The 144,179-nt window shown below is 34.2% G+C and overlaps 2 protein-coding genes and 1 long non-coding RNA gene across 7 annotated transcripts; 2 read left to right on the top strand and 1 right to left on the bottom strand.

The window, feature by feature from the left end:
* Positions 1–8,584: 8,584 nt before the first annotated feature.
* LOC149799568 (uncharacterized) lies at positions 8,585–11,704 on the top strand. Of its 2 annotated transcripts, XR_016420911.1 has the most exons (6): positions 8,585–8,713; positions 9,052–9,141; positions 10,003–10,199; positions 10,700–10,857; positions 11,054–11,160; positions 11,592–11,704. It is a non-coding gene; the product is annotated as an uncharacterized LOC149799568 (long non-coding RNA). The 2 variants fall into 2 exon arrangements; XR_016420912.1 differs by lacking the exon at positions 8,585–8,713 and having other exon boundaries at positions 8,729–9,141.
* A 26,111-nt stretch (positions 11,705–37,815) lies between these two features.
* On the top strand, positions 37,816–92,322 carry LOC149799567 (beta-1,4-galactosyltransferase 4-like). Of its 4 annotated transcripts, XM_089958898.1 has the most exons (9): positions 37,816–38,134; positions 41,452–41,528; positions 65,530–65,849; positions 67,522–67,757; positions 69,920–70,122; positions 78,068–78,190; positions 79,828–79,932; positions 83,091–83,250; positions 88,760–92,322. In XM_089958898.1, exons 2-9 carry the CDS (start codon positions 41,500–41,502, stop codon positions 88,796–88,798), a joined length of 1,215 nt encoding a protein of 404 aa, XP_089815024.1. In that variant the 5' UTR covers positions 37,816–38,134; positions 41,452–41,499; the 3' UTR covers positions 88,799–92,322. The 4 variants fall into 4 exon arrangements, with proteins under 4 accessions (XP_089815024.1, XP_089815026.1, XP_089815027.1 ...); XM_089958900.1 differs by lacking the exon at positions 41,452–41,528; XM_089958901.1 differs by lacking the exon at positions 83,091–83,250.
* On the bottom strand, positions 92,000–128,254 carry LOC149799566 (beta-1,4-galactosyltransferase 4-like). The gene is made up of 5 exons (XM_089958212.1): positions 128,164–128,254; positions 126,258–126,493; positions 124,003–124,205; positions 115,139–115,261; positions 92,000–92,063 (listed from the first exon to the last, which is right to left on the bottom strand). The coding sequence occupies exons 1-5, from the start codon at positions 128,252–128,254 to the stop codon at positions 92,000–92,002; spliced, it is 717 nt and encodes a 238-aa protein (XP_089814338.1).
* Positions 128,255–144,179: the final 15,925 nt, after the last annotated feature.

Here is a 144,179-nt window from a genome sequence, read left to right as displayed (position 1 = left end):
AAATACACTCACAAAACAAGTACCAAATTCTGAACAATAGAAAAACTCATTTTATCAAAACTAGCCCACTGACTGATAAAACTCTACAAACAAATATCATTAAATTAAAAAACACCTAGTTCAAATACCAGGAAGAAATGTACAGGGGGTGGGTGGTGGGAAAAACAAAACAAACCTTCTCCACTTCTCCTAACTTAATACTCGCCTAACACCCTAACTAACAGCTCCAAAAGTCTATCTTCTACATAGGTGACAGCTAAGACAAAAACTAGATATAACCATATAGTCCCAAAATAGAACGTATAAGGTGGTCGCAAGAATAGACCATTAGGGATCCCCCGTATTAAGACCCTAAACTTACACATATAAGGTAGTCGAAAAAACCCAACGACTATCAGGCCCGGCGGCACAATGCTGCAAATATAACAAATATATAGAATACCACCCCAAAAATTACTTGTATAAGGTAGTCAAAAAAACCCAATGACTATCAGGGCCAGCAGCACAAGGCTGCAACCAAAATTTACAACTAGATAATTAGGACCCAAAAACAATTACTCAGTAAGATGGAAAAAACACCAACTCCATCCAGGGCCAGCAGCACAAGGCTGCAAAACCAATCGACAAATGCTGTCACCTAAAAGCTAACATCGACCTCAATAAACTCTATCTCTCTTAAAAACAGCACAGAGTTTTTATGATTCAAAATTCCAAAGACGGAAATTTAGAACAAAAATACCCTGGATAGGAAAAACCCTGCTAACCTGTGGCAAGACAACTCCGCCCGAGCCTGACCACTTTCGCCCTTTGCGACGGACAGACATCAAAACACATACGTGCAGTGCACGCATCATAAATTAAAAATACAGACTAGATCGGGTCTAATCCCACTAGTCGCTAATCAATGCAAATGAATGACAGAGTGTGTGCTGGGTGTGCTGGGTCCAATCCCACTCAAACAAAACATAGGCCTTACAATCAGATCGATGTGTACACAAAAGTACCTTGACCTGACGGCCCAATCAATTAGTGTTCTGTGAACACAGAAATGCCTGGAGGAAGTGGCTCCATTCCTTCCTCCAAGCGCACGCCACTATAATTCAACTCAACAACAACAACAATCGTTCAGACCATTCCACGGAATAAACAAAGAAGATGGAGGTGATAAAATTAAATTATTCAATCTATTAAGAGATATCTATTTTTGGATAATGGATGTTGAATATGTTGTAGGAAGAATAGAAAAGGAATGGAGTGATGGAAATAGGCAAGACTTGTTAACTATTCAAGTCAAAGGACTAAAGGTGGCCGGAGATCTCATCGCAGGGATGATAGAAGAAGAAGTCAACAAGTCAAGAGGATTTACTGACCCACCTTATGTCAGAGTGGGAAGTTTGAAGGAAGCACTGGACCATGTCATCCAAGTCGGGTGCTTCCTAGAAAAAGTATTGTATTGGATGGAGTGGCGATACGTAAAATGAGGGTTCGACCAGTTGACAAAAACGGAAGAAGTAATGAGGAAAGTGCTGACGGAAGAGGTAAAGAACATCAAAGAAAGGTGGTCTAAGGAAAGAAAAGAAGAAGAAAATAGAAAGAGAAAAGAAAGCTTTGAGAAACTCAACAATAACTGGATAAGAATACAGGAGCAATTCCGAGCGATAGGTCATCCTGATTGGATGCCTGAGTCAGAAATAAAGAAGAAGATGACAGGAATATTGGTAAAAGTTAGAAGAAGGTTGAAGAAGTGGAAGAGTTAGAAGAAGAAGAAACCCAAAGGCCCTTTTCAGGGCCACTCATAGGTCTCGAAAAGATCTTGACTTTCATTGCCTACCCTTTTTTTTCTGTTTTTTTTTTTTTTTGTTTTAAAAAAAATAAAAAATAGAGACCCCTCCCTGTTTCAATTTTCGCCTGTTCCATTTCCATAGACCCATCAGGTCGGGACCTTATTAAAATAGGGTCCCGACAGTGTTCCATTTCCCCTTGATGCTCAACAGGCCCAAGATTTTTTTTTTTTTGTTTTTTTTTTTGCCCATGTTAAATTCCCCTTGACGCTATACAGTCCCACCCTGTTCAATTCCCCTTGACGCTAAACAGTCCCATATTCCCATGTTAAATTCCCCTTGACGCTATATCGTCCCAGGGGTTTCCGTAATGTTAAATTTCCCATTGACGCTATATCGTCCCAGGGTGGTTTTTAATGATAAGTCCCATTGACGCTATATCGTCCCACTTCACTACTATTGAGTATATATTTATAAATCTGAAATGGTTAATTAAAAATAGTTATTAGTCAAATTATCGAGGATGCCAGTTACTAGCTTTGATACTCTGTTTTTGTTAACTGAAAACATGTAGACTCAAGCCACATCTATAATGATAATTTCTGGCACTTTCAAGGCTGATATAGCCCTTTAATTAAAACCTGCAAAAATTTTTGACAATTTTATCTGCACACATTGCTGTTCATTTTATACACATCTGACTCGCCAGTATTTCTCCCAGCCATTGAGCTACCATTGGCAGAAGAGATCTTTTTGCGAAAAATATTTCCAAATCAAATCCTGTTTGGTTACTTGTAAATCGACATGGAATAGCAGAACCCTAGCACAAATATTACTACCCCTACTTCGTGGAGACATTGAGGCTATGACATTGTAGCTACTCAACCTTCTGTCCTATGACCATTTTGAATTTTGCGCTAGATATGGCTGTTACCAAATACCGCTTTCTAAACAGTACATAGGTGTTTTTTGGAAAGATTTGCATGCAGTAAGATTGCACATCAGATCCACAATATTTCCATCAATATCAACACAGATTGGGGGGGGGGGGGGCATTGAAATTGTTTCTACATATTTAAACAGGTTTTCAATGAATTGTTGCTTTTTGTTTTTATTAGCAGGTATTTATACATTTATAAAATGAGTGTCCTCTATCACAATATGTATCAATCTTCCTGCAGAAAAGTTTCCCTTGTTTTTTTGCTCCCAAGTTATTCCCATTTTATTCTTGATAAAAGTAGCTACCCCTCCCCTTACATCTCCTTATAATCATTCACAATTATAACCCCATTTAATTTTTCCTCACATAAAGTTATTAGTTCTTTAGTCAACTTATTATGTGTTTCTTGTATGAAAATCATGTCATAATTTGTCTTGTTGTTTAGTTTAATTATTTTTTCCCTATTTATTCAGTTTAAATTTGTTGAGGCTATATGGAAGTTTTTTATATCCATTTTCGCCTCTCCACCAGGTTGTCGCATTTTGGTTATACATTAAGTATTATTAGTTTTAATTTAGAATTGAAATATCACCTAGGGGATCAAATAGTAATTTATTAGTCAACATGTAGACCCACTCCATGACCTTCTTGAATCTGTAACCCAGAAATTCCGATTAACTATGCATCTTTTAGAATCATACAATACATTATATAAAATATGGTAATGTATACCTTAAAACAATACTGCATTTTAATCCAAGTTTCCAATTTTGCAAGAAGTTGTCCCACACATGCAAAATCATCTGCTACCCAATATGTAAACTTGTCGCCAGAACATAAATTCTCAAAAAATTCCCCAGCGTATAGTCTGTTTCTAAATTCTTTAGTAATTTTCCCCCATCAACAAGACGTAAACACATTGCATCCTATTTCATTGTTGTTTCTCTTCCACATAATAGCTTATTTTTTATAAAATGTTAAACTTTAACTAATCTTTTTTTCAAGATCACTTTAGTTTGCAAAAATATATCTTGTCATTTATTGGCATTCTACATTGAATTTTGTAAACAATCTATAAACCTGACCTAATTACTCAGCTTAACTGCTGACAGAAACAGTCTACAGTAAATGTATTTCATTTCTATAGCTCGATGGATAAACATTACATCTTTTCAAAGCTGTGCACAGAATAGGCCGACATATCACGAGTCAGGAAAACATGGGGGTGGTATCCCCTGTGTCCAAAATTAATATCATTTTGAATAGAATATTCTAGTGACAATTGCCTCTTTTCAAATGGTAAGCATTGCTTTATTTTATTTTCGTCAATCTGTCAAATTCGGTATGCATTTTGCTTTAATATTTGAGATGGAAACCTTAGGTGCATAGAAATGTCAGATAGCATTGTACATCATGGATGGTGTCCAACATACTTTTATGATCAGAAAACAAAATCCCATTGTTTTAGTTATGGCCACTGATTTTAAAAATATCACTGGTCAACAGTGAAATCATTACTGACTTGAAAAGGCCCTAATCTGTAGTATTTTGGTGTGCCGAACACGAATATAACCGTGAAAAATTCGTATTGGCTCTCGTTTTGAAGATATTCATATACCTCATTTTCTATGTTTCACTGTGTAAATTTCTCCAGTAGGACTGCAGCAACATCCGGAATAATGATGTAACATTGCATAATACCATCATGCTCACATCATCCACAGTTGATTGCATCATTTTCTGATGCAATGCAATACTAATGCCATGCGGCTGCTGAAGTAAGTTGACGTCAGCAGTGTACTATACATGTGTAGGCCTATTATACTAATGCCAGGCGGCTGCTGAAGCTGACGTAAGCAGTGTACTATATAAAGCCCAATCAGATAGGTTCAGCATTTAAAATATTTTAGACGTTGTGCGAGACAGTTCAAGCTACTGTTACATAAAACTTATTATTTTATCCATTTACGTACAATAAAGAACAGTAATGCCTCGAAAGTGTGTTAATACCGCGGACAATTTTTGCTATATTTGTGGGGAAGTGACATTTGCCAACCAGAAGAAAAGTATCAATTCTCAAGTGAAGAAGGCATATCATCTTTACTTCGGATGCAAGGTTGGTGACCAAGACAAGCCTTGGGCTCCGCATATATGCTGTGCTACATGTACAACACAGCTTTCACAGTGGTTGAATTGCAAAAGGTCATCAATGCCGTTTGCAGTCCCAATGGTGTGGAGAGAGCCAAGCAACCACCTAAATGACTGTTACTTCTGCTTGGTTCCTCCTCTTTCCGGCGGAATAACGAAGCGAAAGAAGTCGAGAATAGTCTACCCAAACATTCCGTCTGCATTGAGACCAGTTCCACATGGTGAGGGACTTCCTATTCCAGAACCTCCAGCAGAATATTCTCTTGATTCATCTGACGAAGACAAAGGTGAGTCGACCTGTTCTTCTCCTGGTCCATCAGCATGCAGTGATCCAGATTTTCACTGTGGTGCATCATCAACCCCACACAGAATAACACAGGAAGAACTAAATGACCTGATTCGTGATTTGGACTTATCAAAGAACAAGGCAGAATTGCTAGGATCAAGACTCCAACAATGGAATCTTCTAGAAGAAGATGTCACAATTACTGCATATCGAAAGCGCCACCAGCAATTGGAGCCTTTCTTCAGAAAGGAAAGTAATCTGATATTCTGTTCCGATATTGAGGGCCTCATGAATGCTTTAAAAATCACTCATGACCCACAAGAATGGAGACTATTTGTGGACTCTTCGAAACTGAGTCTCAAGGCTGTGCTTTTGCACAATGGAAACATTCTTCCATCTATTCCAGTAGCGTATGCTGTCCACATGAAAGAGACATACGATAACTTAAGGCAGCTACTGAATTCCATTGAGTATAACAAGTACAGCTGGCACCTCTGTGGTGATTTGAAGGTAGTTGCCCTTTTAATGGGACTGCAGCAAGGATATACAAAATACATGTGTTTCTTATGCGAGTGGGATAGCCGAGCAAGGGAAATGCACTACATGAGGAAGGAATGGACTCACAGGCAGAATGTAGCCATTGGAGAGAAGAATATCCAACACCCAGCTCTGGTTGAGGCTCAGAAAATCTTGCTACCACCCCTTCACATCAAACTAGGTTTGATGAAGAACTTCGTGAAAGCCATTGACCGGACTTTGCCAGCATTCCGATACCTGCATGAAAAATTCCCTCGACTCAGCGAAGCAAAGATTAAAGAGGGAGTTTTTGTGGGTCCTCAGATTCGAGAGCTTTTCAAAGATGACCGGTTCAACAACTTGCTGGAAGGTGACGCGAAACAAGCATGGAATGCTTTTCGCCTAGTTTCTACAAACTTCCTCGGAAATGTTAGGGCAGAAAACTATAAGGAACTAGTAGAAGACATGTTGATGAAGCATAAGAAACTTGGCTGCAATATGTCTCTAAAGATTCACTTCCTTCATTCCCATTTGGATTTCTTTCCTAGCAACTGTGGTATTGTTAGTGATGAACACGGCGAACGTTTCCATCAAGATATCGCAACAATGGAACAAAGATACCAGGGAAAATGGTCCACTACAATGCTGGCTGACTACTGCTGGACACTCCTCAGAGATGCTCCCGAACAGCTGTACAAGAGACAGGCGAAGAAATCTAAGATGTAGTCAATGACTTGATTTTTATAGGTAGGCTATTACAGTTGACCTTTTACTATTGGAATGCATTTCGTTATGTAAACATTAATTTCTTGCAGATTACAAAAAAACTAGAGCCAATTTTGCAATTTGACTGTCATATTCGTGTTCAGCACATAAAAATTGATAAGAATTGACTAATTTTATTTCAGTAACATGACTTTTGTAAAAATTTGTTGTCCAGTGTATTCATCCAAGCTAAATATAATAATAATAATAATGAGGACTTTGTATAGCGCCTAATCTTTAGAAGTTCTAAGCGCTTTGCAACATTCGACAACATAAAAACATACACAATGATATGATTACATAAACAAACACCATGAAATTAGAAAACAAAAAACATGCTGAGAATATTTAAGGTAGTTAACATTATTAAGTCTTTAAGTTTGTTTTTGCAGTCAGAATAAGTAGTTTTGAGAGCACTCTTGAATGGGATCACTGAGTCTTTGTGTCTAAATTCAGTGGGCAATTCATTCCATGTTGCTGGGCCCTGGTATGCAAAAGTATGCTGTCCATATGACTTTGTTTTCATAGTGAGGATAATGAGTATATGATTGTCGGAAGAGGGGCGTAAGTATCTTGCTGGTGTGTACGCATAGGTGAGGTCGGATAGGTATGTTGGACTAGAGTCTGTCAGTGAAACGTAGCACAGAGAACAAATTTTGTGTTTGATTCTGGATCGAATGGATAGCCAGTGTTGGGTACAGAGCAGTGGGGAGGTGTGCTCTGATTGTGGTACTCTAAGTATGATCCAGGCAGCTATGTTTTGAACTTTTTGAAGTCTCTGCAGTAGATATTAAGATGAACCATACAGAATTGAGTTTCCATAGTCCAGTCTTGAAAGTAGTAATGAACACACAAGTGTTTTAGTGGCATCAACTGAAAGATATCTGAGAATGGAGCTGATGCGTCTCAGCTCAAGATATGCAGCCTTGCATATGTTCATGACATGTTGGTGCAATGTGAGAGTACTGTCCAGAGTAACACCTAGGTTTTGTACTGATTGTGTGAATTTAATATTGATGTTGCTGATATTTATTGTGTGAGGTAAAGGATGTGAATGAGAAAGTCTTTGTGTTGTGATCAGAATGGCATCAGTTTTATCATCATTCATCTGCAGCTTTTTACAAGTCATCCATGATTTCACATCAGAAATGCACATCTCTACACCTTGGATGGTAGCATCAACTTCATTTGGGTGGATAGATTTGTATATTTGGGTGTCATCAGTGTACAATTGGTGAGACACTGGATGATGATCTATGACACTTGAGAGCAGCTGAGTGTATAGAATGTAGAGAACAGGTCCAAGACCAGACCCCTGTGGAACACCACAACATAGATCAGCTGGGCTGGAGTGTAATCTATTTCCAGACACAATTTGTGTCCTGTGGCAAGGGCGATATGCAGATTGTACATTGCTAAAAAGACTGTTTGAATTCAGACAAGATACAAGCTGGGATCGAACAACCTTTTCTAAGATTTTTTTATGAATTGGAGATTAGAAACCGGGCAGTAGTTCTTTAAATCGTTATGGCGTAGTGTTAGTTTCTTCAGCAGAGGTTTTACAATTTGAGTTTTGAAAAATGATGGAAATTATGCTGATGAGAGAGAGGTATTAATAACATCAGTTAGTGAAGGCAATACTGGATCTAAGCACTGAAGCAGCAGTAATGTTGGAATTGGATCAAGTTCACATGACTTTGGTGCACTCTAGGATGATTACTTAAGAATGCATTTATTGGTGGTGAGAGACTAAATACATGACTTGATACTTGTGTTTAGCATTAATTGGAAAGCTGAAGATTAGTAATCTTTTGACATACATATCTTAATTGTACCATTTAATTTGCAAAATTCAATGTAATTTGCATTGGTAAAATGTGTAGCACAAGAAAAGTCATTATGAATCAGAGATAAATCATATCTTTGTTTTGTCTGGAACTTGACTAATTTATTGCACATTTCTGTACACTATTTTGTCTTTGATCCAGGATTATTCACTGCATTCGGATGCATTTCATGGTGAAAATTCACCAGCTGGATTTAAAAGTGTTGAATATTGCTAGCGATTGTTCTGCAAACCCTGTATGTCACAAGGAGTCAGTGTATTCAAGGACTCATACAGTATTTACAAGTTCTCATTGATATTTCAGATGAAAATGAAGAACTGAGAAAAAGATGAAAATCTCAAGTGGAAACCTTTCTGGTCAGCCATCTCATCCAAAACCTCCTGAAATGGAGAGTATTTTGCAGACTCCAAGATTTCCTCTTATCCTGCTGGTATGTTCTATTTAGTTTATCTGGTCTCTTTTTATCAATTGCATTTATACCATGCCACAATTGGAAATTCCTTATCAAAAGTATGTATAAATTTCATCATTTTTCTGTCTGTTTAATAAGATGTGTTTAAGAGTACTTACTTACTCATGATGCTGTATATATGAGATTAGATGTTTTGTTAAAAAAGAATGCATTTTGTGATATATTGTATCACTGCCTTATATACAGTGGTCATTGCAACCAGTATGCATTTTGTTTACATGCCAAACAATCCAGTCTGATTTCTTTGTTTCTTTTTTACTGCAATTAAGGACTAGTGATTATTTTTATACATTTAGCTGCATCCAGAAGGACAACACCATCACCATCCCCATCCACTCTGGAGTGGAGAATATAAAGATTTCTCTCTGCCAGTTCCTCTGCAAGTAGTAAGTATTGAGGATGGGAAAAAATGTACATTATAGAATAATGAAACAAATACTACAGGTGTTGACTTTTATATAATCTCTTATTTCATTTACAGCTCACTAAGTACGAGTAAGTCAATTATACACTGTATTCATGAATTTAATTCTCATCTAAGGTAGTAGAACTGTTTTATGTTTGACAAAATGTTGGGTAATTTGTGGCAGTACACTAAAAACACATTTTGTAGCATTTAAAAATGCTTATGTTCGATGCACGTAAAACTCATTGGTTTGTTGTCACTTCACTTGATAATAGTTTTGTCATCTTGTAGACATTTTGAATGTTAGTGTTCAATGCTAAGGTCATATACATTGAGTCAACATCAAAATTTGTTTGGAAAATGGAAGATTATGACATGAAAGCACAAGCTCTTGTAGCTTAGATACTGTTATTTCAGAACATTGTGAGATGTTAATTAATTAAATTATATGTCATAAAACATACTGTTCAAGACTTATTTGTGCAAATAAACAATGAATTGTTTTTCATTGATGTGTCGACTGTTCATCATTCCATTGGGTTTTTTTATTTTCCTTTCTTATGTATACCATTGTTTTCTGTAAGTCAGACGCCTAAACCATCTACATTGAATGCAGACTTTACAGACACCAGCAGTGAAACAACATATCCAGGGAATAAAAACATAAAGGATTATAGGGAAAAGTTTTATTTATTTTCAAATAAACTGTTCAAAAACCATGTATTTCATTCCATAAATATTTTTCATTGTTAAACCCATGTTCACTGTACAGATCTTTATAAGGAGTTTATAATAATGATCTTGATCTTTCAAAACTAATTTCATCACAAATGTCTTACAGATTTCCAGTTCAATGTACTTATGAAACTGGACACAAATGTTGAGAATTTGTTGGAGCAGCTGGCCCTCCAAGCTCATACACAAGGCCCAGACACAGAATATAGGGAAGAAATTCTTGCAATGCCATGTGATTCAGTGGAGGAACTAGACGGGTTTTGCCAGAGGTTGGAGGAGAATCCCAAACTCTCCAAGAAGATGGTAAATTGGGGCCTTATTTTCTATTTAATAAAACTGTTATAACCTTTATTTGCTGTTGTGAACCTCAATATGCATTATGCAGGTTCTGCGGCGCCTGTATAATTATTTTTGGGGTGGGGTGAACATGTAGTGGTCAGCTGTTTTGTCTTATGGATGTAGGCCAAAACATGTTTAGAGATGAACATGTAACAGGTATTTTACTACATACACTATTACATATTATGTGGCTATTTTAATTCAATCCTTGAGTGAATGTCATTTATGAAGTTAATAGATTCACGGTGGTTAATTTGGTTTATAATTGCTGTTAGTACATTGTGTTGCATAGTTAATGTTATCAATTTTTTTTCAAGTTAGAGAAAATAAATTTGCTTGCAAAACCATGGCAAAAAATAACCATATACAAGCATATTTTGTCACATCGATCATGAAATACTACTAATAATAATAATATCAAAATCAAAAAATAGTAATATTATTATTATTATTATTATTTTCAGATATGCTACTTGAGCTCCCTTGGCAGGTTTACAATTGGGGATAGTGTTTGCAGGATGATAAAAATGCTTGGAACAAAAAGACTGGCCAGAGTATAGTCCAAAGGGACGTAAAGGGAAAAAAGCATTTCAAGAGCTTGTGATATGTCAGGTTTTGATAAGTAAGTATGGCTTGATTTAAATTGTGTTTTTCATGTGACTTGCCAGAGATTTTTAAATGAATTGATAAAGTAACTTGAGACCACATTTCAAAGTACATGTTTTAAAAATATTCCATTGATTATTGCTGGCATTTAGAAAAATGCAAGGCATCCTTTGTTGTGAAACTTATTTTAAAACATTGTATTACTCTTGCAGAAGCCTGCTTGAAAAATAGTGGCAAAGCAAAGGCAAATGGAATGGAAGAGGCCATATCAGAGACCCTCAAATATGCACCCAACCAACGCAGAATGATAAAAAACAAGGTAATCCAAATGACTCTTATTTCATTCATATTGGATTCAATTTCGTCTTTTAAAGCATAGTATTTCTAAACTGATAACAAAATCAGCTTATCCTATTGCCCAGGACTATCAGAGCTAGAGTACAGCTAACTACAATATACATACATCTTGTCTGATCGGACAAGTGCCTCCATTTGGAATTTTTATTCACATGAAATATTTGGACGAAATAAATTCATCTTTGCGCAAATTGATTGCACTATCCACTTGCCAGAAATGACAAGTGCAAAGTTATCTTATATCTTGGCTTAACGATATTAAGGGAAGCACAAGTGCAGTGAAGAAAATTTCATACATTTTTATAATGCTGATTAACATGACTTCTGCATATAAAAGTAGTGCTGAGATGATATGACTTTATTTAAGCATTACAATTTTGTTTTAATTTGCAGGTGCCTGAGCAGAAGAAGTAATAGATAAACTTTACAGTGGAGTTGGAGACTGATTCTGATTCATAATCTTAATTAAATCTAGAAAATAAACATTAAAGTCATATTAAAATATATGTTGTATTGTTTCCTTCTTTCATTTTTCTCTTAAAAACAAAGGTCTGAACCTTTAGTCTGTAAATTCAGTGGATTCCTTATCAGCCCATCTACTTTTACCTTACACCATGCTACTTTAAAAAAAAATGAATTATCCCCATTTGGGTAGGTCTTCCCAACCCCTCACCCTACTTTGTCAACTTACCTGCCACATTTAAATCTAATGGAAGGCCCTGCTGTAAAGCCTGTTAGTAAAACTACCCAACAAGAGGATTTCATACATTTGCAACTCCTAGATGGATGGTAATGTTTTCATTTTTGTAATATAGATTTGGACATTCTTGCCACCAGTATGGAATATGTGTTTCAGAAACACAAGCAGCTTTCATCAGATTTGCATATAGGTTTTATATGTTGTGAGTATGTTGTAGGAAGTTTTTTTTAATAACATTATACAGCATTCCAGCAAGTTCACCAAATCACATTGCCACAACGTTATATGACATTGCCACAGTCTTATGGCAATGTTATTTCAACATGTAACTGTTAGCTCTGTTACACCTCTCCATGATGATGACACCGACAGCCTGGAAGAGGACCCCTCCCACAGACTATTATGAAAGCAAGTTCAATTACAAATTTTATTAAATCTCTCTAGGTCTTCATTGCCTTCATGGCCAAATACATGGAAATGGAGGAAAATGAGGGAAGATCATATGATCTGAAGCCAGTGGAAATGGCAGAAAAGTGTCTGTATTGTTCACCAACTACACCTTGTTCTTACAAAATGTGGCTGTTACACATTCCCATGATGATGTCACTGACAGCCATCAGTGAGGAATGCCCCAACAAGCATAATACAAATTGCTTCCATTGTAATTGTTACAATTCCATTCTGACCGCTCCGATGACCTAGTGGTTAGAGCATCCGCCTCAGAAGCGGGAGGTCATGGGTTCAAAAACCGGCCAAGTCATACCAAAGACTTACAAAAATGGTATTAACAGCTGCCTCGCTAGACGCTCAGCATTAAGAGGTTAGTGTTAGGACTGATCGGCCTGGTGTCAGGATAATGTGACTGGGTGCAACATCATACTACATGTTTGCAGCATGATGCCCCAGTGCTATACATCACTATAAACTGCCACACTGCAGACATCGTAGCAATATGACTGAAAAATTATTCAAGCTACGTTAAAAATCCAATCACACACACACAATTCCATTCTACGATCCAGAAGTGACACTAATTCCGTACTACAGTTCTTGCATTTCAATCCAATTTTGCTTTTGAAATGTAGTGCCACTCGATTCATAATGAACCCATTCATTTCAAACACTCGCAAATACTTACTATTCCTGTCTACAACTGAAAAATATCTATATAAAAAAACGTGTAGCTGTGTTTTATGCAAGGGCATGGACATGCACAAAAACTTGCACCTGAAGCTTGAATAAAACCCCGACTTTGGATAAGACTTTACCCATCGATTATTCCATCTTGGGGTAAATTCCGACCATGGCGATTTATTATATATCCATTGACTGCTCCAGCTTGAAGGCAAAATCCAAACACATCCCTAAAAAGATAACAAGTATAACTGCTCTTTACCTTCTGTAAATGCCGCTTGAGCTTCCTGATGCTGTTGTATCTGCCATTTGGCAGAATCACGAACGTGGATATATTTCTTAATTGCCTCTAGTTGTTGAGCTAGTTTAGGTGTATGAAATTCCATAGTGCAGACTCACTTATTATTAATATTACAACAGTGATTTAATTACACATCACCTGTCAGCACACCAATGATAAGTCAGTTATTTTATAACACATCAACAAGCTTGCCCCTTGCACCCCCCCCCCTTTTTATTTGGGCACCTGTGGACATGAATCTGCAAGGCTCAAATTGTCATTTTTAATATAAGATCTCAACATTTTTAAGGCCTTAATTTTAAAGACTGATCCTTAAAACCCCCAAAAGGTCAGTTCACCCCAACCCGTCTGGTGGATACAAGGCTCAGATGCATTTTCTTTGGCCATGTTTCTCATTTCCTCACACTTGTTTTGAAATCCTTATGTTATCAACTGGGTCACCAGCCTTCGTTTAGAGTAACAGCAAGTACATATATATTTAGGTCAAAGGAAACACAATAAAAATGTTTGATTTAACAATGACATATTTGCCTCAGGTCTGTAATCCTGAAGTGAATATTAACTGTCCATTTATTTTCTTGGCTTTTCTTTACTAGGAAATTGATAATAGAGATTTCTGCGATGGTGAAGGCAATGTAAAAATTGGTTACTATAACATACTTTTTATGCCATGTTTGAAAAAATAAATCCAATGGAAAGGTTAAAGTCTGAAAATCTTCATCAAATTAAGTTAATATAGGGAAAAAAACTCTAAGAGTTTACAAATATTTTTCAGTGCTGAATAAAGATATAACATAACACTTTCTGCTGTGATTTTAATAGTTTCTGGCAGCATGAAAACCTTCTAGAACTATAATGTATAAATGTTCTCAAAAGATTATGTTAATATGGGGGAAAAATCTGTTATGAAATAAACCGACAAGATCTTGTATGAATTCATGTTATCTTTAAATATGATATTTGTGTGAAAATATCTGGAAGAAAAAACAAGATGGTGCCACTCACACATACAATGTGGTTGCCACAGTGGCCATATTAAGAAACGTTTTATCGCTACTTCTGCATGGATAATTGTGTCAGCATGTCAACATGTGTACAAAATACGTATGTTGATGTCTAGCAGGTCCTGAATGAGAATTATGGTGCTGTACAGACATCCTATAAGGCCACCAATGTGGCCATCCGGAAAATCTTGTTATCACTACTTCTCCTGAATGAATCGTCATATCAGTGAAAGACTTCTTATGTCTAGTTGGACGTAAATGAAAATAGTGCCAATCTAACCTCCAATATAGCTGTTTTAATGGGCATCTGGAAAACCCTTTCCTTGCTACTTCTCCTAGATGGCTGGTCATTTTGACATTGTGCTTTCACTATATGACCTATTTGATGTCTAGCTGGCCGTAAATGGAACTATCCTTTTGGTTTTGATGTCTAGTTGGTCCTAAATGTGGTTTTTGCTCATAGACTTCTAATGGTGTTATAGTTGGTTCCTTAATGAAACTGCTGTACAAAATTAAAAGGCCTTCTCGCTTTCTATCAAGTTTGGATACAATTATCTTCACCAGCTAGGATTTCTTGATCCTCTTTTTTATACATCAACCCTTCGCATATGTAGTTAGCTAAAACAGTATTTTGAACAATTAATTGCCCTCTTGCAAATAAAATCCCAATTGCATGCTTTTACCAATGTGAGAGCTTCTTATATAAGTAGCTAAGTATTCAGTAACTGAATTTCCACATCCACATGCATCAACTCAGAATTAAAAGTTGCAAAACATATACAAATTGGAAAATCTTAAGACATGTGTCACTTTGCATGGTGGGTGTTACGATTTAAATGCAACAAGGATTTTGAATTAGGGTTAATTTCTTTAAGCTGTATTCAATCATGGGGCCCTGGATTATAGAATGGTCTAGGCATACACATCACTCAAACTAATCAACTCTCTCTAGTCCAACCAATGTGTGTATATGAGAAAGCTTGCCAGTAGCGTTATGTGTGTTGACTTCCTCCAATAAATATGCCGGCTGCCATGTAAAGCCTATGATGTCCTGAAAAATGGTGTTAAGCTCCATACAAACAAACTAAACAATCAATGATGTAATGGAACAGTAGACACCATTTTAGCTAAATATGCCAAGAATTGATTTAGAGACTTGGTTAGTGACGATGACTTAAAATTGGCAAGAGATTAAAAAGATAAAAGACAAGACCTGTCATGGCACTGTAATATAACAAATGAGGAAAAACAAAAGTTTATTGCATCTGAACCTTTTGCTTTTTCACAGTTTCAATTTAATTTAAGTCATAACGCCCCTTATTTTGCCTTACCAAACATATAGTAAGTTATTACCTTAAGCCCTAGCACTGATAATGCCTCACAAGTAAGCAGTCTTTTATGCAGTCTCAGGTCTGAGTATATGTCTAGCAATACTTATGTCCAGTTTGTTTATAAAATTCTTTCTCACATGGTACAGTTTTCAGAGAGACACGATAAATTCAACAAGTGTGGTAATGAAGGGACAGGCATTCTTTATTTATGCACACATCCCAAAGGGGCATTGCTATGTTTGAATCAACACTGAACTGAAGAATGGAGCATCAGCTGCATCAATTAAAATATTGTGGCCCACACAAAATACTGCAAGGACTGTGAACTATTTATGAGTGCAATGGGCATGAATTACTGTAGCAGACTGGAGGAAGTAATCCGTATTTATTAATATCTTGAAGCTAAATATTGTAAAGTTTTCATCTATAATCTGTGGAATCGTTTTTGCACACAGTTTGCAGGATTTGTCTTTGGGTCATTGTTTTTCTTTTTCTTCATCTTTCTAGCTTATGGTATCTTGATAAGTCCTATGGTGCCGTGCAACTGCACTTGATGATTACCATAGCCAGTGACATTGTATCAAATCTTCTGGGATCAGATGATTCAATGCAAATTCCACATAACCTATCACCATCCGACTTAGTAAGTTATTTTGCCTAAATTATAATAAAAACAATCTGGTCTGATGTATTGATAGTGTTCTGAATGACCATAATATATTCTCTGTATCTACCCTAGAAAATCCTTAGTGGATCGCTGTTTGGTTTTAATAAACCAAAGTAATCCAATGAAAGGCACTTTGCAGACACAAGTGTCTGTTTCCTGTATGCAGTGATTAAATGATAGTATTATGTCTTTATTTTTTAAAACTGATGATACATATGATCACCTTCAATGTGAAATATTAGTTATATTAATTAACGAGTGGGCAATATTTGAATTTCAAAGATAAAGTGTATGCCATGATCACTTTAGTAGGATGATTTGTCAAGTGAGGTGATCTTTTTTGTTAGAATAAATATTGTTAACTAAACTATTTTCGCAAGTTATGACATACGAATGATTCAAAGAAAGAACATTTATTAAATTGAACATATAAAATGTAAGACTGCAACAGAGTCTAGATGAACTATTTCTTCAGAGACATAATACAGTCTCTGTGGCAGCAAAATTTTCAAATAGGACACAACTAAGAGACAATCACATTTTCAGTCACAATGGTTTGACAATTATCAATGGCTTGAATTCATTGACTATGAAGGCAACGTGATTTGTAGTTACAACAAAAAAAGTTCCCAAACTGTCACAGATTTTAAATTCTACCAGTGGACTTGTAAGTGTAACTGACAAATTCAGGATTTAATCAAGCAAGTCTCATGATAGTTTTATACCTAATAAAGCAAAATGTAGCACAGTATATTCGTGACACTTAGGCCAGCATGTGCAAAATATTCCTCAAGTTACAGTTGCTAGCACTCCACTAAGAAATGTCATTTTATAATAAATAAAAATGTAATGGAAAAAAAAATCGATAAAGTGATTGCACTCTTTTACATAGCCTACTGCCTAACTCAATAATGAAAATGATTTGGTTCATTATATCTTTGTGTTTTATGAAATAAATGCATACATCTGATTGAATTTTAGGCAAGAGGCTGAACTTTTGGGTTAAGTTAAAATGTATATGGAACAAATGCATTTTCTAAAACCACTTGTATCAGTGTGTATTGTGACTTTTCTTTAAGATAACTCTAAATGGTACTGGGTATATATCATTTTCTTCAACTGCACACTGTTGTCTTCCATTTGATTTGATGACTTACAGCTATACTGTCTACACAGTAGGTCTCAGCATCAGGAAAAATCCTGTATACTTCAGTTACAGCTGAAATAAATTTTGCATTAGCACCTGAATCAGACAAAAAAGGTTGTGTTCTGGTGTGTGAATAGAAATGGCTAAAAGTAATACAGACAAAAGCCATAAGAGTACACAAGTTACATATGAAAACCACCAATTCGCTTGCATGTGTGGCATACAAGTTCAAAGATTTGCTTCATGTTTATTTGTGTACACACATTATTCAACTATTAAGATATTTTAAGAGCTATTTCTCTATTGTATGCATAATTCATTTACAAATATGATTAGTGGGCCACACCGAAGGCCATACTATTAGTTCACTTGGCAATATGGTAACATCAGCTGAAAAGCATAATCATCCATTAAAAGAGCATTATGATATGAAAATTAGGTATTTAGAACATATAGATTTTTCTTTTCCAAATGGAGTCCAAGTAATTATTGCCCAATCCAGGTATAATTTTGTACACAAGTAAAGAACAAAATAAGATAAATCTTCATTTATTTGCAATTGATAATACACTTCTTAATGAATATACACTTTTACATTTATTTTGTATCACTTGAATAAACAATATTTCTTTCAGTTCATTTTAAACTTTTATTTTATATCACTTGAGTAAACAGTATCTCTTTCGTTTCATTTAACACTTAGAAACAGGTTCTTCCAGTTACAATAATCAACTTTGGAAACAATAAACAAACTGGAACTTTTGACCTAATTATGTTACATTTACTAGGGTTAAAACAATAAATTCCTTAACATAATAAATTAACAGTTCCAGTTAATCAAACACAAAATCATCTTTTATACAGGGTGTGAACTGTTAATATTTACAGGATAAAGCTTATAGTTTCCAAATCGATTGAAGCTTACATGTTGCAGTTGCTGGCACATATCTATTTCCAGCATGGTTTGCATACATTCCACCTTTAATAATTTTGTTACTTCCCCACCACCCCATTCAGTAACAAGTATCAAAAATCAGGATCATTCTAAGGCAAAGTTTGTAACTTGTGTACCACAGTCATCAGAGAGACAAAGATGCAAAACTTTATGATGCCTGTCAAAGGAAGAAAACACTTTGTTGTTTTCCCAAGTTTTGAACCAGTTAACTTGAATTCTCAGACCATCAATTGCTACAGCCCCACTAATTACAATTGTTAGGGAATAATGAGAACTCACCTTCAGTTATCTGAGTATATATATAATTTTAATAACCAAGAATACCGCATGCCTAGGAACATTATAGCATTCAATGGTAAAGTCAGAACTGAGATGAGAGAATTAAACAAGCATAGTACATGACATAATATATCCATAAACTATTGACTGGGAAAAATACTACAGAACACCATTTCTGCTGGCAGTAAGATGTTGAACCTATATGTCATAAATATCAGGTTGGACATCTAGGACCAGTAATATTCATAATGGGTAGTAATCCCCCCCCCGCCCCCCCCCCCCCAATTGAGAAGGGCCTGATTTGTAATCTCAGCCACCCAACCTATCACAGCCTTTATAGTACTTGAAACAAATATTGAGTAATAGTAAAACAAACTCTGAAAGTTATTAAAACCAATTTGTTATATTTCCATAACTCTGCTTAGTTAACTGTACAAGCAGATTTAAACATATCAGTGTATGACAGTTAAATTGAGCTATTGCATCGATTAACAGAAGCTACGAATTCATCAACAAGCAGTGAACAATCATTTTCACAATAAATGTCAAACATTAGCATCCATAAGCTGCCAAGACAAGTTGTTACACTGGATATATAATCATCCATTCATTTCAAACAAGCTGTGAAAAACGAACCACATGTACGCTGGCTATTGCAAAGGATGCTTTAATAGATTAATGTTTATCGTCGTGTCTTGACAACCATTTTTCGCGCGCACACCGGAAAGTCATGCTATATATTTGTTACTTGTGAACGTATTTGTGGGCAGTACGCTATATATTGTTCCCGTAGGCGTATTCGCGGGCAGAATGCTATATGTTTGTTCTTCGTGAACGTATTTTTGGGCAGTTATTTTGTCAACTTCAACCTAAAGGTCAAAACTGCCCATGAAATTTATATATCTGCCCACGAACCGAAAACATGAATAGGACTATAATATAAGTATATATACTTATTTTCAACATATACATAATTACTATGTAAGAAATACAACCTATGTATATATATTTTGATTTGAAATGTAAAATATATCATGTCCTTCCCGTAAACCCACTTTCGGGATGACTGCCGACAACGCACCTAAAACGTATATATATATATATATATATATATATATATATATATATATATATATATATATATATATATATATATATATATATATATATATATATATATATATATATATATATATATATATATATATATATATATATGTATATATATATATATATATGTATATATATATATATATATATATATATATATATATATATATATATATATATATGTATATATATATATATATATGTATATATATATATATGTATATATATATATATATATATATATATATATATATATATATATGTATATGTATATATATATATATATATATATATATGTATATATATATATATATGTATATATATGTATATGTATATATATATATATATATATATGTATATATATATATATATATATATATATATATATATATATATATATATATATATATATATATATATATATATATATATATGTATATATGTATATATATATATATATATATATATATATATATATATATATATATATATATGTATATATATATATATATATATATATATGTATATATATATATATATATATATATATATATATATATATATATATATATATATATATATATATATATATATATATATATATATATATATTAATTTAATTGTTTTTCAGTTTTAAACTTTAATTTTTCATTACATGCTATTGTAATCTAAATTTATTAACTAGAGATGATACCTTTTTCAGAAAATAGTTTGACCTTGACTGTTAGTTTAGTAAACACCATTTGTTGATCTAGATCCTGATCTTAATTCAAAATTAGTAGCAACCATGTAAATAAGTTCCATTTTTATTTAAAATCCTTGGTTGTTGTCGAGGTCATGATGGGACTACGTTTAAGATGTAAACAGTTTGTTGTTTTTTTTAAATTCTTAGGGCAAAATGATTTGTTTTCGTCGGGGCCACACTGGGTATGCCTGATCTTTAAGAAGTGCATAACTTCGGCGAGGTTTTGGAACATGATCACGTGACCCCTTTTTGCGTTTTTTGAATATGATATAACCTTTATTTTGGAGAGCTATTCTCAGTGTTAGTTGGGTTCTCACACTGGAAGTTGTATGTTATGCTGTTTGGAGTTATTTCAAATTACTTGGATTCAAAAGGATTAATTCTTTTTTCCCTTGAAAATACGTTTGTCATATGAAATTGTTGAACAAGGACAGCTTTAATAAAAATGTATTCATATTTTCAAATCCGGAGTGATATTTCCTGTTTCTACAAGGAACTGTAGACTTCAACATTACAGCAAACGTCATCGTCTTACATCTTGGATTCTTCGTCGGGACTCGAACTTGAAACCATTAGAACATCTTGTTATTAGGACTTCAAAAAATGTGTTCTTTCATTAATTTTGGATTTGATTCTATAAAACCGTAAGTTCATATTTTTTAAAAATATTTTTACCTAATTTTTCCAGGGATATAAATTATTATTCGCAAAAGTCTAAGAACTACATTTTGTAGCGGACACACTGTACAGGGCTGTGTAGAGTTCATTCTTTCGTCAATACACAGTTGCTTGTAGTCAATCTCAATTGCGCTGGAAATGTAAGTATGTGTACATTTTATGTGACGTAAATAAATTATGTGTATAGTATGTAAGCCGTATCTTTGAAATAACGCTCGTTGTGTAAATTTTTCATTAAATGGGAAGCCTAGTTTCCTTTTAATCAGAAATATTTATAAATCTCTCATTATATCAATTTTACAGCATACATACTATATATATCTATATATATATATATATATATATATATATATATATATATATATATATATATATATATATATATATATATATATATATATATAATAGTAGCTATATGTGTGTATGTGTTCGACATTACAGATCTAAGCCTCTTTGTAATTCAAATCACTTGTCTATACTACAACCCCAGTTTATCAGAATGCAAGCTGCCGGATGCGCGTTCGTGTGTGTGTGTGTGTGTGTGTGTGTGTGTGTGTGTGTGTGTGTGAGAGAGAGAGAGAGAGAGAGAGAGAGAGTTTAGGCAATTACATAGTTTCGTAGCTTTGGTACATTTTAAGTATTATTTTATGTTACTGTTGGAAACATCTGAAGCCGGACAGTTGCTCGAATCTAGAACTTCCCTAAAGTTTGAGGAGTGTTTTGTCACAAGATCGCACGCATCAGGCCCATTTCCGCTACGTATTCAAGCTGCCTTATGAAGACACGTTTTAGGTAATTTTTATACTCATACTAAATAAAAAATGTTTTATTTCCAGCTGTAATAGCTGTATAATCAATTCATTATTTAATGTATGACTAAAACACAGATTTCTAATAACTTTGCTTATAGCTAATGATCTTTAAAGATGCTATTTTGAATACATCTTCTAATGTTCAGGTACTTTGAGCCCAGTTGAAATGGTCTACTTAAGCTACGTATTCTACAGTGTATATATCTGAAAGTGTTTAATATATTAACATTAGCATATCAATTATGTGTCCAGTACATGTTTGCAAACAAATGATGCTTGTTTTCAGGAAGTTGCTTGTGTGGACTATAGATCTAGTGAGGAGCCAGAAAGTCACTATTGCTGGAAATACTGTCCTTTACACAATTCTCTCTCGTTCATGAATAAAAAATCAAGACGTGTTATTATTTCCAATGATGAGCATTACTTGTAACCTGCCAAAAATATTGCAATAAAATAGATCTCTCAGAAACAATCTGAACAGATAATGCCTCTGATCTGATAAACAGCAAAATGCTTATTCTAATGTCATTATGTTAATGAATCGACCTGTATTGCATTTAAATGCATTTAGATAACGATAGAGACTATATTTCAAGCCCTTCCGCAGTATACCACGAACGGCTACCTTTGCATGTGAACCCTACTGAATTGCAGTATTATTATTAGGTTATGACACCATTTATATCAGTATTGTTTTTGTAAGCATTATTAAAACTTTCAAGGACTGTCAATGAATTAATTTATCATGGGATTTGTGTTAGTTTTCAATATATGGTCTCAATTTGCTTTTGAAATCTTCATATAAATTTGGATTCAACATTTTTGTAAAGTTCGTTTCTATTCAGTGGCAATAGTGGATCAACAATTTTCATACGCATTTTTATTAGGGTAGAAATTTGTATTACTACGTTTCATTTAAGTTCATGATTCGAAAATGTACACATAACTAAAATAGAGAAAACATTTAATCAGCCTTTGCATGTTCTTTGAACTAGTTTTGAAACTAGTTCTAATGTATGGCAGACAAAGAGATGTATGACCTGATAACGTTATGTCAGTGGAACCAGCTGCATGATTTTGGCCAAATATTGACTACTTAAGCTGCAAAAGATCGTAAATCATGTATAAAAAGCAAGTATCTACTTCTGTAAGGCATGCGATAAACCAGGATAGAAAACATTCTACGGCTGAAGGAAGGTGGTTCAGTTGTTGTAGATCACTTTGCATCAAATAGGATATTCTGGCATGAGTAATGTTAGGTAATTTATTAGAGATATCGTATTCCTTCCCAGTTTCCTTTTAATTGTTATGCAATATTCCTCCCTTTTTGTACACGTTCTTGCCCATTCATTCTGTTCAAGTCCACACTGTTCTTCAAACATTGCATTCCATCATAAGAATCCAAAATTGCGTGGCATCATATTTCCATGCTTACACAAGGCCGTTCATTCCGGAGAATATGAACTATGCGATGTAAAACAGTCTCCTCATCTCAGACAACAAACTTAAATCACTCTTAAATATGGAAGCTTAAATTTTGGATTCTTTATCGATAATTTCTTTGTTTGATAATTTAATTGTATGCATTATAATACATGTTTTATGAACTAATTACTATTGCATGGATAATATACTGGAGGAAATAAAATTACCACACCTTTTGTATATCATTCAGTTATCTCCCTTTACCACATATATGACATTCCAACTTTCAGTGCTTGTTTATGAACATAAAAGATGATATGTGCATATTACATTAGCCCTCATTCTTAATGCAATTGTTAGTAAAAGTGTTTCAATAATTTCTTACAGTAAAGTTTAATAGGTTTCAAAATTGATGCAACAGTGCTTTTGTTTGGTTTGGATATTTTTGAGCCATACTTAAGTCATTTATTGTTAACTTCATATGTAGGAGAAATATGAATTGGATGTATCTATATGATTTACATGTTTCACCCTTTTATTTTAGATTGGAATGCACACTACTTCACCTGAATTTTGGTGCTTGTAAGGGATGTTATGTTACAGGTGCCCTTTGACTATATTTGGATCCATGGGGAACTGCATCCAAATATTTGTGTAAGGTAAGGTCATCAAACGTTTTCTTCCCATTTGTCTCTATGTTGCTATTCTTTTTTAATAGCAGACCCTTTAAAATAACTTGGTTGAGTTCAGATCTGAGATCTTTAAATGAATTCATGTAATGTATCATAACTATGTTCCAGTATTTTGGTGGAGGAAGAACTGGACAAATCACTGGAAGCTATTGGCAAACTTTCTCACGTGAAAACGCTGATCGAGATGTGACAGAGAAGAGATAACAGTCATCTGTAAAAACGAGCACATTAGATCACTCAACCATCCGCGACCCCCAATGAAAATTTCAAAAAATAAAATCATCTTAACAATAAAATTAAATATACTCCACCTCTTAACGAGTTTCATAACGTTAAACTCCGTTAACGTCTCAACCAGTTCTTAAAATGAGTTTTTCTGGGCCTGAGTCCATTTATAGAAAATCTCATCTCTAAATGGCAGCTGCAATTTGACATTTTCCCCTCCACTAAGACATATCTCGTCTACTTGAATTAGCGATATAATAACGTTGTATATATGCAGTACACTCCTACTTAAAAGAAAGAAGAAAAAACAACGAACGTTGTCGCTGATCGTATAATAACCAATAATATTTAATGGTTTATATATTTCTGTTCAAGGCAGCAATTTGTAATTAATTTAATTTGATCGACACTTGCTATCCTTGATTTGCCATTCTACCTAACTTCAAATGATTTTGATGTCTACTTTACCTATCCAAATTAAACTAATGAGCTATTCCAGAGCTGTGATTGACGAGCTCGTAATCTTGTTAAACAACGTCCACAGCTACCGTATTGTCAGAATACACGCTCACGACTATAATTTAAAGTCCGTTCTTGCCTGTCAGTTAATAGTCTATGCAATGATGGTTGTTAAATACCAACATTATTGTTTCGAGGCGGTATTAAACACTAACACAAAGAATACACTGTTTATTGCTACCTTTATCATTTAATAACCCAGTTGATAATTTTATACAGAATTGCCGAGTGGTGTTATTTTCCATGAGCACTATTAATGAATGTTCACTGTTTCTTAACACTCCAGGACGAGAGAGAGTCGAAGGCACACAAGGCTCAAAATTTGTGGAGATCAATTCTGAAGCAAGCGTCTTTAGAGATGATGATGACGATGATGCTGACAGACAACAAGTTGTTGCACCTGGAACAGTTGTAACCAAAGAGGACCGACCTTAAGACAGCCTTGTGGAAAGTGATGATGACTTTCAGCAGATGACACCACTAACTATCACAGATGCTGGAGAAAATGGTTTCGGAAATATATTATCGCTAGAACCTGTAGAACTTACAGAAGCACCACCAGAGAAAACAAACTGCAGAACCTTCGTTTAGTTTTGATATGATTGTAGATTTTGATCTATGAGTGATTTGTATCTCAATATGTTAGTTGCGTCGCCTTACAATAATGTTGCAGTTGTGGTATTCTCTTATGCCATTTATGTGTGGCCTGATATTTAATTTTTTTGATAAAACTTTTGTTCTGTTCTGTTCTATATAGGTTACGTGCATAAATCGTGGTCTCTCTTATTAAGACATTATCAGATATGCTGTCACTTTTTTTACTGGACACCAACCTATATGCAATTTCCAATCGTTAAGGTTGATGTTAAAGCGACCGACAAATCATTTTCAGTATTGCCAAGCGAAGGTAAGCATGTCCGAGTTGTCCTAGGTGTGTACGAGTTATATTGACAAGATCCCAGCAAACAAAAAGCCACGTGTTTCGCAAGAAAATATCAATACACTGGAGGACGAATGGGTGCAATAGAAAACATGAATGCTAAAGCGCTTGGGAAAAAGTATATTAAGGCATGAAAATCTGAGATGTTTTCAAACTTGTATTTAACATGGTAGATTTTAACCCCAAAAAGTACTCAAAATAACGACCCAAAAAGTGCATAACTAGTATTTGTTGTTTCTCCTTCCAGTAGAACACTCTCTGATAAGCAACGTTTCTGTGTGATATTTGGTCAAAGTGGCATGAATAACGCGAGAAATTCAAAAAGATGCACAGTGACAGAGGCTTTGATTGGATAGAAATAACGTGAATACCTTATTTGAAAATCACTTTTTCATGTTAGATCCCTGACTAATAATAAACAAAATTTATATTAAATTCATATGATAGTTATTGATAATGTTTACACTATAGAACCTGACTGTGATGATTAATCATCGTTTAATGCAAACCAAATAAGATCTAATATATGAACCAGTTTTAATAGATTAGATTTGTCATTTTTTAATGTTAAATTCATTCTTTTTTCTTGGCGATTGTCCCAATGAAATATATTCACTAGATCAAGAAATTATTTAACGAATCATAAAAAATGACAATGTATGGTAGCTCAAACATCGGTTTTAAGAGAAGTATTTTTGAAATATATTTGAGCATACCTAGTGTGATTCTCTCGTGCTCTTCCCCTATCCACAAAGTTGAGATGACAGAGAAATAATTCTTTATTTGTTGATAAATTACGCTCTCATTCGAAGGTTTCACTGAATTGCAAAATATGACGCTTCGTGTGCCTCTCCTAGACTGAATTTATTGCTGACCCCCTTAAGTCCGACCTGTTATTGACTCCCTGCATTTCATTGACCCCTTTAAGTCCATTATTTCCGGAATAAAGATATGGTGTGTTAGATTCATCTGACATTAGCTATCTTTTGTCATATTTTTTGCATTAGAATATATTTTATCGCATCGGAAAATCTATGATTGTTTGTAGCGGGGTTCGAGTTCAAACGTGGGGTGGCTTCTTTTGCTTATAATGGCCACATATCTTTTATTCAAATTAAAATGTTTAATACTTTTCCTGGAAAAGTCTTGATTTGAACACCACTATCCCTAATATCTTCTCCGCTAAATCTTATGATAGGTTCACTGCAGTCTTCACAAAATTACTTTCTGTATAATAATGCAGTATTAATGCCATTTTGAAAATCGAAAGGCTGACTCAATAATTTCATTAACTTTAATTTAATACACTTCTTACTTTTCTTCACTTATCTTGAACTTTCTCCATACATCAACCACCACTAAATAATTAGTAATGTATGTAAACTCCTCTGTGGATCTAGCATCAATAATCAATCAGATGAATTTAACATTGAAACTTTGTTAAAATATTGCTTGCCATTATCTTTGCACGGGAGTGAGATCTGTAGATTTAGTGGGAATTATGTTATTGAACATGTAAACACTGATGTATTACCAACTTTTTTATCTTAAAGACAAAATATCCACCTGTTGTGAAAAGAGACCAGCAGCTGTTTTATTTGAGGCTACGGTACTGGCTGGTTATTCTGTATCAAACAAACTTTGCGTGATTTTAGGACTGAATATCTTATGTTTATCTCACACATTCCTCTCTTTATATATATATATATATATATATATATATATATATATATATATATATATATATATATATATATATATATATATATATATATATATATATACATATATATATATATATACATACATATATATATACATACATACATATATATATATATATATATATATATATATATATATATATATATATATATATATATATATATATATATATATATATATATATATATATATATATATATATGCATACATACACATCACCTACCTTTTAGCGTTTTGATTCCTTTAAAAGTTGAGATATTGAATATTTTAAGATCTGTTAAGTTTCAAATATTTTACCGTGTATATTTCAAAGGAGAGAATGGTTTTTACCATATTCTAGACAATGAACCACATATTTCCAAATGAAACAAAGCAATCAAACTTTGGATATATCTGAAAGAAAATGTGAATTATGTGACTCACAGGATACAGGAGATATATTTTACAATCTTTTCATTATCAATATTTGTTGAGTAAAGAAAATATTATATAAGTAAGAAATATCTTGAAAATTTAATACATACAAAATATATGATATGGAATATAACTTCAGTCTTAACGTACAGATAAGAACATGTAACCTTAAAGAACCTATAGTTGATTTATTATATTACATTATAAACTCAGAACAGTAACGTATGTCTTCGATATTTATCAAAATATATTTTCATGCCATTTTCTTTTCCATCCACTATACCATCGCTATCAATAATTTGCATTGTACTTAATCTGATTTGTTTCTTGTCAAACCAAATAAAAGAATTTAGTTATGTTTTATTCTGTCAGGATGCTCTATTGATTATGCATGGCAAATGTGTAACTGTTTTTTTGTGTGCAAAGGATACTATATTTATTAAGCATTCAATGTTTGAGATATGAAAGAAGGAGAGAGAAAGCGAACAGGAGAAGAAAGATAGAATTGCCCGAATCCAGAGTACCTTAAGGCTACATAAGATACGATGTTTCTTTGGAATGTATATACATTCTTGGTAGTCTGTCAAGCCGAGGAAGATACGTTGTGCGATCTCATCGACGGTGGACGCACATGATGCTTCAGAGTCCAAATTCCGATGCACACAGGCGGTTGCAGGTGGGGCATGGGACACCGGTGGTTAGGGGAGGCTGAGACACATATATGTGACGTCTCTAACGAGCTGCAGCAAGACGCTGGCGGAGGTCAACCTCGAAGGTGGAACAGGCTTTTCTGGTCAGAGCTCGCCAGTGGCTTCTCTGTGAGGCAGCAAGCTCGAGCTGGTGGGGTTGAAGATCTGTCCATTCGATGTGCGTCTTCAAATTGTCTTTGTACCTCTTGCGAGGGCGGCCATGGTTTCGGTTGCCCTTGGTTAGCTTGCCAAAGAACAGCTGCTTTGGGATTCTGTTTTGATCCATGCGGATGACATGGCCAGTCCAACGATGTTTCATACTCCAATAAGAATTATTCGTTGTTTCGACCGCAGATATGGATGATCTTGTAAGTCGTGGAAAGCTGGCCAGATTTCCAAGGGCAGGCTATTTTTAGTCCACCTTTTCTAGGCCCCTCGCTATGCAGGGTGAGCAGCGCTGTTCTGAAAAGGTTTGCACAGTCACACTGGATGCTGCCGAATGTTATGCTGCCCTGGGTACAGATCAGAGCGACCACTTGTCAAAGGATCGCCTGTTTGCAGCGTTTCTACTTTAACTTCCAGTGGTCATCTCCAACTATTGCGTCGCTAGTCGCCCATCGCCGTAGGACTTTGATAGGTGCAGGTAAGGGACGATGAGTGTGAGGATGATGAATGATAGGTGCACAACATAACATGTGGGTGAAGGTGATTAAAGGGAAGCAGCCTTTGCACAGAGACAGCCTCATTCTCTCGGCCTTGGTAGATGGAACTCAGTGGTACGAAGATTCGTCACGGCTGGGAACTACTTCGGATGCATTGGATGGCCATGACGTCTTTAGTGCCTTGTCTCGCCCTACGCTCTCCACAAAGAGTTGAAAGATTCGCCTTTGTGGCTGTTGGATCACTCAGTTGATCTCTTCCGCCCAGTCTGTCGAAGCTGGCTTTGCATGCAAGGATAGGCAAGTTCCTAAGCCACCGAGGGTTTGAGGCCCATCGGCTGAGCCGGCCAGCGAAGCCATTGCGCCTGGTGTGCACATGCTACAGCTGGTTGGAGCCAAAGGTGAGAGATCCAATGTACTAATGGCTGAATTTAGTTCAATAACTTTCGTCTCTAAAAGTTCACAGCCTTCAAACTGTATGAAAGAATCGGTTAGTTTCCTTCCTGTTAATGTTCACAAAACTGGTAACGGTTTCAATGATCACAAATGTGGTCCTATGCTCATGTACAGGCAGTTTTGATGTATCAAGTTTATTCATTATATGCATATGCACAGAATCGTAGAAACATGAAACAATATCACTTTTAAATTTGATAAATCCTCTATCTGATCGTAATGTTTCTGTCACAATAAACATGTTGCTATTTGAGCAACTGAAATTGATTGTATCGAGGCCATACCAATTAGTAATGTGTCAATTAACAATTTAAAACGATTGCTTGGAGACATGTGTAGATTTTTTAAATTAAATGATGGAAACACGAGCACCAGAAATCGATATAATGCTTCGTCGCTTTGTTCAATAAACATGTTGCAGTCAATAGCACGCATTCAAATTATCAAGGCAGCTTAACAGTACCCTTGTAATACAGGTTGAAAGGCATTGCGTTTTTGCGTGGGTATTTTCACGAATAAGGTAATTGATCCTTCGCGGAAACCGCTTGCATCAGCTTCAAGTGCATACCAAATGCATATCTGAATAAATCCTGACCACCTTTAAGTACGGAACAAAGGATTAATTATTATCAGTTAAGGAATATAGCATGATTGTACTCATATTTCTCTAAACATTTGCTAGGTGATATGCAGCAGATTATATTCATTCTCATCTTATTTCAAGCAGACTATATATATATATATATATATATATATATATATATATATATATATATATATATATATATATATATATATATATATATATATATATATATATATATATATATATATATATATATATATATATATATATATATATATATATATATATATATATTTGTGTGTGTGTGTGTGTGTGTGTGTGTGATCTGTTCTTTAGATGTTTTTGCACAGTCATTTATGCCACTCGAATATCTCGGCTGTTTGTTATACATCTGATTATTCTTTCTTTCTTTCACTTGCAGTTAACAGTGAATATCGAGTCATTTGTGAACATAGAAAACTTGATAGATCCTATTTTCAGATTTATACAGATCCGTCAGTGGAATTCAAATAAACGGTTATTGTATAGAGTACATGTTAATAACATTTTATAAACATTTTAGCAAAAGGTATTTACAATGCGTTTTCTCTGAAAAATAAGAAAAATGAAATCGTCTGTCCAATTTGTATATATCCTCAACATTATAGTTTCATATATCTGTGAACTTGCTCCATGCAACAGTAAGATCCAGCAAATTAGTAATGCCTGTAAAGTCATTATTCCAACTAATACACGCAATGTTCTGAGTCCTATAGGACATATATATTGGTGAATATGGTGTTAACCTTAAGTAGCTGCACCACGTAAAACCTAACGAGCATTCAAGTTTTTTCAAAATATATTTTGCTTTTAAAAATAAAATCAATATGAAAGAATTAAAATAACTTTCAATGTTTGAATTCCTAAATGTCGTCCTAATATTGTTCTATCAATTTCTTACTAATTCGGAAAATGTTTCAAGGTATTCCGAATGTTGGTTCTAAAGTGTTTATATTTTACCGTGATAACAAAACTGAATTTTAACACATTTATAAATCCAAATGTTTACTTCAATGAAATTGCGTGCACGTAGAATATCACTGAAGTCCTGGAAATATTCCAATAATCCAATGGAATTAGTTAAATAGTCCAATCCTTCAATAAACTCACACAATCCTCAAAATACTGACTGTTTAAATTAACGATTATCCACTAAGCTATATCCAACAGACATATCCTAAATGAAACACAAGTTCCACTCTGACTTTTACAAAGCTATCATAACTGCATAAGAATAGAAAACGTGGTGTATATGATCATTAGATAGTAACCATATGCACCAAATCAGCTGAACCTGATTCATGATAATTTATCGAACAATTAAATTATATTATTTCAAAATAACAGCAACAGGCATCTTGTTCTGACCTTCCAATCTTATTGAACTAATAAAATGCGAGGGAGTGAGTGATAGCTCTCTACATGAAAATTGCATTATGAATTTCATGCTATGTTTTTGTGACCTCCATTCATACAAATCATGACGTTCTTGACCTAATTAATTTTTAATTTGACCTTAACTATCAGCCTTGTTATGAATGATCCTCTTCCGACGAAGTGTACACTTACTTCGCTATAGTGATAATTAGCCACTGAATTCAAGAATTTAAAAGATAACTGCCAACGCCTCAAATGACTTAAATAAAAACTATATTATAAATTCAAAAGATGACAGAGGTTCGTAACACATTCGCCTTTGAAAAGAAGATCGATTGATACCATAAACGTTCTTCTATCAAATATCAAACATACATGTAACTGATATTATTGACTTATTTTGATTTTATATTTTATTTAAATCAATTTATATTTTGTAAACCTGTATGCTTGTTTTGGTTTTGCCTGGTCTTGTTAGTTACGCTTGATCCCCTAGACGTAACTAGACTAATGGGTGCATGTTCGTGATTTGAACCTTATTTGAACATTTTGGGGATTTGAATATATTTAGATATTTTTGAAGTTGTATTATTTCAGAGATTTTGATGTTGCAGAAGATTGTTTCATTTTTTAAGTTTGAATTTCATTGTTTTAAATTGTAGTAGTCTCTGGTATTTTATTTTCATAACTGGGAAATTGATAGTGAAACCAGCAAATTTCCACCGTGACATCAAAGCAGATAATTTTATTGTTCTTCCTACCCACGAGAAATTGATTTTGCTGAGGCGATGCTTTCCTTGATGCCAGTAAAAATCAAGAATATCGTGATACATCAAATGTTGAACCAGTACGTTTTTGATAAAATTATTTATGGATTGACAATGAAATCTTCATCTGGTCAGTTAGGAAGTCAAGCGAAATGCATATAGAGTTAAAAAGACTTGAGCTTTAGTATGATTTACAAATGCCAAATGAAGATAAAGAAAGTCAATTACAGAACGAAGATTCGCAATTGAGACTAGACATGCAAGAAAGAAAATAAGAGAGAGATGCAAAAAAGGCAGAAGGAGAGAAATAGAGTTATGTAAATGCAAAAGAACTGTATTAGAGAGAAAGAGAGAAGGAAAATGGAGAAATGGAATTTAGATTAAGGGAATTGGAAATGACCAGTAAAAAGCACTCTCATGGAAATACATGTTCGTATTTTGATCTTGCCAAACATTGCAGGACAAGTACCCCCTTTTAGAGAAAAAGAGGTAGAAAATAGTTTCTCACTTTTGAGAAAAATGCTGACCATTTGAAATGGCCGAAGGTCATTATTGCAGCGCATGTTTACAGGTAAATCTAGTGATGTATATACTGTCTATTATCATTTTTGGTCTCCAATACAAGAATTATATCAATATGAAATGGTATCTTGGCCTGTCGTGTTTGCCGGTTACTGATTCGGCAACACACCTGGGTCACCGGATTAACTCAAAGCTGACGTCTCATGACGCAATACTCGATGCATGCAAGAAAGGAAAAAAAAATTTCACGGTCTGTTTGGTATTGGCATTAAACCGAATGGTTTAAATCTTTTGATTGCTGCAAATGTAATGAAAAAGGTAATTTACCCTTCAATTTTTATGGAAGTGAATTATGGTGTGACATTTCAAAAAGTGACCTCTCTTTATTGGATAAAACTCTGAGGTATTTTGCAAAACATTCACAAGGGTTTCCAATACATACAAGATCAGACATCACCCTGGGAATGCTAGGATGGACATCAGCGCAGTTCGAAATTGATAGAAGAAAATTGATGCTTTTATTGTGTTTGATGCCTAACAACGTATACACTAAACATGTGTTTAACGTTGCGTTATTTCACTTCATTTTGAGCGGATGCATGTCAAGCTACGGGTTAATATCAAATTTATATTATGCCTCAAAGAAGTTTGACTTGCTCGGGTATCTAACTGATTATTTGCATCATTCTGAAATTCCAGATAAACAAAATTGGAAAGAAATTGTAAGTTCAAAAACTGTTGGTCTTGAAAATAGCCTCTGGAGAGTTCGTATGTCTAATCAAGCCGATTTTGATAGATTCTCTTCGATACACGAATACTTACCACCTGCCTCAGTGTGGCAGTCGGCTAATACCAGACAACACACTAAGGTATTTACATATGTAGCTAAACTGTGGGCTGCTGTTCCTCAAACACAGCTCAATATGTGTATTAGATGTGGGAATGTTTATACAGACTTGATACTTCATTGTTGTGTTAGTTGTCCTTATATGTCGAATTTTAGAAACTCTTTCTGGGATTTCCTTACTGATAAATTTCCTCCGAGCCTGCACATTACGCTATTTAATGCAGAAGATGAGCTGCAACTACAATATTTTCTAGGTAAAAGACTATCATCAGGTGTAATCGACAAAGAAAACTCCAAGCTATTCGTCCTGAATGCAGCTATTTTCTGCAAATAAGGTACTGAAACTTGCAACTTATGCAGTTGATGAACACTTTGTTGACTGATATAGTGTAAGAATTTGTATTCTAATATAAACAATTTTTTTAAAAATACTTATCTATTGATTGTATTCAGATGATTTATTCTGATATCATGTAATCTTCCATGGAAGTAAATAAAGATGATGATGAGGAGGAGGTAAATCTAGTGATGTATATACTGCACTCACGTCTGAACAAGCTGCTGATTATGATATGGTCAAGTAAAATGTCTTGAAGGTATGGTGCGATGGTGCCTTACATCTGTTATAAAACATAGGAAATTGTAGATAGAAAAAATGCACAGTCGCATCTACCGGTTGCATGGGAAAAAGATATTTCGGTTACTAGATGGTGTACAGCCAAGAAGGTTGACAAAGATTATGATAATCTTAAACAACTCTTATTTACTGAAGAGTTCAAGAGTTGTGTAAGTAGAAACGTTAGAAGATACCTTGATGAAAAAGGGGTTGAAACCTTAGAGAAGACAACTGAGCTAGAAGAACTGATGATTATTTCTTGATTCACAATTTTCCTCTCAACATATTTTAGTTAAGAAACCATTTCAGTCTCGTTTGAGTACTTAAAAACCTCAAACTGGTATAACTGTGAAGAATCAAATTGCTGATAAGACGGATCAGAAAACCTTTTCTCTTCCCATGTGCACTTATTATAAAAGAAAAGTGCACGTTATTTCTGATTGCATTAAGACGAAAACTAGGCAACAGATTTCTTACAGAACAGTGACAAATGCCCTTTTTCTAAGAAGCCAACGGTCATGTATTGAAAGTGATATATGTGTGATGGCTTGCATACCCTAATCTGATTTTATTATGGAGAAATACGTGCCATTCATGTCGAAGTAATCAGTATCACTCGTTGGCGATTTAGAGAAGGCTACTCCACTTAATATATTAAGAGACAAGGGAGCTTCTCAGAGTCCTTTATACATTGCCCTTTTTGAGAAGTCTTATTCTAGTGAAAATATTCTAATACACTAATAGAATGTGTGTATGTTAATGTCCTTCTCCATTGTGTTGATTTGTCATCAGACTCCATTGTGTTGATTTGTCATCAGACTTAGTTTCCTGATCAGTGAGGATAGTAGCTGTGACTTTTTTTTACCTATCCAGAGCGTTCATTTGTCACTAGGTAATGACCTAGCTGGAGATATGTAGTTGTTAATCCACTTGTAACCGACAAGCTTTGAATGAATCGACGAGTTGATCCCAAAGATGCCGAAATCCCCGGTTTACATCCAATTTGCGCAGTTACTAGAGGTATGGCAATGCATGCTGTTAAGAATGATGCTGTTGAACAGCATGATATTCTTTTAGCGGACACATTTTTGGTCAGGCTTTCATTGGGATCACGTTTCTCCAAGTTGAATCAATCAGGCAGTATTGATCGCATTGATAATATTTTAGATTAGACAACATATAACCATAGATATGAGCGACTGATGTGGCGCAGTTGAAAGCAAATCTGTAGTCTGTTCCCGATATATTTTGTTTTCTTGTAACACATCTCAACATCAGACAGTACTGCATGACTGTTACTCCTAGTCAAAGGTGTTAAAACATTTTAGAGGAGTAAGAGACATGAGAATTGTTGCATAGCGTTGCATCCGCTTTTGATAAATTGTAATTTCTCATATATAAATAATAGCAAGTTAAAGATAGACAAACATTTTAAAGGAACAAAGAAGGATCTGATCAACAAAACGTTAAACATCCAAATGTAGCGGACATTTCCTTGCCAACATGATGAAAATATGCAGCAGACAAATTTACTCGGAACATCAAATTTGATCTGCATAAATACAACAAATAATATTCAATATGAACAAAACAATTTGTAACACAACTCAGTATAAGGTTCTTCTGTATAACATGGTCCAGTATAAATAGGGACTATGTGACCCGTATACTACATTGATTGGTAGGCTGCACATCACATCCTTGGACAGTAAAGTGTTATATTTCAGAGTGTATTTATATTATGAATACCTCAACGACATACTGTTATAGTTGCGGTGATCTACTTTTCTTCTTTTGGCTCACCTGGTCGCATGACTAGGTGAACTTATGGTAAGGCCTGCGTCGTTATGCCTCTTGCATCGGTCAACAACTGCTATTATAAACTTCTAAAAGATCACCAAATCGATGTTGATCAAATTTGTCACAGAGCACACTAGTCTAAAGGGATTTTCAACTGAGCACCAATGATAGAGATCCGATATAATAAATGGCAACCGCTACTAAAACTACCAAAAGCACCTTAAATGATTTTTTCCATAACAACTTCAAAATATTATTTAATCAAATTTGAATGAAGAATATTTTCAGGAACACATTTCAAGGTTTTAGATAGAGAGAGACACAGAGAGTGATATTATATGACCCAATAACATTGTAAAAAGTAGTTGTGACACATCTTTGTGATAAACGTATGTTAATCATGTATACTTTGCACTCGATGTATTTTTATTTTAGTAAAATAAATGCACATGTTTTGTAACTATTAAAGTAGATAAACATTTTGCATCAAACATTTTAAAACAAACACATTGTTAAGAATGATACAGATCAAAACCTTCTTCATTGCGCTAATGTATATAACTTTGTCTTTATTAAAGGAGATATTATGTTCAGTCAATTGTTTTAATTTTGGAAACTTGACACATATAGACAATTTATTTTAAGCTCCTGTATAAAACATACATTGATTGCAAGCTATTCCAATTGTTAACTACAGTTTCAAAATTACAAATCCAAAGTTTTAAAGTAAAACAAAATATTTTGTGTGATCATGTGTAGTTATATGTTTAGAATGATCCCCATGAAAATAGAAGAAGTTTGCGATTAGCCTTTGGAAACACCGCTCTATATATATACAGCATGGATCATTTTGTATAGCTAAATGTCGGGAGTAAACAAGTCATGATGGGATAAATGCACATAAATTTCTTGTTCATTCGATTTTTAGGGATCCACACTGGGATGGTTTCTAATACCTTTCTCGTCATTTTCACCATTCATATGTCTGTCCATTCGTCCACATATGCAGCATATCCTAATACCTCTTCAAAAACTGCGCAGTAAATATATCTCACGTACTAATATGACTGATTTATGTATATGTGTCTTCTTTTATGTCTGTTCGTTTGCCTACTCTTAGGTTATGTCCATGTCCTAGACCCTGTTCACCGATACATGTAGCTTTCTTATTTGAGTGTTAATATACCTCAGCATTTCTTGTATATATGGCCTTTCATGCTAACTTTTCACAATTCGCAACAAACATATTTTGTTGGCCTTCCTCTGCAACGAGTAAATATCTTATCATGTCCTCGTGTATTCAAAACCCTGTAACAGATTATGGGGAGCTTTGGGGCGGTATTGCGTGACCATAGTGTTTACTGGTAATATGACTCTTCTAATCTATTCAATCCCTCTAAATATGAATGAACAGGTACTCAGAACTTTCATAAGACCATTTGTTATATCCGGTTAGCTAGACATTTTGTTCAAGTAGTGGAGGAAAACTGCTAAAGCATAACATGTGTTCGTGATTGATTGTATTCATTACACAGTGAGATGTATTTGGGTAACAAATAATAGCTGCAATGCTACAGCAAAGTTTTACAAAAAATAGTCAGTTCTGGTCTGATTTGGATCTTTCTCTGCCATAATATTTGTTAGTGAGATAAACATTCATGTAGGGCCAATTGGATCAAGTTAAGCATGAGAATTGTTCAACTCTAACTCGAGTACTAAATGCTGCAAATTTCTCTATCGGAAGCAAGGGAAGGAGTAATCTAGTTATCTCTTGGGTAAGTTTGGCTTTTGTTTTTTTTAAGTTGTGACACTTTCTTTTACATTAAAGAAGACATACAAATAATTGAATTGTACCTTTACTGTAAATTCTAATAAAAATGGCTGGATAGAAAATGGTGTGTAAAATGCGACGACAGTTTGACTTAAAAGAAGAAAAAATCGTTTTGACTTCATTTAATTTGGCAATCAAATTAAACAACCAATTTCAAATTAATTTCAACGAACATTTCTGTATGTCTTGGGTATTCCTGTTCTTTTATTCTTCAACTGATTACTTTGTATGCCTGCTACTTAGACCGATTATCTGTCATATTATCGACTATGATAGATTTTGGTTTTTATATGAAACACTGTATGTGCCTGGTTATTAGACAGTTTAACTCACAATCAAATTGGTTTGGACAACATTTAGGATAAGGCACGGTGATGAATGAAACTGCAGACAATGTATTGTGCATAAACATCTGTGTAACGTGGTCAGTATAAATGTCACAGTGTCATTCAAAGCTGCATTTTTATTTTTAGAAAAGTAGATTAGCCGCTTAATCTTGGTGTTTAATGGTAAGTGTTATTTATGGATTGGTCATCGTGGCTTCAATATATAAAAGAAGAAGAAGAAGAAGAAGAAGAAGAATTTATTCTCTTGTCTCCCCCAAGAAAACAATACAAGCTATGGTTGACTAGAGTTTCAGTTGACAGATTATTCAATATCGATATTTGAAAAAGTGAGACAGGAGGTAGAAAGTACAGAATGAAAAAGAAAGATGTGTTCATTTTCTTGGGAATACAATACAACTTGCCTCTAAAATAATTCGCGGGTTTTATAATAATTGGAGAAAATCAACAATTTACATCGAAATTATTTACTAAAAACACTAGGGGATGGTATAAGTCTATGTGAAATATAATCATTTCATACTAAAAAAAAATTGTTATGGTCTTTATAAAATATAGTATCTATTGTATCATCATGTCTTAATTTTAGGAAGGCGATAGAATTAGCTATTTTACAATTGTTTCTTCACTTACATACATGTATATTAGCTTTTACATATATCTCTATATAGTTAGAAGAATTGTTTTAGGGCCTTAAAATCAAATTATACGTTTAAAAACTGAGTTTATTCCTGAATTCTATTACAAATTGCAATTTCCGTTGCAAGAGAGTATTTGTTCCTTTCTGCTTATTATAAAAATAGTACAGGAAGTACTCAGGTTTTAAGACATTTTAATCCAATTTTCTTCTTTGTCTCTATGTGCAATAAGTATTCATACTATATGTGTCTTAATATCATTTCAAAGATGCCTAGAAAGTATTAAGTACCTGTTATATATCTTCTATGTTTTTGCATACATAAATTATACTGTACTTATGCCGTATTATTTTCATCAATGTAAATATAAGATTTTATTTTCATATGATTCGTTTTGATTCTTCTTTAAAACTGTCCCTGTTGAGGAGTAGCAAACTGGAAGGATAACTTATTTTGCATATGAATAAGTATACTCTTATGAAATTCTTTTCCTGTTTTTCATGATCGTTAAATCTAAAGAAAAATAGGCATTTCAGTGGCCGTAACACATACTCAGTAATGTCCTTGGTCTGTTTTCAATTATTTATTTTAGCCCAGATCGGTTTATTAGCAACTGTACATTTTTTATATTTGTAATTTTAACCAGCATTCAATATAACCTATGACAACAATATTTCAACTGATATAGTCACATTTGGAATATTTAGTTAAATATATTTTTCCTCTACTCTGTATGTCTTTGATATTTGTACTTGGCAAAACCATTTACGGTAAGGTCAGTATAGACAAGGGAAGCCTTAATTAAATATGGATCCCTATTCTAAGAGGAAGCCAAATTGTTAAAATTTCAATACGACCCAGTTTTAAAGCTTCAAAAACAATTTAGTCTTGCATTTGTATAAATTTGTATCCCACGTCCAGAGAAAAATAATTCCGGACAATGTATTCTACGCATGATGGCTCCAATGTTGGCATGACATGGAATTTAAGTAGCAACAAAGTGCAGAAGCTCAAGGAAATCATCTGCGTTTGTTGTGCAACCACGTGCCCTACCATATGCTGGTAAAAGGTCTCGAAACTAAGACCGCAGTCGTGCAAGGTGGGCGAGTTATGATTGCTCTATCCAGACTAGAGTTAATTTTAATTAGGTTGAGAACGCTTATTATCTTTTAGATTTGCACTTGTTAGGTCTATATATGTAATATCAGTCAGAAGATAGTGTGTGTGTCGTGTCATGCACATCCCAGTGTATGTAGTGTCATTCACATGACAGAATGTGTATATGTTATGTCATTCACATGACAGTGTATGTAGTGTCATTCAGATGACAGTTTATGTAGTGTCATTCAAATGACAGTATATGTAGTATCCGTAAGGGGCAGTATATGTAGTGTCAATCAGATAACATTATATCAGTATATATTATCATTCTGACGACAGTATATGTAGTGTCGATCAAACGACAATATCTGTAGTGTCCTTCAAATGACAGTGTATGTAGTGTCGGTCTGGGTCAGTATATGTTGTGTCATTCTGATTATAGTGTCATTCGAAAGACAGTATATGTAGTGTCGGTCAGGGACAGTATATGTCAGTCAGAGACAGTATATGTAGTATGACATTATAAGTATTGTCATTCAGATGAAAGTGTATGTATAGGTAGTGTCATTCAGATGACAGTATGTGTAGTGTCGGTCAGAGACAGCATATTCAGTGCTGTCAGGAAAGGTTATATAGTATCGGTCAGTGCCTCTAAATGTAGTGTCGGTCAGTGATAGCATAGGTATTGGCAGTCAAGGACATTATATGTAGTCAAATCAATCCAGTTAAGAAATCGCTCTTCATCGAAAACAAGAAATGTCCTAAATTAGATGATCATCATTGATTAGCTTTGATGTTTGATACTTTTGTAATTTCTCAAGTTTTATTTTATTTTGAAAATGATAACTATATCAGGACACTTGTAGTTTCTGTAAATTTTGAAACTATTGGAAGAAATGAATTAAACATTTAATTTTATTTAGTCGTAAAATTAGAATTAAACAACTCGCAATCGGATTCAGTTCAGGTTACCTTTTGCTTAGTTTCAGTTTAATACTTTCGATGCATGCTCCTGATAAATGATTGATATTAAAACTTTAATTTTTGTTAGAAAGTTTATATAATAAAGCTGGTTCAAGAGGATTTGAACAAAGATAGAATTCTTATATTGAAAGCATTGATCAGAAGGAACCAGGGTGTATGAATTATAAATTAAAAACTTTAATTAATAATTGTAGATTAATGCTCTGGATGATCAACAGTAAGACGCTTGATACCTGAACCATATGCCACAAACAAAAGCACCCTACATAAAGTAAGTGATTTGCTACTCTACAAAATAAAGCACAAAAAAAAGAAATACTAACGCACAGGTTGATGATCACCCTGTTCTTTGCTCAATATATATATATATATATATATATATATATATATATATATATATATATATATATATATATATATATATATATATATATATATATATATATATAAATTATTAAAGACATGTGAACGTTAGCGCTATGATAAAAGATTATTGCATTTTGAAGAAGCAACATTTTCCCCATTTTTCTGGAGTAATAAATTGCCTTTAATGTATATAACGTATAATAACGATAGCCCCATGAACTCAGCAGAATAACAAACGTCCGCACACACCATTCTCAGATACATGTATCCTCCATCTGAAACAAGAGAAATAAATGGCAATCTCGATATGAAAATCATGCGTTAAGAGCAGAAAATGAATTTGCACAAATAAGCATTAAGAGCTTGCGCACAAGGGATAGGGCCTTTAATAGTCATCCAAACATTTATAGTGATTTGTTAATTATGATTAAGTGACTATTTAATATTAATAAAGGTTATTAAAATACTTATCAAAAACGACATTAGTGAAGATGATTGATTGACTCTCTGATAAATGATTTTAACTATCAACATATACATGCACTGCGATTAGGTCCTTCCACACGGTCTCCTTAGAAGAAGAAAAAGAAGAAGAAAAAAACAATCACAGAAAAAGAAATTAAAACTAAAACTAGTTTACTGCATGTATTCAACCTGTGATGCCAATTATGTTTACCTGTAAGCAAATAGAACATATATTACAAAATGATCTTCTTTTTCCAGAATTTATTTAATTGATTATAGATTTAATCATACGCAAACTTCGATCAATGCAAGCTAAACTATTTCTAACTATTTAAAGTATGCCTCTATTTCTGTTAATGAAAACCGGAGTACTAGTGTATTAGAGGACAATTAATTACTAGCTGCCCTGCCAGTGTTCTTCTGCTCATGAATGTTTATAAACACGAAAAGGGGTATGCGATTTGGAGCGTGTTGGCAAAGCGATTGGTGTTGTGTACTAGTAGTGATGAGCTGTAAATTTTATAACCTGCAAGATACTTTTTCTCGATACATAATTTTACTTGACCTTAGTAAGCTTCCCCTTGTGGAACTGATGTTAATATTTTGCGCTCTATGTTGTACATAAATATATATGTGCCTTGATTTAGGTCAGGGCAATCTGGATTGACTGTGAGAGGTAATAGGTCGACATGGGAATATGTCAATTATGTAAGAATGATTATACTCACAAACGAGGGTATGGGGTTGGTGACTTCAGGCAAGACGATAAGTATCGTATCACTCGAACCAGTGTTCAATTCTCAGTAGGGGATAAATTCACAAATTGTCTATCCTGTAAGATAACACTCTCTCTTGATATATAATTTCACATAATATTTTCATGCCGCCTACTGTGGAAGCCAAGGACGGCACTTCCGCGCTGCTCGTTATATATATATATATATATATATATATATATATATATATATATATATATATATATATATATATATATATAATATAATATATATATATATATATATAAAGCAAACAAAACTTTCACGTCCTTGCGATAGAGTGTAAAACGTTGAGTTTTTCACTAACTTTAAATGATATTTAATTGCATTAAAGTGTCCTTTGAACATACGGCTATGTTAATGGCAGAACACAGCGTCTGAATTGTGCACTGCAGATGGCTTGCACAAAAATATAGATATGTACAGGGCAAATATTAAAGTCCATTCTTATCCATAGGATTATTCAAGAAAGACGTAATGCTATGGTCCTTGAGTCAGATTGATCTATACGTACGTAAATGTGTTGCATTTAATATCTATTATTTTGATTATTGTGAAAGAATGTTCAAGTGATGATGAACCTCGGGAAGATTTTGCTACATTATCTGTGCTATACTGGCATTGGAAGGAAAACAAATGACCAGTATAAATGTTACGTGTCAGGTAAGATAAGGATTTTCCGAAATTGCGTTTCTCTTTGATAATATATATCTACATTGACAGGAAATGTGAGAATCAATGATCGTAATACAAAAACATGAGACTGGTCGTAATGTGGTGTTTTACAACATTCGAGTATAGAAGAAAGTACATTTTCTTTAGATTTTCGATCGCTATAGTGATAGTGGTCTTAGTACCGGGATGATGGTAAGGATGGGTTTTACTATATTCAGTATAGACAGATTTTAGATGTTTTACAAGTTTCACATGTAACAGCCATCCCAAACGTTGCGTAGAATTTCTCTCGCTGTTTTAAAAGTACAGCATGATCAGAATCCTAACTTTTAAAGCCTTTTTGTTTTCAATGTTTGGTTGCTTGGTTGTAAAATAATTAATGGACTGATACCTGTACCGCATACAAGTTTCTGGTAGTTTTGTGCATTTGCAACCTTAAACAAGTATATATTATACTAATCTGACCCATATTCTAAGCACACCAAATAATAATAATGAACACTTACGTAATGCCTACCAATGATAAGAAAGAATGTTGCATTTAATGAAAACGTATAATGATTTAGATAAGTGAATAAATGCAGTGATTTTAGTTGTTTCCTCATAGTTTTCTTAGTTTGTGTATGCGGTCTATTCATGTGTGCATGAATGAAATATTTACATATAAATGTCATGTAAGGTGGGGTCACAAATTACACGACACCTGTATTCATCAATGTCTGGTATAAATATCATATTTTAGATGCATACAATTTTTCACGTCGAGATCTTGTTTCTTGAATAATGTATTAAAAAGCATTCATGGTTTATTTGTATTATTTTGCTAGTAGAAACCCAACTATAATAGACTTTACTGGTTAGTAAACACAAGCACATTTATTCCTATTTTATAGACAACAAGTCCAATGTTAGATGCAATCCCAAGATTCGGGTTTCAAAACATTATCTATGAGAAAACGTGTTCAATGTTTTTTCATAATTAGAAAAGGCACTAATCTTATCGATTGGCATTACCGGAATGGAAATCCAATACCGTAGGTTTCTTGCTAAATGCAAAATCAGTGTATTACGTGTCATGCAGAGCCACAATGCTAATTTCACAAACTGACTGAAACTTAATTTGAATAACAATATTCCCATAAATATATTACACGAAACATTAGTCAAGTTTCATCAGTAAATATTTGCTCCATTTTCAGTTGTTGTGTTTATCTCATGACAAGGTGGATTGCCGTGCCATATGCAAGTTTTTTTTTTCTACCAAGATTCGTGAAATCTGATGAAGGGAAGCATTTAGATACACACTTCATTGTTAGTGGAAAACTATATCTCCTTGACCTATATGTCATGCTTATGTGACTTTGTTGAGATGCTGTGTTTAAAGTTAGTTTCGTTAATTCCAGGGTTATGAAGTTTGATAGGTGGACGCATCTCTGTTAGTACTACACCTTACAACATAAGGTCAATGTGGCCTACATAAAATGCTTTAGATATTAGTTAGTTGGAGGGAAGGAGAGTTTTTGTGTTTTTGTTTTGTTCACGTATATTTTGCCTGACGTTTGAAGTTAAAAACGTACGTTACCGCTGATTACATATACATGTAAATCGAAAGTGTACCTGACGGATGTAAGTTGGAATCCTATAATCGCATCAGCACTGGTCGGTTGCACCAGTTTATTGGGGCAAGGCAATTTGCCACAAATGACTAGGTACCAAAAATACTTTTGCTGCTTTGCCGTAACACACCAAACTGAACAAATCTGTGTTTTGGTTCAGTCTGATATGTACTTGAGTTCAATATATGAATGCCGGCTATATAGCGGCGCATTCACAATATCATTGTACCTGCATTGAATATAAAGAACGCATGCAATCTTGAACTTAGGAATGTCGTAGTAATGCACATCATGAATGGTCTCGCTTTCCATTTCATTTATACAGTTGGTCAGTTTCCACGTTTTTAAACAAGGTTCGAAATTTTCTTTACCCATAGCGGTGTAGTTGATAAGATCAGATGCCTAGTGAGCGTGAACATTGTGCATGACTGTCTAAAAGGTACTATACATATAACTATGAATATTGAAAAGGTTTGTTATATATATATATATATATATATATATATATATATATATATATATATATATATATATATATATATGAGCTCACAGAATTTAATTATGCGAAAGCAATCCAGTGCCATGTAAAAATAATAGAGAAAACTGTTGTTTTCCTCGACCTGTATACTAAAACTGTTCGATTTGGAGAGAGACATCATGTGTGTTGACTATATGACTTTAAAATTTGTTAATGAAAATGAACGAATTCAAATACCGACTTAGATATGTCTGCCTCATATTACAGAGTTGTATTATGTAAATGCAACCTGGACAAGGGTTTTACCTCTAACTGTCATCAGTTCTTTATGATAAGTACGTCGTTATTAGAGTACTTGTTACTGTGACTGGACGTTGCATTGATTAATTAACCGATCGTTCTGCAATGAGTCTTTAGTTCTTACATAACGGGTTTCGGGAGGGGCTATTGCTCTGGACATCATATCATTTTGCTGGATTTGGGTGTTTAAGGAAATTGGCTTGATCGTCAATGATTATATTTGTTGACAAAGAAAGTTTTAAACAAATTTCTTATATACAGGTCGTATTCTGTGTAAGGCTTACTTTAAAAGATACTACGAGGAGGAATGCCTAATACTCTAGGATATATGGGCTGGTCTCGTAGAACATTCTGTGCGTTTCAGCTCCTACGAAAAACATATTCAAAGTTGGAGAGAAAAAACAATGTTTAACAATACCTTATTGGCACCACTGCACTTGTAAACATATTGGTGTTTGGTATGTCTGTATTTTGTGTATTGTTTAACTTAGACTTCCTTCACAATATAACAATGGATGTAAGCATAATGCATGAACTGTAAATGAGTCATCATGTCACTAACAGAGGCAGTCGTATACGAATAAAAGCAGATTGAATGCATCCATAAGTTTGTGATTTGCTTTGACATATGGTTTCTTGCTGGGAGTGATAATCGTGATGATAAATGTTTGACTTCCATCAATCTATTGACATTATACGCATGTAATGACACGTTCGATGACAATAACAACATCTGTGATGAGTTGAGTAACCGTTCTCTCCGGTGTTTGTCTAATAGCATTACGTGTGTGAAACTTCATTGCGTTTTGACCTTAAATTCAGTTAGTTAAGCACGAAATTGTTTTACGAATCTACAATGAATTTTGACTTATTTTTAAAAACAAACAAAAACAATTTTACGCACTTTTTATATGACGTGCCGGGATTTATTTGCGTGTATTGGACATGTACAACGAGATTGTATATTGAGTTTCCTCATTAGTTTGACACACGTGTGTGAAATATTAAAACAAATTACAGGTACCATTATGTGCATCGGGTTTCCTTCTTCCAACTGAGCTATGTTATTTGCACTTGATGATGGAATATTAAGGGAGATAATAAGTTTTGGAAACTTGTAATTTGATAGCACAGATCACTTTAAACTTTTTCCAACGGGCAATTCAGGACATCTTATCAAGTGTGCGTATCGTCAGCTGTGGCAGAAAGATACACTCCAAATCACACAACAAGCACAGATGTGTAAACCGACAACTTCCCTTTTTGCGATCGAATTGCTTGATTTCATAGAAATTCCATGCGTTATTTCGTTTTTAATGCAGTTATCATTCTTGGTAGTCTTGCAACCCATTCACGAGATCTCTTGTCTTTCTGAACTTTATTCAGGGATATTTCCTGAGCATACTGATATCCAAACAATCGCTCACCAAGTGTTCGATAAATCGCTCAACGATTGCCTGATCGCGATGAATTGCATTGTCCTCGTCTGATTCTGAAATTATGTTTTTTCATCAGAGATGTTACTGCGCCAAGATATTCTTTGCCATGATTAACCTGCAGCAACTGTGTCATCGTAGACCACCATGTGGTCCCGGTCCTAATTGATAAATTCGTACAAACGCAGATGCAACTTCAGTTGCTCTCTTTGTTGATAGTGGTTATGCTTCTTTACATCTGCTTGCAACGTCATTGACAGTCAACGCATTGATTAACCGTTCTCTCCGGTGTTTGTCTAACGGTTAATCAATGCGATTGATATCTACCAGATTTAATAGTATCGTGTGGTAAAAACAAAATATCTGCCTGATGAACCTCGTTGGGAATTGGGAGTGCTGACATCAAGATGTGCGTACTGAATTTTTTTAGGTGGTGGTAGTTAAATTTTGTCATATTGCCTGTCATTCTAACCAATTTACAGTAACAGAACGTGTGACAGTCGCTGCATCAGCAAGTTTGCTAATTGCTGTTCTATCCCTCTAATATCCCCTTGGGCTATAATAAATTGAGTCGATTATAATAGTTATCTATGATTAATTACCCGCCCCTACCACTATTTTACCTTTCATCGCAGATATTACCAGCCAATTTCCTAGTGATTCTCTGAGAGATTTTTTTAATACAGATTTTAGAGTGTGAATCAACTTCACGTTTGCAATATGTCATTGTTGTAAATCTGGATTTTTGTACAGGACATCCTGACCTTGGCACGCTTGATCAATCGCATTTATTAGATACTTTCCAGGTCTTGGCTGGTCTCGTTCGTCACGTCGGATATAAAGTCGGGTTCCAGAACCACAATAATTATATCCAGGAAGATGCTTCACACCAAGATATTTAGACCATAGAGGCCCTGGTAATTTTCCCAGTGAAGCAGAGATATCACCACCATTGACTTTCGTCAAGTGAGAGATAAATCGTATTTGTTTGTACCACATTTCACACATTTACCTTTAACTGCACGCTTTTTATTCTTCGTTGTTATTGTATTTAATCCACTGGCGAGGGTGGTTGCTCTGCATCGAACACAATATAAATTCATATTATTTATTGAGATGGCTCAAGTGCGATAAGTTGTATTTAGCGGCACCATATGTAGTTGATCAGCGTTGCTACGATGTGCTTAAGGATTTTAATGAAGAAGCGAAGTCGTCGGATGAAGATGGTAATGATATTGTAGATTTTATCACCGATATTGATGAAGCTCCATCTGTAGATGACCTCGATAGATGTAATAATAATCTCGTAGTATACGATGATGTCTAGCTGGAAAAACAATCAAATCCAGCTCTGATAGTTTCCCGAGGCAGACACAAAAACACCGATATTATATATGTTTCTCAGCGATATACACAAATACCTAAAGCTATCAGAGATAACTGCAATCATCTGGTTGTCTTTAATGGTGTTCATACCCACACATTAATAGTCATCCATCAGATGTGGTGTTCAGGAAACATGTATATGATTAAATTCAGAAACGTCTCGCACGCACAAGCTATTCCTCATAGATTTATGTGTTGATCTGTCATGTCAGAGGAAACTTTGATTATGGCTTGGAGTGTGGTGCTGTACTAATATTCTTTTGATTTATCACGGTAATATAATCCAAAATGTTTATTTCTAAATTCACTGCAATTCCAAATTAATGTTTAAGTCCAAGAATATGATTGAGCATTAATTCTGGTGAATAATAATTTATATTTAAAAAAATATCCAACCAAATTAAAAACTGAACACAACAATAAGACTGATTCTGCTTCAGAGGTTAATGCAAACATGCACAATTTTTCAAGTAAACAAGTAAAAACCAATACAATAATACAATAGGCTAGTTTCTATTAAGTAAAACATTTAAAGTTATCCACAAGTTTAAGAAGTTCCAAGTGGAAAACTGATGTCCTGGATTCTGAAAACATGTTGACCTCCATTGATAATGATCTCCACATTTAATATATGATCTTAAGAGAAATGTTAACTATTTATTATGTTGTTTACAAAATGAATGTCACTGGTCAGGTACAACAACATAACCTTGATTTTGGACAAGGTGAAGTCCAAAATACAAATTTACATTGATTCATAATCAATAAAAAAAGCAAACAGACAATACAATTCAATATTCAAAACACCCTTGAATAGAGGACTGACTGGCATTCAGTCTGGTTTTTTTCCATCCCAAGTACATTAAACTCAAATTCACCATCATTGTAAGGTTCAAATGGTATATCTATGAATGCTTTTCTGGCTCCAATAAATTGATATCCTTCAAAAATTTAAAAATAACCGTCAACAATTAGTTTTTTCTAATAAAATCATCATATAAAGGTTAACCATGTCGTGAATTAGCCATTTGCATTTTTTTTAAATAGCCTGTATTTAAACACGCATTTGTAAAATTTCCTTTATGAACGAGAGGTCAAAACCACGAGAGATCGTTTGTTCCAAGGTCCATTGTGCAATCCAAAAAAAGACTTCATAATTCTCAGTCTGGTTCGAATTAACCCAGGAGACCAGGCTGTATTATAATGGATGCAGAATTTACACATCTCAAATCGTGCTTGCCCACACGTAAATCCTTGTTTATTCCCAAAAATATTAGATACAAATTTCATTATTATGACATGCATCCAAAATAATCTTGGTAAACTTCTAATAAAGTCCAAAAGAATTAAAGGTTTCGTATAACTTCAGAACTCGAAATGTACTGGTTCGCCAAAATCGTGACGTTGTCTAGAACTCCTTTGAATAATTCCCAACAGTTCTAAAATAATATATTCCAACGAGTACATTACATTTCCATTGAACACTCTCTAATATTTAAATATAACATAAAACAAGCCTGCAGACTTCGTGTTACAACAGGAACACAAGAAATAAGAATGACTCCAAAATAAGATTTAAATATCATTGCTCAGTTCTCAACTTATATATGCCTTCAAATGTCTAATACGAGTATATCTTGCAATATACCCCCACGTAACATATCTTACTACTCAATTTATTCAAAATACCAATTAATGTGACCTACCTCATCCAAAAGGAATTCATTTAATTCTTCTAAAATACCACCTGACCAATGGGGAAAAAGGACGAATCGTGTAAACGTATTTACTAATAAATGTTATTATTAGTAATTATAAAAACATTTGTAAACGTCTATTAATTGATCCTACGCACCTCTACGTTCTAAACAGACGACGATACATCCTAAGTAAGTACACCAAATCCATCTATAGATAATCACTACAATGTAAAATCATTAATAAAAATACAAAACTTAGACAAAATTATATATATATATATATATATATATATATATATATATATATATATATATATATATATATATATATATATATATATATATATAGTAGACATTACACATTCAGGTGGCACAAAGTTTTCTTCAGAAGAATAAGTGTTAGTCCATTAATGACTAACTAGTGACAGGGAAGTTCACGTACATGCATGCAAAAAATACAACCATGATTAGAAACACGCTTTGACAGCTATAGATATTTTCTATAAATATGCCTGGCCAAGACAGTAATAATCAACAAGAAAGATTACATGCTAAACGCTCTCAAGAAATCGCCAAAGAGGGACGCCTGAAAGTCACCATTTTATGTCGGAAACGTTTCAAACCAACGTTCAGGATTTCTTGGAAAGCAATCCATCAAGGACTTTTCAACTTCTTTAGACTAAACTCAATGTATCTGTGATGAAGAGTACTAAGAAACCATTAAAATCTTGAACGTTCAAGAGTTTCACAATGAACCAAGGAATAGCCTGAGGCATATTCGTGGATAAAATACTACTTAAAATGATCAACATAACCCCAGTTAGAAAATTGAAGAAACAAAATTGTTCAAAACTATAGAATGATTTCTTCTTTTAGTTAAAAACTGTTACATTTGGAACTCCTAAGTTCTAAATTGGTGAATAAGTCCGAAATTAAAAAATGTAAACGAATATTTGCAAAGGGATACCTTCCAAATATTATGGAGGGAATATTAAGAAGGCATGTAATTATTGGTGATTTGGGCACTGGAAGACTTAAAGGAATGATAGGTGGAGAGCATGATTTACGAAGAAAAGTTATAGCTATAAACAAGCAAACCGACTTATACAAGAATGAATATACTTTGCAGACTGTAAAAATGAGAGCTAGAAAACATATTCCTGTACGAGATAAATGAATATTGCCTAAGGGTTGGGATACATCAGCAATCATTATCCTATTCAAGCAGATGACGTTCTCAAAGTACATATGTTGCCAGGTAAGCATTTAAATCATGAAAATTCCGATTTTTCAAAACATAACTAGTTGTTAAAAGGTGGTAGCTGACTATGTATAGAGACCGCATTTGAACACAAAGCAATTAAAATATGAACGGCATGCAAAATTGTATTGATGATAATGCAAATAAAATAAATTACATCCAAAATTATCATTATGAAACATGTTGGTAGATATAAAAAGGCGGGGAGGTGACTTAAATATGGACGGTGTCAGAGCAGGGTAATACATACAAAAGAAATAAATAGTACAAATTTACTTAAAAACATTACATGTTTCAGCTGATTTTCGCCACAATCTAGAAAGGATGAAACATAAAGACAATGTCAAAGATTATAAACTGGACTACAAGATTTTAAACACGATAAACTGTACTGAAAATCTACATTGATAGTTTGTTAAAAATTTCATTCAAAGAAGGTAAATAGGTGATTCATACAAACGCCCAAAAATATAATCTTTTGTCAGACAAATTTTTGCCATGTACAGGTATAACACATCTTAAAACAGCCAGCAAACATTAATAATTATCACACAATAAATTTAAATCAGTTGATATGGGACGACGTTTGACACCATCTACATGGACGTATGCCGAACACCTTATAGTGTGCAGATAGGTATATTTTAAAATTGTGCCTTCATTAAACTTTAGTTTGACTTTTAGTAAGTAATTCAATATAAACAACTTAAAATAAACCGTATAATCATGTTCCGATATGTTAGGAAAACATAGTAACAATAGGTGCTTTGGCAAAAAGTAGAATGGTAGCTGGATTCGAGGTGTCCGATGGCACAAAAATGTCTTCAAAATGTTATAAATGCGACAAACGAAACACTGATGGTAAAATGGACAGATACAATACAATATATCACAGACACAAAGATTGTGATAAAGAAATGACATTAAACCCAAAGAACGGTGATGGATAAGAAAGTCAACGTAGATTAAATATTAATGTGATAAATGCAAATAGCGCTCAATGCACACATTTAATTCCATCATTTTAACATGCGAAAGTCTATCTTGATCTGTCTAAAAGCAACTTTCGGTGCCAAAGTAAAGACCTCTAATGGTTACAGTTTTAAATAAGTATTGACTGCCAGGTTAGCAATAATAGTCACGTCTAGTTGTGTTGAACAAACTCGATGACCTGTTGGTAATTTATGAGGAACAAAACTTCGTGTACAGTCCCAACATATCTGATCAGTTTTTTCAAATTTTGATTGAGATGAAAGTATTGACTTGAATTCATCAAGTATTAGATCTTAATCCTCATCAGTGTATGTGTACCATTGATTACAGTGGTCTTTTTCTTCACTATAAGGGACAACTATCTTTGTTGACAGTAACATTCATTTAAACAATTAAGCAACTTACAAATTTCTCCCAATGATGGTCATTTCAGCTTGAATATAACCAATCATACTGTGTCCCTTGCGTTGCATTGCTGTCAACGATTGTCTTTCCATCTTTCGCTATGCTTGATACACTCATGATACATTGGAAAACGGGATAGGTTCTCAGACTGTACATTTTGTAAATTATAAAACAGGGGAGGATGATACAATATTTTACTCTTTTTAAGACAAGAACACAACTCCAGAATTTGATGTTCCCAGCATTTTAATTTCAGATGGAGAGTGTGGCTTTCTAGACGATGATGATGATGTATATAGTCAATCAGCAACACTTACAATCCTAGTCTGTCATCATTATCAGGCTGCCAATCCAATTTCTTTGAAATCAAAATACACGGAATGTATCAGGTAGAAATGAAAGTGGATGGGTCAGCACATCCCTGATTATATACTGTCAATCTGCTAAATGATGATAATGTAAAATGCAGACCAAGAGGAAAAACATACAAGTTGTTAAAAGACCAGATGGAATTAGAGTTAAGAAAGCTTCAGCTTCAAAAATGAAATGATTCAATTGCAGAAAGAGGAAAGAGACAAAGAGAAATGAAAATCAGAATGAAGAACATCAAATGGAAATGGAAATAAAAAAAGAAGAGAAGGGAATGCGGGTGTGGGACAAAAAGAAAAAGAGTAATAAGAAATGCATTTTGGACTAAAAGAAGCACATTTGGCAAGCTGAAAGCACTCAACTTTTACAAAAAAGTTCAGGGTTTTATAATACCAGGAATATTATGTTACTACCCGTTTCAGAGAAATAAAGTAGGTCAATATATTTCCTCATTCTGAGAAAATTGCTAAAATTTGAAAGCGCCAAGAGTACAGTGCACTTTATTATTACATTGTGTACTTATTTGAAAAGCTCGTGAAGTCTACACTTCACTCTTGGTACAGCTAAGTGCTAATTATAACAGGGGTTATTCTTTGGTACTTGAGGTTTGAATTTGCAAGAGGTAAAGAACAATTATTTGATACGTGGTGCTCATTCAGCAAGGTTGATCAAGATTACGGTAACCAACCATAAACCATTTTCGTTCACGAGTTCAAGAATTATAAATATAGTGACATCAAGACCTATAAAATGTTCCTCGCGCAGAAGACGAATATTCCTTGACTCACACAGTTTAATTTGTCAATAAGTCTTCTTTACGGCAGTGTTTTGGTAAGGAAAACCATCACAGTCTCATACGATCACTTTCAAATCTCAATTTTCCATAACTCTTAGTAATCAACCTTCTGATAAGGCTGCTCAGAAACTTTATCTATTCATATATGCATCTATTGCAAGAATAAAGTGCACGATATTTCTGATTGCTACAGATTGAAAGATCATTCACATGTAATTGGATACAGTGATCCGCTTTTTACTACTCATTCTCTAGATTTTAATCAGGTGACGAAAGACAATCACTCTTTGTCGAGCAGGAACAAGATCCTGAGATTTCCTGTTTGTTTCAGATGGTTATTAGCGAAGCTGGAGCCACACAAGTACATGTTTGTTCTTTTGTGAAAATCGTTTCCTTATGAGAACACGGAAACCACCGAAGGTACCCGTTGGTGACGAGTGGTCGGAGAGCTATCAAGTTGTTGTTTTAAATTGTAAGGAAATTCTTAGTCTAGCCGATCAAAGACCTTTGGCTGGACATACAGGGTTCAATGAGACTTATCACAAGACAGTGAAGATTTTTATTGGTCAGGATTTAAAAATGATTCTTGGAAATATTGTACATCTTGTCACACTGGTCCCATGACAATAAAACCCAACCAAAAGACGCTTAAAGCTCCTTGGCAACCAATTCATGCATTTGACGAAATATTTAGTAGAACGATGGTGGATTGTGTCGGTCTCTTCCCTAAAAGCAAGTCAGGCAATCAAAACTTGTTGACCATACTGATTGCTCCACAATATTTCCAGTGGCGATTCCATTGAGAAATATTAAAATTTAAACCATAGTAAAAGCCTTCATAAAGATGCTGTTTCTTTACAGTTTTTGGCTTTACCAAATCTGTCTCAACCTGATCAAGGGTCCAGTTTTATGTGTGTAATTCTCCAGCAAGTTATGTATGAATTTAACATCCACCAGGTGAAGTCTTCTTCATCCATAAATACAACATAATAGAGTTATCAACCTCTCTATTTCCCATACTTCGAAATCCTATTCAGGCTAAGTAGTATGGTCCTTATACAGTTGAAAAAGATGGGTGATTTAAATAATCTTTAACACTCTTGCGAGACAAAAACAGAAACAAGTTAGCTTTGAGAAGTATATTGATAGACACAGCGCTGTTATTCATTCAGTCAATTTAGTTGTAACTGCCCCACAAAGTGATGATTTAAACGACGGTATGCAACGGGATCCTTGTGTCTTTCGTGTAACCAACCAGTGAAATTCAGCAATATCGAATAATTGTGACCAGAAACAATCTTATCTAAAGTCATAAGAACGGAGGGAAGAATATCAGCTATTACGTGAATATGAGCACTTATTTCAAGATATTTGAACAAGAACAAATAAAACAACCATGGCGTAGAAATAGCAGATTCTACACCAGTGAAACAACATTTTAACAGGATGAGTCCTCTCAAACAGGATGAATCCTCTCAAACAGGAAAGTCTGTAAAAGGAAATCCAATATTTGCTGGAGAATGATTTCATAGAACCAAGTAAAGGTAATTTTGTTTCACCGTGTATTATTGTTCCAAAACCATATACTACTTTCCATCTATAGGAAAACGAACAGTTTCACCAAAACAAATTTACTTCCAATGCCTAGAATGCATTGACAAAATTGGAAATGCAAAATATATTACCATGCGTTGCCTTTTGAAAGGATCCAGGCAAATTCCACTCACGGAGGGGAGGTGTTGTGTATATTTAATTTGTATTGTGAGATTGGCTTTTAGCGACAATAAATGTTTATAAATCATCGTTCCTGAATCCGATTCATACAGCTGTTGTATAACAACATAAATATTGTATGAATTTCATTTTCTTCATGTCATTACTATATATATGGAAAAATAAATTGATTTTATAATCCTAAAAAATAGTTTTTCTTTGTAAAATTTCAAAACAATCTGCATTTTAGACACAATAATACTTTCCGAATATTTTTCGTTTTGCAGTAATGTTTTTCAAAATAATTACAGCATATATACCAGATCTGCCATCCATATTTTGTAAAGGCAGGTCAGGTTTAATGATCTTCCCAGTTTATTTAACATGATAGGCAATTACCACTGTTATTTACTATATTTTACATTTGTATCCCCTGGAGCAAATGTCATAGCTAACCTTCTGAGGAAGTGGTTGATGGTCTATTTGGGATCGATCGCGACAGCTTAACAAAATATATTCGACTCCATATGATGTCACCAACATTGACAACTATTGATAGTAAACAAATTAACATCCACCTCCCGCCAGATTATTTAATGCTCACTGTTCACGTTATGTAAGTTAATGAAACACAGCCACTATCATTAGCATGCGTATGTGTTTTAGTTGCAAGTTCATGTACGCGTGAGTGTTGATGTCAACAACATTACTGTCAAAAGGTAGGTAACATTCTGTGTTCCTTTCAAGTAGTCAAAACACACCATATTGAACCTACATACCCATATTTCAATAACCGAACCTATCGCCCTCATTTAAACTGCAACCAGATGAGATTATGTTAACACATATTTTGACTACTAGTAAAGCAAAAAGATGTAAATTGTGTTTTGTGGATAAAACAGATTTTGTAATTTCAGTCTTTATTTTTTTATCCTACATTTTTAATGTTTTTTTAATTAAACGACAACACAACGATCCGGTAGCCTAGTTGTTAGATCGTCCGCCTCAGATGCTAGAGGATGCGCATTCGAACCGCGGCCGAGTCATACCAAAGACTTATAAAAAATATTAGTGGCTGCTGCCTCGTTAGGAGCTCAGCATTACGATTTTTGTGTTAGGACTGTTCGACCTGGTCTCAGTACAATGTGTCTGGGTGGGATATGACATGATGCTACATGTCTGCGGTATGATTCCCCAGTGCTACACATCACTATAAACTGCCACAGTGCAGACATCATAGCGATATGACTGAAAAATTGTTAAAGCTACGTTAAAAATAAAAAGCACACACAGAGGAAAAGACAATAAAGTGCCACACACCATGCAAATAGTTTGCGAAGTTTTGTCGAGACATAATTTGGTACAGGTTTTTATTGCTCCTCATCCACAAAACTAAATTAAATTTTTAATATAGGTGAAGAAGATTCAACTGTTGACATTAAAGCAGATACTTGGAGTGATTTCTTTCCTTTCTTGTCACAACACATTTGACTTATAATACCAACTTACTTTATATTCATTATAATTAATATTAAAATAACAATACATATTCTAACTTGTTTGAAGATTTGAAATATTTATATCTACACCCAGAAGAACTGTCAGAAATGAATAAAATTTAATAGAATTCCACTTATAACTAAAACTCCACACATTTGCCGATTCAGCTGACAAAATCCACATGTTGAAAAATCTACAAGTTTGAACCTGCTTATAGGACTTAGCTATGTTTTGAACTCGAATTTTATTAATAAGAACCTACCAGTGATTACATTTTGTGACGCTTGATGTATTACTATAAATTTGAAAAATGAACCTTAAGTTGTCTGTTTTGCAACTCAGTTGGTAATTATCATCACACTTTCTCTTTCATTGTTTTTGACGCAACAAGTATTAAAACTTTAACTGCACTGTTGAATTGGAATATTGTACACATCAAAACGAAAATGCAACTGAAGAAGAAATACAGGGACAGGTGGATTAACCATGGTTTCTATATTATTTATGGATCAAACAGGTGATTTTACCTTAGCTGTCAATGAAATTCGAGTAGAAGGGTTAGAATGTTGATATTGTGCATTTATAAATATTTGCATCAATTCCTTACGTTTGCTATTCACCTTACCTGTATATATAGTATGTTTATGTTGGTCATGAACGTATGTAAGGTATAAAACAGATCATTCTATGAATCAGTAATATTCCCTCTATCTGCAACAAGCTGTAAGTCATTGTACATAGGCTGGAAATCACAAAAGACTGCTGATCAAACTTGGATGTGTCAGTTATTACATTATTCCATATCCAATTTTATTTATGTATTACGTTTATCAGGAACATTTAAACAACTACTTTTATGCGATTTTTACTGTATAATTATGCAATGAAATTATGATTACTTAGCGGAGATGTCATGAAAATCTTGCTCAAGTGTTGCTTACAACTTTTCAGAAATTATTTCATTGCAATCTTGATTGCTATTTTGACATGCAATCCATTAACTTTTTTTTCCAATTTTTGACTGCATTTGATTATCTGCTGACTTGGCCTAAGTACCCGATTCTTTATATTCTTCCGCTGAACGATAATCACGTGGCTAAAGGTCAAGTGAAATCAGACATTAGATTAATGTAGAGTTGAATTTAAAATGTTCTATATTTCTTTCTCATCTGGCTGTCAATCACATAAGGCTGAAATAGTTTTAAAGCTTATCTCCTCGAGTTCGAGAAGATCATTCAATTCGATGTTCAAGACCTCATATCAAAGAAATCTTTGTTACTACTATGTAGTAGTGAGTAAGTGCAATGGAGACCCTTTTAATAAAATAAAATAATTTATTAAGAGAACTAAAGAAAAGCATACTAGTTGAACTCTTATTATCACCATTATATACTTGTATGTGGACATACTCAGATACAACTTTGGAGTCTTTGAAGACGAGAATAGTCTGTCCCCTATGTTGCGTAATGTCGAAGTCGTGTATCTCCTTAGTCTTTATTGTCAAATATATTGAGTGTCATTTTTAGATTTACTCTTGGAATAATGATTTCAGTTTATGAACCAGTTTTTTTTTAAAGATAATATTCTGGTTAATAAAAAAGTATTTATCACACTGTGTGCCAAATTTAAATTGGCCGTAACATTCGGGATAGATTGCACTTTTTCAGTAGATGGTTATACATTGCAAAATTTGGATCCGCCAGCTGAGTTGCATACTGAAAACTTATTAACATCTCCGTACTATATTTATTACTGCATACAACTTATTTGTTCTGACCACGGATGGCTATTGGCGCTGGTGATGTCAATCACTTTCAGTCAACCTTGACCATGCTGAACAATTCATTTTTGTTACACTACAGCATATCCTTGTAACCAGCACATATCAGGAACTTTTTAAACAGTCTGTTGCAATTCTTTGCGTAAATAACTTCATCTATCTAGATAAAACCGTATGGATTTTTTCTCAACTCCAGTCAGGTATGATCATGGTCCATGACAATTCAGGTGAGATGTTGCTTGCAATCTGCATAGCTCTACAATCGTTTAACAAATTCTGACGTAATTTATATGAACATTGACTGTGTGTATATTATTGTATAGACTTAGATATCAGATTTTATGTTTTTGTCTCATCTACTCAATTTCCCACCGAGTTATGATCCTTGACCATCGCCACACCTTCACAAGATCTGTTGCTTGGTTTGATGAAAACTTGAATCAGCTGATTTCATGCATTTCACACCATCATTTAGAGGATGTGTATGTGTGTGTGTGTGTGTGTGTGTGTGTGTGTGTGTGATTTGGATTTTTAACGTAGCTTTAACACTTTTTCAGTCATATTGCTACGATATCTGCAGTGTGACAGTTTATAGCGATATCTAGCACTGGGGCATCAGTCACAGTATTTTGACACCTGGCCAACCAGTCCTAACACTTACCTCTTAAGGCTGAGCGCCTAGCGAGGCAGCTGTTAGTACCATTTTTATAAGTCTTGGGTAAGACTCGGCTGGGGTTCGAATCGGCGACTTCCCGCATCCAAGGCGGACGCTCTAACCGCTAGGCCACCAGAGCGGTCATTTAGAGGAGTTATATTAACTTGGTTGTCTTTTGTTCATAACAATGATATCCCAATACAGGTTCTTGGAATAAAAAGCGTACGGAATAAAAGGGGTTCTTTGCAATGCAGTGTACCTAAGCTTACGTTCCTACTACTAAAATTACAAAATCATTCAAACAACATTTTCAACTGCTGAACTAGCAGGATAGCAACTACATTGCAAGACGCGTGTGATTAAGTTATAAATATTTGTTTTTAAATTATATTCACAATTATCCTCTACTTACCTAGCCACCCATCAGTCATCAATTTTTTTTTTATCTTCTTTTTTTTGTGCCTTGAAAGCAATTAACATCCACAAAAAGGACTTTCTCTACATAAGATTTGTTTGCTCAGTTCGTTCATTATGTCAGAGTGCAACAATTTCGAAAATCATTCATCAAATTTACATGTCATGTAAGAAAATCTAAATTGGAATTTTAAATTAAAAAAATGTTCCTTTACTCATTGTTCGAGTGATGAAACCTTGAATCAACTGACTTCATGCATTTCACACCATCATTTAGTGGATGTGTGTGTGTGTGTGTGTGTGTGTGTGATTTGGATTTTTAACGTACTTTTAACACTTTTTCAGTCATATCGTTGCAGTGTGGCAGTTTATAGTGATGTCTAGCACTGGAACATCATGCCGCAGACATGTAGCATCATTTCTCACCCATGCGACAGAGAAATCGAGTTCTTTCTCTAACCTTACTTTTTCATCTCAGTCTAGTCATCTCAGACCAATCATATCAATCAAGGTGTCCACGCGCTCAGGACTACTTTTAAAAAGAGAAACCCTTGTTGTCTTCTGCTGTGCCTGATGCAGTTGTTCTAAAATCAAACACCACCAACAACAAATATATAACAAAAACATAGTAACTTATGGTCAATCCATCTTTGAGAACACGCCATGCAAAAACATTTCGAGAAAGACAAAGACACACGCATAAGATGTCGAGCTTTTTGGTATTATGCTAGTTCGTTCCACACAGTATGGTCAATTTTATCCTGTATGCAGGCCTAGCTCAGTACATTTTCAGGTCAGCGTCATTAAATGTAGCTAAAGCTACCTAACTAGTTTTAAATACTTCGTGTGAAACAAATTATATACTGTTAGCAACATTTAATGATGCTAACCTGAAAATTGACTGTGCTACAGATAGGATAAAACTCTCAATGCTGCGTGAAATGAACTATGACAGAAAACTCTGATCCATGCACATAGTTTATAGACCTATACACTTCATAGCCTCCCAACTCTCTTAACTGCTACGGAACAACTTATTAACAGCCAGAAATGTGTTACGTCAAACATGCTTTATTCTAATTTTGTTAAGCATCTCCACTGTACCCCAGTTGATTCAAAAATATACCTAAAAATTATTTAATGACAAATAATGCACTTACCAGCCAGAAGGAATCATTTCTCCGTCAAAGCATTAATCTATAAGCAAATGTCACTGTAGCACTTGCCATATTTCCAAGACAGAAAAGTAAATTTTCAAAGAATCCGTGAACTTGAAAGTTTAACACATGGTTATCCGCTAGGGTCCGTATTTGGAGGATATTTTATACACAATTTTATAATCAATATTAAGGACAACACAAGTATGTCACAAACAGTTTCATCTCCTCCAAAGAAAAGGAGAGCTATATACGATAGTGACACAGATCACTATTTACCCATGAATAATCTAATGAACAGTGTTACTCTTCGTTACAGCTTGTACTAAGTATAACTACAGCAGAGCTGAATACCAGTATCGTTTCATTATTTACAATGTAACTTTTCAAAATTGGAACTGAAGAAAATGAAACAGTTTCTTGTAATAAATATTAATTATTTATTACCGATTTCATATAACATCTATATATTAAATGTGATAATACCGCATTACTATGCGACGTTTGATGTTAATTTTCTTTGCTCACGCGTATAAGCTGTGTACTTCGGACGCAACGGTCACCACAGCCCTCATTAACATATTTGTATTCATGCGCCGCATGTAAACATTCGGACGTGATCACTAGGGACGAATTCTTTTTACTTTAAAGGAAAATATTGGGTGAGAAAAATAATCTACGTTAGGGTTTGGACCGAGACAATGAATTCCCAGTCGCAGGGTTACATTATATGTCTCCCCACTCGGGCAAGCCTCGTGGGGAGGCAAATAATATAACCCATTGACTGTGATTTCCTTGTCTCGGTCCAAACCCCAACATAGATTATATATGTCCCATCCACCCAGACACAGTATTTTGACACCAGGCCAACCAGTCCTAACACTAACCTCTTAATGTTAAGCGCCTAGCGAGGCAGCTGTTAGTACCATTTTTATAAATCTTTGGTGTGACTCGGCCAGGGTTAGATTCCGTGACCTCCCGCATCCAAGGCGGACGCTCTAACCGCTAGGTAACCGGAGCGGTCATTTAGTGGAGTTATGTTAACTCGGTCGTCTTGTGTTCCTAACAATGATAGCCCAATACAAGTTCTTCGGCTAAAAACCGTACGGAATACAAGGAGCTATTTGCTATGTAGTGTACCTTAGTTTACGTTCCTACTATTAAAATTGCAAAAACCTTCAAACAATATTTTTCAACTGCTAGCATTGCAAGAAGCGCGTTAATAAGTTAAACATAATTTTTCAAGATTTGTTTCTAAATTATATTCAGGATTACCCTCTCTTTACGTAGTGACCCATCAGTCATCAGATTTTATTTCTTTTCTTCTCTTGTGCGTTGAAAAAGACTTTCTCTACACAAGATTTGTTTGCTCCGTTTGTTCATTCTGTCAGAGTACAACGATTTCGACATGCATCCATCAAATTTAAATGTCATGTAAGAACATTTAAGATGAAATTTTTTTAAAATATTTCATTACTCAATGTTAATACAAATTCTTAAACGTGTGAATTAGTGAAGTAATTAAATGACATCGAGGAGATATTTCGCAGTTTTACTCCTTGCCAAGAATACATTTTGTCCCGGATAGGATGAACAATGGAAACTATTCAAATTCAAAATACACTTCACTTGAATAAATCTGACATTTATACAGGATGTTCGCAATTTGTTAAATTCTACATTTTAGTACTTAAATTCTAAAATGTGTGACCAAAAGGAAACAACACTGCATTGTGCAATGAATATTAATTTCATTTAGCTTCTTTGTTAACAGTGTATGATTGATGTAGCACACCTTCCTGGAGATTTGACTTAAGAAATAACATTAACAACCTTTATGTACAAGTATCTGAAAGATAACAACATTAATTGTAAATAATACGCAGGCCTATTATGAATTTTTATTTCACAACTTGACATCTTTCTTCAGGGATGGGAAGCAATCGGGGTTTCTCGATAATTCTACCATCAGAAATGCTTGATTTATTTTGCTTTACAAATGCAATCAATTGATTTTATTGTGTTAGTGTGTGAAGGTTAGGAGTTAGGAGTCGATATTCGCGGCACGGATTTTATTTCTGCTTTAAATGAAATATAACTAACATGAATTATATTGGTGATATTATGTATGTATGTATGTATGTATGTATCCCGCTGCCGAGAGAGAGAGAGAGAGAGAGAGAGAGAGAGATTATGCTGAACGTATTAGTTTCAATATCATACTTCTTTGTCAACAGTACATTTAAAGAACATAAAGAAAACGGGGAGATGTTTTGCTATCTGGAGATAAAAATAAAAGCATTTTTTCTCTTGCCACTAGCTCAGTTACTTGCATGGTTGTGTCGTGGAAGATAATCAGAGTATTCTTAAATCATTCTACCTTAGTTAAGCTGGATAGCATTGGCTTTTACATAATTTAGATAGTCGAAAAAAAAAGAAAAACAAAATATATATATATATATATATATATATATATATATATATATATATAAAGAAAGAGAGAGAGAGAAAGAAAGAGAGAGACAGAGTCAGACAGACAGAGTATTACTGACTTGCCCTATATGGATTTAGAGGAAGCTTATTATTGTGATATATGCTTGGCGGCTATGTTTCATTGGTCATCTCTGGGATCTCTTTGAGAAGAAATAATTTATTAATTTATTGGTAGAACCAACTCAATGTTCCTTAGGTATCTACCGCGAACTGTGATTTGTTACGGATAGCAGAAATTTTGAAGTGTTAACATAATTACTTTGGATTCGGTTCGCATGTTTAAAATCCGCGTGAATTAGTCAAGCCATTAAAATGTTTAATTGTTGGATCGTTATGAGATAATGTGTGTCGTACGGCGAGGCTCTCGAGAAGATTACGTGTTCGATATTATCGCTAGAGCTTTTCTGTGTTGAGAGCTTTGACGATAAAGAAAATGACACGGAGTTCATAGAGCATTGTCATTTTTACTGTGATGATTATTATCTAGCAAAACAGTGTTATTGGTGTTAGTTAATATTCAAGTATACTAAAACTCTGTCCCAATAGCTACAGCAATCTAGAAACGCTGATTTTATAAACAATGGCTCACGAACATTTCCTTGCTCGATTCTCGTGCAAATCTGGGGTACTTTTTCCCCATGAATGGTGACTACTGTGACATCTATAAGACTTATGGCTGGTAAGGAATGTTTTCTTTGTATCATTATGTCTATACTGTCACCAACTTTTGTTTATAGGTTTATTTCAAAAGTATAGTATTAGTTTACCGGAATAACATCAGTTATTGGTATGCTGCATCTTAACGGAAGTTCACAGAATGCTTTTCTCATTATTGGGAACCTGTCCAGGTGAACAATATGTCACCTTCTATAATCATTTTTCTTTGAAATGCCCCGAGATTATAAATACGACCATATATACACCTTATGTCGAAATGAATTTGATTTGTTTTATCTGACAGCTCTTCCCATAATAGCACAATACTTGTACATGTTTTATACATACCAATAACGTGATGTGAAGAAGAAAACAGTATATTTGTCCAATGAGTCATTTTGCATGGGGTTCTTTCCAATGTCTTTGTACTTAGAAGCGGCGCACAGAACGATACAAAAGCAGCACACATGGATACACCTTGTAATTTCGGGAAACATATTTATAATTAGTACATGTTAAAACAATTATATTAGTGTTGCATGTATTGGATACTAATTTCCTATGAGGTCATTCTTTGTATGTTAATATAACTCGTTGAGCATCATGATTACATAACTGTAGGAGGGAATAAATATATACTGAAAACATGTGCAAGTATGATATAAACTTGCATCTTGCATCTATATGCAGCAGAACTCCCTCGGTTCTTGGACACTTAGGTTAATTACCAATTTGCTTCTAAATGTGATATTGTTAACACGCTATGATCTCTGTCCATCTACTTATTGTCGCATCTCTCTCTCTCTCTCTCTCTCTCTCTCTCTCTCTCTCTCTAAAGAGAGTCATTTTACAAATTTGCTTTAATTTTTCTTCGCTTACAGGAGCATGAAGTCTATAAATTGTTCCAAGTGCCTAGTCAGCATTAAAAGTCTATCCATTGCCTTTTTCGTCATCATTGGCACAGCTGTCCTCTTATTTGCCGGATTGTTACGGTCATTAGCAAATATTAGGCACCACTTGTATCTTAACGGAAGCTTCACTCCGTTACTGAGGACGGGGAAGGACCAGTTCTACAAGATCACAAATGGCATCTTTCTCATGGATTCAAATATGGATGACCTATATAATTTGGTGGCTGGAGGGAAGAACACTGGACATACAACCAACCTGAAACCTTGCCCCGAAACACCGCCCGGTCTCGGTAAGTTCACCTTCATCGGTGTCGAAGTTTTGCCTATAAGGCCGAGGTAACGATCACGAAACACAGTATCGTTATCCAGAGCTACTTTGTGACGCAAACAAAGTTCATATCAATGGAACTTTGACTGTGCCAGATTGAGTTATGCAAAGTCTGCATGTGCACATTATATATATGTGGTTGAATAAGCAAACATTGTTGATCCGCTAAATACAAGTAAATTGGTTCGGACTGTATAGCCTCCAGTAACCTATTCTGCCAATCATTGTTTATTTGTTTCCAATTCCTTATATAAATTCTAATTAGAATTCCATTAAGATATCTTTTTTAAGTTTAGTAAAATACCTCTTATAATAATCCGTATAATCATAATCATAGGAATACACACACACACACACACACACACACACACACACACAAACATTACTCAAGGTAAAAGCAAAACAAAATAATATCAACAGAAAGGAAATGCAATTTGAATCCATATCTGAGACGATCATGTTTATAAATTGATATACCTACCAAAGTATCGAATGATGTAGATATTATGTGTAGTGTTCGTATTTATGTCTTGTTTCCTATGACAAAATTCATTTAGACAAAGTTCCGTCTACAACCCTAAATTTCAGTCATAATCAAGACAAACGTTTAGTACACAATATAAAGTAATATATATAACATAATGTAAATTACTAAATTCAGCATTTAACTACAATACTTAATTTTCTAGTATTTCCATACCTCTAGAATGTTTTATTACTTTCTTAGTTTAAAGGTCTCTAAAGTACTGTTGATAAAGATCCCGGATGTGGTTAAGATGCCGGATTTAGCAATGAAAACTCAGCCAAATATACAAATCAAGATCCTTAACTCTGCTAGTGTCCTAGTGGTAGTTATTGCTTTTTTCTAATGGATATTATTTCGTAATTTACATCAGAAAAGAATGTTAAAATGAAATTTTGCACAAAAACAACTATGTGAAAAAACCTGTTTCGTGTTCATTTTTATAATTTGCGTCATAAATTTGGAAGGCTGGATTTAATGATGCTTCGAACTGGTTGTATGAGTCAACCTGCGTGGTTTTTGTGATGACTCGATATGTTGATTTAGACAGGTCAAGAATTACTTTCAAGCGTTTTGTTTGAGAATTTTAAAAGCAAAGAAAAACAAACAAACAATAGAAGGAACTTGAGCATAATATTTCTGACATATTGCTAACTCGTTCATATTATCAGCTAATCTGAAAGTCATAGAGTTTAAAGAAGCAATGGTCTTTTTTCATATGTAATATCTCGCAAGCAGAAACTGGTTGATTGAATAATGCATTGAGTCACCGTCCCACCCGTGAGACACAAAACCACACTCACGCAGACATACATACATAAAATAAATCGCCTCATATATTCAATCAAAATGATTTTCTATGCAGTCATAACCCGCTTACCAGAATGAAAGAATTCTTGATAATTCTCAAAATGTTCTTTCAAAATGACATAACATTTCTTACGGTACTAATTTTCCTGAAACATTTTACCATGAATTAAAAGTTTAGATTTCAAATGAGTGATGCGCATTTCCATCCTTGATGAGTCTGTTGATGTGCTGTTAATGGACTGATTGAAAGTATGATTTATTGATATACATGTTTTTGTTGTTAGTTATTCGTTCATTTCAGTCGGAAAACTTAACATAAGTCTTCAGAATGTCAATGAAAGTGTCACCAATGAAGACAGCCTTCGACGTGTTGTGTATGGCGGAAGGTACAGACCTAGTGATTGCTCAGCAAGGGAGAGAACCGCGATTATCATACCGTACAGGGACCGACAGGAGCATCTGGATATTTTGACAAGACACCTACACAATATTCTTCAAAGACAGCAGCTGGAGTATCAAATATTCGTCACTGAAATGGTAAGCGGAAGTGTAATTATTCCAATATGAACCTATTTATGTATGTATTTAACTATTTATATATGTATGTAGCTATATACCCATACATTATGTTTAGATATATAAAAAGTTTAATGTGCCAAGTTATATTCTACTTTATAAATTAATTATGAAAACTTTATAGATGCAATCGGTCAATTAAATACTTTTCCTATATGCATTATTGTCATCATCATCAGCATCATTTTGGGAGCAAAATTCTTGTCAATAATAATGAGATGAGTGCTTCAGTTGTGACACTTCTTGTCAATAATAGTGAGGTGAGTGCTTCAGTTGTGACACTTCTTATCAATGATAGTGAGATGAGTGCTTCATTTGTGACACTGCTTGTCAATAATAGTGAGATGAATGCTTCAGTTGTGACAATTCTTTTCAATAATAGAGAGATGAGTGCTTCAGATGTGACACTTCTTTTCAATAATAGTGAGATGAGTGCTTCAGTTGTGACACTTCTTCCATCTCAATCATATCGTTTTTCAAATGCTTTCTTTCAATGCGAACCGCAATAAGATACTATGTAAGAGTCAATATCCCCAAGATCCACAATGAGAACAAAAATGAAAACAGTCTACGTTAGATAACTTTTGGGTTATCAGGGCTAACAACCTTTTTGATAAATTTGCATTATACACATAAACGTGGCATAACATCATATAAGGTAAACGGGGATCAGGATAGGGAGTACATCCATTTTCGTTGTATAAAAAATATAGTAATACTTGTGCTCATGTTATATGAGTATCAGGAAACTTGCTGAATGATTTCAGTCCTTTGCTTATCAAAGTACACCAAGAGTCGAAAAATATAGATATTTTTTAATTAGTGTTATAAATTCCATTCGTAATTGAGACATGTAATAGGATTTTTTATTATGGGCCGAGGTATGAGCAAATATTTATGATTGAGGTAAGTGATACGATATTTTCATTTTGAGCTAAGATAGGACTCAATAAGTGCAACTGATAGATGTAAAAGAATACTTAACTGAAAGATGGTACGACGGACAGATAGATGTTGTATATAATAATATCCTGAAGATTTCTAAGGGTAGGGATAAGACAGGTACTTGTTTCCTTGACACAGTACTACTAGCTCTTCTATGCCTTGCCTATATGACTTACGGTACTAATTCAGCTTCCATATTACACGTATGCAACGAGCTTGATATAAACAATTAATAATTTTGATTTTCTGAACGCTCATGATCAAACTTTTGTATCAGTATTAACACATCCCTGATGTCAACTTCTGTGTAGAGAAAATCAAACGCGTCGGGCCATTTTCTCATCTTCACGTGTTTCAAACAGATCTTTTCAATTCCACAACAAACAGTCAGGTGCTAATTTCAGTAATGAGTTATCCAAACTAAATTATGTGAAAGGACTGAAACTACATCAATAAAATGCGTCTTTTGTTTTCAGTTACACCAAGGATAAACTATCAAAAGATTCTATTTTAGATCAAATCTAACTATCATTGTCAAACAATCCTGGTCAGCCAAACACGTACATAATCTATTTTATGTTCACCCATTTCTAGAATGCCTCCGATTCTAAGTTATCATTTGTACCGTGATTCCTTCAAATCCTCAGAAATAGGATACAATGATAATAAATGTGTCAGTTTGTTTGATACGCATTTACTATACAATGGTATGCTTGTCAATCAGCAGCAACAAGGAGTAATGATAATGCATGGATATGTTTGTTTAGCACAAGACTACTAGTGGTTCAATGTCATGCTTTCCTGTACGTATCAGTAGGGTGTATAAATGATTAAGCATATTAAACACTGTATTCAATGATTGATGAGCAAACGATTTTATTCACTACATTAAATTCAGATAGATATCTTGTTATTGTAAAATAATAGTCCTTCCAAGAATTTGTACGTGCGCTCTACAAATTGCTCGTGGCAATATATCTAATTACTTTTTTCATTTAACTGAAAACTCCACATGGGAAGAGTAGGCAACATCCAACAATCACATCACATCATTGCACAGCTTCGATCTTGTTTCCAGGACTCGTGATATTTTATATAATATTTATTCGACACCCTCATTGCTCTATGCACTCGATCTTAGCTGATGACATTTCTTCGTTTGTTTATCTTTGTTTTAGGCACTTCCAACGCAGTTTAATAGAGGACTGTTGGCAAATATAGGAGTCTTAATTGCTAAGGAAAGTGGTAATTTTTCCTGCTTCATAATTCATGACGTTGATTCGATAATGATGAACGACAAAAATCTATACAGATGTGGAAATCAACCGAGACATCTTGTCACTGGCAGTACAAATTATCGCACAGCGAACAAGGAATATGCGTAGGTTTTTATCCAAAGAATGTAATTAAACTCTCTCTCTCCGTTTTTATATACGATTCTCTATATCATTCTGAAGTTAATGTGAAATTCGCTTCTTTTGACAGTGTACAGTAACCATATGGTGGTCTAAGCAGAGAGAGGGTATAATATATGGAGTCAATGCAGATAGATACATCAATTCATTTTAGGTTGTAACGTTTGGGTCTAGATCCAGAGAGTGTGGACATGTCGTGGTGGTGTACTCGTGGATGGCTTTCGATGATATCAGACTAAGATAATACTTTTTCAAAATGGCAATATCTGAAAGGTGTGGTATTCAAATGTCCATAATTTTAGCTGGTTCGATTCTATGCATCGCGTCAGCAGCAATTGTCTCAGTGGGTTGCGAGCTGAGAGCCCGCCTAAACCAGCAAGAGTTGGCTGAGGTAGCGTATTTCAAGGCACGGCCTTTTATACATTGCCATGTTCTGATGTGCATTAAAACGTCAATTAATTAATTAATCTTTGATGCCTTTGTGTACTCACTATAGACTTCATAACAATGTATTAGGGCGATAATGGTGATGGAGTGGAAATAAAGTTGGGAGGTGTTTGTCAATCGCACAACCTAAACTTACTTGAATTGATAGTAAGCAGGCGGAAACTTCAACGTCTGCAAAAGAAACTATGCTTGTATTTCGTACAGCACGAATGCCTCCCGCTGCAGTTAATGTCAATAATTTCAATAAACAGGCACCAAGATTCATTTCAATGTCACAACAATGTAACCAGGAGACATATAGATGCCAATAATCAATCATACAAAAATTTAATTTTGAACATATAAAGCGGTGTCTAAGGATTGTGAGTAGTAATTTGGAGCGATATGGGGAGAAATGTGAATTAAAATTGTGAGTCATCCTGCAGTATTAATGACAATGTAATGTTAAAATTATATCAACTATTCAACACCTGGTTTTTATATACTATCCAGCACAATTTTTTGTGTACTATCTTATACCTACTTTGCTATCCTGTCCAATACCCATGTTTGCTCTCATATTGAATAACCATTTTTGATACACCATCCAACACCTATTTTTGGTACACTAGCCAACACCTCTTTTATTTAGTAGCCAACTTCTAGTTTTGACATATATTATTATCCAACACCTATTTTTGATATACAAACACACATTTTGATATACTATCCATCACCTATTTTGATATACTATCCAACATGAATTTTTGATATATTAACAAAGCATGATATAGTACAGAACATACAATTTGGTATATACACTCCACCACTCATCTGTATAAACCAATGACACACCGTGTGAATAACCAAGACGAATAAATTTATTAACCAACTAAAAGTGTGGGATTGTTTAAAATATACACACAGAAACAAACTATCACACATCAGGACGTATGTTAATTACCCTTACATTCACGTTCACGACTGATCTGCCAGCAGTGACAGTAGTCATTACATCATCTAAGAGTAATGAGATAAACTATTTTTCATAGTTGCAAACGCAATGATCCACACAAAAAAGGAACGATAATTCATGTTTGGCAACATTCAAAGTCAAGACGTGTTAGAGTTGGACTTAGAAAAGGAATTAGACAGTTGCAGCTGAAGATGTCGCTTTCAGATTATTTTCAATGCCCGAATGACCCTTTTGTGTGTGTGTGTATATATATGTATGTATATGTGGGTGTTTGTGTGCATGTGTCTGTTTGTGAGTGTTCTATCTTATCCATAATTGATAAACGAAATGAAAAGGAAGGCACACATACATTGTTTTGTGTATTCTTCCTGCAGGAATATGTTCTTGAATTTCGTATTCCGAATGTCCATTCCTCTCGTTCTCGTTTCCTTAGGACACGCTAAAAACGAATGCCATGTTCTTGACATTCATAAAATGTATTTTTACTTTTGTCTCACTTTGTCTGTCTTAAAATTTAATTTTCCTAGACGTTGTAGAGATTCTAGAGTCCATTTCCCCTTCTCTCGAGGGGCATACCAATAATTTTTACCTTTATTTTTAGAGGAGTCAGAAGCTGTATTGCAATTGTCTCTTGAATGACTCCCTGTAACTCTCGGACTAAAAGTGTGATCTGTTATGGCTCTTCCATCCTCGCAATTCGAAACAGAATGATAATATGCTTTTTCTAGTGACAGTCTCTGTAAATATGGAAAAACTGTGTACTATGATCAAATAAAATTGTTTTAAATAAACGTGAAACGGTCACACCTTTCGAAAGTAAAATCAGAATCTAATCGAGGGCGACGTTCTGTACCGCCTCATAATTTCATGAAGTATTACCAAAAGTTCACGCTAGCGATTTATAAGAAGACATGAACAATATTGAGCCAATATCAGTAATATCTACCATAACACAGAGAAAGTGGTTCGTTAGATAGCACTGAAGTGACTTCCAGACAATGTAGAACGAACGCTCGCAATTTCCATATTTAAGCAGTTCAGGTATAATGTTCCAGCTGGGAGCAGTTTTATTCATTGCAGACTTACTGGAATCAATGATAGAATGCTGCGACGTTCATCCATTCCGTGTGCAATTTTCTGTGTGGATCGAATTTAGTACAAATGGAGAAATTAACTTCTTCCAAAATCTTGGAAATATTCAACACTTTAAATAATCGTACTATGAGTCTACATGGCCGTTGGAAAAGCTACTCCTCACAGAACAAACAAATCACATCCAACGAAGCGTCAGTTAGTCAGTGTATTAGCGTTCAAGTCAGGTAAACAAGTATCAAGATCTAATGTACTTAGTCAGTGTCATTATAGCGGTTCAAACATATGCAGAAGAAATAAAAAACGAAGCAGTGGACCGTAAATAATAAAGGAAGTGTCAGTTTATCGAAAAGATCCAAACAACGGTCCTTTTATAACAAGCAGACACCTCCAAAGAGACCATGTGTTCAGTTCCCGAGATGTAAAAGCTTCAAGATGTGTTATGTCCCATTTATCAGTTGAATGTTTATATTTACGTCGCTCATGGACTCCTGTTTTAATGACCTAATATTCTAGCCGAAAAATACATTCAAATTTATCATCACAAAGATTAGTTTCATGCTAGTGCTACTATTAGATGATTTCTCTGATACATATACTATTGTGACAAATGTGTCCATTGATTAAATAGAAGGGAGCTACATATTAATTGTGGAGAAAGATCTCGAGGATGTTTAGCTTCAATATTGCATAAAATAATTGCTACAAAGGCATTGAGACTTTCTTGACAATATGCACCAATTTCAGACATATTGGTCCTTTTCAAAACAAGGTCACATATTTGTCCAGGACTGAAACCATATCGTTTAATATGACCAAATCGTATAGCGTGAGCATACAAGGTACTTAATAACAAATTAGATATCTGAACCCGAGCAAATATTGAATAACAATCAGAACAAAAAAATTAAGGACTGTGAGGATTATAAATGTTTTGACTTTGAATGTTGACAAACATGCATTATCATTCCATTTTTGTGTGGTTGATTGCGCTTGCATCTATTACATGAAAGAAAATGTATTTTATTACTGTTAGATTTGTAGCTTGGTTAAAGGGGAACGTGAAAAGATACTTCGTGACTCTAGTATTCTTTCAGAGTTTACCGAGTGTGTATCAGGTTTCCACCGACGATACTTGGAGAAAAGAATTGGTTCATCGTTTCGGGAATCGTCACTGATGTGCTGCAGTTACAACTAAATATTACTCTGAATATAACGGACAATTTCTTTTGATATATTCGTCAGAACAAGGAACAGAGGATCCATCAATTACCATGGAAGTAGAAAACCAATCTTTCAAAGTTTCCATGAGTTATTTGGATATGCCATGGAGCAGGATGTCTAAAACGTTTTAATTCCAGAAGTGGCTAAACCTTATTTTTAAACTTTACCAATATTAAAGCTAACCAATAATTCGTTATTCAGTATTAACTCAAACTCAATAATACGACCGCGACACTAGGACAAAAGAGGAACGAGAAGTTTTATACCAAACTCATTCCTCAGACCTATTTTTATTTTCAAGGATAAATATAGAAATATTGTCGTTCAGATATGGACATTTTACTAAGTTGGTTTGGAACATTTCGACCACTATTTCTAGATCCCGAAGCCTTGGCTCCATAAAGGATGCTTCTACCATTGCCAAAGTGTGTGCATTAGTTCATGCCCGAGAATAAACTAGCCTCTGTATATCAATCGTCACTATTCAACAAAAGCTATGTGTTGAGTACATTACTTGTGTAAAACACAGTTGCATACGAAATGCAAGAAACTGTAGTGGAGAAAAGAACATTGGATCGCGCTTTTGTAAATGGATGGGATATTCAAAATTCGTATATCGTGTTCTAATTTCAGAATGTTTATTCATTTCTCAGAGTCCAAAATGAAAGAAATGTACGCAAAAATTCATGAAGGATGGAGAGTCTGGAAAGTCAAGGACATCAAATGATAAAAATGCAGAAACTCAAAGCCGGTCGATGTTTAAAATCTGATCCAGAGTTTCTCAGCGTTGTCGAATATTGCGATATTGTGGATATTGAATTTTTGATTTGACGAGACAGGCAGTTCAGAGGAAGACTAATGCTTACATGCAGTCGAAGAATGTAAAGGAGAGCACATATATTACAAGTCTATTGTCTTAAATTAAAACTACACAGAAACATACGAAAAGCAGAAAGTCTTGTGACTGTTGAAGGCTAAAAAAAAAAAACATTAACATTATTGTCTGACATCTGAAATATTCTATTATTCTACACTGTGCAAACTTAAAATGTTTAAAATGTCTTGTATTATTTAGGGAATTTCAGAACACAAAATACAACCTGAAGGTTAATTCTGCATCATCCGTTCTGAAAGTGATTGATCATAGATCATATCGTCAAAGTTTGGAGACACTGTATCTTCGCCATTCCGTAACATTCTGATTGCAGGACCTTAGTGGTTCAGGATACCCAAATGCAATCGGCTTAAATGTCACACCATGAAATTCAGGTAGATACCATTTCGTGTGTAGAAGGAGTTCCTTGCGAAGATGATGTAATTTTGTATGATAATTATAAAACACATCTTGTCATCTTTGATGATACGCTAGGAGAAAGCGAAGAGGGAATGAAACTTTGGTTTACACGACAATAACGCCATCTTAATACTAAAATGTATTTACTTTATTTTTTTTTTTAAATTGACAAAGTAAACCACATCTTTTCGTTACTCTCGATGCGCATTATATAGTGTTTTATATCTCATGATCAAGTGTAGTCCAAATAGTTAGAAAAATCTTAGCTACATTATGCTTATAATGAAGCCACTCAAATACCAGATTTCAATTTACTATTCGTTTTGAAACAGGCCACTCTCGATTATTTTAAATTTCGTACAAATTTGTTACACGACTGGAGTCTATACGTATCATCGGGAATATCTAAACTGACCTTCAAAACAAAAAAGTATGTCAGCTTCCTTTTTATAGCTAAAAATTGGAATGTCTTGTTGGTTCTTACCGAATTCAAAGATCAGACGCGAAAACATGCAGCAAATCATTCCAAACTTTCATCAATATGTTTGTGACTGTTATGTGAACGTTTTAAATGGAACGGTTAAATGGAACGGTTCATTTATCCAAGATATAGAAACACCAATTAAGAAGGCATCGTCATGCTTTTGACAAATAGTGAGAAAGAAAAAGTCAACCAGTCAAAAGAAGAGTACTCGTTCGTCGATGAAGCATTCTAGCCTTGCTGCTGATAGGAACATTCTTTAACCTTTCTGCTCTTTTGCAAGGATCGAGTGCTGGACATAATTTAGGCGAAGTTGTGAGAAGATGAACATAAACAACAAACTTCAGAGACATTATATTATATCGTTTTGAAACCTACATTTGGATCTTTTGGAAACATGAAAATTAGGTTTATCCACTGCCACAAGTGATGTACATATATATATATATATATATATATATATATATATATATATATATATATATATATATATATATATATATATATCACTTCAAAATCCTATAAATTTCAATTGTATTTTCGGAAATGTTATGTACCGTTTGTATGCGAAACTCGAAAAACGTTCTAGTTAGGAAAATGTTGAACCTATAAGCGTGACTCGAATTGCTATATGTGATTTACACGTAAGGAATAGCCCCACTTAAACTACTGGGCAGAATTTAACAAATACATTTCCTGGTGTTTCAGAACGCTTCAGTTAACGTTATTGGTCTCCATTGGAGTTTCCATCCTTTTCCTTGCCGAGACATTCTTATTCCTGCAGTGAGATATAGACACAAAAGAAAAGCTCAAGATCCGTAATATTATGCACGCAGGACTGAGTGTCTTCAGGTGGTTGGCCATATCTCACACGAGACGAATAATTTTAATTAATTTTAATCCCCAATTAGCTTAATGTCCATATGTGAGCTTAATTCATGTTCGGTCTGTCCGTCAGTTTTGCCACAAAGGGTACGCAAGTGCATTCACTAAACAGTCGCACATGCCCGATTGTTTGAACCCAACTTTAATCTAATATCATCGTCATCATCAGTTTTAACAGTCATCGTCGACCAGACAACATAGAAGAATGACAGAATAAAGTTAGAAAGCTGTGCACCACTATGAGATTCTTTGAGAGAGTACAATACCTCCTGGACCAAGTAAAAGATATGTCATGCTACCCTAAAATCTGTTATCTGAAAAAGAAGACAGGCCCTTTAAAATCGGTGATGGGGCTCCTCCGATAAATGATGGAAGTGGATACAGCCGACATCAAAAGAGCTTGGAGAGAAGAGAAGAAGGCAAAGGTGTGTGGGGAAGAGAGAGGTTAATTCCGATACCACTAAGAAACATGGATGTTGTTGCAGGAGAGATTGAAGGAACGTAAAGATGACGAATGGTAGCAACCACGACAACAGTCTCTCATTTCTGGAATAGAATACTAGAAATCTGATGCAAGTAAGCCTGATTTTAGGCTCAATATCTCCATCTGAGGGCCTACGCTATTAAATTCCCACTAGTCACCGTAATCGACAAACATCTTAAATCCCCATTTGTCGCTATAAAAGCCAATGTGGGAGTAACGTTAATGCCCGTTTTTTGGATATATCGTACCACATTACTAGTATAAAAAACATTTTAAAAAAATTAAATGTTCTAAGACAGAAAAGGCTGGTACAGACTTGAAAATTACTTAAATGGCACAAAAGACAATCGGGTAATCTACATATATATTTTTAACAGGCTGACCTAGTTGCAATTGCTTTGATCATACGGTTTCTGTGCAATCGTGCCAATGCAAGTTTTCGTAGAGAAAGTTTAATTTTGCAAAGTAAAAAATTAAAAAGTAAAGGAAAGAGATAAAGAAAACTTTTATTATGCCGGATCATCAATCTGAATAGGTAATCTGCATGTATGTGATGTTCTGATTCCTTTCTGTTTCTGTTAACGAAACTCCCTCTAAATCACTTAGTGGAAATTTATGAAATTTGCTAGTAATCTTCTCCATGTGTTAGCCGTGCGGAAGAGGGATAGTATTCTTGGTTATCTCCACTGGGGTCCATGATAGGATGCAAGGTAAAGAAATTCATTTATAGAGATATTTTCAAATATTCAGTTAAGCACACTATTGCAAGTTATTATATTAGGAGGGCAAACCTTAAATTCAGCAGATTTCAGATACTAGTCATTGTGTCACGGTCTGAAAGAAGGAATAACAAAAAGAGTAGAGATTTACCTTGGCAAACAATGGAAGTAACCCAAGGTGTTAATTCATTTTTACTATGCGAATAGTTTATAGAAAACATGATGGCGTCATGTAAAGTAAAATAAGAAATATAGTTTTATTTCAGTCGTTGTGGGATTTATCAATATAGTTGCTCACCTACATACGTATGTATTTTTTATTTTTCCCAGTTTACCGTATGATGCATACGTGAGTGGGGTCATTGCCTTAACAGATAGTCAGTACAAAAAAGCCAACGGTTTTTCCAATGTTTACTTTGGATGGGGAGGAGAGGATGACGATTTTAATATCAGGTACACCAGTCTACATATAATGTGAATAGAGATACTACCATTCCACGAAGCCAAAGGTATTCGAGTAAAGAAAAGTGAGAACAACTAGTCATTTTGTCATATTTGCAACTAACCCGAATTCTAGAATGTAATTAGAAATAATTTTTTTTTAAATCTCTGTGTACGGGTTTCCTCAAATGATCCCTGACTTTTGGAAATCTTCAATGTGTAAAAATACACAATTGCTGTAGCTGTTAAAGAGTTGGTTGATGTATTCTTGTTAAAGTTGAAATTACTTTTTTTAAAGTTACTTGATCCTTTCATTTCTAGATTGTTTCTATACACTAACCAGTTACAATCTTGGATCCATTTTATCAGTTGCAGCAATTAATTTCTCTACAACAACAGAAAACATCAAACATTATGATACGTTATTCAAAATGTATTGATATAAAAAGGTTTTATATATTTCTAATTATTAAAAGGTTTTATATATTTCTAATTATTTTGGCATTGACTGATTAATAGTATTAGTAATAGTAATAGTTGATGTTTGTTCTTGTTGTTGTAGTAGGAATTGTATTTTTGTAGCTTTCTCCTGTAACGTTAATTTAATAATATTCATTTTTGTCACAGGCTATGTAATGTATCCAGGATATAAAGACTAGAAGCGAAAAATAACTAATGGATATTTGTGTTCCTAATTCGACTCAGTATGTACCATTAAGCAGTTCTTCGTTGTCGTACTTCAAACTTGCATCCTAACTTGATTACTTTCAAACATGTACACAGAAAATAACTCTTTATAGACATGTAAATAATTAATCAATTATTTTTGGTTATTTTGCTTCAGTTTTAACAACTTCATTTTTATTGTTTATTTTATGTTTATTTCGTCTATGTGGCAAACTGAAGATATTGTCAACAGTTGGCAAAAGACAACTTTGTTAAGGATGAGTAGGAAAACGTTGTGTTATGTTGTTTTTATTAAACCCTTTGCCTTTTTCAATATTTTCTGTCCCACTCCTTAATTTTATTTTCTAGGATTTGTCCTTTTGGAATTTTCCCTGGAAAGTTTGACCAAAATGATCTAATCCGTTTTAGGCCTAATTTGGTCAGTACCTAAGTTAGGTTCAATACATTTCAGATAGGTACTTAACATAAAATACCCATTTCTCTGTGCAACCAATATATGACCCAGAAGTCCATTAATGATCTCCCCATCCACTGAACACCACCCTAGAACCAACACAAAGAGATAGAGGATAGGTACCTTACGAACACTCTCTACATTTTAAATTAAAACATACTCATCTTGATTGTATTCCACGTTGAAAAATGACTTTTCCGTCAAAAAGGAACATGCAATTTGGTAATAATAGATATAAACAGTTTTAAGTGCTTTTAATGAAAGGCATTATTGACTATATCATGCCTAGCAAATGGGTGTTAAGTGGACTCTGGTATGAAACCCTTGACCTTTGATAATGGCTCGGATGATGTAATAACTGAGCTAGCACGGTTCCAGCTACATGTATGTATGTATACATGTATGAAGATGGTCAGTGTATATATGTATATATATATATATATATATATATATATATATATATATATATATATATATATATATATATATATTCATGTATTCATTTCAGGGTTAGAAAGGCAAATATGAGGTTTGAAAGACCGGAAAATGACGTGGGAATTTACATGGGATTACCACACAAGCGGGACTTTAGTAACCCGATGAATTCTGCAAGGTATCTCTCTCTCTCTCTCTCACTCTCTCTCTCTCTCTCTCTCTCTCACACACACACACACACACATACACATGAAAGCCCCAGAAAAAAATCGAACGGTTAGGACGTGTAAGAAAGTCTTCTTGTGGCTGGGTTACTACAGAAAACTAAATTTCGATTTTTAGAGAGTTGTTTGGTTAGCAGTGTTAATTATTGGTAATGGGGTTCGTACGGGACTTAAGGTTGCTGTTATATTTCATTATGGCGTCATACCGGAAATCATATGTTGAAGTGGTCCATTGACGTACATGGATATGACACTGGCAGTGGGGTCAAAAGTGGTTATGGCGTCAAAAGTGTTTATCAGACCAAAAACTGTATGGGGCCAAATGGGAATGGAAAGTTAAAAATATTATTATAATCCAAGCACGCCATTCCAATATATCACATATACGATGCAAACACACCACATATCCAAGCCAGTATTAGCGTATTAATAACCATTTAAATACACACCCCTACAATCCAAACACTCACCCCTACCATCCAACGAAAAGGGTAGGAAATGTTGATACACACATACGTACTACGGCACAAGAGGGAGTACGATGTAAAAGAAAGTGACTGAAATAGGTATACATACTTTCACATACATACATACAAAATATACTATCACACACAATGAGTATTTAGAAGTAGTTATTGACACACTAATACACTCTTATATACAAACACTATTACAAGAGATGTGGTTAAATTGTGTTTTATGTCTCAGATGTCAAAACAAAACGCATTAAAGATATCAGGAGCCAAAAACGATTAGTATCTCTCGCTCTAGTGATCTGGGTAACATGAAAAGGACCGTCGCATTTTGATAAACACACTTTATCTCCTCTTTTTGGGTTCTAAGCAAATTATGGTTTGTGGTAACAGTGAGTATTACAAGGGCTCATTATTTTAATTCACCCAATCCTCTGGTTTTTCTGCTTCTTCTTGCATACACTCTCTTTCTCCTCTCTGTCTCATATTTTTAGGTTGATCCACTTTGCATAGAGACACTTTTTTATTTCATATCCTTGACCCAAGCCTCCTTGATCGTTGTCCCCTCTTCTTGCATTACGTCTTGTAAAACAAAGTCTTTGGCTAATTATGGGGGGACATCAGCCTTATTTAGATGGATTTTTAGGGTAGCAATACATTCCTCTACCATACCCATGAGCTGTTCCACTCTTTCCATTAAGTTTATATCCTCTCAGTGTTCTGCAATGTCGACTACTAATTCTACTTATCTGTTCGATCATTGGTAGCCAGACTGGCGAACGCACCGTTTTGTATGTGAAAAGCACTGACATGAAAGAAAACATCTCTCCAAACTAGAGAAGCGGAAATGAACAACCACTTTCATATATGCAATTTAGAATACAATATCAATAGAAATCACGCGGACTAAAGAAAACTATTTTCTTCTCCTTTCCATCATTAGGTTTGAGATATTTATGACACAGTACGGTAGTAAACGTTTAAGCATACACTTTATAACCACAAACACACTGTCACACTAGGGTAGTAGAGTTTGTTTTACTCGTCAACATAGACATATACCAACACAAAACACACATTTGGCAATTATTTGAGTCGTGTATCTATTTTCTTTAGATTTGGGCGGACTTTAACAGGACCATTTTATCTAGTACAGCTAATGTTCACGCATCCCGGGTCTAGCAACAAGAGCAGCACATCTGCTCAGTCTATCTGCGTCACAAGGATTGATGGAGATAAGTAGGGATGACGGAAGATGCTTTGATTCACTGTCCCAATCTTCTTTTTGACGGTGTGTCAGAGTGTGCTGTATCAGTGATGGTGGTGTTGGTAGTCGATGAAAGTGACCCTGTTAGTGGGGGCCTCTTCCGCTCCACGTTCATTTGCATCACCCAGTCTTACATTTAGTTGACTGGAGATTCAGTTTGGGTAGTCATACTTCTCCCTTTCTTAATTTTTTGATATGGTATTGTTGGCTTTACTGTTTTATCGACATGGATATGTCTGGGTTACTGTAACATAGCACTGTTTGGTGGTAAACTTCATTGTGTCCACCATATGTTTTTTCCTGAAGACTTCCCCTCTTTTCTGCCTGCCACATATGTTAGTCCGTCAGGACTTCGTCTTCCGACATGGAGAGGACAAACTGGTTGGCTAGTTTGAAGTGCTTATTGGCCGTTTTTACTAATCTTTGTTGAATGGTGCTCCTTCACCAATTGCAGGAGGTAATCAACATATTCCAGGTGTACTAGTGTTTGCGTAAACCTTCCAGTGCTATTGCCACTCGTCTTCTTTTTCTTCTTCTGTCTTGTCTGGATAAAGATGGGAGGCCAGATTTGTGAACGCACCGCTTAATATGGAAAAGCATTGACATGATGGAAAACATCCCTCTGACTCTGCTCGTGGATGTGAAGGAAAAACATGACCAACATCGATAGAGAGAAATATGAAAGATCATGTTCGTACAATTTTGTTTCGGTCAATATAAAACAAAAAGGACAACGACATTTCCTCCTTGAAAAATCAACATGTTTAATAAAAGAAGGAAGATTTTCTAACTCAAAAACCAGGAACACAAACAATATTAAATATTAATGTATGTACCAGATTGACAAAGTTATGAAGTCAAATTTGACTTCCATGCATCTAAGACACTGCCATTTTCCGATCAATGGACACTCCGTTTCTGAAATAAATGCAAGAGATAAGCACGATGTTATGAAAACTATCTTTCCATTTTATCATCATTTCTATAGTACTCAAGATCAAAACTGATGAAGTAAATATACATAATATTGCCCACACCCCATTGAATTTGATCTGTGTTATCTCACATCATTGAATTTATTGCATACAACATTTCTTTTCATAAATGCAATGCTGTCTTCCATAGGACGAAATCCATTGGAATCTAAATATTCCACACTGTGATCGATGGGAACGAAGAAGGCTAACCAGTGGGTTCCTGGTCCTTGACCTCTGGTTTGATGATATAAGCTTGCACCTGTTTAGGTCTGTGATGTGGAAGTAAAGGAAAGGAAAGGAAAGGATATAAGAAAATTAAAAACAATATAACTTGTCGTAACATGAATAAGATTGATTGTTTCTATTGATTAATTATGGTTCAATTTTTTCTGCAGGGTAGGAATTTTAAATGCAGCGTCTGCTAGACAAAGCAGAGAGGGGATAAACTCGTTTTATGAAAATCAACATAAGATTAAGTACAAACAGTACGCCATAGAATACCGCCAGTATTATACATGGGTCCTAATAGGTGTAAATGAAGCAGCAATTATCAAGGTAAGCGAAGTCATCCGTCACAACATCTGATTAATCTTTCAATATGTGAATAAATACATAGGGACCAGTTGTAAAAGTGAAGGGTAAGGATATTGTTTATAAACACACTAATATACCCTTATATACAAACACAATTTTTATTATAGACATTTGCTCATTAGTAAATGACAATGCACCATACGTCCTCTCGACCCTTATTTGTGTCGAGACCAGGGGATTGGAACCAATGCCCTAGGCCATCAGATCCAATTTTCGCTGAATTTTCACTGTTTTAAGAGAGGTAGTTTCATGAATATAGCGTACAATCAACTCTCTCTCTCTCTCTCTCTCTCTCTCTCTCTCTCTCTCTCTCGATAGAAAGGAAATGCTGCAAAATAACATACTAGTGAATAGCAAAGTCAATATGTATCTTTCTTAACATAAAAGATAATTTCACGTTTTTCACACAAGATGGGTTTACGTATTTGATTTCATGATGATATCACTAAAAATAGGAGCATTAACATTACCCTGCAATCAATTTTATTTCACGGTGCCTGTAACCTTGTGTGTATGGTTTTAAATTACTGACACAAAAGTATTTAATATAAAGTTCAGTTGTTTGTAAAACAAAATAGCTATCTAATCTGGGAACTAAGTAAAGGAGAGAGAAAGAAAATTAAAATACTGGATTGAAAAACCGTTAATTAACAATTTTCCTGCACATTACACAAGTAAGCAAGAGAAATATTTCCCTACAGAAGGAAGTGCGTTTGTTACGTGGATTACCATTGGCAGCATTATGTCGTTCTTCTAAATACGCTTGAAGAGAGAAAGTAAAAATGACAAAGAAATATGATGTAAACTACCCTTTCAATACCTCACCAATACGTTAGAGCCTCAAAATGTGCATACTGATGGGGGAAACGTTTTGTAACAAAACACTTAAGTTTTGCTGCAGAAGAAATAGAGCAAGGTATTTTCAACTTTATGTATTGTTTAAATTGTACATGACAATAGTTTTGTATAGCAATAATGCATACAACTGAGTGCATGACAAATTATTATGGTTTTAAATATTTTGATTGGTAATGTTAGGTGGGAACCTAGGCAAACATTCTTTTATTCGGGATGTTTCGCCAAATTTTAATTGTGAAGATCCAAGTGTGATCTATTTTCATCCTTTTTCGCTTTAACTGGACTCATGGCTATCGTTGTTGATGAATTACATCGATCGATTACAGCTGGTAAAACTTCCACCTTCATATATGTTTGTATTTTGAGTGAAACACTTCTACTTTCTATACTTTCGAGTTTTTCTTAAAGTCTTTCTGAAACAGATACTTTTGGCCCCGGTAAGTTGAAAAGTCCTTGCCCTCACAATCGACTAATTGACAACAAAACCGTTAAATCCTACAATTCAAGTTACCCCTTACTTCTCCCAACTAATAAAGAGATGAAACTTGATTTTTTTTCTTGGAGACTGAACAGAATAATTATATCTGAAAGAGATTCAAATTAACATGCAGACATTCCAATCGATTAGATTCGGGTACTGAAACATTTTCAGCATGAAGAGATGGTTTCTGCAGCTGAATTGTTTTTAATGTTGAAAGTTTAACTCATAATTCACCAATCAGAATACTGAACATTATTCAGGTATTTCATGCAACGGATACAGCTTTGGCGGTTTCGAAACCAATTTATTTATATTCTTTCCTTGACCAAATCAATAACACCAAAACATTACTTTAATCGTTATCGCTCATGTTTGCTAGACTCGATCTCTGTTAAAAATATGTGCTCTGAGAATTTGTTTCATACGATAATAATCATGACTACGAACAATGCACGATGTAAAAATTGATAGATAGAACAACACATTTAGTCGATAAAATTCAAAAAGGTATAGATTCTCATGGCATGCCTAGACTATACGTTTACCATGTGTAGATGTGCAGATTAAGTGGAGATTTATATCGTAGACGTTCCTGTTACTGATGGTTTTGTTGGAGTCTTTTCTTTAAATATTGCTGCAAAAATGAATGGCAAAAATTAATTGCAACTATTAATAGATTTCTACGAAATTGTGTTGATAATGATATGCCTAAAATGCTGGAAACTAAATTTTGATGACGTGATCTGGAAGGAACAATACATGATCCATAATTGAACAGAGAGGTCATATTAGAGCTAACAATGTCTTAGATCTGCAAAAGCACATTGATGAGAGCTTAAAAATGTTTTAGACGCACACAAACTTTTAGAAAGATTTTGAATAATGTATATACTGTCTTAATAGGCTTGTAAACAGTATATGTGTGTGTTTGAGTAAGTGTGTGTGTGTGTGTGTGTGTGTGTGTGTGTGTGTGTGTGTGTGTACGTGCGTGTAATACAGTAAATGAAACATATCATGCACATACCTGCAATTAAACAATTTTGTGACATTTACACTGAAAACTATAGGATACCCCTTACTTCATCCAAATTTAAATAAACTGGAATCAGTATCAAATTATGTTGTTGGTTAATGCTGTATAATAAATGGTCTCAGCAGCAGTCATGGCCCGAGACCAATTGTCTAGTATTTAAGATATAAAAAACTATATGTTCAAGCTATTTCTTCCTACTAGAGATCGTGAAATTATATACAAAATGATAATACCAGAGATGACGTAAAAGCGTTGATGGCACCAGATAAAGGTCCATTTACTACATTTTTGAACGACTGGGTAACATTACTCGGAAACACAGTATTTTTGTATCATGAATGGTGCTTTTGTTCCATACGCTTGTGCTGATCGTTACGATGACAAACATGATTTATGTCATCACGACAAAACTTAATAAGCCACGAAACGCTAAAATGAACCCTTTATATCAACCTTCTAATCATCTTTTCAAGTTCTCTTCACATCAGTTCCACGATATAATCCGAGCTGTGGAAAACAGATTGTAAATGATATGTGTCATGAATTGAGAATGTTGATATCAAGGAAGATAATGCCGAAAATACTAGTACCGCAGCTATACAGTTTTGTGGTGTATGGAAAGAACTTTAGAATACCACTGACTTTCATATACAAACCGATCATCGTCCGCTGTATGCTCTTCCTCAAATTCAAGATCACACTTGCAAAAGCCTGTCGGGTGTTAATGGAGGAATCTAAGACTTCGAATTGAATACCTTTGACTTCTGTACTATTAGATTACATCTTGGACACTTGTGCAATATGTTAATGAAAAATATTGCTTTCTTCTACGACTACATCATTATGGAGAGAGTCATCGATATAGGAGCTACCCCAGCGTTAAGGAAATATACTTAATTCTAGCAGGATGAGACTACATGTTTTTGATACTGTAAAACTATATTGGAGTAAGTGATCAAGAAAACAGTGTCAACCCAGTAACAATAACAATATCGGTGACTAGTATGGAAGATCAACAGAATTTTGTAGTATTTGATTGATAGAGTAGGCTACAAGCAACAAGGTATAGATAAATTAGTAACGTAAATGTCATCAATTTTATACACACAAAGACTATGTATAGCTTGATTTGAGAAAATTACAAGGTGACAGATAATATTTTAGTGATCTTTATTAGGCAAAGTACAAGACGTTATCCTCTTATAAATGAATGGAAAAGACAATGTAGATCTCCACAACTCTATATTTATCTTTGCCTGATGATGAAGTTACTATCTTAAACATTAAACTAAAAAGAAGTATGCTTTTTACGATCGTATCACTACGGAGAGAATCGTCAATATAACAGCTTACCCAGCGTTACGGAAACTAAGATTTAATTCTGGCATTTTGTGAATAAATTGTTTGTTTATACGAAATACAACATAGTAGAGAAAGTGATCAAGAAAAGAGTGTCAACCCAGCAAGAAAAACAATATTTGAGACTATTGTGGAAGAACTACCACATATGGTGTGTTCGCAATATTTGATTGGTAAAGGATGCTACAAAACATTATATCGTTGATGAGCAAAAAGTATAGATAAATTAGTACTGAAAATGTCATCCATTTTATACACAAAAAGACTGCATGTGGCTTGATTTCGGAGCACAACATATTACATTGTAGTGATCTTTCAATTAACCAGAATACAACAAGATATCCTCTTATAGCTGAAAGGATAAGAAAATGTAGATGTTCACAACTCTACATTTATCTTGTGCCTGATGCTGAAGTTAGCATCCCACACAATAACCTAAAATTAAGTATGCGTCAGGCATCAAAAAAAGACACTTACAACATAATAATCTCTGGAGTGCCCAATGTTTGGACAATCTAAATCTGATAGACACTGAATAAAACAACTCTTCGTTTCACATCGTTATCTTCTGTCCAATGTTTCTGTGATAGAAGTGTGTATTCTGGGATAAACAGGAGACAGTGACTGACAGCTCCTTGGGATAAATTAGATATTTGTTTAGAGTTACTGGTTGTTACATATAATGGTGCCAATACATTGTGTTCGCTTCATACATGTGAGAATTACGACGTCGTGAAAAACAAAAACAAGTTACATATTTCTACTAGATTTCAGTAGAAAATATATTATAACATCAGTATCGATAATTTTTCGAAAGTAAATCTCTTTAATCAAAGATTTCAGAGAATATGCACGTTGTTTCTTAGTTTTCTATAGCAAGGACAAACAAAAGAAATATAAACTATACTCACTGAAAATTCTATAATCCCAGATGATGTAGAAAGATCGATTGTATATACTGTAAAAAAAATGTGGTGGTGTTGACCATCAAGCAAAATTTACTTAATATAGAGACAAGAAATATCTATTCATTTTGGTGGTATGCATCTTGTAATTGTAGGATCTACTTACATTAATTATTTAATTAATTAATTAATTAATTAATTAATTAAATAATTGTCGTTGTGACTAAATAAACAATCTTTTTACATCTCAATGTTTAAGTTATATTGACAATGCACTTTTTAATTTCCTTTACAGACTTTATTTAAGACAGTATCAGCCATGAATGAGTAGTTTTGAACTTAACCCACTAACTCTCTAATTGGAATACTTGTTAGTCCATCTCTGAGAATTCTTGGAATCGTTTTCTACATTTATAGTAAACCAAGCACGATTTCCTTTGGATAGTTAACAGGGTCAAACAGTATGAATGTATAATGAATCTGTATCAGTCCCATTATACCACCGTATATGTTGTATCAATTTGTTCGAATAGAATCCTTATATCAACCACTGTCATATGTGTAATAAAGTAACGCCACTTTTTCAGATTGTTCGATTTTCTTGGGGTTTTTTTTGGTGCTAATGAAATTTTTCTCTAATAGACAATATTTATGGTAAATATCATTCACCGTCGAAATACATACAAGGGTTTTGCCTTTTTTGTTTCAAGTGAAGAAACAAGATAATATTTTAGAGATAGAAGCTTACTGAATTAATTAAATTGAAGGATAACAAGCTTCAACCCTACTTATAATATATTGTCGTAAACTCTCAATTATGTTTCATTTTTACAGCAATTTGAACAATACATGGGAGAGCCATTCTCTGAGTAGCCATATTCACGTTGTGACATAAAGTGTTCTGAATGCCGTACTGAAGATTCTCACAAAATAAACACCTGAACTGGCAATGTCTATCATAGTGGCGACAGCTTGATGTGCTTCAAAACATTGCATGGATTCTGGACATTTTTTAGCGAGTCTTTAGGAGGGACATCATTCTTCAAAGAATCTACGGCAAACTCAAGACTAATTAAACAAATCTTTGATCAAAGCGTAAAAATGGATTGAAAGATATGCTACTTGTTCCGCAAATTATCTTCTTTCAATCGCTTTGGCACGGTTTCGAGGCAAAAATCGCATTTGCGTATGTCACTAGCAAATATGATACCATTGACAAGAGCTATATTTTGAGTTTCTTATTCCCTTAAATACTGTAATTTTCTTTTTTCGTGCTTTGTATTAAAAAAATCCATTATTAGTTTCAAACCAGGACTAATAGACATCACAAGTCATATTTCGAGGAAGTTGGACAAAAAGATATAAAACACCATGCCCTCAATGGAAACTGCTAGAACATGAAAATTCAGACTTGTAAATTTATTCTGATTCTAGTGTGCATGTATTCTGTGCCTATTGCTAAGATGCCAATTTTTGTCTACGAAACAATTTCCTTCCAATAAGACAATTGTTCAGTGTTGAGCAGAAGAGATATATTTTGCCGTATCTTAACACTCACCCTACGTGCTTGTCCATATCTAAATATGTGTATCAACTGTGTTCATCAAAGGCTTTACCTCCTCCTCATTCGCATCGTCTTTGTTATCATTATCGTCATTATCGTTGCTGCTGTTTGTTTTGGGGGCTTCTTTTTCTCTAGATTACTTGTTATTCTAAACTAAGTCTCATAAACAACAGATGTATAAGATGAACCGTGTGCATAAAAGCTATCGTTCTTTTTATCTTGTTTTGTTATACAGTTTGTACAAATTCAGTGACGATTTATTTAGTGTGAAGAGTAGCATTGCCGAAGGAAAGTTAATTGATTTTTTTTATTATATGATTCCAATTTTTATGACTTCACCAAGTCTGCTTCCATGCGATCGTTTGTAATTTATTACTTGATACTGATGTGAAATTCGGTTCTCAATTGGTTCCTAGTGCTAAGGTCAAACTTTGTTGAAGCATAAGTAGTACAAAATTATTCCAAAATCAGTAATCATAGGACGCTATGCATTCATGACCCTCGGTCATACGGTACCAGAATATGAAGAGAAATAACTGAAAGTGTAAGAATTCATGTGGTAGAATTATCATTTCTTTATTCCACACTAAAGTGTTTATATTGCACATTAAAGAATAAATCGGAAAATTATTAGTTTTGCACAACAAATAACATTCATTTTTCTGTAACCGTTTTAATTTGTCCTCACTATTAAGACGTCATGTACGTGATAAAGGTTGCATTGACGTAATAATCTGCAGTGATCACTTACTGTAATTATCAGCCTTAATACGTCAGTACAGCTAATTTTACTTCAATAAAACGCAGCTGGCTAACGCGTTTCATTGGCAATGCATGTCAAGCTTGCTTGAAACTCTCGTTATTTAGATAAATTCCATATAATAACAACTGGCCATTAAAATGTGTCTACCGTCACAAACACTTTTCACTATATTTATCTGAAGTTCTATTTGAAAATCTTTCTCTAAACTATGATCAATAATTTTCAAAAACTTGCTTGTTGTTCGGCTGTTTTCTACTATTGTCTTTAGCACACACGCATGAGACATACGCCATATATTTATTTTTGGACCAGTGAGATAACGCATTATTCTGTTACACCATACTAGGCCTCTTTCCCTAATAATATTATTGACGTGACCATCAAACTTGTATCAATACGTTGTATGTAATGACTTGGCCTTAAACCATGTCCATAGAACAATTGAGTTTGGAAGGAAATAAAGAATTACATTATATTAGCATAAAACAGAGGATGACAATTTTCCTATATTCATTTTCTGATATTACAATTAGAAAAAGCTGTGTAATACATGTAACATTTTCAAACATAAAAATTAGTTTGTTTTCTATGTAACGACTTCTAATGCCATCTAATATGACCGTAGCAGGAATAAGTGAAATGTAAATGTCATTGAAGTCTTTCATTAAATACCTAAGGAAATTATTTCATTTATCACATATTTTGTCGCCAAATGAAGGCAATGGTCATTAGTTTTTTTAATGAACCCTGTTCTCTGGGTGAGAATCTTTTTTCTGAATATTTAGATTGCTTGTTCAGATGTGTATATTTTACAATACCTTCCCAACTAAGTATTCAATGTATCGTTGATTAGATTTCAAGAGTGAAATTAGAAATGTCACCTTGAAGATTGCTCTCTGTTGGACTTACATGTAAGGCATACATCAGCGTTTATATTGTAGAACAAAACGGAACACGTCTTGAACCAGGCTTTTTGAAAATGCATGTATACATCAGAATGAGTCCATTAAAATTAACACGTACACACGAATACATATTGAAGAAATCATTTAGTAACTTTATACAAAATATATTTCAGGGGAAAATCATTGTATTAACCATCACTTTTTCATTAATTATTCAGACTTTTATATCGCCCAAAATTTGTGTACTGCCCATAAATTGTCGAGAAGCAATAACATTTTTCATGTCTATACAGTCAAATTATTATTAAACCTCGTTTCTTGCATTGTTAAATAAAACACTGTCATGGAGGCTTAATTTGTGCAAGTCACGGAACTTGATAGTTTACGATGTAAAATAAGTTGTTTCTTGTAGCATGAATGGACAAGAAAATTATGTAGATAGCGATGTGCCCAGCTTGCTTGCAAACTCTCACGATCTTATCCATACACAATCTATGGTACCTAACTAACTGAATTAAATCATTAAGAAATACACGATGTTCTAGAATTTGTATGTGTCAGAGACATAACGGTAAGCATATCCGATGTTTGCTTATATTTAATAGTTATCTGTTTTGGTTTGTATGTTCTCTAACGTACCAAATATTTTTTCCAGCTAGCCGGTTCTTTTTACTTTGTTATTTTGTTACACCTCTCTTTTAATGTTGCCCTTTTCAGTGAAGGGATCTGATATTTTTGTTTACCAAAAGTTAATTTATGATAGAACATTTATATGTTGAGGGCACACTGTTGATACAACATAACATTAACCGTGTTTTGGTACAACATAAACATTTTAACTATTACATCTTATGGCCTCCATCCTCATGGAGAACATAGGCTCCATTGTTCTTCCGTTCACTCCGTCTGCATTTGACAAATATTATGTACTTAATTGTTATGCTTATGTGTAGGTGGATTCGTGCTATATATGGGATTACCTTTGCATGTTGTGCAATTTTACCTATCTGTTTTGCTATGTCTTAAGCTTGTTAATTGTATCATATATGTTAATTAGCAAGATATAATTTCATATTGTCGGTGGGTTAAATAATATATATTATTTTTTATCTTCATTTGTCCCTTGTTTTCGGAAACTAAGGAATTAAATTTCAATTTGTTTTGCTGTCTGCCCTAATTTGTTACCTATTATTCCCTTGTAGTCATATCGCCCCTTACCTCTTTAACCTATTCATTCTATTTAAATTCTAATCTTGCTTGCAGAAAACAATATTCATTTTTCTCTTCAACTTTTTAATTTCTAAGACACTGAATTACAGACCATAATAACATGTCTGATTTGGCAAGACTTATCTCTGCACCATGTTGAATATTTCCTTTATGCGTTTCCTCCTTAAAATTCCTTGACATTGAATTCATCAATATGGTTAATTTATTTACTTTTCGCGTAAATAACATGAGACTCCAGGTCTCTTGGTAAATGAAGACAATGAGCACACATGCGTCGTAATGAGAGTGGACAATAAGCAAACATACCTGTTATTGAGAAAGGACAATAAGGACACATGCGTCTAATAGAGAGAGAGAGAGAGAGAATAATATGGGCAAGAGCCGAATTAAGAGAGAACTATGGGCAAGAGTCGAATTATACGTATAGAGAAGTTTTGCGTAATAACCGCTTGATTATAGGCTAGATTGGCTGATGGTGTCATGAATAGGGGATCACATGTGTCTAAAACGATCTTGTTCAAATTATGCCAAATCGAAACAGCTGGATACTTTGCAATTGCAAACAATCATAATAGTCCAAGTTCCACTTTCTTTACTTTTAGAGACACGCGTACACTTGGGAGAAAGAAGCTTGTTACAGGGTGATCATTCAAACTTCCTTCAGCGTTTATTTCCAAATTCTACTCAAGGTACCACAAAACTCGGCCCACCGTTAAAATATCATATTGCATATAGTACCGGAAGCTAAAAAATACAGAAAAACATGATCTGCTGCGATCCTTGATGAACGCTGAAATAATTAAAAAACAGTATAGTATTACACGAACATTGAACAAACCGAAAACTGAAAAGACTGAGTTCTATTAGTAAGGGTATTATTCTCTTTGCCTTATCGTTATCACTTTATTTGTCACAGTATTTATTGCAAGCGTAACCAAAAGGAAATAAATATGTTCATTAACCTGGAGAACCCAGTAGCAAGGTCCTAACCATTTCTCTTTGGTTAGGGCAATACTTTTTAATGATTTATTTGCTACTTATTGTATGGAAACCATTTGGAAAAGGTGTGCCCAGAAATGAAATATTAAATCATTTAGGAAAGTGATCTCCAACTCAAACCACCCTGAGGGTCGCATGAGGGCATTTTTGATAGCGCAAGGGCCGCACCAGCTTTGTTATCTCTCATGACACCTTTTGACGTCAATCGTTTTGTGGGCCACAGGATACGGCTTAGCGGGTCGCGTGTTTTGAGATCCCTGATCTAGGACATATCTTATTGGCAAGAGATGTCTTAAACGAACAGGATGATGTGACATGACATCAGCCGTGGTGATAATAAGTAAATGTTTGGTATGCTGATGTATCAATAACTAGGCCATATCTGTCTATAAGGTTTTAAACGATCTTTCAACAGAATCTATATCTATAATCGAACTAAGATCATCAAATACTGAGTGTAATCTCCGATCGATTACTAACAACAAACTGCAGATTTTGGTCAAAAACCAACCATGACAAAAGCCCATTCACTGTATCAGCGCCTACTGAATGCAATTCCTTAGCCCTGAGGACACGTAATTCAAATTCCCTTGTCTCTTTTAAGATGGCATGCATAAAATTCTTTCTGGACTAGCTGGAATGACAGATTAAAACCTCTGGATACAGAACCTTATCATTGTGTCCAGAAATAATATGTCCGTGTCTTATTTGATGTATGTGTATACGACTTAGGTTATGCTGAAATGTCTGAATCTGTACATAGAATATTGTTCATATATGTATCAGTTTCCCAGTATAGTCATACATATTCATTCATTTTAAATATGTATTAATAAGTGTGCAATGATACCTGAGGATGTGTATGATTCCTTTTTTTTAAAATATATTTTATTTTATTGTTTCTTCCAACATAACCAATTACAAACATTTTTCACCACATGACCGATAGGCCAATCACGACCAAACGAGTTACCTCCGTTAAAGAAAGTTTAGTAATAGTAGTAGTAGTAGTAGTAGTAGTAGTAGTAGAAGTGGTAGCAGCACTAGTAGTGCAAACGTTTGTAATGAATAAATCTGCTACATAGAGGTAACGAACAGAGTTCACAGACTCTATCTATTTAATTGCAGACTACAGTTAAGTTTTCATTAAATATTTTTCACATCATATAAACGGAATAGTGAACACGTTATATTACTTTTTTTAAAGTAGAAGATTAAACTTGATGACGTTGAAATATTTATGCAGATAAATCAATCACAAACTTGCAGGCTAGATATAGTTTTATATTTGTATTCACACGTCAGTTTACCATTTCAATGTCGAATATTCGATACTCCAACTGCTGTCTTTAAAGAATATTGTGTAGGTGTCTTGTCAAAATATCCAGATGATCTTCTAGGTCCCTGTTCGGTATGATAATCGTAGTTCTCTCTCTTGTTGCATTATCTTCGGGCTTGTACTTTCCGTCATATAAAACATTCGAAAGCAGTTTGCATTTGTGAAGCTTTCTTTGAGGTTCTTACACTTTTTAAAATTTCTAACTAAACTGAATTAGAAAAGCAGAAATAAGTTAAATTATCAATCCATGCACCCATCCATGTATTACCAATCCAGGTACTTACTCAGCCAACCATCAAAATAATTATGGAGATTAACGCACAGGCACTTGATTCCGGGTAAACTATAGTTAAATGGATTAGAGATTGGACGGAGGGGGGTCCAACGAATAACATTATACCATTTGGATTCACAGTCATACAATGTAGGACGCCGACCATGATACTTAAGATTTGGGGTGGTTGGAAGATTCGCTATACCAGTCCCGAATCGTAACTGTTAGTGTCGATTTACAGATAGTCTTCTTTTCATTTGTAAGTAGCCCCTGTAGGTAACCTAAACTGTTAATCAATACGTTAAAATATTTAAAGATGCGAAAATTGGTTACTCACGTATCTGGACAAGACCGATTCACAAGTCACAATGAATTCATGATAACATCAGATCTAAGAGTCATTCGTATCACAAACAAAACAACACATGCTTTGCTTTAAACATGAAACTTCTACTCAGAAAACATATGCTAATTTAGATAAAAGATTAAGACCATGCTGTGGAATGTTCAAAACCGTAGATCGTCTAATGTTGGTAGAATTTTTGGCATGATATTGACGTAGCTAATACGCTGCAGATGCAGAATTCACTGTTTTATAAATAGCTACGTAGCAGACGCATAAAGAAGAAGTCATACGCTTATACAGGCTCTAAAACTAATAGGAAATATCGCTAAAAAGCAACAACAACATAATAATAAATAAATACAATTATAAATAATTGCAATTATAAGAGTTTAACTTTTTTCTGATCGTGGTGTAAACTGTAAGTTGTCGAATGAGACAGCTTACGTAACGACCCTCGGGCGTTATTTGCTGTGTGATTCGGCAACTGACAGTTTATACCACGATAAACTCAGACAAAATAAACATTAAACCCTTAAATAATTCCCCAGGTAATATTGCAATACGAAAAGGAAATATTATTAGTGAAATATCCACGCTTTTAAGCAAGAAAACATATTGGAGGATCCAAGTTTCGAAATGTGTTTCGTGCATTTTATTAGGATTAGTATAATATTCAAATGAATATGCAAAGACTTTAGCACCGAAATGTGGTGTGGTTTAAAGATAGTAGTAGTGGACAGGGGCATGTTTGAAATAAAAATAATGTGGTGTTCAATTAATGCCAGAAATAGCTTTAAATTTTGGAATAAACTCTTTGGGATGAGTTTTTTTTTTAAATGCCTTTAATATAGCCTTAAAACCTTGTAATAATGAACGAGTTAGAAAAAGACCGATTCTCATCACCAGTGACAAACATGTGTCATTATATTACCATTATAAAGGTTATTTGGTGCAAGCTACGTTGTGAAACGATATTTCCACCTGTCAAACCTGAATTTTAGATCGAAATCCAGCTACGTAATTTATTAAGAAAGTTGCTGAAGCAGGTGCACCTGATATTAACTTAAATTAAACTCAAAAGAATTATAAACTGGAAAAAATAAAGGCTATGGTGTAGGTATGCAACTTCTAAGGACACAAGAAAAGTAACAAGGTGGGTTCCTTCTTATGCTATCTGAAATCGCCGGAACAGCAGGTTAGATTCTATCAGGTCTTTTCCGAAATCGTTATAGAACGGGACTACCATTTTGAAGAACAAGAGGAAAATGTCTATAAAATCCTCTAAATGTCATTTATGACAGATATCCTCAACAGGGACGAGATCTTGTTGAAACCACTATGGAACTAAGGTGATTACAATATGAAAACAATAAGGCACACGTGTATATTCGGAGAGAATAATGGAAGACAACAATTCACCGGTGATGCGTTGGAGATTTTGAACAAGAAATAAAGTCGTATGAATAATTTAAGGTAAAAACAGAGGAGGAGAGACGGTGTACAAAGCTAGGAAAACGTGTCACTCGTCCATCCGAACACGAACGTAATCCCATATGATGAGTTCTTATGTGCTTCTCATTTTGAGTGACATCAATGCTGTGAAACTCTATGCCCATGCAATGCCACCCCAAGCAACACATCGGTTATCACGACCTCGTCAACAAATTCGGAACTCTATCTGGTGTTCCATACGCCTATCACCAAGGGGTAATCCTCACTCAAGATCATACTAGAGTATTACAGTTAGGCTCATACGCATATCTGTTCATGGGCATTTCGCGATTAACGCATTCGTGTTCTAGTCAAATGATGGAGCAAGTCGCAATGTTATTGGACTCAGTTAATGAAGAGATCCGACTGACGCTTTCGTTGATGACTGGTCAAAACTCTAAATGTTCATACATGAACACGTATCACCACATAGATCTTCCATCTAGATTGAATCTCCACATAATGTGGTTGATATCCGATAGCCGTCGCTGAGAAAGGGTCAGAAATGTCTTGAAGAAATGAATACAATTGTCCTGGGAAAACAAATCTTACCTTTCGGATATAATATCCCACCAGATAATTTGAGGATGACCATCATGACACAGGTTAATATAACATGTGATGCCATCAGTAGGAGGTACTGAGCGAACCGTCCAGGTTCGTCAGATATCGAGTTGCATGTAATATACTGCTTAGAAGTTCCCAAATGAACCACTGGCTATCCGCGGTCGATTTCTCCCACATCTATGTATTTTCTATTCTCCAGTACCCGGTTGACGCACCTTAGTTTTACTCTTGTGGACCATGACAGGTAAGCTCAGAATCTCCGCGGAGACAACATAACACTAGAGATCAACGTGGTTGAACGTAATGAGAGTTGTACGTGAACACCTGATACCCATGCATGTGAACCGCGCAGATGTAGGTGGCGTAGAAGATTTAAAGTTTCATAATACAAATTACAGCCTCTCATTATTAATTTCACGCGCATTATCTCCCAGTCACATATTCGGGTTTTGCAGAGATGTCCACCAGGCTATATACCGAGCCAAACTCAGTCATTTTATATCGAAATGACAACAGCAATGATTCAATGTGGTGTGGTGATGGTGTCGCTGATGGTAACTTTGTGTTGCCAAATTAACATTGTGTATGCCTGTGATAACCCCTTCAATGGCTGTTTGTTGTCGTTTGTGGGGTCTGGAGCCACACCACCGCTGTCATTTCACGCTTACCACGGAGTCCAGTAGGTTTCATGGCAAATATCTACCCAACCTGGTGTCACCCCCCACCCCCACAAATTAAAAACGTTTGAAGATACAGATCCATTAAACCACGGACATCTCCATAGCAAGATGAGATTTTACAATTATGGAGAATCTGAAGTTGGTCTAGAATGACAATACTGGCAACTGATCACCGGATTATTATTACATCACTAATGAATACTAACGCAAACGGTACTTTTCCGGTACTTTTCAAAGATGCAGTATCATTACTATCAATTACCGGAGTTGACATTCAGGTTACAGGACTCATCATCTACCCGAGAATGAAATTAACGCCTTGGTGGTAGTGTATATGCTTTAAATACACGTAATGGGTTTTGAACAGCCACGCGTTGATGATGTTGGGGAATCTCCAGTTGAGGCGGAGGATCGGGTGACAGCGAATGCTAACATTGATATCAATTTGCATCCTCTTGTTGACGAATATCTGCAGAAAAATAAGATTAACAGACATACAAAAGTGTCGTGACTGCTATGAAACACGGTTAAATATAGTAAATGAACATATTAGGTGAAAAGAATATTATACGAAATAATATTGAACAAATGATCCTGAAAGAAATTGAACTGAATTTTAATTTTGATCGTTTTTATTTATATGTATTCGTTGTTTATATACATCCTGCCCAATAAGCGCATTCACTCCGAAGTAGACCGAAAGTTGATATTTGGAATGGTCGCCTGTGTGTGGAAGACACTAAGCAACGGATAAACTTTTCGCAACGTTCGCCTTTCAGAAAAGGTTAGGTTGCTTAAATGGTAATGGATGAAAGGTGTGGAGCGTCTTCTTTACGGTGGTGTACGTTATGCGTGACTGAATGCGCAGATAGTATCGGAAAATTAGATCGGAGTCATCGAGTGGTCAGATTGTGACCGGCCAGAGTTAGTTACCTTGTGTTAATTGGTGAGTGCACACATGATTAGTTTACCCCGGAATCAAGTGCCTGTGCGTTAATCTCCATAATTATTTTGATGGTTGGCTGAGTAAGAACCTGGATTGGGAGTAAATGGATGGGTGCATGGATTGATAATTTAACTTATTTCTGCTTTTCTAATTCAGTTCAGTTAGAAATTTAAAAAAAAAGTGTAAGAACCTCAAAGAAAGCTTAAAAAATGCAAACTGCTTTCGAATGTTTTATATGACGGAAAGTACAAGCCCGAAGATAATGCAGCAAGAGAGAGAACTACGATTATCACACCGTACAGGGACCGAGAAGATCATCTGGATATTTTGACAACACCCCTACACAATTATTTAAAACAGCAGTTGGAGCATCGAATATTCGACATTGAAATGGTAATCTGACGTGTAAATTCAAATATAAAACTGTATATCTAGCCTGCAAATTTGTAATTAATTTATCTGCATAAATATATCAACGTCATTAAGTTTAATCTTCTATTTAAAACAAAGTAATATAACGTGTTCACTATTCCGTTTATATGATGTGAAAAATGTATAATGAAAACTTAATTGTAGTTTGCAATTAAATAGATAGAGTCTGTCAACTCTGTTCGTTACCTCTATGTAGCGGACTTATTTATTACAGACATGTGCACTACTACTGCTAATACCACTTCTACTATTAATATAATAATAATAATAATGATAATAATAATAATAATAATAATAATAAACAACTTTCTTTAACGGAGATAATACATTTGATCGTGATTGACCTATCGTTCATCAATGTTTGTAATTGTTTATGTTAAAAGAAAAAAGAAAATAAAGTATTAAATAAACGAATCATACACATACTCAGGTATCATCTCACACTTATTAATACATATTTAAAATGAATGAATATGTATGACTATACTGGGAAACTGATGCATATATGAACAATATTCTATGCACAGGTACATACATTTCAGCATAACCTAAGTCGTATACACATACATCAAATAAGACACGGGCATATTATTTCTGGACACAATGATAAGGTTCTGTATCCAGAGGTTTTAATCTGTCATTCCAGCTGGTCCAGAAAGAATTTTATTCATGATATCTTAAAAGAAACAAGGGAATTTGACTTAAGTGTCCTCAGGGCTAAGGAATTGCATTCAGTAGGTGCTGATACAGTGAATCAGCTTTTGTATGGCTGGTTTTTGACCAAAATCTGCAGTTTGTTGTTTGTAGTCGATTGGAGATTACACTCAGCATTTGATGATCTTAGTTCGATTAGGCTAAATATATAATATGTTGAAAGATCTTTTAAAACCTAATATGTCTAAATAGACATGGCCTAGTTATTCATTCATCAGCATACCAAACATCTACTTATTATCACTACGGCTGATGTCATGTCATATCATCCTGTTCGTTTAAGACATCTCTTGCCAATAAGATATGTCCTAGATCAGGGATCTCAAACCACGCGACCCTCCATGCCGTATCATGTGGCCCACAAAATGATTGACGTCGAAAGGTGTCATGATATATAACAAAGGTGGTGCGGCCCTTGCGTTATCAAAAATGCCCTCATGCGCCCCGCAGGGTGATTTGAGTTTGAGATCCCTTTCCTAGATAATTTAATATTTCATTTCCGGGCACACCTCTTCCAAATGGTTTCCATACAGAAAATAGCAATGAAATCATTAAATATTATTGCCCTAACCAAAGAGAAATGTTTAGGACCTTGCTACTGGGTTATCCAGGTTAATGAACACATTTATTCCCTTTTGCATTTTTTAGCTTCCGGTACTATATGCAATATGATATTTTAACGGTGGGCCGAGTTTTGTGGTACCTTGAGTAGAATTTGGAAATAAACGCTGAAGGATGTTTGGATGACCACCCTGTAACAAGCTTCTTTCTGCCAAGTGTACGAGTGTCTCTAAAATTAAAGAAAGTTGAACTGGGACTATTTTGATTGCTTGTAATTGCAAAGTATCCAGCTGTTTCGATTTGGTATAATTTGAACAAGATCGTTTTAGACACATGTGATCCCCTGTCCATGCCCCCATCAGCCAATCTAGCCCATAATCAAGCGCTTATTACGTAAACTTCACTATGTGTATAATTCGACTATTGGTCATAGTTCTCTCTTAATTCGGCTCTTGCCCATATTCTCTCTCTCTCTCTCTCTCTCTCTCTCTCTCTCTCTCTCTCTCTCTCATTAAGACGCATGTGTCCTTATTGTCCTTTCTCATTAAGAGGCATGCTTGCTTATTGTCTTCATTTACCAAGAGACCTGGAGTCTCATGTTATTTACGCGAAAAGTAAATAAATTAACCATATTGATGAATTCAATGTCAAGGAATTTTAAGGAGGAAAGACATAAAGGAAGTATTCAACATGTTGCAGAGATAAGTCATGCCAAAACAGATATATTATTATGGTCTGTAATGCAGTGTCTTAGAAATTAAAAAGTTGAAGAAAAAAATAAATATTGTTTTCTGCAAGCAAGATTAGAATTTAAATAGACTGAATAGGATGAAGAGGTAAGGGGCGATATGACTACAAGGGAATAATAAGTAACAAATTAAGGTGGACAGCAAAACAAATTGAAATTTAATTGCTTAGTTTCCGAAAACAAGGGACAAAAGAAGGTAAAAATTAATATATATTATTTAACCCACCGACAATATGAAATTATATCTTGCTAATTAGCATATATGATACAATTAACAAACTTAAGACATAGCAAAACAGATAGGTAAAATTGCACAACATGCAAAGGTAATCCCATATATAGCACGAACCCATTTACACATAAGCATAACAATCAAGCACATAATATTTGTCAAATGCAGACGGAGTGAACGGAAGAATAATTGAGCCTATGTTCTCCATGAGGATGGAGGCCATAAGATGTAATAGTTAAAATGTTTATGTTGTACCAAAACAAGGTTAATGTTCTATTGTATCAACAGTGTGCCCTCAACATATAAATATTCTATCATAATTAACTTTTGGAAAACAAAACTATCAGATCCCTTCACTGAAAAGGGAAACATTAAAACAGAGGTGTATAAAAATAACAAAGTAAAAAGAACCGGCTAGTTGGAAAAAATATTTGGTACGTTAGAGAACATACAAACCAAAACAGATAACTATTAAATATAAGCAAACATTGGATATGCTTACCGCTATGTCTCTGACACATACAAATTCTAGAACATTGTTTATTTCTCAATGATTTAATTCAGTTAGTTAAGTACCATGACTTGTGTATGGATAAGATCGTGAGAGTTTGCAAGCAAACTGTTTGGGCACATCGTTATCGACATAATTTTCTTGTCCATTCATGCTACAAGAAACAACTTATTTTAGATCATAAACTATAAAGTTCCGTGACTTGCACAAATTAAGCCTCCATGAAAAATTTGTTTTATTTAACAATGCAAAAAACGAGGTTCAATGATAGTTTGACTGTATAAACATGAAAAATGTTATATCTTCTCGACGATATATGGCCAGTACATACATTTTGGGCGATATGAAAATCTGAATAATTAATGTAAAATTGATAGATAATAAAATAATTTTCCATTCAAATATATTTTATATAAAGTTACAAATGATTTCTTGAATATACGCTTGTGTGTACGTGTTAATTTTAATGGACTCATTCTGATGTATACATGCGTTTTCAAAAGGCCTGGTTCAAGACATGTTCCGTTTTGTTCTAAAATGTAAACGCTGATGTATGCCTCACATGTAAGTCAAACAGAGAGCAATCTTCAAGCTGACATTTCTAATTTCACTCCTAAAATCTAATCAAGGAGACATTGAATACTTAGTTGGGAAGGTATGGTTAAATATACACATCTGAACAAGCAATCCAAACATTCAGATTCTTACCCAGAGAACAGGGTTCATTATAAAACCAATGGGCATTGCCTACAGTTGACGAAACAATATGTGATAAATGAAATGATTACCATGATTTCCTTACGTATTTAATGAAAGACTTCAATGGCATTTACATTTCACTTAATCCTGCTACGGTCATATTAGATGGCATTAGAAGTCGTTACATAGAAAACAAACTAATTTTATGTTTGAAAATGTTATATGTATTAAACAGCTTTCTCTAATTATAATATCAGAAAATGAATATAGGAAAATCATCATCCTCTGTTTTATGCTAATATAATGTAATTCTTTATTTCATTCCAAACTCAGTTGTTCTATGGACATGGTTTAAGGCCAAGTCATTACATACAATGTATTGATACAAGTTTGATGGTCACGTCAATAATATTATTAGGGAAAGAGGCCTAGTATGGTGTAACAGAATGATGCGTTATCTCACTGGTCCAAAAATAAATATATGGCGTATGTCTCATGCGTGTGTGCCAAAGACAATAGTAGAAAACAGCCGACCAACAAGCAAGTTTTTGAAAATTATTGATCAAAGTTTATAGAAAGATTTTCAAATAGAACTTCAAATAAATATAGTGAAAAGTGTTTGTGACGGTAGACACATTTTAATGGCCAGTTGTTATTATATGGAGTTCATCTCAATAACGAGAGCTTCAAGCAAGCGTGACATGCATCACCAATGAAATGTGTTAGCCAGCTGCGTTTTATTGCAATAAAATTAGCTGTACCGACGTATCAAGGATGATAATTACAGTAGGCGATCACTGCAAATTATTACGTCAATGCAACCTTTATCACGTACATGACGTCTTAATAGTGAGGACAAATTAAAACGGTTACAGAAAAATGAATGCTATTTGTTGTGCAAAACTAATAATTTTCCGATTTATTCTTTAATGTGCAATATAAACACTTTAGTGTGGAATAAAGAAATGATAATTCTACCACATGAATTCTTACACTTTCAGTTATTTCTCTTCATAGTCTGGTACCGTACGACCGAGGGTCATGAATGCAAAGCGTCTTATGATTACTGATTTTGGAATAATTTTGTAATACTTATACTTCAACTTGTTTCCGTGGTAACATGCAAGACAAATAAATACGTTCATTACTCTTATGCACAGTGCAAGTTGCTTGTTCATAAATACACACATCGGACTAGTTGGAATCAGTGAATATGTTTTAAGCATTGGTGCTGACCATACTGATCAGACCATTACCATTTTCAACTCCTCTGTAAAAAAAATGACCAATGTATATTGTGCCCAAAGCACGCCGCTCTTTGAAACAAGGGGAGGAGGTGATAAATGAAAATATAGACCAATTTTCATTCTTGTCCTCACTGTTAAGAGAGCTTGAATCACACGCCTATATCCATTTGTATTCATTAAAACCAACATATAATGTGATATTCAACGCTTAATGACGTTTAAGAAAGATTCAATTTTGTCAAACATTCTAATTGTTTGGTATCAGGAAATAGGTAATGAAAATCATATAGGCATTTTACTGTTAGAATTTATTCTGCCATATAAATCAGGAACTTATTTATGTTCAGATTAAAAAGTTCTTTCCTTAGCTCATAATTAAACAAAACCAAAATCTCAAACCGTGTATTTAATGGTATTTTTAGTATTCCATCTAAGGTTACCCAGGAGTTCCTCAAGGGCCAAAGTTAGAAGGGGTATTTTGGTACTATTTTTGAATGATCTAACTTTGAAATATGACCATACCGATAGGTTTATTCATGCCCATTATAGCTTTTCAAGTCGTCGGTAGACATATTGATGAAAATGTAATGAGGCAAAAAAATTACATTTAAACATTTTAAACGATAATATGATCATAACTTTCTTAAAATACAAGTTTTTGTGTACGTGCGTATTTACCCATGATACATGTGGAAGAGACTAAGTCATGCAAATGGAACAAACACTAAAGCAGATACATTGTAAAATTTATTAAAAATAGTTATCCATAATAAACTGACCTGCCGTGCCTGAATGCGGGTTGATACAAACTTTGACCATAAAACTAGAAAACAAATGAGAACCGAATTTCACATCAGTATCGAGCAATAAATTACAAACAATCGCATGGAAGCACACTTGGTGAATTCATAAAAATTGGAATCATAAAAAAATTCAATTAACTTTTCTTTCGCAATACTGCTCCTCACATTAAATAAATCGTCATTTAATTTATACAAACTGTATAACAAGACAAGATAAAAAGAGCGATAGCTTTTATACACACGTTTCATCTTATACATCTGTTGTTTATGAGAGTAGTTTAGAATAACAAATAATCTAGAGAAAATGAAGACCCAAAACAAACAGCAGCATCGATGATGATGATGATCATGATAATAACGACGATGCGAATGAGGAGGAGGTAAAGCCATTGATAAACACAGTTGATACACATATTTCTATATGGACAAACACGTAGGGTGAGTGTTAAGATACGGCAAAATATGTCTTCTGCTCAACACTGAATAATTGTCTTATTGGAAGGAAATTGTTTCGTACACAAAAATTGGCATCTTAGCAATAGGCACAGAATAAGTGCAAATTAGAATCAGAATAAATTTACAAGTCTGAATTTTCATGTTCTAGCAGTTTCCAGTGAGGGCATGGTGTTTTATACCTTTTTGTCCAACTTTCTCGAAATAGGACTAATAAATGATATTTTAATAAAAAGCACGAAAAAGAAAATGGCAGTTTTGAAAGAAATAAGAAACTCTAAATATAGCTCTTGTCAATGGTATCATATCTGTTAGTGACATAACGCAAATAGGCTTTTTGCCTCGAAACCGTGCCAAAGCGACTGAAAGAAGATAATTTGCGGGAAAAGTAACATATCGTTCAATCCATATTTTACACATTGATCAAACATATATTTAATTAGTCTCGAGTTTGCAGAAGATTCTTTGAAGAATGATGTCCCTCCTAAAGGCTTGCCCGTAAATGTCCAGAATCCATGCAATCTTTTGAAGCATATCAAACTGTCGCCACTATGATAGATATTGCCACGTTCAGGTGTTTATTTTGTGAGAATCTTAAGTTAGACATTCAGAACACTTCATTTCACAACGTGAATATGGCTACACAGAGAATGCCTCTCCCATATATTGTTCGAATTGCTGTAAAAATGAAACATAATTGAGCTTTTACGACAATATATTATAAGTAGGGTTGAAGCTTGTTATCCTTCGATTTACTTAATTCAGTAAGTTTCTAGTTTACCATAAATGTAGAAAACGATTCCAAGAATTCTCAAAGATGGACTAATAGGTATTTCAATTAGAGAATTAGTGGGTTAAGTTCAAAACTATTCATTCATGACTGATACTGTCTTAAATAAAGTCTGTACAGGAAATTAAAAAGTGCATTGTCAATAGGACTTAAACATTGAGATGTACAAAGATTGTTTATTCAGTCACAACGACAATTATTTTATGTAATTAATTCATTGATTAATTAATTAATGTAAGCAGATCCTACAATTACAAGATGTATACCACCAAACTGAATAGATATTTCTTGTCTCTTTATTAAGTAAATTTTGCTTGATGATCAACACCACCACTGTATTGAAATAAAAGACAAACATAATTAATTTTGTCAATTTTATTTCTCTTTTACGGTATGCACAATTTATCTTTCTACATCATCTGGGATTATGGAATTTTCAGGGAGTATAGTTTACAATCCTTTTGTTTGTCCTTGCAATATACCACTAAGAAACAACGTGCATATTCTCTGAAATCTTTTTTTAAAGAGATTTACGTTCGAAAAAATATCGATACTGATGTTATAATATATTTACTACTGAAATCTAGTAGAAATATGTCACTTTTGTTTTTGTTTTTCACGACGTCGTAATTCTCACAGACATAAAACGAACACAATGTATTGGCACCATTATATGTACCGACCAGGAACTCTAAACACATATCCTAGGGAGCTGTCACTCACTGTCACCTGTTTATTTCAGAATACACACTTTTATCACAAAAACATTGGGCAGAAAATAACGATGTAAAACGAAGAGTTGCATTCAGTATCTATCAGATTTAGATTGTCCAAAAATTGGGCAGTCCAGAGATTATTATGTTGTAAGGGTCTTTCAAATACATTATTTGATGCCTAAAGCATACTTATTTTTGGGTTATTGTGTGGGATTCTAACCTCAGCATCAGGCACAAGATAAATGTAGAGTTGTGAACATCTACATTTTCTTATCCTTTCAGCTTTAAGAGGATATCTTGTTGTGCTCTGCCTAATTGAAAGATCACTACAATTTAATATGTTGTGTTGCTCCCAAAACAAGCCACATGCAGTCGTTTGTGCATAAAATCGATGACATTTTTAGTACTAATTTGTCTATACTTTTTTGTTCATCAACGAAATAGTGGTTTGTAGCATCCTTTACCAATCAAATATTGCGAACACACCACATGTGATAGATATTCCACATTAGTCACATATATTGTTATCTGGCGCCATTCAACCCTTTTACTTCATCTCTGGTATTGCTATTTTGTATCTAATTTCACGAACTCCAGTAGGAAGAAATAGCTTGAACCTATAGATTTTTATATCGTAAATATTAGACCATTGGTCTCGAGCCATGACTGCTGCTATGACCATTTACTGTATAGCATTTACCAGCAACATAATTTGATACTGCTTCCAGTTTATTTAAATTTGGATGAAGTAAGGGGTACTCTATTGTTCTTAGTGTAAATATCAAAAAATTGTTTAATTGCAGGCATGTACATGATAGGTTTCATTTACTGTATTACACGCACCTACATACACACACAATTACTCAAACACACACATATACTGTTTACTATTAAGGCAGTATATACATTATTCAAAATCGGTCTAAAAGTTCGTGTGCGACTAAAACCTTTTAAAGCTCTCATCAATGTGCTTTTGCAGATCTAAGACATTGTTAGCTCTAACATGACCTCTCTGTTTAATTTGGATCATGCTTGCTCCTTTCTAGGTCACGTCATCAAAATTTTTTATTTTCCAGCATTTTAGGCATATCATTATCAACACAATTTTGTAGAAACCTATTAATAGTTGCAATGAATTTTTGTTAAGGATATATTACATTGTAATTATTAAGTTGCAAGTCAGTGCTTATTATATGTCCGAGTGCAACATCCTTGCCATTCATTTTTCCAGCAATGTTTAAAGAAAAGACTCCAACAAAACCATCAGTAACAGGAACGTCTACGATATAAATCTCCACTTAATCTGCACATCTACACATGGTAAACGTATAGTCTAGGCATGCCATGAGAATCTATACCTTTTTGAATTTTATCGACTAAATGTGTTGTTCTATCTATCAATTTTTACATCTATGCAGTTGTTCGTAATCATTATTATTATCGTATGAAACAAATTCTCAGTGCACATATTTTTAACAGGGAACGAGTCAAGCAAACACGAGCGATAATGATTAAAGTAACGTTTTGGTGTTATTGATTTGGTCAAGGAAAGAATATAAATAAAGTGGTTTGAAAACCGCTAAAGCTGTATCCGTTGCATAAAATACCTGAATAATGTTCAGTATTCTGATTGGTGAATTATGAGTTAAACTTTCAACATTAAAAACTATTCAGCTGCAGAAACCATCTCTTCCTGCGGAAAATGTTTCAATACCCGAATCGAATCAATTGGAATGTCTGCATGTTAATTTGAATCTCTTTCCGATATAATTATTCTGTTCAGTCTCCAATAAAAAAATCAAGTTTCATCTCTTTCTTAGTTGGAAGAATTAAGGGGTAACTTGAATTGTAGGATTTAACGGTTTTGTTGTCAAGTAGTCGATTGTGATCTAAGTGACAATCGATCAATTGGCGGTACAATTTGTTCAATATGTATGTTTGATTGTGGATAATTTGACATGTTGCAACTGTAAAAGAAGGTTGAAGTTATTTGTAGCATAGTTTATACAGTTTCTTTTTAAGTAGACATCTTATTATATAATACCTGACAAAGTTATCATATTGGCTTGAATTTCTTTCATGCTTTTCTCCGATGATTTTAGGTATAGGTACAGGATAAGACAAATCCAGGCTTGTATTATATCGACAGTTGACATGACTGTGTTTTATCCAGACTCCGACATTTTATCTTGTTCTGTTTACTGTTTGTTCACAGCTACATCTAACATCTTTTACCAATGAATGTTGAAGACTATGAAGAATATAGTTTCATTTTGCTTGAACAAACCAAGTAATTAATATATTACACCACCACCTATAAAATGATAGCTCGTCCGGTTTGACACCGTCACATTTCTTTAACGTAGAAGATCTTAATTTTTTGTAAACTTGTATAGTTTCGTGTCATTTCTTGAAACGTTCGAAATTTTGCTTCTTTTAAATTTCCGAAGGATAACAGTGTTATCTACACTGAAGGAAACATACAATCAGACACGACATCGAATATGTTTCGTGTACAATCGGATAAGTTCTATAGTATATAGCTTAACTTCAGTAATCGTAATTGTGTTATTGAGGTTATTAAGACACAGATCAGGTCCCTTCATGTGCATCTTTTTAGTTGATCCAGAGTGATGAAGAGAAAGTTTAAATTGGACAAATACTAAATAAATGACCATGCCATCAAAAAGAGAGAAGTAAAGTATATTAAAAGGTTGAAACACTCAGAATGACTAATATCATCAATGAGGAAAATTTGAACACTATTGTCTACTCTGTGTTCCATGTTTAACTTTATCACATAGTATAAAAACATAGAAGCTAGTGAACATTTCATCCAAGGAACATTTGTCTTATTATCATTTTGAAATTATTTATATTATGTTGGCATTTTGAAATGTATTTGTTTGAAAGTTATCGAACTAGTGCTCACTGCTGACTGAGCTAACCATTGCTTAAATAAAAAAGATCTGGCGAAGTATCAATTTCAGTTTGATGTCATACAATCTTGATTACTTTGAAGTTCCAAACCGTTTATTCTGTCGATTGAAATCAATTAGTTAATTATTTATATCACAGGTTATTATATTCAATGAAACAGAATAAAAATATTCAACACTAATTAGATAAATAATGCTTAGTAAAGAATCTCTCTCACACGAACGTAGAGAGAGAGAGAGAGAGAGAGTGTGTGTGTGTAATCAACATTAATGGAAAAGATGCAAAAATAGCTGATATATCTACAGAGATAAAAATGACAATATATCCGTAACTGTGTTTCTAGCGAATGTCGTGAAAGTGATTCTCCTACTAGTAGCAAATAATTTGTTACAAAATTAAATATGGCTTAAATGGGCATCAAAGATGTAAATAAAGTCGGTAACACGTGTAAGCTATTTCACACAGGAAACACTTTGGAGCTCCAGATCAGTACAATGTCATTCTTAAAGATATTCTTAATGTCGTTTCAGTATTTCTGAATTTGTGCCTTCTGAATGGTGAACACATCATTGCACATCATCAGATATTCCTTATGACCATTGTAACGAATATTCTTCTACTTTAAATGTAATGTTGTATACTTTGCCTTCTTTCTGTTTCTTTATAATCTATTGTCATAATATCACAGATAATTTTTATTTTCCTTTTGGAATACGCTTTGTTTTACTTTGGTATTTTTGTTAAGTGTTAACCAGTCACTGCATTTCGCAAAATTGTTATGGCATTAATAGATGCTTCCCATTTTCGATAACCAACGTTTCGGTAACAAACATATACCAATAGCACACACAGGATGTTCGAATTTCACTTTTGCATATCTTATGTATTGCAGAAATTGCACCATGATGCTTTTATATGTGTTCTAACATTGCTCGTCAAAATATAACATACCCATTAGCATGTCAATAAGACGGTCGAAACATGTATATAATGAATAATGTTCTCCATTCGACAAATTATGTGATAAGGATGAAAATAGGCATAAAATAGATAATGTTCTCTATTGTCCCTGTGCTCCTAGAATACATATTGCAGATGATCTGACAAATTATGTGGCCATGCTATTCTTTCATCTATCAGACTGTTGTGTGTTTTTATGTCCAACTTATTGACTTATTTCTTTTACAGAATGTATCTCACTACATGGAAGCGTTTTCAAGTATTCAACATTACCTGGCCAAGAATTATATTTACGTTTATAAGCTGCTGACGCAATGTAGGTATAGTCTCTGGAGAACCTTAGTGGCGCATAAGTAAAGTATTTTATTTACCTTGATGTATCTTTAGTCAAATTGTGGTGGACGTTGAAAATTGTTGAGGATCAAAAACAAATCTTTCTTAGCAATGTTATTGTTATTTTATGTGAATACATAATCGTCATGTAAAGATAGTCTACAATCAGGCAGCACCGTTCTCATTCTGAAATAATTATGACATTTTATGCTGATTTTTTAACTAAAGTGCATTTGTGTCTATAAAACGGATTATGGAAAACCCAACAGACATATAATGCCATTACCACTGCATAGCGTAGTTTATTCTACAAAATTTCATGTAACATTGAGATCTGTATTGTTTCATTAAACAATTATGTTTAACTGTTAAATTATTAATACAAAAATACTTCATGGACTGTATGCAAGAAATGGAGTTTAAGTTTGGTATGATTAAATCGCGTTAAACGGATCTGATAGTTAAACTTACTTAAGTTCATCAATCTCATGAATTAAACTGTGATGAGGGACAAGAGTAAGATGCTGCACTTGTTTTATTTTATAATATGGAGTTCACGAATCATTAATAATGTTTCAGCATTTGGTAACAAAACATATTAGTATGTTCTACAGTATTCAACTATAATTCTTATAAAAGACTGGCTTTTCTTGTGCAACTACGATAAATCTCTATTTATCGTTTATCTTATTCTTAAATAATTCCCTGTTGGGTATCCTGTCTAATAGATTCTTCTCCCCTGTTGTAATAAAAATTAATCTGGTTTCTTTACACACTTTTTGCATACCTGACATTTTGTATTACCTCCATTTCCACAACCAGTGTTTTTTTGTGGCAATAGTAACATTTAACAAGTAATCGGTTTCCTTCGAGCGTCTGAAATATGGCGTCAATTCTACTTTGTCATTAACAATTAGTGTTTTCGTCTTAACATCCATTATTTTCTGGAGACGAATATACTTTGTATCTAAATAGTTTAGTTTCATTTGCTACGACACATCTCATGACAATTTTATGAAAAATGGAAAATTGAAAATCTGTTTACAGTGAAATGATACCCGATTTTAATTCATCCAGACTGTGTAACTGTCCTCATCTGATCTATCTGGGTTAAGTTGGCGACATTTTGTCATTGTAGGTTTTATGTATTGTTTAAATTGTACATGACAATACTTTTGAATAACAATAATGCATACAACCATGCGCGTGCCAAATTATTATGGTTTTAAATATTTTGATTGGTAAATGTTAGGTGGGAACCTAGGCAAACATTCTTTTATTTGGGATGTTTCGCCAAATTTTAATTTTGAAGATCCAAGTGTGATCTATTTTCATCCTTTCTCGCTTTAACTCATGGCTATCTGTGTGAATGAAGAATGTTACATCCATCGATTACCGCTGGTAACCCTTCACCTACATCATGTTTGTATTTTGAGTGAAACACTTCTGCTTTCTATTCTTTCGTTTTTTTCTTAAAGTCTTTCCGAAACAGATACTTTTGGCTGGCCCCGGTAAGTTGAAAAGTCCTTGCTCTATTTCTTCTGCAGGAAAACTTATTTTTTTGTTGCAAAACGTTTCCCTCATCAATATGCACATTTTGAGGCTCTAGCGTATTGGTGAGGTATTGAAAGTGTAGTTTACATCATATTTCTTTGTCTTTTTACTTTCTCTCTTCAACCTTATTTAGAGAAACGATATAAAACCATACGCACAAGATTACAGGCACCGTGAAATAAAATTGACTGTAGGCTAATATTAATGCTCCTATTTTCAGTGCTATCATCATGAAATTAAATATATAAACGCATCTTGTGTGAAAAACATCAAATTATCTTTTGTGTTAAAAAAGCGACATATTGACTTTGCTATTGACTAGTATGTTATTTTGCAGCAATTCCTTTCTATCGTGAAAGAGAGAGAGAGAAAGAAAGAAAAAAGAACAGAGTGAGAGTGAGAGAGAGACCTGGCAGAATTCATCGGGTTAGTAAAGTCTCTCTTGTGTGGTAATCACATGTAAATTCCCACGTTAGTTTCCGGTATTTCAAACCTCATATTTGCCATTCTAACCCTGAAATGAATATATATATATATATATATATATATATATATATATATATATATATATATATATATATATATATATATATATATATATATATATACATACATACATACTGACGTACCTTTATACATACATGCATACATACATACATACATACATGCACACATGTAACTGGAACCGTGCTAGCTCAGTTATTACATCATCCGAGTCATTATCAAAAATCAAGGGTTTTACACCAGAGTCCACTTAACACCCATTTGGTAGGCATGATGTAGTCAATATTGCATTTCATTAAAAGCAATTAAAAATGTTTATATCTATTATTACCAAACTGCATGCTCCTTTTTGACGGAAAAGTCATTTTTCCACGTGGAATAAAATCAAGATGAGTATGTTTTAATTCAAGATGTAGAGAGTGTTCGTAAAGTACCTATCCTCAATCTCTTTGTGTCTAAGCCCACCCCTCCACATCCCCATCCCTTGTCCAATCACCATTGTGTTGGTTCTAGGGTGGTGTGCAGTGGATGGGGAGATCATTAATAGACCTAACTTAGGTACTGCCCAAATTAGGCCTAAAACGGATTAGATCCTGATTAACTCATTTTGGTCAAACTTTCCAGGGGTAATTCCAGAACCTTGTTCCATATCTGATCTGTTTTGTATTGCTTGCCGTATGCGATATGTTGTTGATTTCATTTTTAATGGCACTTGGGTTAGAAATAAGGTATTTATTTGTTAATAGCAGGGATGGCCACTAGGCAATGGAAACAAACAGAGCATTACAAATTGTTTGATCTGGACCTAATCTGGTAATAGACTATTGGTTTCTATACGTAAAAACAGGCCATACATATATACACAGCGGTTTAGCCAGTGACCCTTTATTTGATAAGCCTTGGCTGCCCACGAAGTTCAAATCGAACAAAATATGAATGCAAACCAAAAGGACAAATCCTAGAAAATAAAATTAAGGAGTGGGAGGCAAAATATTGAAAAAGGCAAAGGGTTTCATAAAAACAACACAACACAACGTTTTCCTACTCATCCTTAACAAAGTTGTCTTTGGTCGACTGTTGACAATATCTTCAGTTTGCCACATAGACGAAATAAACATAAAGGAAACAATAAAAAATGAAGTTGTCAAAACTAAGCAAAATAACCAAAAATAATTGATGTATTATTTACATGTCTATGAACATGCTTAGTGCTACATACTGTCGGCATTACCAGAATTAGGAACACAAAGATCCGTTAGTTATTTTTCGCTTCTAGTCTTTATATCCTGGATACATTATATCGCCTGTGACAAAAATGAATATTATTAAATTTACGTTACAGGAGAAAGCTACAAAAATGAATTGCTACTACAACAACAAGAAGAAACAGCAACTATTACTATTACTAATACTATTAAACAGTCGATGCCAATATAATTAGAAATATACAAAATCCTTTTAATATCAATACACAGTTTGAATAAGGCATCATAATGTTTGATGTTTTCTGTTGTTGTAGAGAAATTAATTGCTGCAACTGACAAAATAGATCAAGATTGTAATTGGTATAGTGTATAGAAGCAATCTAGAAATGCAAGGATCAAGTAACTTTTAAAAAAAGTAATATCAACTTTAACTAGAATACATCAACCAACTATTTAACACTAGAACAATTGTGTGTTTTTACGCATTGAAGATTTCCAAAAGTCAGGGATCATTTGAGGAAACCCGTGCGCAGAGAATTTTTTTGTTATTTCTGATTACATTCCAGAATTCGTGTTACTTGCAAAATATGACAAAATGACTAATTGTTCTCGCTTTTCTTTACCCGATGACCCTTGGCTTCGTGGAATGGTAGTATCTCTATTCACATAATATGTAGACTGGCATATACAAAATTAGCATGCTGTACCTGATATTAAAATCGTCATCCTCTCCTCCCCATCCAAAGTAAACATTGGAAAAGCCGTTGGCTTTTTTGTACTGACTATCTGTCAAGGCAATGACCCCACTCACGTATGCATCATACGGTAAACTGGGAAAAATGAAACAAAATATGCGTATGAAGGTGAGCAACTATATTCATAAACCCAACAACGACTGAACTAAAACTATATTTCTTATTTTACTTCACACGACGCCAATTATGTTTTCTATAAACTATTCGTATAGTAAAAATGAATTAACACCTTGAGTTACTTCCATTGTTTGCCAAGGTAAATCCCTACTCTTTTTGTTATTCCTTCCTTCAGACCGTGACAAAATGCCTAGTATCTGAAATCTGTTGAATTTAATGTTTGCTCTCCTAATATAATAACATACAATAGTGTGCTAAACTGAATATTTGAAAATATCTCTATAAATGAATTTCTTTCATAAAGTTGACCTTTCATTAATATCATAGACCCCAGTTGACATAACCCAAGAATAATATCACTCTTCTGCACGGCTAACACATGGAGAAGATTACTAGCAAATTTCATAAATTTCCACTAAGTGATTTAGAGGGAGTTTCGTTAAAGGAAACACAAAGGAATCAGAACATCACAGACGTGCAGATTACCTATTAAGACTGATGATCCCGCATAAGAAAAGAATTCTTTTTCTCTTTCCTTTCGTCTTAAATTTTTTACTTTGCAAAATTAAACTTTCTCTACGAAAACTTGCATTGGCACGATTGCACAGAAACCGTATGATCAAAGCAATCGCAGCAAGGTCAGCCTGTTCAAAATGGATATTCAGATTACCCTATTAAATTGCCTTTTATGCCATTTAAGTAATTTTGAATTTTGTTCCAGTCTTTTGTGTTTTAGAACATTTAATTTTTGTGAATTTTTTTATATTAGCAATGTGGGGCGATATGTCCAAAAACGAGCATTAACATTACGCCCACATGGGCCTTTATAGCGACAAATGGGGATTTAAAATTTTTGTCCATTACGGTGACTAGTGGGAATTTAACAGCGTAGGCCCTCAGATGGAGATGTTGAGCCTAAAACCAGGCTCACTTGCATAAAAAATTCTAGTATTATATTCCAGTAATGAGAGACTGTTGTTGTGTTTGCTGTCATTCATCAGCTTTCCGTTCCTTCAATCTCTCTTGCAACTACATCCATTTTCTTAGTACCGTCGGAATTAACCTCTCTCTTCCCTCACACACCTTTGCCTTCTTCTCTTCTCTCCAAGCTCTTTTGATCTTGGCTGTATCCACTTCCATCATTTATCGGAGGAGCCCCTTCGCCGATTTTAAAGGGTCTGTCTCCTTGTTCAGGTGACAGATGTAAGGGTAACATGACATATCTTTTACTTGGTCCAGGAGGTGTTCAGGTGACAGATGTAAGGGTAACATGACATATCTTTTACTTGGTCCAGGAGGTGTTGTACTCTCTCAAAGAATATCGAAGTGGTGCACAGCTTTCTAACTTTGATGTGTTCTGTCATGCTTCTATGTTGTCTGGTCGACGATGATTGGTAAAACTAATGATGACGATGATATCTGTGGCAAAACTGGCGGAACATGAATTATGCTCACCTATGGCCATTAAGCTAATTGGGGATTAAAATTTATTAAAATTATTCGACTCCTGTGAGATATGGCCGACCACCTGAAGACACTCAGTCCTGCGTGCATTATAGTACGGATCTTGAGCTTTTCTTTTATGCCTATATCACACTGCAGTAATAAGAATTTCTCGGCAAGGAAAATGATGGAAACTCCACTGGAGACCAGAAACATTAACTGAGACGTTCTGAAACGCCAGGAAATGTATTTGTTAAATTCTGCCCAGTAGTCTAAGTAAGGCTATTCCCTTTTGCAAATTACGTGTAAGTCACATATAGCAATTCGCAAGTAGCCATCAAAAAGGTTGGGATTTTACTTCTAATGGCAGGTACAGGAACGGCCGGAGGTGTTCCGGAGGCAAGAACTTCTGCTTTTTCTTTTTTGATCTATGGATTCTGAACTTGAGATTATGGCTGGCAGTATCATATCCTCCCATTGATGGTGATGTTAGATGGGTGTGGCCTCTATACTGTGGACTTTGTATAGTTCATTAATCACCAATACCAGTAGTAGAATCGGACATGCATGTAATTGCGATCCAGTGAAGTGGCACAAATAGTGATTGCACCGCTTTATATGCATTTAGCACGGACGCGAAGGATAACTTTCTTAATGTGAGGCGTGAACTTTTAAGTTTTGTTTTCGCTGCATGATACAAAGTTTGGATTTCGCTATAGCAAGCAGCTGGATTGTAGCAAATGCCGGCGTAATGTGTATGCATGTTGTTATTATTGCTGCTCAAACATTTAACCAAATACAAATGCTTTTTATTCGTGTGAAATTATTTTGTGTGACGAGCAAAAGAAGTAAAGTTTATCTAAGCAGGTGTAATCTATTCGTCTAGAACTTCTTTCTTCATTTTCTTTGTTTTCTCGCCTGCAGCTAAGGGATTGGACATCATCGCTGGATCCAACTGGTCTTTATGCAGGTGTTAACAACATGGATATTTTAGCAGGTTGAATCCCTTTTAATTATTCTCCTTTCTGTATCATCCCCGTTACCTTGGCGGTGTTTTGGAGCTGACACGTTTTGTGCTAAGATTCTTCTCGTCTAAAACTTTCTGATGAAACAGTTGAAGCAGTTGCAATAATTGTCCATACAAATGTGATCTCACTCGTTTCTTACAAATAGAGGAAAGAGCTGTATTTCATGTTCGTAGAAATAGGGAAGTTGCAGAGACTATATGTAAGGAACTAAACCTAATTTTCATGCTTCCAAAGGATTCAAATGTAGGTTTCAAAACGATATGATATAATGTCTCTTAAGCCTGTCATTTTTGTGTTCATCTTCTCATAACGTTGGCTAAATTATGTCCAGCACTCGATCCTTGCAAAGGAGCAGAAAGATTAAAGAATGTTCCTATCAGTAGCAAGGGTAGAATACTTCATCGACGAACGAGTACTCTTCTTTTGACTGGTTGGCTTTTTCTTTCTCACTATTTGTCAAAAACGTGATAATGTCGTCTTAATTGGTGTTTCTTTATCTTAGATAAATGAACCTTTCCATTTAACCGTTCCATTTAAAACATTCACATAACATTCACAAATATATTGATGAAAGTTTGGAATGATTTGTTGCATGTTTTCGCATCTGATCTTTGAATTCGGTAAGTACCAACAAGACATTCCAATTTTTAGCTATAAAAGAAGCTGACATACTTTTTGTTTTGAAAGTCAGTTTAGATGTTCCCGATGATACGTCTTGACCCCAATCGTGTAACAACTTTGTACGAAATTTAAAATAATTTCAAAACGAATACTAAATTGAAATCTGGTATTGGAGTGGTTTCATTATAAACATAATGTAGCTAAGATTTTTTAACTATTTGGCCAACACGTGATCATGAGAAATAAAACATTATATAATGCGCATCGAAAGTAAGGAGAAGATGTGACTGTAAGTTTTTAAGTTTGCGTAGTGTAGAATAATAGAATATTTCACATGTCAGACAATAACGTTAATGTTTTATTTAGCCTTTAACAGTCACAAGACTTTCTGTTCTTCATATGTTTCTGTGTAGTTTTAATTTAAGACCATAAACTTTACATTCTTCGACTGCGTGTAAGCATTAGTTTTAAATAAATTTTAAATAAAGCAAATACATTTTAGTATTAAGATGGCGTTATTGTCGTGTAAATCAAAGTTTAATTCCCTCTTCGCTTTCTCCTAGCGTATCATCAAAGATGACAAGATGTGTTTTATTAACATCATACAAAATCTCATCATCTTCGCAAGGAACTCCTTTTACACACTAAATGGTATCTACCTGAAGTTCATGGAGTAATGTTTTAGCCGATTGCATTTGGTTATCCTGAACCAATAATTTCCTGCAATCCGTATGTTACGGAATGGCGAAGATACAGTGTCTCCAAACCTTGACGATACGATCTATCATCAATCACTTTCAGGACGAAGGATGAAGAATTAACCATTTAGGTTGTATTTTGTGTCCTGAAATTCCCTACGTAATACAAGACATTTTAAACATTTTAAGTTTGCGTAGTGTAGAATAATAGAATATTTCACATGTCAGACAATAAAGTTAATGTTTTTTTTAGCCTTCAACAGTCACAAGTGTTAATTTAAGACCATAAACTTGTAATAGATGTGTTCTCCTTTACATTCTTCGACTGCGTGTAAGCATTAGTTTTCCTCTAAACAGCCTGTCTCATCAAATCATAGATTCAATATCCAAACATCGCAATATTCGACAACGCTGAGAAATTCTGGATCAGATTTTGAACGTCGATCGGCTTTGAGTTTCCGCATTTCTATCATTTGGTATCCTTGACTTTCCTGACTCTCCATCCTTCATAAATTTTGGAAACAGTTCTTTCATTTTGGACTCTGAGAAATGAATAAACATTCAGAAATTAGAACACGATATATGAATTTTGAATATCCCATCCATTTACAGAAGCGTGGTCCAAATTTCTTTCTTCCACTACAGTTTCTTGCATTTCGTATGCAGTTGTGTTTTACACAAGTATGTAACCAACACATAGCTTTTGTTGAATAGTGACGACTGATATACAGAGGCTAGTTTATTCTCGGGCATGAACTAATGCACACACTTTGGTAATGGTAGAAGCATCCTTTATGGAGCCAAGGCTTCGGGATCCAGAAATAGTGGTCGAAATGTTCCAAACAAACTTATTAAAATTTCCACATCTGAACGACAATATTTATACAGTTGTCCTTGAAAAAAAAATAAGTCTGAGGAATGAGTTTGGTATAAAACTTCTCGTTCTTCTTTTGTCCTAGAGTCGTGGTCGTAGTATTGAGTTTGAGGCAATACTGAAGAAAGACTTTTTGGTTTGCTTTAATATTGGAAAAGTTTGAAAAATAAGGTTTCGCCACTGCTGGAATTAAAACGTTTTAGGCATTCTGCTCCATGGCATATCCAAACAACTCATGGAAACTTTAAAAGATTGGTTTTCTACTTCCATGGTAACTGCTGGATCCTCAGTTCCTTGTTCTGACGAATATATCAATAGAAATTGTCCGTCATATTCACAGTAATAGTGAGTTGTAACTGCAGCACATCAGTGACGATTTCCGAATCGATGGACCAACTCTTTTCTCCAGGTATCGTCGGTGGAACCTGATACACACTCGGTAAACTCTGCAAAAATACTAGAGTCACGAAGTATCTTTTCACGTACCCCTGGAACCACGCTACAAATCGAACAGTAATTAAATACAATTTCTTTCATGTAATAGTTGCAAGCGCAATGAACCACCCAAAAATGTAAAGACATTTATAATCCTCACAGTCCTTAATCGTTTTGTTCTGATTTTTATTCAATATCTGCTAGGGTTCAGATACCTTGGATACGCACACTCTACGAATCGGTCATATTATACTATATCGTTTCATTCCTGGACAAATATGTGACCTTGTTTTGAAAAAATACCAAGATGTCTAAAATTGGAGCACATTGTCAATACATTCTCAAGGACTCTGCAGCTGTAGCAATTATTTCATAAAATATTGAAGCCAAACATCCTCGACATCTTTCTCCACAATTAATATGTAGCTGTTTAATCAATAGACACATTTGTCACAATAGTATCTGTATCAGATAAATCATTTAATAGCAGTAATAGCATGAAACTAATCTTTGTGATGACAAATATGAATGTATTTTCCGGCTACAAATCAGGTTTTTAAAAGAAGAGTCCGTGAGTTACGTAAAGATAAACATTCAACTGATAAATGGGAGATAACACATCTTGAAGCTTTTGCATCTCAGGAACTGAACACATGGTCTCTTTGGAGGTGTCTGCTTCTTATAAAAGGACCGTTGCTTCACTTCTTTGTTTGGCTCTTTTCGATCCATTGACACTTCTATTTTCATTTCCGGTCCGCTGCATCGTTTTTTATTTCTTCTGCATATGTTTGAACCGCCACAATGACGCTGGCTAAGTACATTAGATCTTGATAATTGTTTACCTGACTTGAACGCTAATACACTGACTAATTGATGCTTCGTTGGATGTGATATGTTTGTTCTGTGAGGAGCAGCCTTTCCACCGGCCATATAAGCTCATAGTACAAATATTTAAAGTGTTGAATATTTCCAAGATTTTGGAAGAAGTTAATTTCTCCAGCTGTACTAAATTCGATCCACACAGCATGTTGCATACTGAATGAATGAACGTCGCAGCATTCTATCATTGATTCCATTAAGTCTATAATGAATAAAGCTGCTCCCAGCTGGAACATTATACTTGAACTGCTTATATATGGAAATTGGAAGCGTTCGTTTTACATTGTCAGGAAGTCACTTCAGTGCTATCTAACGAACGACGTTCTCTGTCTTATGGTATATATTACTGATATTGGCTCAGTATTATTCATGTCTTCTTATGAATCGCTAGCGTGAACTTCTGGTAATACTTCATGAAATTATGAGGCAGTACAGAACGTCACCCTCGCTTGGCTTCTGATTTTACTTTCGAAAGGTGTGACCGTTTCACGTTGATTTAAAATAATTTTATTTGATCAGAGTACACAATTTTTCCATATTTACAGGGACTCGCACTAGAAAAGCATATTTTTATTCTGTTTCGAATTGCGAGGATGGAAGAGCCATAACAGATCACACTTTTAGTCAGAGATTTATAGGGAGTCATTCAAGAGACAATTGCAATACAGCTTCTGACTCCTCTCGAAATAAAGGTCAAAATTATAGGTAGTTCCTCGAGAGAAGGGGAAATGGACTCTAGAATCTCTACAACGTCTAGGAAAATTTAATTTTAAGACACAGACAAAGTGAGACAAAAGTAAAAATACATTTTATCAATGTCAAGAACATGACATTCGTTTTTAGCGTGTCCTAAGGAAACGAGAGGAATGGACATTCGGAATAAGAAGGAGAAGAACATATTCCTGCATGGAGAATACACAAAACAATGTATGTGTGCCTTCCTTTTAATTTCTTTTATCAATTATAGATAAGATAGAACACCCACAAACAGACACATGCACACAAACACCCACATATACATACATATATACACACATACACACACAAAATGGTCATTCGGGCATTGAAAATAATCTGAACGTGACATCATCAGCTGCAACTGTCTACTTCCTTTTCTAGGTCCAACTGTAACACGTCTTGACTTTGAATGTTGCAAACATGAATTATCATTCCTTTTTTGTGTGGCTCATTGCGTTTGCAACTATGAAAAATACATTATTTCATTACTCTTAGATGATGTAATGACTACTGCCACTGCTGACAGATCAGTCGTGAACGTGAATGTAAGGATAATTACCATACGTCCTGATGTGTCTTAGTTTGTTTCTGTGTATATATTTTAAACAATCCTGCTATTTTCGTTGGTTAATAAAAATGTATTCTTCTTGGTTATTCACACGGCGTGTCATTGGTTTATACAGATGAGTGCTGGAGTGTATATACCAAATTGTATGTTCTGTACTATATCATGCTTAGTTAATATATAAAAAATGGTGTTGGATAGTATATCAAAATAGGTGATAGATAGTATATGAAAATGTGTGTTTGTATATCAAAAATAGGTGTTGGATAATTATATATATCAAAACTAGAAGTTGGCTACTAAATAAAAAAGGTGTTGGCTAGTGTAACAAAAATAGATGTTGGATGCTATATCAAAAATTGTTATTCATTATGATAGCAAACATGGGTATTGGACAGTATAGCAAAATAGGTGTTAGATAGTACACAAAAATGTGCTGGTTAGTACATAAAAACCAGGGGTTGAAAAGTTGATATAATTTTAACATTACATTTTCATTAATGCTGCAGAAAGACTCACAATTTTAATTCACATTTCTTCCCATATCGCTCCAAATTACTACTCACAATCCTTAAACACCGCTTTATATGTTCGAAATGAAATTTTTATATGCTTATTTATTGGCATCTATACGTCTCCTGGTTACATGTTTGTGACATTGAAATGAATCTTGGTGCCTGTTTATTTAAATTATTGACATTAACTGCAGCGGGAGGCATTGGTGCTGTACGAAATACAAGCCTAGTTTCTTTGCAGACGTTGAAGTTTCCACCTGCTTACTATCAATTTAAGTAAGTTTAGGTTGTGCGATTGACAAACAAATCCCAACTTTATTTCCACTCCATCACCATTATCGCCCTAATACATTGTTATGAAGTCTATATTGAGTACACAAAGGCATCAACGATTAATTAATTAATTGATTGATTGACGTTTTAATGCACATCGGAACATGGCAATGTATAAAAGGCCGTGCCTTGAAATACGCTACCTCAGCCAACTCTTCTTCGTTTAGGCGGGCTCTCAGCTCGCAACCCAGTGAGCCAATTGCTGCTGACGCGATGGTTAGAATCGAACTAGCTAAAATTATGGACATTTGAATACCACAGCTTTCAGATATTGCTATTTTGAAAAAGTATTATCTTAGTCTGATATCATCGAAAGCCATCCACAAGCACACCACCACTACATGGCCACACTCCCTGGATCTAGACCCAAACGTTACAACCTAAAATTAATTGATGTATCTATCTGCATTGACTCCATATATTATACCCTCTCTCTGTTTAGACCACCATATGGACACTGGACACTGTCAAAAGAAGCGAATTTCATATTAACTTCAGAATGGTATAGAGTATCGTATATAAAAACGGAGAGAGAGTTTAATTACATTCTTTGGATATATAAAAACCTACGCATATTCCTTGTTCGCTGTGCGATAATTTGTACTGCCAGTGACAAGATGTCTCGGTTGATTTCCACATCTATATAGATTTTTGTCGTTCATCATTATCGAATCAACGTCATGAATTATGAAGCAGGAAAAATTACCACTTTCCTTAGCAATTAAGACTCCTATATTTGCCAACAGTCCTCTGTTAAACTGCGTTGGAAGTGCCTAAAACAAAGATAAATAACTGAATATATTTCATCAGCTAAGATCAATTGCATATTAAATATTATATAAAATAACGAGATTCCGAGAAACAGGATCGAATCTGAGCTATGATGTGACGTGATTGTTGGACGTTGAATACTCTTTTACATCTGGAGTTTTCATTTAAATGAAAAAACTTAAATCTATTTCCACAAGCAATTTGTCGAGGGCACCTCCGAATTATTAGAACAACTATTATATTGTAATAACAAGATATCTATTTGAATTTAATGTAGTGAATGAAATCGTTTGATCATCGATCATTGAATGCTGTGTTTAATATGCCTAATCATTTATACACTCTACTGATACGTACAGGAAAGCATGACATTGAACCACTAGTAGTCTTGTGCTAAACAAACATATCCATGCATTATCATTACTCCATATTGCTGCTGATTGACAAGCATACCATTGCATAGTAAACTCGTATCAAACAAATTAACACATTTATTATCATTGCATCCTATTTCTGAGGACTTGAAGGAATCACGTTATAAATGAAGAATAGGAGGCGTTCTAGAAATGGGTGAACATAAAATAGATTATGTACGGGTTTGACTGACCAGGATTGTTTAATAATGATTATAAGATTTGATTTAAAATAGGATCTTTTGAGAGTTTATCCTTGTTGTAACTGAAAACAAAAGATGCATTTTATTGATGTAGTTTCAGTCCTTTCACATAAATTAATTTGCATAACTCGCTGCTGAAATTAGCACCTGACTGTTTGTTGTGGAATTGAAAAGACCTGTTTCAAACACGTATAGATCAGAAAATGGCCCGACGCGTATGATTTTCTCTACACAGAAGTTGTCATCAGGGATGTGTTAATACTGATAAAAAAAAAGTTTGATCATGAGCGTTCAGAAAATCAAAATTATTAATTGTTTATATCAAGCTCGTTGCATAGGTGTAATATGGAAGCTGAATTAGTACCGTAAGTCATGTAGGCAAGGCATCGAAGAGTTAGTAGTATTGTGTCAAGGAAACAAGTACCTGTCTTATCCCTACCCTTAGAAATCTTCAGGATATTATTATATACAACATCTATCTGTCCGTCGTACCATCTTTCAGTTAAGTATTCTTTTACATCTATCAGTTGCACTTATTGAGTCCTACCTTAGCTCAAAATGAAAATATCGTATCACTTACCTCAATCATAAATATTTACTCATACCTCGGTCCATAATAAAAAATCCTATTACATGTCTCAATTACGAATGGAATTTGTAACACTAATTAAAAAATATCTGTATTTTCTTACTCTTGGCGTGCTTTGATGAGTAAAATATTGAAATCATTCAGCAAGTTTCCTGAGACTCATATTACATGAGCACAAGTATTAATACATTTTTATACAATGAAAATGGATGTACTCCCTATCCTGATCCCCGTTTACCTTATATGATGTTATGCCACGTTTATGTGTATAATGGAAATTTATCAAAAAGTTATTAACCCTGATAATCCAAAAATTATCTTACGTAGACTGTTTTCGTTTTTGTTCTCGTTGTGGATCCTGGGGATATTTACTCTTATATATCTTATTGCGATTCGCATTGGAAAAAAAAAAGTTTCAACAAAGATATGATTGAGAGGGAAGAAGTGTCACAACTCAAGCACTCATCTTACTATTATTGAAAAGAAGTGTCGCAAATGAAGCACTCATCTCACTATCATTGATAAGAAGTGTCACAACTGAAGCACTCATCTCACTATCATTGACAAGAAGTGTCACAACTGAAGCACTCATCTCATTATTATTGACAAGAATGTTGCCCCCAAAATGATGCTGATGATGATGACAATAATGCATGTAGGAAAAGTATTTGATTGACCGATTGCATCTATAAAGTTTTCATAATTAATTTATAAAGTAGAATATAACTTGGCACATTAATCTTTTTATATATCGAAACATAATGTATGGGTATATAGCTAAATACATGCATAAATAGTCAAATACATACATAAATAGATTCATATTGGAATAATTACACTTCCGCTTACCATTTCAATGACGAATATTTGATACTCCAGCTGCTGTCTTTGAAGAATATTGTGTAGGTGTCTTGTCAGAATATACAGATGCTCCTGTCGGTCCCTGTACGGTATGATAATCGCGGTTCTCTTCCTTGCTGCGTAATCACTAGGTCTGTACCTTCCGCCATACACAACACGTCGAAGGCTGTCTTCATTAGTGACACTTTCATTGACATTCTGAAGACTTATGTTAAGTTTTCCGACTGAAATGAACGAATAACTAACAATAAAAACATCTGTATCAATAAATCAAATTTTCAATCAGTCCACCAACAGCATATCAACAGACTCATCAAGGATGGAAATGCGCATCACTCATTTGAAATCTATACTTTTAATTCATGCTAAAATGTTTCAGGAAAGTTAGTACCGTAAGAAATCTTATGTCATTTTGAAAGAACATTTTGAGAATTATCAAGAATTCTTTCACTGTGGTATGCGGGTTATGACTGCATATAAAATCATTTTGATTGAATATATCAGGCGATTTATTTTATGTATGTATATCTACGTGCGTGTGGTTTTGTGTCTCAGGGGTTGGACTGTGACTCAATGCATTATTCAATCAACCAGTTTCTGCTTGCGAGATATTATATACGAAAAAAGACCATTGCTTCTTAAAACTCTATGACTTTCAGATTAGCTGATAATATGAACGAGTTAGCAATATATTATAAATAGTATGCTCAAGTTCCTTCTATTGTTTGTTTGTTTTTCTTTGCTTTTAAAATTCTCAAACAAAACGCTTGAAAGTAATTCTTGACCTGTCTAAATCAACATATCGAGTTATCACACAAACAATGCAGGTTGACTCATACAACCAGTTCGAAGAATCATTAAATCCAGCCTTCCAAATTTAATATAAAAAATTAACAGGTTCTCTCACATAGTTGTTGTTGTGTAATTTCTTTTTAAGATTCTTTTCTGACGTAAATTACAAAATAAAATCCATTAGAAAAAAGCAATAACTACCATGAAGGCACTAGCAGAGTTAAGGCTCTTGATTTGTATATTTGGCTGAGTTTTCATTGTTAAATCTGACATCTTTATCAATAGTACTTTAGAAACCTTTCAACTAAGAAAGTAATAACACATTCTAGAGGTATGGAAACTCTAGAAAATTAAGTATTGTAGTTAAATGAGGAAATGCTGAATTTAGTAATTTACGTTATGTTATATATATTACCGTATATTGTATACTAAACGTTTGTCCTGATTATGACTGAAATTTAGGGTTGTGGATGGAACTTTCTCTAACTGAATTTTGTCATGATTGTAAGTAGGAAACAAAACGTGAATACGAACACTACACATAATATCTACATCATTCGATACCTTGGTAGGTATATCCATTTATAAATATGATCGTCTCAGATATGGATTCAAACTGCATTTCCTTTTTGTTGATATTTTTTGTTTTGCTTTTACCTTGATTAATCTGTGTGTGTGTGTGTGTGTGTGTGTGTGTGTGTGTGTGTGTGTGTGTGTTCCTATGATAATGATTATATGGATTATTATAAGAGACATTTTACTAAACATAAAACGAGATATTTTTAATGGAATTCTAGTTTTAATTTCTATAAGGAATTCTAAACAAATAAACAAGAATTTCTAGAACAGGTTACTGGAGGCTATACGGTCCAAACCAATTTATTTGTACTGAGCTCATCAACATTATTTGTTTATTCAACCACATATATGCAATGTACACGTGCAGACCTTGCATAATACAGACTGGCTCATCAAAAGTTCCATTTAGTCAAACTTTGTTTGTGTCACAAAGTAGCTCTTGATAACGACGCGCTACTGTGTTTCGTGATAGTTACCTTGGCCTTATTGGCAAAACTTAGACACCGAATGACGCTGAACTTACCGAGACCGGGCGGAGTTTCAGGGCAAGGGTTCAGGTTGGTTGTATGTCCAGTGTTCTTCCCTCGAGCCACCAAATGTTTTAGGTCATCCATATATGAATCCATGAGAAAGATGCCATGCGTGATATTGCAGAACTGGTTCTTCCCAGCCCTCAGTAACGGAGTCAAGCTTCCGTTAAGATACAAGTACAAGTGATGTCTAACATTTGCTAATGACCATAGCAATCCGTCAAATAAGAGGACAGCTGTACCAATGATGACGAAAAAGGCAATGGATAGACCTTTAATGCTGACTGGGCACTTGGAACAATTTATGGATTTCATGTTCCTGTAAGCGAAGAAAAATTAAAGCAAATTTGTAAATTGACTCTCTTTATTGAGAAAGAGAGATAGTGAGAAAGATGAGACAATAACTAGATGGACAGAGATTATAACGTGTTAACAATGTCACATTTAGAAGCAAATTGGTAATTAACTTTAGTGTCAAAGAACCGAGGGACTTCTGCTGCATATAACTGCAAGATACAAGTTTATATCATACTTGCACATGTTTTCAGTACATATTTATTTCCTCCTACAGGTATGTAATCATGATGCACAACCAGTTATATTCACATACAAAGAATGAACTCATAGGAAATCAATATCCAATACATGCAAAAATAATAAAATTGTTTTAACTTGTACTAATTATAAATATATTTCACGAAATTAGAAGGTGTATCCATGTGTACTGCTTTTGTATCGTCGTGTATGCCGCTTACAAGTAGAAAGACACTGGTGTGTCGAAGGAAAGAACCCCCTGCAAAATAACTCATTGAACAAATATATTGAACAGCTCACCCATGTCCTGTTTTTTTTTTTTTTGTTTCTTCACATCACGTTATTGGTATGCATAAAACATGTACAAGTATTATGTTATTATGGGAAGAGCTGTCAGATAAAACAAATCAAATTCATTTCGGCATAAAGTGTATATATGGTCGTATTTATTATCTTGGGACATTTCAGATAAAAAGCGTTGATAATAGAAGGTGACATATTGTTCACCTAGACAGGTTCCCAATAATGAGAAAAGCATTCTGTGAACTTCCGTTAAGATGCAGCATACCAATAACTGATTTTATTCCGGTAAACTAATACTATACTTTTGGAATAAACCTATAAACAAAGGTTGGTAACAGTATAGATATAATGATACAAAGAAACCATTCGTTTAGAGCCATAAGTTTTATAGACATCACAGTAGTCACCAGTCATGGGGAAAGAGTACCCCAGATTTGCACGAGAATCGAGCAAGGAAATGTTCGTGAGCCATTGTTTATAAATTCAGCGTCTCTACATTGCCGTAGCTATCGGGGCAGCGTTTTAGTATACTTGAATATTAGCTAACAAAAATATCACTGTGTCAGAATACTGTAACTGGGTGGATGGGGCATATAGAATCTATGTTGGCGTTTGGACCGAGACAAGGAAATCCCAGTCAAGGGGTTACATTATTTGTCCGAATGGGGATACACATAATGTAACCTCGCGACTGGGATTTCATTATCTTCGTCCTAACCCCAACGTAGATCATTTTTCTCACCCAATATTTTTCTTTAAAGTAAAATGAACTCGTCTCTAGTGTTCATGTCCCAATGTTTATATGCAGCGCATGATTAAAAATATGTTAATGAGGGCTGTGGTGACCACTGTGTCAGAACTACACAGATTATACGCGTGAGCAAAGAAAAATAACAATATAAAACTTCGTATAGTATTGAGGTATTATCATATTTAATATATGGATCTTATATGAAATTGGCAATAAATAATTAATATTTATTACAAGAAACTGTTTCATTTTCATCAGTTTCAATTTTGAAAAGTTACATTAAATAAGTTAATTAATGAAACAATACTGGTATTCAGCTCAACTGTAGTTATACTTAGTACAAGATGTAACGAAGAGTAACATTGTTCATTAGATTATTCATGGGTAAATATTGATCTGTGTCCCTATCGTATATAGCTCTCCTTTTCTTTGGAGGAAGTGAAACTGTTTGTCACATACTTGTATTGTCCTTATTATTGACTGTAAAATTACCCCCGTGTATAAAAGACCATCCAAATACGGACCCTAGCGGATAACCATGTGCTATACTTTCAAGTTCACGGATTCTTTGAAAATTTATTTTTCTGTCTTGGAAATATGGCAAGAGCTACAGTGAAATTTGCTTATGTATTAATGCATTGACGGATAAATGATTCCTTCAGGCTGGTAGGTCATTATTTGTCATTAAATATTTTAGGTATATTGGGGAACAGTGGAGATGGTTAACATAATTAGAATAAAGCATGTTTGACATAACACATTTCTGGCAGTTACTTAGTTTTCCGTAGTTGTTAAGAGAGTTGGGAGGCTATGAAATGGATAGGCATATAGTCTATGTGCATGGATCAGCGTTTTCTGTCATAGTTCATTTCACACAACATTGAGAATTTTATCCTATCTGTAGCACAGTCAATTTTCAGATCAGCGTCATTAAATGTTGCTAACAGTATATGATTTGTTTCACACTAAGTATCTAAAACTAGTTATGTAGCTTTAGCTACATTTAATGACGGTGACCTGAAAATGTAATGCACTAGTCATGCTTATAGGATAAAATTGACCATGCTGTGTGGAATCAACTTGCATAATACCAAAAAAGCTCGACAACGTATGCGTGTGTCTTTGTCTCTCTCAAAATATTTTTGTATGGTGTGTTCTCAAAGATGGATTGACCTTAAGTTACTATGTCTTTGTTATATATTTGTTGTTGGTGTCGTTTGATATTAAAACAACTACGGCAGGCACAGCAGAAGACAACAAGGGTTTTTCTTTTTAAAAGTAGTTCTGAGCGCGTGGACACCTTGGCTGAGATGACAGGTCTGAGATGAATAGACTGAGATAGTAAAGAAGAAGGTCAGAAAAACAGCTAGATTTCTTTGTCGCATGGGTGAGAAATGATGCTAAATGTCTGCGCATGATGCTCCAGTGCTAGACATCACTATAAACTACCACACTGCAGCGATAAGACTGAAAAAGTGTTAAAGGTACGTTAAAAAATCCAAGTCAAACACACACGCATATGCTCTAAATGGTGGTGTGAAATGCATGAAATCAGCTGACTCAAGGTTTCATCACTCGAAGCAACAGATCTTGTGAAGGTGTGGCGATGGTCAAGGATCATAAATCGGTGGGAAATTGTGTAGATGAGACAAAAACATAAAATCTAATATCTAAGTCTATACAATAATATTATACACACAGTCAATGTTCATATAAATTCCATCAGAATTTGTTAAACGATTGTAGAGCTATGCAGATTGCAAGCAACATCTCATCTGAATTGTCATGGACCATAATCCTACCCGATTGGAGTTGAGAAAATATCCATACGATTTTATCTAGATATATGAAGTTATTTACGCAAATAATTGCAGCAGACTGTTTGAAAAGTTCCTGCTATATATTGATTACATGGATCTGCTGTAGTGCTACAACAATAAGGAATTGTTCAGCAAGGTCAAGGTTGACTGTAAGGCATTGACATCACCAGTGCCAATAGTCATCAGTGGTCAGAACAAATAAGTTGTATGCAGTAATAAACATAGTACGGAGATGTTAATACGTTTTCAGTATGCAACCCAGCTGGCGGATCCACATTTTGCAATGTATAAACATCTGCTAAAAAAGTGGAATCCATTCCGAATGTTATGGCCAATTTAAACTTGGCACATAGTGTGATAAATACTTTTTTATTAAACAGAATATCAGCTAATCTTTATTTTTAAAAAACTGTTTCTTAAACTGAAATCATTATTCCAAGAGTAAATTTAAAAATGACACTCAATATATTTGACAATAAAGACTAAGGAGATACACGACTTCGACATTACGCAACATAGCGGACAGACTTTTCTCATCTTCAAAGACTCCAAAGATGTATCTGAGGAAGTCCACATACAAGTATATAATGGTGATAATAAGAGTTCATTCTGGAACTAGTATGCTTTTCTTTAGTTCTCTTAATACATTATTTTATTTTATTACAAGGGTCTCTAATGGCGCTTACTCACTACCACATAGTAGTAACAAAGATTTCTTTGGTATGAGGTCTTGAACATCGAACTGAATAATCTTCTAGAACTCGAGGAGATAAGCTTCAATACTCTTTCTTCCTTATGTGATTGACAGCCAGATGAGAAAGAAATATAGAACATTTTAGATTCAACTCTACATTAATATAATGTCTGACTTCAGTTGACCTTTAGCCATCTGAGTATTGTTAAGCGGAAGAATATAAAGAATTGAGTACTTAGTCCAGGTCAGCAGATAAACAAAAGCATTCAAAAAGTTGGGGGAGAAAAGGTTAATGTATTGCATGTCAAAGTAACAATCAAGATTGCAAGGAAATAATTTCTGAAAAGTTGTAAGCAACACTAGAGCAAGATTTTCATGATATATTCGCTAAGTAATCATAATTATTTCATTGCATAATTATACAGCAAAAATTGCATAAAAGTAGTTGATTAAATGTTCCTAATAAACGTAATACATTAATACAATCGGATGTGGAACAATTTAATAATTGACACACTCAAGTTCGATCAGCAGTCATTTATGATTTCTAGCCTATGTACAATGACTTACAGCTAGTAGCAGATAGGGATAATATTAATGATTCATAGAATGATCTGTTTTATACCTTACATACGTTCATGACCAACAAAAACATACTATATATACATGTAAAGTCAAAAGCAAACGTGAGGAATTGATGCAAATATTTATATAAATGCACAATATCAACATTCTAACCCTTCTACTCGAGTTTCATTGACAGCTAAGGTAGAATCACATGTTTGGTCCATAAATAATATAGAAACCATGGCTAATCCACCTGTTCCTGTATTCTTCTTCAGTTGCATTTTCTTTTTGAGTGTATAATATTCCAAATTCAACAGCGCAGTTAAAGTTTTAATACTTGTTGCGTCAAAAACAATGAAAGAGAAAGTGTGATGGTAATTGCCAACTGAGTTGCAAAACAGACAACTTAAGGTTCATTTTTCAAATACATCAAGTGTCACAAAATGTAATCACTGGTAGGTTCTTATTAATAAAACATAGCTATGTCCTATAAGCAGGTTCAAACTTGTCGATTTTTCAACATGTGGATTTTGTCAGTGTGTTCCTATCTACAGCTGAATCGGCAAATGTGTGGAGTTTTTGTTGTAAGTGGAATTCTATTAAATTTTATTCATTTCTGACAGTTCTTCTGGGTGTAGATATAAATATTTTAACTCTTCAAACAAGTGAGAATGTGTATTGTTATTTTAATATTAAATAGAATGAATATAAAATAAGTTGGTATTATAAGTCAAATGTGTTGTGACAAGAAAGAAAACAAATCACTTCAAGTATCTGCTTTAATTTAATCTTCTTCACCTATATTAAAACTTTAATTTAGTCTTGTGGATGAGGTGCAATGAAAACCCGAACCAAATTATGTCTCGACAAAACTTCGCAAACTATTTGCATGGTGTGTGGCACTTTGTTGTCTTTTCCTCTGTGTGTGCTTTTTATTTTTAACGTAGATTAAAAACATTTTCAGTCATATCGCTATTATGTCTGCATTGTGGCAGTTAATAGTGATGTGTAGCACTGGGGAATCATACCGCAGACATGTAGCATCATGTCATATCCCACCCAGACACATTTTACTGAGACCATGCCGAACAGTCCTAACACAAAAATCATAATCCTGAGCTCCTAGCGAGGCAGCAGCCACTACCATCTTTTATAAACCGTTGGTATGACTCGGCCCGGGTTCGAATGCGCAACCTACAGCATCTGAGGCGGACGATCTAACAACTAGGCTACCGGAGCAATGAGTTGTCGTTCCATTAAAAAACATTAAAAATTTAGGATACAAAAATAAAGACTGAAATCACAAAATTTGTTTTATCCACAAAACACAATTTACATCTTTTTGCTTTACTAGTAGTCAAAATATGTGTTAACATAATCTCATCTGGTTGCAGTTTAAATGAGGGCGATAGGTTCGGTTATTGAAATATGGGTATGTAGGTTCAATATGGTGTGTTTTGAATACTTGAAAGAAACACAGAATGTTACCTACCTTTTGACAGTAATGTTGTTGACATCAACACTCACGCGTGCATTAACTTGCAACTCAAACACACATGCATGCTAATGATAGTGGCTGTTTTTCATTAACTTACATAACGTGAACAGTGAGCATTAAATAATCTGGCGGGAGGTGGATGTTAATTTGTTTACTATCAATAGTTGTCAATGTTGGTGACATCATATGGAGTCGAATATATTTTGTTAAACTGTCGCAATTGATCCCAAATAGGCCATCAAGCACTTCCTCAGAAGGTTAGCTATTAAATTTGCTCCAGGAGATAAAAATATAAAATACAGTAAATAATAGTGGTAATTGCCTATCATGTTAAATAAACTGGGAAGATCATTTAACCTGACCTGCCTTTGCAAAATATGGATGACAGATCTGGTATATATGCTGTAATCATTTTGAAAAACATTACTGCAAAACGAAAAACATCCGGAAAGTACTATTGTGTCGAAAATGCAGATTGTTGTGAAATTTTACAAAGAACAACTATTTTTTAGGATTGTAAAAAATATAAAATTAATTGTTTGCCCTTCCATATTTTGGAATTTGCTCGTATTGGAGTATTTTTTTCCCAATTATATAGTAATCACATGAAGAAAATGAAATTCATACAATATTTATGTTGTTATACAACAGCTGTATGAATCGGATTCAAGAACGATGATTTATAAACATTTATTGTGATAAAAGCCAACCTCACAATGCAGATTAAATATACACAACACCTCCGTTCCGTGAGTGGAATTTGCCTGGATCCTTTCAAAAGGCAACACATGGTAATATATTTTGCATTTCCAGTTTTGTCAATGCTTCGTCCATTCTAGGCATTGGAAGTATATTTGTTTAGGTGAAACTGTTCGTTTTCCTATAGAACAATAATACAAGATGAAATAAAATTACCTTTACTTGGTTCTATGAAATCATTCTCCAGCAAATATTGGATTTCATTTTACAAGCTTTCCTGTTTGAGTGGACTAATCCTGTTTGAGAGAATTCATCCTGTTAAGATGTTGTTTCACTGGTGTATAATCTGTTATTTCTACGTCATGGTAGTTTTATTTGTTCTTGTTCCAGTATCTTGGAATAAGTGCTCATATTCACGTACTAGCTGATATTCTTCCCTCTGTTCTTATAACTTTAGATGAGAATGTTTCTGGTCACAATTATTCGATATTACTGAACTGCATAAGTTGGTTACACGAAACACACAAGAATCCCGTTGCATACCGTCGTTTAAATCATCACTTTGTGGGGCAGTTACAACTAAATTGACTGAATGAATAATGCAGTATACTTCTCAAAGCTAACTTGTTTCTGTTTTTGTCTCGCAAGAGTGTTAAAGATGATTTAAATCACCCACCTTTTTCAACTGTATAAGGACCATACTACTTAGCCTGAATAAGATTTCGAAGTATGGGAAATAGAGCCAGAATTCTATCACCAGGTTGATAACTCTATTATGTTCAATGGTTTTATTGCCATTGGTCCAGTGTGACAAGATCTACACCATTTCCAAGTATCATTTTTAAATCCTAGCCAATAAAAATCATCACTATCTTGTGATAAGTCTTATTGATCCCTATATGTCCAGCCAAAGGTATTTAATCGGCTAGACTAAGAATTTTCTATTTATACAACTTAAGAACAACAAGTTCATAGCTCTCCGACCGCTCGTCACCAACGGATACCTCCGGTGGTCTCCTTGTTCTCATAAAAACCCGATTTTCACAAAATAACAAACATGTACTTTTGTGGCTCCAGCTTCGCTAATAACCATCTGAAACAAACAGGAAATCTCAGGATATTGTTCCTGCTCGACAAAGAGTGACTGTCTTTCGTCACCTGATTAAAATCTAGAGAATGAGTATTAAAAAGCGGATCACTGTATTCAATTACATGTGAATGATCTTTCAATCTGTAGCAATCAGAAATATCCTGCACTTTATTCATTCCATCAATGCATGTAGGAATAGATAAAATTTCTGAGCAGCCTTATCAGAAGGTTGATTACTAAGAGTTATGCAGAATTGAGATTTGAAAGTGATCAAATGAGACTGTGATAGTTTCCTTACCAAAACACTGCCGTAAAGAAGACTTATTGACAAATTAAACTGTCTGAGTCAATGAATATTCGTCTTCTACGCGAGCTACATTTTATAGGTCTTGATGTCACTATTGGTATAATTCTTGAACTCGTAAACGAAAATGGTTTATAGTGGGTTACCTTAATCTAGATCAACCGTTATGAATCAGCACCACGTATCAAACAATTGTTCTTTACCTCTTGCAAATTCAAACCTTAAGTACCAAAGCATAACCCATGTTATAATTAGGACATAGCTGTACCGAGAGTAAAGTGCAGACTTCACGAGCTTTTCAAATAAGTACACGATGTAATAATAAATTGCACTGTACTCTTGGCGTTTTCAAATTTTAGCAATTTTCTCAGAATGAGGAAAAATATTGACCTACTTCATTTTCTCTGAAAAGGGTAGTAACATAATATTGGTGGTATTATAAAACCCTGAACTTTTTTGTTAATGTTGAGTGCTTTCAGCTTGCCAGTTGTGCTTCTTTTAGTCCAAATTGCATTTCTTCTTCTTTTTCTTTTTCTTCAGCACCCGTATTCCCCTATCTTATTTTTCTCTTTCCATTTGCATTTGCCGTTCTTCATTCTGATTTTCATTTCTCTCTGTCTCTTTCCTCTTTCTACAGTTGGATCATTTCATTTTTGTAACTGAAGCTTTCTTAACTCTAATTCCATCTGGTCTTTTAACAACTTTTATGTTTTTCCTCTTGGTCTGCATTTCACATTATCACCATTAAGCAGATTGGCACTATATAATCAGGGATGTGCAGATTTACTGCTATACACTTACTTTATATTTACTTTTAAACAAAATCTCGACCACATATTTTCAGACCCATCCACTTTCATTTCTACCTGATACATTCCGTGTATTTTGATTTCAAAGAAATTGAATTGGCAGTCTGATAATGATGACAGACTAGGATTGTAAGTGTTGCTGATTGACTATATAGAATATCATCATCGTCTAGAAAGCTACACTCTCCATCTGAAATTAAAATGCTGGGAACATCAAATTCTGGAGTTGTGTTCTTGTCTTAAAATTAGTAAAATATTGTAACATCCTCCCCTGTTTCATAATTTACAAAATGTACAGTCTGAGAACCAATCCCCTTTTCCACTGTATCATGAGTGTATGGCGAAAAATGGAAAGATAATCCTTGACAGCAGTGCAATGCAAGGGACACAGTGTAATTGGTTAATTTCAAGCTGAAATGACCATCATTGGGAGAAATTTGTAAGTTGTTTAATTGTTTAAATGAATGTTACTGTCAACAAAGATATATATATATATATATATATATATATATATATATATATATATATATATATATATATATATATATCGTCAATCACCTCTCCAACCACAAACAAATGGTTTACTTGGTTTATTAATGTGCACTTTATTTTTTAATTACTTTGTACAACATATATGGTACAGCAGCACTCTAGTTCATACAAAGCATTTATAAAAATGTTCATTGCTTAGCAGCTGACCGTTATAGTGAAGACAAAGACCAATGTAATCAATGGTACACATGCACTGATGAGGATCAAGATCCAATACTTGATGAATTCAAGTCAATACTTTCAGCTCAATTAAAATTTTAAAAAATCTGATGAGCCATGTTGGGACTGTACACGACGTTTTTTTCCTCATAAATTAGCAAAAGGGCATCGAGTTTGTTCAACGCAACTAGACGTGGCTATTATTGCTAACCTGGCCGCCAATACTTATTTAAATTGATGGAATTAAATGTACGCATTAAGCGCTATATGCATTTATCACATTACTATTTAATCCTCGTTTCTACAAAATGCTACAATGAACGCGAGAATCCAAATGGAGATGTGAAATGTGTTAACATTTAAAAATAATTAAAAGTAACCGTAATTAAATCTCTTTCAAGCGCGTGCGTGACAATTAAAGCAAAATAGCACGCATTGCTAAATGACCGGGAACTGACAATGTTTCAGCTCAAGCATTCCCAACTATGCTTCTTGGTGTGTGTGTGTGTGTGTGTGATTTGGATTTTTAGCATAGCTTCAACGTTTTTTTCAATCATATTGCTACGATGTGACAGTTTATAGCGACCTTTATCACTGGGAATCAAGACATGTAGCAGAATGTCTCACCTAGTCACATTATCCCGACATCAGGCCGACAGTCCTAGGACTAACCTCTTAATGCTGAGCGCCTAGAGATGCATCTGCTTGTATCATTAATATGTCTTTGGTATGACTCGGTTGGAACCCGCTACCTCCCGCATCCGAGGCGGATACTTTAATCACTAGGCCACCGGAGCGGTTGCATGTTATAGAGAAAAGAGGCTCCATAAATCATTTAAAGAGACCATCGGTGAAGAAATAAAAAGAATAGAAGTTACAGCTTAAGCAAAAGGCCTAAGAAATAATGATGCAACCAATTGCTTCAAACTGGTGCTATGTTACACTCCATGCTGTCTACAATAAAGAGCGATGCTTGAAAGTGTGAAAGAATCTGTTACGATTTTAAATAAGGATATCAAAAGAATTAACTCTTGTTATTGTGGTAACCAAATGTACGATGAATACATAGGGTACATAGGTAACATTTACGAATTTAACGATAAAAGGTTATATTCATATCAATGTATAATTTGAAAGACATCACTTGTAAATTTTGTATTTTTAAACGTATAGACAACTAACCATTTAACCTATTCTTCAATTAGCATTCACACATCACCCATCTAAATGTATATGACTGTCAAGCTCCCCTCGGATGATGAAGTATGTGTGCTTAATAACCGTTCTGTATTGCATCAATATTCCGTCAATGAAGCTCATATAAGGACTGATGATACAGAAATGTGGATTCTTGTTAACAATCAAAAAAATCATACTGCTAAACGTAGCGATTCTTTTGAATTTCTGCACCTGATGTTCATTTTTCTCTCTCATATTTCTCTAACTAACAATAGTGCACGCAGAGGGACTTTTTCTTTCTTATTTCCACCGATTCTTTATTGATTGTATCTGAGGTTAGCAGACATGTGGTATATTATCCTCAATTGTATCTAAATACAAACTTTTCTTATTGTAATTGCAGGCTGAAGAAACAAATTTGTTGCAAAGAATGTGGTGTCAACCTGTATGATTCTGAATTTCCATATTATCAGGATAGAGAGAGAGAGAGCCAGACAGACAGTTATCCGAAGGTTTTCGTGAATCGATTTGATATAAGTACAATTATGTCAACTATTCAGAAATTACCATTATCAGGACTGAATCCTTATATAATAGTGCACGTTAGGCCAAATGTTTGTCTTTTAAAGAATGATGAAAAAGACTTCAAATTGTTAAAAGTATTAAAATACAATATACAGTATTCAAGTAACCGTAGCATGGGTACGTATGAGCTCAATTTCACAGTCAGCGATTTTCTTTAATGCATTTTCTTCTTTGATTCTATCACGGCTGAAAACATTAATTAATGTTGTGAGTATGTCTTTCCACTCTATGGATTTTTGCTACTTACATGCACCGATTAGATGTTGCAACGAGCAATGAAATATGTACTTCCCGTGCCTTGGTGATTAAACTTTCGGAATAGGGTCAATACCAGCATATTAAGAAGTGAGATTCTCCGAGTTATCTGTAATTTCAAAATAATCATATTCTTCATATTTTAACGCGTATCCAATCATAATGCTAAAGGTAATCATAGGTATGTACATGTGCATGTGTGTGTGTGTGTGTGTGTGTGTGTGTGAGAGAGAGAGAGAGAGAGAGAGAGAGAGAGAAAAGATCATAACTTTGGGCTTAGCTTCTTGGCTATAATCCAGGTGAGCGAAACATATTAACTCTGAAACATGTTTTAGACGGATAAAATAGAAAAAAGATTTCAAATTGTAAAAACGTACTAAACTGTATTTTGCTTAATAATCGATATTGCATACTTAAGAACTCATTTTCAATTCATTTTCAACAAAGTGATCTGCTACATAACTTGAATGCTCCTTAGCGCTTGAACTTTAACTGCCAATACATTGTTTGAGTTCCTCACTGTACGATATTAAAATTATTGCACGAAATGCTATTGTCTATTGTTCATTGCATGAACGTGACTTTCTTTCCGATCTTTAGGTGATCAAATATCTTTTTTGTCACTTATGCACATTCCTCTCTCTCTCTCTCTCTCTCTCTCTCTCTCATTTCTGACGGCAAATCTTTATGAGAAACAAAAAACACACGCACCTGTGAGAGCACATAGAGATCAAATTTCAATACTTTATGTTTACATAAAAGAAGTGTGATTATTATAAGTTTGTTGTATTTTTGATTGTAAAGACACATATAAAAAGGAGTAATATTTTTAAATAACAGTTATGTCTTAGATAAGAGCTGGATGTATCCGCCCAATGGGAATTTATACTGATCACCTATCAATTTGCATCATTGTGTATCTGTCTTCTATGACTTAATTAAACATATACAGAAATTACACATAATTTCTAAGGCTAGAGTCATTTTGTAGCCCTATTACCCAAAGGAAATAAAATAAACATATTCTCATTCAAGTCAGTGGCTGCATGATCGTGCTTTAATCGAATTTAATGTTTAAAAACATGTCAATCTTTTTGTCAGCAAGACTGACTGTAGGCAAGACTAGCACTTACATGCATGAACACGGAAGATTAAACTGGCTCAACACTTGATCACTAGGTCGACAGTCCTAACACTAACCACTTAATGCTGAGCGGGTAGCAAGGCAGCTGTTAGTACCATTTTTATGTCTTTGGTATGATTCATTTCGAGCCCGTGATATCCCGCATCCGTGGCGAATGCTCTAACCACTTTGGCCACCGGAGCGTTATATGGAATTCTGTATCATCTTATGAATTTATAATATTTTTTTTATTTAATTCGTTTTGAGACTAAGAAAATATATTCTATATCCTTAAGTTCAAGGGTTAGTACTATCGTAAAAGTGCATGTAAATTCCATCGTGAAAGTTCAATTCAAGGCAAGGACGATCGAAGGTGAAATGAGCAACTAACCAGGTCAAGAATGACACACGAGTTTAAATGTTTGGTTATTTACGTCAACCGGCTTGGGAATTCAAAGTGCAATTGCCCTAACACGTGCTGTCTTGCATTCGATTGGTTCAATGAAATTTGAGGGTCAGAACGTTATTGGTTTTGTTTACGACAGTTTGAGTTAAGTTGAAATGATAAGATTTAATTGTTAATTTTTTTTAGTGAACACGACCTATGTATTTGAAACGCAAGATGACACTATAAAATGAAATTACACACACCATGCCTATTCTTTAAGTTATACACAGCTTTAGCTAAGAGTCAGAGAGGAATTTGTATTTTACATGTTGTTTGATATAGCAGAGCAGATAAATATTTCTTAACACAGCCAATAATTTGTGTATTATGTGAAATTTTCAAGGACTGCAGTAGGATTCTTCGTTCACTAGATTACATTGAATTAAAAACATTTGGATTAATAAATGTGTTCAATTAAGCGTTATCATGGTAACAAAAAAGCACTATAAAAGATTCTTTGGAATATCTTAGAACAGTTTCCGGATTAGTGCAAAATTCATAGTATAATCTTACTGCATTCTAGAAATTCATACACTGTAAGTTATGTTTTATTCTTTGACTTTTTTTGACTATTATATCTTATTTTTATAAATTCATATTTATGGAAACTTGAATTCTTGTTACATTTACCTTGTTCTGTAACTTAAGTTTAAAACTCTAGACGTACCAGTACCATACTTACATATTTAGCACATAGTCGGTACACTTTTCATATAGTATGTGCAGCTTCATTGTTTTTATATGCCCATATTTTAAAATATCACTTTATACGATCCTGACTGGTCCAAATAGCCCATGAAATTCTTGTGTATTCTCTTTTACCGACTGTTTGTATTGAGAAGAAAAAAAATCTGCGTAAAATGTTGTTTATTTGGAATGACACTTGTTCTTTGATTTCTAATTAGCAAACAAGATAATCAGTTTTTAAATGTTAATACTTTGGTCATCTTCGTTTGGGACTATTTTTACGCACAACAAATGAAAGGTACATCGTCCCCGTCAGAGTAAACAAAATTATTAGTCCTTGTCTCCAAAAACTTTCCACTGAAATAAAATCTATGTGATTAAAAATCTTACATGGGTAATGATTTAATATTACATTTATGAAACTCGTTGAACAATGTCCAGCTTTTGCTTGCCAAGGCTCTACAAATCTAAACATTCTCGAACTCGTTGAATTAATTAAATATTAGCTCATTACCCATTTAAGAAAACTCTCCCTCTCTCTCTCTCTCTCTCTCTCTCTCTCTCTCTCTCTGAAATAAAGAAACTGATCGTTTGGAACGCAAGATGTTATGAATGTTTGTCCTTTTGCTGAAATCAATCTTACAATAAATTTGTAGCAGATTTTGCATATGAATATGAGTCAAATGTGCAAAATACACAAGTCACCAAACAAGCACATAACGTTCAGACGCTTGCTAGTGATAACAATTAATAAAGACAAAAGAAGGGTCATCTTGGTAAATATATACAGGCGATAATAAGATTATGTAGATCCCCATAAAATGGATTTTACGTGTCTTAAAGTTAATTTAAAATGTTTGGAGCTTTTTCTTACTTGCGGTGAGCTTAATTATAGTTCTTGCTCCAAAATGAAAAAAAAACATGATAATCGGAGCCCAAAACCATAAACTAGAAAATTAAAGCCATTAAGAGTTTTAATCTAACACACACACACACACACACACACACACACACACATATATATATATATATATATATATATATATATATATATATATATATATATATATATATATATATATATATATATATATATATGGCGTGTTCTTCTTTACAAAATGCGACAGCATATAATGAGATAAAATCGTACTCATATTCGGTTGAGATTATTCTCTTATATGATTATGTCTGATACATTTAACTGACAAAAGTGACGTTCCACTTCGTATTTTAATCGAACATTATTCTAAATGAAATGGTGGGAACTTTATGTTCAAACATCGGGGCCTGCTTATTTCAAAACTTTTGAATAACAGACGTCTCCTTAATCCAGCATCCCAGTACATGACAAACACACCCTGTACAATTGACAAAACAGTTCATTAAAGATGCGATCCCGATGTTAAAATGTGCGGCACTTAAAGCAATAATAAGAAAGGAAACAGCAAAACATTCACAGAAAAATAAAACATGTTTATCACATCTAAAACGGAGAGTATATTAGTAAATAGAAAACGTTATTACAGAGCAATAGCCCAATTACCATGTTTGATCAAATACTTTAAGCATCAGTTATCACCATTCCAAAGACAATGTAACATAAACCTAGTTCTCACAATGATTAAAATGACTCAAAATTGAACAATTGGAGACCAGTAACATCATCAGATATTATTTTAATTTGTCTAATTCGACTATTACAATTAAATTAAAACAAAAGTTTTTTCTTCATAATGCAAATTTTGCGTCGTATTTTGCAAATCAATCTCTATCTTACAGTATGTTCTGAGTTTACAGCAATTTATTGCAATTTACAGCAATTTACAGAATTTACAGCAATTTACTAGCGACTTGATTTTGCTCAGTCATAGAATTAATATAAAGTTCAAGAAATTACAAAAATATAAAGCGACCAACTCACCCAAGGATGGCAGTATAGTTTAAGATATATT

The sequence above is a fragment of the Sinohyriopsis cumingii genome, chromosome 5, assembly GCF_028554795.1.
Source record: "Sinohyriopsis cumingii isolate HCF-2022 chromosome 5, ASM2855479v2, whole genome shotgun sequence".
Taxonomy (NCBI): domain Eukaryota; kingdom Metazoa; phylum Mollusca; class Bivalvia; order Unionida; family Unionidae; genus Sinohyriopsis; species Sinohyriopsis cumingii.
The sequence above is the reverse complement of the archived record's forward strand: the minus strand, read 5'-3'. Positions and strand labels throughout refer to the sequence as shown.

Bases quoted from the DNA above. Each gene is read 5' to 3' on its own strand.
- LOC149799566 (XM_089958212.1), bottom strand. From the start codon at position 128,254: ATGGATGACCTAAAACATTTGGTGGCTCGAGGGAAGAACACTGGACAT. The intron at 124,206-126,257 runs GTAAGCGGAAGT...TCTTTGTTTTAG, and splicing joins AAATATTCGTCATTGAAATG to GCACTTCCAACGCAGTTTAA. The intron at 92,064-115,138 runs GTACAGCATGCT...TGTCAAATGCAG, and splicing joins GATGACGATTTTAATATCAG to ACGGAGTGAACGGAAGAACA.
- LOC149799567 (XM_089958898.1), top strand. From the start codon at position 41,500: ATGCCACAAACAAAAGCACCCTACATAAA. The intron at 41,529-65,529 runs GTAAGTGATTTG...CTTCGCTTACAG, and splicing joins ACAAAAGCACCCTACATAAA to GAGCATGAAGTCTATAAATT. The intron at 65,850-67,521 runs GTAAGTTCACCT...CGTTCATTTCAG, and splicing joins CGAAACACCGCCCGGTCTCG to TCGGAAAACTTAACATAAGT.